The sequence below is a fragment of the Vanessa atalanta genome, chromosome 10 (assembly GCF_905147765.1).
Source record: "Vanessa atalanta chromosome 10, ilVanAtal1.2, whole genome shotgun sequence".
Classification (NCBI taxonomy): Eukaryota; Metazoa; Arthropoda; class Insecta; order Lepidoptera; family Nymphalidae; genus Vanessa; species Vanessa atalanta.
This window is the reverse complement of record NC_061880.1, coordinates 8,088,629-8,232,807: the sequence shown is the minus strand read 5'-3', so window position 1 is coordinate 8,232,807 and position 144,179 is coordinate 8,088,629. Positions and strand designations below refer to the sequence as shown.

The window sequence follows — 144,179 nt, the reverse complement described above, 5'->3', positions numbered from 1 at the left end:
ATTTTTTTTTAATTTTCCATAATGACTATCTATAACAATTTTACTTTTAAATTGGAGTTAAAAAGAAATGCTACTACTAAACTAAATTGACTTATGCTAACTCGCTAATTGGATGCCTTTTTTTACATTACATTAGCAGCCTGTAAATTTCCCACTGCTGGAGTAATGCCTCCTCTCGCTTTGAGGAGAAGGTTTGGAGCATATACCACCACGCTGCTCCAATGCGGGTTGGTGAAATACACATGTGGCAGAATTTCATTGTAAATAGACACATGCAGGTTTCCTTACGATGTTTATCTTCACTACCGACCACGAGTCGAATTATAAACACAAATTAAGCACATCAAAATTGCACGAAAAAGCGCAGTGGCGCTTGCCTGGGTTTAACCCCGAAATCATCAATTAAGATGCACGCGTTCTAACCACTGGGCCATCTCGGCTCATTTGATGCCTGTATGCCTTTAATGCTATAATTAGTATTGTTAATATCGCATTACACATTCAGACATTTAACGATCATGTTCTGTAGGGCTATTCTGTAACAAGGAACTCGAATCTCACCGCAGAATACGAGTGTGAATATAATAATTTAAAAATGTGAGTTGTCAACAATTCACGAGTGACATAGGAAGTGAAATTTTACAGAATCGCACTGCAGCGGTGACATTCAAGTTTGTTCTTAAGGAATATCTCTACTTATATCAATTATGCGTATCTGAATATGGCAAGGGAATGGCATGGCAAGTGTTTTAAAAAACAACAATGCGCTGTGTGCTCTTTCATTTTAGTGCCCAATGAGCGTGTTCATTATTTGAGCCTCACTTATATAAATTACAACAAAACTTATAACAAGCTTTAAATTTAAGTATAATAACTACTCTATATTTGTATCGGTCACTGAACTCTGATTCAATTTATTAAACGACGAAGAAAATAAAAAAGGGTTTAAATTTCACAGATTAAAAAAAAAACTTCAAAACTTAGCTCGGAGCCGATGAAGATATTTTATTCGTTAAAATTTTCAAAATATCCGGTTATTGTATACTATTAGGCAGTAAGGCTTAATGCTTACCTACTTGCCAACACATTTATTTAACTTCTTATTTACTAGTAGTTCTAAGTAGTCTTTAGTGGTTTAAGCAACTAAATTTTGCGTCATTTTATACATAATACTATAATTGATATATGTGTATAATAGACTTTATATTCCAAAAATAAAATAAAATATCTCTATTCGAATTGCCTTTTATAAGCACTTTTAGATCATGAGGCGATACCAGTGCTGGTGCAGTTTTAGTATCGCTTGATCGGCGGGGTGATTGAAATCCATCCGTTTTTTTTACAAATCCAAACAAATTTTTTGAGCATATCTATGACACTACTTTTTGAGTGATGTAAATTTAATTTTTCTCGTTTCAATGATAAATCGAAGTTAAAATTGAATGCTTTAATTACAGGTTCTATTTAATTTCAGGAGTACGATTTGAAAGAATCACTCTGTGTTATATAGCATTTATATTGAGAAAGGTGAAAGACCTCTGTAGCGGAGCAGTAACAGAAAAAGTTTAACGCGGGTGAAATTACGGGCAGCGGCTAGTACTATTTATACGTATAACATAACGTCATATATTCATTTACTATCTATTTCCTTACACTCACAATCGGATGGGATGATAAATCCGATACGATCGGAAATAATTCAGACGCAGAACCAACGGTTCTACGTGCTTGCTAAGACACGGTAGTATACACACATCCAACTACTAGACTCTGGGAATTTATTAAAAAGTTTTCGACAGAAAAACCCAAAAACTTTGCACCAGTTCGACCTGTGATTTGAACCCAGATATTTGAGATCTATGGCCTTATATCTAGCCACTAGATCAACGAGGCCGTCAGGCTTTTCACGACAGAAAAACCAAAAAAAAAATTTTTTTTAATCGACTCAGTATTCGAACCTTACCAATGAGATAGTTCAATAAACATTATATACAGATTAAGGGAATTATATACTTTTACATATAATAAATTCTCAGTCACATAATCTCCCTACAAATTGTTCAACTCGTGTCGCGATGTGCGTAAAGTCCTGATATTCCGCCTCATTACTCCCGAGACGGAGATTTTGACGTAATTTAAAACGCTCAGGTAAAATATATTGAGTTGTGTTCTCGTCATTTGCTTCCAGAGTCATTCCGCGGTTTATGATATGGAGACGTCGTGATATCGTGCGCTGGAAATGAGTTTTTATATCATTTCTTTTTAACTTTTGCTTTCTATAACTCGTCGTGTTCATTGGTCTACAGTGTATATTGTTAATATTTAGAGCATGTTATACTTCTAAGGAATACTACTCTTATTACTTTTTTTTTGTTTGAACATGTTTTTATATCAAAAACTGCTATTACTAAGGATAACTTTTATATAGTTTAGAGTTTTTTTTTAAATATCTATTTATCATTTATTTATACTAGTATTACTTACTGATAACTAAATATGTCCGTCATCATAGCGTTGGCTGACGGTCATGGTTAGTGCTCCGCTTCTTATGTGTAATAAAGTAGTGTAAAGTCAAGAAACACTATATCAATTATACTATTTTTCTATACTACAACTTGCTTTTTTTATGGTATTGGTTGGCGGACGATCATATGGGCCACCTGATGGTAATTGGTCACCACCGCCCATAGATAAAGGCACTGTAAGAAATATTAACCATTCCTTACATCACCTATGCGCCACCAACCTTGGGAACTAAGGTGTTAAGTCCCTTGTGCCTGTGATTACACTGGCTCACTCACCCTTCTAACCGGAACACAACAATACAGTATACTGTTATTTAGCGGTAGAATATCTGATGAGTGGGTGGTACCTACCCAGACGGGCTTGCACAAAGCCCTACCACCAAGTAAAGAGTGTGACTTGTGAGATTATCTATACATATACATATAATAAAATTGGAGTGTCTGTTTGTTATACTAAAATAATCGCTTTTAACTAAATCCATATACATGTATACATGTATACACGGTACATAGAACAATTTATTTATTTTTTTTAAAAAAATTCTGTCTGTCTGTTTGTTCCGGCTAATCTTTGGAACGGCTGGACCAATTTTTGCGGGACTTTCACTGGCAGATAGCTGATGTAATAAGGAGTACTTAGGAGTTACTTTTATTTTAGAATTATATGTAAAATAATAATAAAGTAACTTTTTTTAAGTGTTAAATTCAAACTCGTGTGAAGTCTCAAAAAAAAAAACACAGCTAGTAAAAAATTAAAAATAGGTGTACATAAAAGCTTCAATAGAGTAATGGTTTACAGGCCACCAAATGATGGAAAAAATTAACAAGCTTGGTACTTATCATTTGGGCGATTGTGTCGTTACCCCTAGTACAAATTTAAAGCTTAATTTCAGTGGTTAATAGGAATTCTAGTAATTCCTTAAAATGAGGCATTGCTTTAATTTAAGAAAATAATAATATTTCTTATTGTAATCTGTAATATTTTGTATTTTTTTGGTTATTTTGTATTTCATTTCTAACAATAAATTAAGTAAGAGCATTAAGGTAAATACCTCGAAGTCTATGGTCAATTTGCTCATCTACGTCACCAACTAGAATACAAATTAGCCAAGTAATATACTATGTTAATAGTTGACTTTGTTTCATATTCCGTGCGAAGTCGAAACTGCAAGTTTATAATACCTTCAGGATCCTAACGGAGCAGGATTAGTCGTTGTCTCCGAGGAGAAATCACCCTTTGAATATTACCTCCCTGTAGTGATAAGAAACTTAAGTTTTTATGAACTTACCTCTAGCTATGAAATAAAAGCCCGACAAATATATTTCAAGTTAATCTTGTTACACGATTACTCTTTTAGAGAATAATTTAAATAGAATTTTATTGAAATATATTATTATTTGTGAAATAACTGATATATTTTAAATACACTAGTCACTTCTCCTGTATTCACACATTGCATTTGGTTACTTAACCTTGAGATTTGTTTAAATAATGGTTTTTTTTTTCTTGTACTGCGTATAATATACAGCACTTCTACCAAGTGCATATACTACGCATGGTAAGACGTATGTAACGAACTAACGGTATGCCTTAAATAGGTAAAATATTTTGGTCCAACGACATTTTCAATTTTATATCATATCCAGCAAGTATCCTCGTATTTCATTCTCAGTGTTAAACGACCCGCATGCGTTGTTGTGCTGCTAAACTTGTAAAATATATCCTGTGCAATTTATACACCACCTGTTCTAAATTGACGCAAGTGCCAAGAACAACTATTCAGAGTTTCAGATGATTGATCTCTGTAGAAGCGCAGAGACTACTAAGTACCAATCGTTGTGCATCTATAATTGACATCTATGTAATATCTTGTTGACGTCTTATATCAGGCTCACCTTTAAAAGCTTTCCTTTCTATTAAAGGCGAGCAACACACAGCTCTGAATAGTAAATACACGTAACAACGTTATTGGGAATCCGTTGAAACGTATAAACTTACAAGTCAGGTGAGAACAAAGGCTATTAATACAAGTGCCTCAGATCACTAGACACCGCTGTCGTCTGCATCTAGTTGCGAGTCAATATTTTACGTGGGTGAACTCGAGCGTTCCGTCATGTTCCACTTCGCACTTTAGCAGTTGTGTTATTCAAAATACAGTACAAGTTCATGAAAGTGTTTAAATCTAGAATTGAGTAGACAGTTACGTCGTCAAATAATGTTTAGTTGGAATCTACATTTGATTAATTTGGATCGTTGGATATGTTTGGGTTGGAAGAATTAGTTTATGTAGTGGTAGGATTTAGTGCAACCTCATCTAGTACTATCCACTCATCACTTATTCTACTAATTATTAGTATTGTTGTTCCGGTTTGGGAGGAGGGAGGTATTTTAAACACTGTTGTATAAACATTCATAATATTTACACAATATCTATCTTAGTTCCCAACAATTATATGGAATATAATTTTTTTTTTTTAATTTGGCTTTTATTTGTGCCGAGAGAGCACAGATTATATGCCAATGTCTCGTGCGACGGAGAAGACACAGTAGAGATTAAACGGCACGTCGACATTGCTTAATTTAATTTTGAAGGCATAATAGTACTATACTCTTTTTTACTTTTTTTATTTTAATATGAAATATAATATGGTATCATTAATAATTCTATCAATGTCAATATTCATAGGCAGTGGTGACCACATACCATCATCACGATAGCTCATTTGCGAGTCTGTCTACTTTTTGCTAATTATAAATATACATAATAATGATTTTACGATTGACATTGTTTCTGCAATGATATTACGAATTGATTAATTTAAAAATTGTCAAGTATTAAGATATCAATAGGCAGTAAGGATGATAGTTTATATTCGTAATATGGTAAATTTACAATCAGCATGAACTATAACAATTCCTATTTTTATTTCATTAAAGGCTTAAATACGTTGCACGTATATGAAAGGTTGGACTAAGACAGTAGAAATTCAAAATTAATGTAATTATATATATGTATATATATATTATATATAAAGTGAACAACATAAATTATATACGATTTTAAATACACAATGACAGTCTAAAATAAAATTTATACTGTCATAATAAACGTTTGAATATATTTATAATGTATGTAACATTATATTATATTATAATCCTAAAACATTAATCAAATGTTAAATTTTAGGTAAAACAATAGTTAAATGGAGCATTAACAAAATAATGCATTATTAATTGCGAGTGAAATATAGTGTTACGTTACATTAAAGTTTTATAGTAATCCTATCTATTGTATCTAATATTATATATCCAAAATTGAGTCTGTTTGTTTGTTACGCTTTCAAGTCTTAACTAATTAACGAAAAATTATGACATTTTGCATACTTAATATCAGGGATACAATAAATGGCATAAGATGCCTAACACATCTGACAACTTCGAGCCCGGGGTCACGCAGGAGCAAAAAAGTAACTAAAATGCTCGGTAGTGAGACGTGCTGGTCGGATGCGTTCCTTCTGCAAAAACCCCGTCTCAATAAGTGAGATTTTTCCAGTGAGAACAAAAAAAGGTACAAAAAGTAACAATTTGTTATTGTGTCACTAAGAGAGAATAGGCCTTAGCCCATCGCTAAGGCCTCTTCTCTCTTCGTGAAGAAGGTTTTGGAGCTTATATCCCCCACGCTGCTTCGATGCGGATTGGTGCACATGTGTCAGAATTTCTTTGAAATGGGACACATGCAGGTTTCCTCACGATGTTATCCTTCACTACCGAGCACTGAAAGTTGAATTATAAACATAAATTAAGCACATGAAAATTCATTAGTGCTGGGTTTGAAGCTGCAACCATCAAAGCATAGCGCGAAGCTGCTATATAATATATTTTTGGGTAAAAGTACATATATGGTCTAATAGTGTAGTACAGTGAGCAAACTGTAGCCTTTGTATAAAGTCGCGGGCTCAGTTTGTATTAAATTCACTTCTATTTCAATGCTGCTGAAATGAGAGATATATTAAATGTATGAGTTCTACGGTTTCTTATTTTACAGGGGGTTCTAAACGACTTAGAGATCGTTGCTTCGAATATAACTTTTGTATAATATTTTAAATGTACTAATTTTTTTAATTTTATTTATTTTGTTATACTAGTTGAAAAATATAGTTAAGGTGAGTAAAGTTAGGTAAGAAAGTTTTCTGCGAGACTTTTTAAAAGGCAGAAGCTTATAGAGACAGGGAGAAAGAAGTGTCAGCGAAATGAAATACTTCTTAACGCACAGACACACTTTTTGAGCACCTGATAACTCAGTGGCCTTTGAACCTGTAATCATCAGTTAAGATTCACCTGATCCAACCAATGGGCCATAATTTGCTAATTATTTTCGACTGTATGAGTTAAATAGTCCATAGTACTTAGCAAATACTTCATATATTTTACGAAAAATGAAGATGGTAAAGAATTCGCTTAGTATATTTAAACGCAATTGTTCGCTTAGTTATTCATCATACACACGATAGCATCAATTTACATTTTAAATGTCTTTATGTATATAAGAATACATAACAACGTTAGTTCGATCAGATACATAGCAATGAGGGCCGCTTTTAGACTCGCTTCATTTTACGACAGTGTGCCATTAAAATGGCGCTGTAATAAAACGACCCCTTTCTCTGAACGCTGATCATGCAAATTGGGAAAAGGTTGTATTAAAAATTGCACGCTTAGGTAGAATTTGTTAGCATTTTTAAATATTCGCATTTTTAAAAGTATGATTAGCGAATGTTTTACATTTAATTTCGTGACGTTTTTGTTGAGATTTTTTTTTTAAATTTGAACTTTAAAATATGCCAATCTTAAATATATATCAAAATCGTCTTTTTTCTTGTAGGCATGTAAAAGCATTTTTGACTCGTCATGTCAATATTGAATTAATTGTCACACAGCTATCGCAGATTCGGAGTTTAAATTCTACCGACAGCAAAAATACATAATAACTCTGAAATCAAAAAAACGCCTATAACATTTTTCAATCAACTAGTTAATACTGTAAAATACTGAGTAACTTATTTATTCTACCACACCCGACGTGACCTTCCAAATCTATTCTCCTTAATAGCTTATTTGACATTCCCTAAAGAATATCGAATAATGTATTTTAAGTCAGACTTCATTCTTGCAATAAATTTTCAACAAAACAATTGGCAGTGTGATTTAAATTTTATTATTCATTTCGTAGTAGCATTTTAGAGCTCCGCAATAAAACAAGCAGTCAAAGTAATTGTCTGACATTAATTTCAAATTGTTTTAAATAAATTACAAATACAATATCTCGTTCTAAAATTAATTTATTAATGATAACTTTAAGATAATTAAAAAAAGATACGTTATTGTTTTATTTGTTCAAAAGCAAACTGAAAGATAGGCTATCTGATGGTAAGCGGTCACCATCGGCCATCGAAGTTGGCACTGTAAGATATATCAACTACCCGACGTCAGTACAACACAGTCCGTTGAGATTAAGATGTTACGTCCCTTGTATAATTTACACTAGCTCACTCAACCTTTAAATCGGAACACATCGTTACTAAGTATGACTGCTTGGCGACGGAATACGTCATGAGTGGGTTGTACAAATAATAATAATTATTTCTCTTTGTCAAAATCCTTTGTGTAAATCCCTTGAAATGAGTTTAATAATAATGGCATACATGATTAAATACGCGTACATCGTAAATCGGATTTGTTTACCCGTATCCTATTTGCTTGAGGTCGGCGCTGGGTGTTTTCTCTTCATTTCGTCTCGATCATTAGACATTTCCTTAGTTACTACCTTCTTCAGAATTTATTAGACACACACAAGCTTTACTTTGTTTTACCGCCTTTTTCTTGCCACATCCACAGTGATAATGAGTAAAGCACCTAGCTAATATATATATACCACCGTAGAATTGTAAATACCGTTAGATTGTAATCTATCTCGCGAGATTGTAAACTGCCGAAATATTGTAAACGATGATTTAACACAAAATAAACGTCAAAAATTTCTATAGTTTATGAGATTTCGGTTAAGTTAGGTTAGTTTTTATAATTTAACTGAAATTACGCACTTCGATAGATTATAATCTACCGAAAAAGAATGCGTTAAATTGTATGTTACGGTTCACAATCATTTGACAGTTTACAATCTCGACATATATATCTCATTTTGAATATACAATGTTAGTCTAAAAGAAAATAAATATTTTTGATATAATAACCGTTCAAAATTATTGTTGATGTATTAATTATTTATTAGGTAGATCTCTTCTCTGTATTAATAATTTCGTGCAGGTATCGATAGATACGATCCACAATTATAGATCATTAAAAGATAATGAGTTTTAGTCGACAACATAAATATATTATACCCGCAAAATTCTTATAATAGAGATATTTCTATATATCCATAAAATTCAATGACATGACAGTTCAACGGGCGGCCATGTTTGACATTTACGGGTGCGTTCAGAAAGTGTGTTCCAAATAATGATTTCGAGCAGGGGTACGGTATATTCGATAGTATTTTATGCACAATAAATTATTTAAAATAATAAACCGTATTTGTTTAGTTTAATTTGTTTCACCTTAGCAAAGCGAAGGGTTATTATCCAGTTAAATTATAATCACACACATAATGTAAACAGTAATAACTGAATAGCTAAAAAAATTATAATATGCAAATAAATAAATAAATAAATAAATAATCTTACAAGTATTTTTCGGTAATGTTTTATACCATCAGTTTCAATTGCGCTTTCTCTCGAGAAAATTCTTACCCTAACATTTTTATCATTAATATTTACCTAGCAAACCGAGTTGCTTTAAAATAAATTCGTTACGTAACCAAGGCGGTATAAGAAAAAGCCCTCGTACCTGAATTTCGGTTATTGCAGACATTCTCATAGGAGACTAGTGTAGACCTTTAATATCCTTTGCAGGCAATGTTATAAAGTAAATTTGTGTGTGCAAACAGGGTTTAATTTTCATGAAAGAGGCGGTATAACTACATTACATTTCTGTCCCAAAGATGGCCCATTATCAATGGAAGGAATGCTTAAAATTACTTACGGTGCTGAATACTATGGGCAGTGGTGACCACTCAAAATCAGGTGGCATATTGTCCAGGAAGCCTACCTATGCTATATACCTATAAATCGATATATATTGTAGTCAATTTGTATTTTAAGGATCGATGATTATAAGGATGTTACGTTTAAAATAAAATATGTTCATTAATTTGGCCTTTGAAATAAAATTCGCTTCTGATTATACGATGTTACATGATGCTGTTTTTAAAAAAGATTCTAGTTTTTTTTTTGTTAATAAAGTAAATAAAAAATAAAATAATCGTTTATTGATATGTTCACAACTACTACAAAATGTATTATATCAGCAACATCTTCGATCGGAAGGGCTTACGCCTAATTGTAAGGCCCGACCGCGTATGGCGGGCTTTAATAGTAGACGCGGCCAATTTCCTGGACCGGCGTTTCAGTTCCGTTATACTATAAGGTCCAAGTTATTATTATTTAGCGATTTTTTACATAATTCTCCTTTGAGTTATAATATCAAATCATTGACATTGAAAGACCGATCATATAATTATATACTAATATTATAAATTCGAAAGTTACCTTGTCTGTTTATCTGTCTGCAGCTCTTTCACGGTTAAACTATAAAGGAAGGATATATATAGGCTACCTACTGATGAAAAACTTTTGAAACGCGAGTGAAGCCCTGGTCGCATTATATATAATCTAATATTTATTGTGTATTGTTAAGTTCACGCTGAAAAATGTGGCTGTTAGGGAATATATATTGGCTCGATTTTCTTCAGATTTAAGGGCAACTGTCAGACTTTTACACTCCAAGCCTTTGGGCTTATCATAATAAAAGGTAATTCAGGTTAATTTAGGATATATCTATAATATACAGAGAAGAAGGCAAATTTAACAGCGCTTTTGAGAGAATACAAGAAAGAGTGGAAAGATGATGATGGATGTAAAGTTATCGAGAAACATAATTTACACGGAGCTCAAAAAATCTCGTTATTGTTTTTTTTTTGTAATTTTCGATAAATATTTGTATGTATTATCTATGTAATTTTTATACTTACGTGTTATGGACCTCTGTGTTTTATTGGTATATATTTTTATTTGCTTTAAGTCTCGTCACTTAAGCCATATGTTCGCAACCGCCGCAAGAAATTGGAGCGGTCGTCCCGCATTAAGCGGACGCGCTTAACTACCAACTTCGCTTACTCGTACATTCTTCTTAACGTCAACAACATGCAACTTCGGAATTTGCTACTAAAACTTATTCAGAATTTACTTAATCCAAACGATATATTCTGTATTCAAAACATGAGGAATAGCAACGCAGATTAACCTAAGAGGTTCATAGTCTGGTAGTGAGAATTTATTTTATTGTCAGTAGTAGTACATTTAGAAAAATATAATATTATTAACCTTGATAAAGATACAAAATTAGTTTTAAAATTATTGTACTAAAATATTTACTTATAAATGAAAATCTACTTATTTATACACTTGGTGTTCCGCTCTTGTTTCTCAAATTCATATAATTGATATTTGAATATTAACGAGAAAACATAATTATTTATTAAAATCAGTATTTTGTGGTAGGGCTTTGTGTGAGCCCGTATGGGTAGATACTACTCACTTATCATATATTCTACCACTAAGCAGCATTACTTACTATATTTGTATTCCGGTTTGAAGGTTGAGGAAGCCAGTGTAACTAAAGCCGCAAGGGACGAAACATCTTTGCTTCCAAAGTTGGTGGTGGTTATGTAAGGAAGGTTAAAATTTCATACGGCGCTTATGTCTATGGGTAATGATGACCACTTACCATCAGGCGGCCCATTTGACAGTCCACTTGTCGATGCCATTTAAACATTTAAACAAGGAATAAATTAATTACACAGACCAAAAACCGTTACGTTAAATATTTAAACGAGGAACATTACATTCCAAGTCCAAATTCCAATTCAATCACCAAATAGAATGTAATTAAAAAAATTACATCACACGGCGTCGCTTTGTTCCACTGTTTATTCAAGGCAGACGTTGATTGATGAAACGTCATCCATAGTGAGAAGAGTTCATGCTCGCATGCATTGACTGAGCGCGTGTACCAATTTTTTTTACTATTAAATTTGAACAGGTGTACTGTAAAGGCAATACACGAATGTAAATGGGTTGATGCGTTCGACTTTCAAAGTGTTAAAAAAAAAGTTTCTCAAACAAGGAAAATTTTGAAATGATAAATAAAAAAACGTAATTATGAGTAACATTACATCGCTTAATTAAGTTAATTAATACATTAAGGGACATTATTTTCATTTAAGATTCATTATTGCGCACTTTATCTTCTTGTCATATATACGATATACATATGTATAGTAGATAAGTAGTTACGCATCATATTGTCTCGTTTTGTCATCAGTAATTTCACGTACAATAGAAAAAGACAGAACACTGTTTAATTATACAACGTAAGGCAGTAAATGCTAGTAACAAGTACAGTTGAAAATGTCCAGTTTTCAGTTTATCGTTTCTGTCCTTGATGAACTTTTACATTTGAGCTTTACTATTTTATTACGACGGGGGCGTGTTTGCTTTGCAAGGGATTCCTATAGTTTTGGGAATATTTCGAGATTATTCCACCAAACTTTTAGATTACAGACTGGTTATATATAAGTCACATTGTTTTCCCGAAGACATGTTCTTCGCTTAAAAAGGTTTAATACCGACCTCATACTTTTTTTTTAATCAATAGTTTTATCCACTCTTATTCTACATAAGGTTCGAGGTGCTGCATTGCAAACCCTGTTAGTAGATATTTAACAACCAATGAGCAAGTTTAAGGCTCCGTTACGTAATAAGCTAATTGAATAACATTTTTTATTACGATGTTAATCATATAGCATCGGAACGTGATCAGTAAGTAAGTAAGTAAGCAAGTCTTTGTCAATTTCCTAATTCTTGGGCTACTATTACATTACAGAAAAACCTCAGATCCAAGGTTTTTAAGCTAACCATTAAACAAATGATTCAATTACAAGGAATACAATTATTATATTTAATGTTAAACATTCGTTGATAAAATGTATCAGTTTACATCAATTCACTGCAAAATTATTCAATTCAAGTAAGATCCATCACACGAAGTTAAGGTTTTGTTCGCACAAAGCGTTTATCGTTTCATCCTACATCAGTGTTTATTCTCTCACTGATGAAACAGCATTCGTTAGTGAAAAGGAACAGTGAAATACATAGAAACGATAGTCTATGTTATTTTTATGCAAGGAAGGAAGTTAGTAATAATACTCTAATTTATGCTCGTATTCGTAGTTTAATTGTGATTTAGTTTAACAAAATAATTTTGTTTTAAATAATTATTTATATAATTTTTAAAATTATTATCATTCTCATAAAATCCATCATTATACTATTTACAAATTTAATTTACATAGAAAATTGTGAATAAAATATAATTTTGTGTAAGCCGATTGCTTGCTTTATATTGCCATAACTAAGAGTTACCAAGCGTCCCGGCTTCACAGAACAAACGAGTTGGTTTTGATTTATAAGGTAATTTAAAATATATCGCGGATGAGTTTAAATATATTATAATTATTTAAACAAGGTTCTAATACGTGCTCGTTTCCTTGGTATTAGCAGCCGTACTATTTTAATATTAAATATTTCTAATATGAAACTCTCCTGGCGAGCAAATAAGTTGACGCTGTCCTATCAGCTGTTAGGCTACAAGTTTCCACTATCTGATGTTAAAGGTATATACCGACGAAATTAGACCAAGTCAAAGTCATTCCGGTCCGGCTCGATCCAGTTGTTTGCCAAAGTTTCATTTATACGAAGACTGATTTTACTGAATCGTTCCGACAGCATTGGTGACATTTATACTTTTATAAATTATAATTATATGAACCTGAACTGCGATTGTAATTATATATTATAAATTATAAATATATATAATTCTTAGCTAAAACCCAATAAAATATATTGGGTTTTAGCTAAGAAATTCTCAGTGGAAGATGTTATGAGAAAAAACTACAGAATCATACAACATGCATGATATAAACCGGATATTATACAAATATATATAGCATATACGGATAGAGCTATGACGGTCATGAAAATCAGGAAAACGTGAGTTTGAAAAAAATCATATAACGATAGGTAGGACGAGAAAAAACACATTCACATAATAAATATGAAAAAAAAAAAAAAAAAAATATTTCCGGCCGTAATAATACAAACCACTCAGAAATAGATAAACTTATTGTGGTCCACTGTTGTATTGTCACTTACACTACAGACAATTACTTATTTTACAACGATTTGATAAGTTTTTGATTAGGACAACGTTTTATATCAAATTGTTTTAGTTTATTTGATGTCTATTTCTTATCCGTCAAATGCCAGCCGTCGTGCGGTTACTAAGATGTCAATGACCGATAAAAATAGTTGTAAACTGTACTTATCATAATAACAAAAAAGTATGTATGAATATCAGAATTTAAAAAAAGAACAACTATTTAAACTTGGAAAGCATTATTAAATTCGTTTGGATGAAATTTTCGTGTAATGAAACATATTATTAATAAAATAGCTCTTTGTCTTAATATAACGTGTACAAAATAAAGGTAATATATTATTATTGTCTTAACAACATATGACGTTTCGTTAAATTATGAGGCTGGCGATAACTTTAAATAAGAGTATACTCAAGCAGGCAGTTTTGAATCTTCATTTTAAGACTAACAAATGTACAGCTATCATTTAACACCATCTTATCTGTAACTTTATTAGAGCAGCTAGAAGATCAGTTAGAAATTTAATTAGATTGATATTTAAATGTTGGAGGTAAAAGTAGGTTTTGAAATTGTATTCCCCTTTATAATTTGAGGTTTTATATTTTTAAATTAATTCATCGTTATTACATCTATAACTTTTTGTCGAGTTCAATATAGATTTTTAAAACCAAAAAATTGACGAATGCTTGAGTTATTCTGCCAGTATTGTCGGTCTAATTATTCAATGACATAGGTTACTTGAAATCCCAAATAGTAAACTATGACGTGCTCTTTGTGAGTCTCCGTACGTGGACCAAAGTGAGCTCATAAATTCAAATGTAAACAAAACGTCTAGTGAATGGATGGCCTAGAGTACGAATTTCCATGGATTGACTGTCTGAAAAGTCGTTCAGTTAAGCTTTTAATCTTATTAACTATCTTATAGCTAATAAAAAATATTACGTGAAAAGAAAATATCAGAGTTGAAACTTATTTACAAACAAATTTATCTGTCCCCGCGAATTCATGCGCGTTTGATTTTAACAAAAAAGTTATTGTTCAGTTCGCTGATTTTACTACAACTTATTAATTCTGTATTAAGTAGCCTTTGTGATATTAAGTTGTTGGTAGGAGATACCCGACGTGACGGTCAAGTAATGGCATGCGCAGGGGTTCCCGCCGTACTGCACAGTTTTTGGACATTACTGCGTGATTGTATTATTATTTTATATATAATTCTAGAATAAAAGTCGCCTATGTTACTCCTTATTACAGCAGCCATTGAAAGATCCGTCAAAATCGACAGAGAGACAAAATTGTAAAAAAAATATTTTGGTATATGTACCATGTATATCATATGCATTAAGTAAAAAGCGGTTATTTTAATATTACAAACAGACTCTCCAATTTTATTATATTTATATATATTACTGTCGATATCTCAATGCATGTCTAAGGCCTCCAAATCATTTGTCTTTTAAAAATTGGTGTTTAAACGTTGCAGATTTTCACCCATCACATGTAGTTTGACGATGGTTTCCTTCACTGTTGAGCATGAGATGAATTATATAAACATAAATTAAAACACGTCGTCAGATCGTCTTAGTAACGTAATCAACTAAATATATCTATAAATATAATCTTGTTGTTATTGTATATGTTTCTTCTAACCAATACAGGCCACAATGTCTTTGTGAGTATAATATGTATGTTTATAGGACTACACCTTTTTTACTTTATTGATTTCGCTGGTTACGCCTTTACAAATTTCCTCGACTGGGCCCCGGTGTCGAATGTACGTCGGAGTACCGCCGGGTTTTTGGTGGGTATTATGGAATACCCACCAAAAACCCGGCGGTACTCCGCCTTTTCGGCAAGATATCTACGTTTAGAATGTTTATGCGCAATATATTTTTTCTTTTATTTTACATGATTTATTCTAAAAGGAGAATTTATTGCAACTTATATTTAATTTTGTTACAAAATACTTTAAAAGTCAAAGAAAACGACTTTAAGTCTCTTTGTAAGAATGAACGCTTTATATTAAGACAATTCTGAAAAGTGTTCTTACTAAAAGCAAAGTAACTCAACTATTCGAAGGCAAATACTTTTGCATTCTTATTTGCTTGAGCCAGTTCTACGAAGTTTATGACTTGTACATTCTATTGATATATTTTTATGTTTAAATAGATTTAAATATGAATCTTAGATTAGATTTTTAATATTGTTTTTGTTAAATTTGTTTGATATTTTATTCTAGTAATCTCACAACAATACAGGCCAGATCAAATTATCAGGTACTTTACTGATTGAGGTTTATTCAGTTCTTAACGTGACCAAATATAGTATTTAAAATACATCATAAGCCCAGATAAAGCACGTGAAAATTCAAAGCTAAAACGCCACAACCTTTTGTTAAGATAAATGTGTTCTGGTTCTATACCACTGGGCCATTCAGCTGCAACTAAAATAACCAATTATAATAAATTAATTATATGAAAGCGTGGACATGAACCAGTGGTTAAAACAATTAAAACATCGCGAAATATAAATGACACAAGAAACATGTATCTGAAATGGTTAAGGGGGAAAAGTGTATCGCGAATAGGACAGATTTTAAGTGGAGTTCGTACCCTTTCTAATCATACATGGTCTGGCGGGCGCGAATAAGCGCTACGTTTAAAGCAAAACGAACCAGTTGCCAGATTTCCTGTTGAACTATGACGAACAGATAGCGTTTTTTCCTTAATTTTTTTTTTTAATTTTCATTTGTAAGTATCATTCATTTCCATTCCATTTATTTGGTGTCGGCGCAGTATGTAAAAAGATTTGACAAATTCAGACGCAATTTGTCTGACGTCATCATTGGTATTTTTTAACTGGTATGTTATTTTACAGACATCATAACAGTCGTCGAGATCGATTAATGGATGCATACCAAAATTTCTTTATAATAATAATAGTTTTTGAAGAGAAAGAAATAATCATAGTATATAAGATTAGTGTTTCAATACCTACATAATTCTTAAATTCTTTTTCTTTAAGGATTCAAATCAAATAGATCTTTCATTCAGTTCCTATAAATACTTGGACATATCTGTATTAATAGACAAGGACTGAATGTTGCTGAAATGTTACTTAGACGATATGCAGATTGTAGTAGATACTGAAGGGATTTATTTGCTGACCTAGTTGCGTTTGAGTAGTTAAAGCTTGATTGTTATGTATGAACTACGTTACTGGGGTTTCGGGATTATCTGAAATTTTTACCTACTATCACGGAGTTGTTCTGCCAGCCATTGTATGGATTTTAGTGTGTCTTTGGCACAGGTGCTATTAACATTAACATCCTGTAAATTTTCCACTGCTGGGCTAAGGCCTTCTCTCCTTTTGAGGAGAAGGTTTGGAGCATCTTCTAACAATGCAGTTTGGTGGAATACACAAGTGGCAGAATTTCGTTGAAATTAGACACAAACAGGTTTCCTCACGATGTTTTCTTTCACGGCTGAGCACATAAAAATTCAGTGGTGCTTGCCTTGAACTCGAAATCGTAGGTTAAGATTCGCGTTCTAACCACTGGGCCATCGCGGCTCGATATCGTTTCAGTTTAACTCATACGGGGCTCTAGTTATAGCTTAGCGAAGGTCTTTTCGAAGAAGAGTGTGCAAAAGTAACAACTTCTTAGAAAGGATCCCGAGTCACTGGGAGCACTATGTATAATTTTCACTCACTAAAATATCGGTAACCGTCTATAGTATCGAAGAGGATCGTCCTAACATCGCATCCCCAGTCTCTTTGTTGCTGTGCTCCGTTCGTGACTCGGTGTAGCTCCTCTAAGTTGGCGAAAAAGTGATCTGCCTCCCACACTAAGTCAGTAATAATAATTAAAAAAATAATAATAAGTTCTAATACTAGCGAATAAACTAATAACCATTCTTGAAATAAAAGAAAAACGCTGTTTATTTGACATACATCACGCTATGATAGAATAGAAGCAATGTTTATTCTGTATGTAAAATAGACGTGGTATTGCATTTTCGGTTCGGGTTTTCAATGTACTAAATAATATAATGAACGTTCAGCGTTCATATTAATCCTCAATTAGCCCAAATAGTTATTGAATAAGAGATTGTTAACGTTTACAGTGGATACAATATTGTTTTTTTTTCTAGAAACTTTAATATTTATAAGTACATTTCAACTGATAGTTTAATCATGAATAGTGCAGTGGGTTAGTTTAGACGAAGACTCTATTTATATTTATTCATTTGATTTTATTATGATATTATTATACGACAAATATCATGAGCCTCTTACGCACAAAGTGCGTAACGATCTGAATATATCTATCGAACCGATCATCATAACATAGTGTATGAATATGTATTTATAATAACAAATCGCTGAGCACTAATATTACAGATATGGGTTATTATATTATAAGCATGAAATAATACTTAATAATAAATATTCTTAGTTAAATAATGTAGTGTTATTAAAAAAATAAGTATAAAAATGTGTTATTATAAAAAAAAAAATGTGATAAGGTTGGTTTATATTGTCTTACAATGTTTGCCAATTATTTATTTTAGAATAAAAAAATATGAAGACCCTCAAAAAAATAAAGAAATTTCGTAAAGTTCGAGCGAAAAACAAAAACCGGCGCGGTAAACAGTCTTCAAAAAAGACAATTCAAGTTGGGAAGGAAAAGTTTTTTAATATTCTCACCGCCCCGTGTAATCCGGTCCGACGAAATTCTATTCGAAAAAAAGGGACTTCTACAGGATCGAATCTGATTTTTTAGTTGTATTGTTCCTAATATTTGATTTCGTTTTCTCTGTTAAAGCAAATCACTATGAATCCGTAGTGGTTTTGAAAATTTGAGTTAAAATAAAACTATTATTGTAATAAAATGTTTTTAAGTTAACAATTCGTCTATTTTATGGATCTAAGAAATTATATTTGTATTAGTGACTGGACATATATATAAATTTAATTATATAGGAATTATTTTAATTACGACCTAACTTAATTTAATGATATAATTAAGATTGTAATATTCAGCTATTGCTTGTCATGTATAGTTGCACTAGAAATTTTAAAATAGGTGTCTGTTTTATTGTAATATCCTATTTACAATTTAAATGCTATTGTCTACTAAACTCTCTTTCAATTGAATTCAAAATGTAAACGTACTATGTGAATAGGCTTTATAAACACTTTGGAATCGTTATTTTACTCAATTATGTTATGATTACAAACTTTTTAGGAAAAAAACCTCTGTAGTTAAACTTCTCATGTAGGAAACTATTTTGCACTGAACATAATTTTCGAAAAAAATAATATAGTCTAAATTTAAGTATTTGAACACATTGAGTTTTATTTGAAATCACAATTTTATTTATTTATTCTGCTTAAACATGTTACTTCAAAGCGAGAATGTAGAATTCCATAAAAAACTTTGATCTAAAGAATTTAACTTTGCGACGTTTGAACGCGTCCTAAAAGAGGGGAGTTCCTCAAAGGTAATTTTGCATGAAGGAATGACGAAGTTTTTGTGCAAGTTGGCGTTGTAGCGATTAGATTAAATGCATTCTAATGAGGTGACTAACCCTAAGAAATGAGATGAAATATAAATGGCGGTATACCATTGTAACATCGTGTTAGCGGTAACTTTCTTCAGAATAAATTTAATTTGAAAATTTGGGTCTAACCGAAATCTTTGCACGTATTATTTGTTTTTTATACGATTGTGTGTATACGTAAATTCGATATTAAGAGCCGTATTTAAAAAGAAGTTCTATAACAATGATGTTATTGATGACAACGACGTAAAAGCAACATGCCATTCATCTTGCTTTTCTGGTCTTATAAGTTATTAAACTGAACTATTATTGGTATGTGTTCACAGCCTAAAGACATTGCTTCTCTAAGAAATACATGAATATAAGCTATTCTCTACATCGGCAATGAAACATCACCCGTGTAAATTAAAATGTTATGTCCCTATCTATAAATACTTACTCGTCTTCTAAAACCAAATGCATAGTAATTCTGTTTGGCTTTTCAATGCTGTGTTTATGTTTATGTATTCGATTTTATTTTACATCGATGAGTGAGTATTCAGTACTAGCTTAAAGCTCTACCCCAAATAATGGAAACACCTACTCGTCTAGACGAGATAAATAAAAATAAACAAGTTAAATTTAAAGTCACGTTACTTCTGATAACAAAGTAATTGAGTCGACATACAGAAAATAAATTTGTACATATAATTTACACTATATGGGTTATAATTGTTAGTATATGCACACATAGTTGTAAGGCTGGTAGGGTTTAGTAGAGTTAAGTATTTTGTTTTATAAAGAATATAAATAAATTAACTAAAAATATTACTTTCATTTTTTGAGGCAGTTAGAATCTAGTTCGTTTTAAAACGTATACCAGAGTTACGTTTACATTTCTGACTTAAAATGGCTGCTTGACTTCACGTCGCTAGTATAAATAACAACGGATGAATAAGTAGTAATAATATCATGGATACTTACGATTAATTTACAAATTTCATTTACTTCATATATTTTACAGTGTTAATACACTCAACATACAAGCATACATACATACAAGCAGCCACTTGTATGTATGTATGCTTGTATGTTGACGGACGAGCATGGTGACGAGAACTGTGATCTTTTCAGAATATGTTCAGCACTCGTTGTTAAAAACATTAGTATCTTACGTTGATTCCTTTCGTCAGAACATATATCTCAACCTCATTGTAATTCATAACTCTTTTTAAAAAAAATAAAAAAAAATCCTTATTAAATAATTGCAACGTGACGTCAGCTAAAAAAATAGTAATATTATCGTAATTTTACATAATTTTACAAAATCCTTTTTAAGAAATACTGCTAATTAATTCAAAATTTTAAATTTCAGAAATTTATCTCTTTCATAGTCTACTTTCAGAAGCTTAACCCTTCAAAAGGGTTTTCGAATGTCTCTTTGACTGAGAGCTCTCGGGAAGTAGGGCTGAAGAGTTTTTACGCAAAAAGTCACAATTACACTCATCATGATGGTCTGTATAAGTGTTTAAACCAGACAGTCTCTTCAATATAAAAGTATTTTGTCACTGGCTGTGTCTTGTGACTTTACTCCCTGCTTTATGTTTTACTAATATTCCAATATTATGAAGACTTAAAATTAACTACTGAAAGATATTAATTATTTTTTGAAAATGGTATATCTTTTCAAAAAAATTACTAGAATTTATTTGAAAATATATTTATCATATATGACAAATATAGAATGATTACAGATATTCACACACACAAGTTGATGAAGGCTAAAAGGAAAGGCCTTTTTACGTTTTTAATGAGAATTATATTACCCGACTATTGTCTGACAGAAGCTGTAACTATTTTATTTTCTATATCGGCCCCATTACCATCTCGCTCGGAACTGTTTAAATATTAATCATATACTTTAGGGCCTAGTGTTTAGTATGTGGAATTTGGGCTCAAAGTTTATCTTGTATAGTGCAGCCGTAGTGTAGTGGCCACTTGTTCTTCTCACATATAAGGTATTCCTTTCAGAACCTCTTGTAGACTTTTGAAAATCATTAAAGAAATATACTGCTTCTTTGTTAAATACATTTTGTGAACTTGGCAAAGAACTAATTTAAATTTGTTCTTACTCGTAGATAAAGTCGAGGGCGCTGGCTTTTAGCGGCGAGTAGAACATTAACAGTTTGCTACCGATGTGTACATTGGTCAGTAACTTTCTTCATCTTTTATTGTGAAGAGCCTAGGGTTTAAATCCAATATTTTAAGCTTAATGTTTAATTTTATTAAAAATGTTTAGTTAATTTTGTAACTTGTTTGTAATAAATATAGAATTAATGTTTTACATGATATGATTTACGTGAGCATTTACGAAAAATGATAGTTTTAAATAGCAACACTGTGACTATTTAAGCTTTTTGCCTACAAAGAGACCCATGATGAAAGGGAAAGAGCCCTTTGAGAGGGTAGCAATGTGAAGTATTCAGAGAAAAATTCGTAATTCCCCTCATTACGATGGGTTTTAAACACTGACAAACAGGTACTGAAGCCCTGTAAGCCGGAAATTTGCTGATCCATTTTGACATCTATCTCCTAAATAATACGCTTGTTGTAAAAATTTTCAGACAATTTACGAATACGAGCAAGAATTAAGCGAAAATACGTTTTATTTTAATGTAAAATAAAACCTTTTTTAATAAATATTATTTTAATTATATAAGTGACACCTTTGCCCGTCTAGTCTGTATTAAAAAGTTTAATAAACAGATATGTCATAATGTGAATAATTGGCTGAGTCACAAATAATTCGACAAAAGTTATGCAAATGTAAAACTGTTTAAGTTAATTAAAAATGAATATATTAGCTGTAATAAACCTCGTCAAATTGCGTCGTCGAAGAATTATGTACGGCACATATTATTTGTAATAAAACAGGCCTATTTTAGTTTTATTATAAACACACAAAATATAAAACACATTGCTCGAAGAACCGATGGCCGATGGGGCCGACGAGTTCTCGAGTGGCGACCACGGACCTGAAGACGCAGCGTGGGTAGGCCCCCCCACAAGGTGGTCTGACGATCTGGTGAAGGTCGCGGGAAGCCGCTGGTTACGGGCTGCACAAGACCGGTCGTTGTGGCGATCTTTGGGGGAGGCCTAAGTCGAGCAGTGGACGTCCTTCGGCTGACATGAATGAATAAAAATATAAAGTACTAAAAATACTATAAACTATCATAAGCGTTCTATTGTGAATTTAATGCTCTGTTCACACTCGACTGTGTGTGCTTAATCAGTCTAGATTTTTATTTAAAAGAAAAATTCTTACATTTACATTTACTTGGATAGAGCTTTGTGGAAGCCTGGCTGGGTAGGTATCACCACTCATCATATATTCTATCGCTAAACCGCAGTACCCACCCAGTATTGTTATGTTCCGGTTTGAAGGTTGAGTGTGCCAGTGTAACTACAGTACAAGGGACGTAACATCTTAGTTCTCAAGGCAGGTGGCGCATTGGCAATGTAAGGAGTGGTTAATATTCCTATAGCGCCATCGTCTATGGCGCCCACTTAACATCAGGTGGCCCATTTGCTGGGCCCTATATCTATATCATAAAAAGATAGAAAAAAAAAAGATTCTATTTCAGTATATTGCTTAATTAACAAAGATATAAATAGTATTTGAATATTGTTTTCATCTCTCCCCTAATTATTATGTTAATGTTAAAGATACAGCAATTTCGACACGAGCGTTATCGAGACATTTCCATTCAACGCCTTGCGCTAAATGTTTTACTTTTAGAGTACGATTTGAATAAAAGACAAGGAGAAACGATATGCGTGTTTCACATTGATGTCATTCATTTGAAATTGCCTTATATCATTTTTCTTGTGTTCTATCTTATAAAAACGTATATTGACTATGAAATGTCGTATAAGAGTATTATGTATTGTTATATTTTTCCCCGTGGTAACATGAGTAGTACCGTGGACAACGTTCTATCGTAGGTATATAAGGATGATTTATATATTTATACTAGTACTTGAATGAACAATGAGACACAACGTTAAAGTGATTTCTTAATTCAATATATAAAATAATAACGTTAACTTGCTTTTTTTATTGCAAAGAATCTGAAAATACATACTAACTACATACTACATACATACAAACTCAGTATGGTTATATTATTTATTGTTGACAATTTTAATAACAATAAATTAATAAGGATTATATTATATAATAAATACTAAATCCTAATCGAACAAGTTAAAGTTTGTAGGTAAAAATAAGCCTCTAATTTACATAACGTGATATTTTGCATATAACACTAAACATATAAAATATAACGTTATTACAATAACGTAAAAAAACACCAATAAAACAAACAACAACATAAAAAATATGTATAACGATTCATTTACAAAATTTAAATTTCGAACAATCCCGTCTACACTTTTAAGGAAATTAACAAATCAGAGAATACAGTAAATTTACCCATTTTGGCTATACCATAAAATGTAAACTAAGTTTCGAAACGAATTGTAAACAGGGGGTTAAAATTCGCGGGTATGGTTTAGGGGAACTGCGGTCACGAACATCAATAAACCTTTCAAGCAAATGTTTACGCGTGGCTGAGCTCACTTCAAACTGTGTTCTTTAAATAAACCGTACAAGATGAGGGTATTGCTATTCAATTTTAACATCATGTAAATGTCAATATTATAATTAATGGGACAAGAAATAATTGTTTCCACGTGTTTTTAAAAACTTATAAAATACCGATTTCCTGAAATTCTTGATTAGCGATATAAATAAATCCAATGACATGATGATGATGAATATTATGACAACGCATAGAAATTCGTTAAATCACGTGTCTAAAAGACTGAAAAAAAACTGATGAAAAAAACAATAAAAGGATATAATTTCTTAAAAGATTTCATCTTTTACCTTTTCCCGTTTCCAAGCGAAAGAATACAAAGGCTTAAATCACTGAGAACAGTCAAACTTTCTCTGTGACCGGTTCTGAAGCACAATAAAACGAACCCCACGGCGACACTGATTTTTATGATGAAAAATGACCTTTCCGGGAGACCTTTCCTAGGCATTGATTGTGGATAAAAACATTTGTTCATTAGCCGGTTGACTTGACTTTAACGTTCTGTATCCTTTGTTGTTATGTTGTTTGACAATATTATACTTATGTATTCAGTAGTCACTTATCCGTGCCAGGAACTTAAGGTAACTTTTTCTCTATTGTATATTACTTGTGAATACAGCTACACTTCGTTGACTTTAATTGTATACAAATTTATATACCGCTATTTGATAAAATATAAGCATACGGGTAAGTAAGAAGATATTTTTTGTAGGCTTACTACTGTATATTTGCAAGCAATACCTGGGTAGATAAATCTCTTACGGATTTATCAAATTTATCATCATCATCACTGTTAAATATATTATTAATTATAAAATAAAAAATAAAAAAATCAACTAAATGATTGAATTTTCAAATGTTCTTTTATCCCAAGTCTACACTGTGCCTAGCTGCCATAATTATTAGTTATTGAATTTCTCATACCTCTGTAACTAAATTCAAAAACTTTAAAGCTTATTTAAGATCTGTATTTTGTATTAACAATCTGTAAAACCGACTTATTTCTTTGTTGTTTTAACTAAATATTGACATAAATAAAACTTCTTTTATATAATCAACTTTTTATATAATAAAATCCGTATATTATATCCGCTACTCTATTGCGGATTTTTGCTATACACTGAAATCTACTTTACTAAGCAGAAGGTTTCTTATCATTTAGATATTTATAGATTGGTATGAATGTATTAATATTGCAATTCAATATATTCAAAGCAATTGCATGTGATTTAATCTAAGCTATCAACCACAGATTACTTACCGCACTTAATTATAATTAATCAATTATTACATATAATGTATATAACTAATTATATGATGTACTGTTCTAGTCAACTCCGATACAATAATAAGACTAAAACGATAACAACATTATAATATGTTTCTTAAAAATTGTACTTATTTTTATGCACGGTATATTTCTAAGAATTGGAAATCGAGTAAATAAAAAATAAAATAGTTAAAGACGTGATTTATCATCATAATCATTATTTTCCCTTCATGTCAGTCCACTGCCGTACATAGGCTCTTTCATAGTACGCCAATGAGTTCAATCTTCAGCTCTATCCTTCCCACTGCCTTATATCATCGCACCATCTAGTTACAGGGCGCCTTGCAATACTTTCACTGACGCACAGTCTCCATTCATGTTCCAGTCTGCTCAACGGCCAACTGTCCTGCAGTAAATGTTACCTACCCACTGCCACTTATTTACTTGCACGGTTGCTTAATCTTGGTCCTCTAATAAATAAATTCGTTCTGTATTCGATCCCTAAAATAAACACCGACCTGCCTCCATAGCACGCTATGCGTTCTTCAACTGGTGGTGCCGCACGGTGAAGAATAGCCACAACAGTAACATAATGTCGAATCGTAATTTTTACCTAAATTATTTTTCTTAAATTTATTAATAATGTTTTTGAATTTTATGTAATGTAATATTATCAAATATGAAAGAAGTTGTACACTCAGTTTCACTCAGGATAATTTAAAGAGTCTAACGATACTGTAAATACAACTATTTTCTGATATTTAAAATTACCCTAATAGAATTAAGAAAACATACCTACAGGAACACTGAAAATATTACACCCCTTTTTATGAGCAGTCGTGTAATAATTTATATTTGACCCGACCGACGGTTTAAACTCATGACAGAACGTCTGGTAAATGTGCCATATAACATGAAATATGTTTTGACAGATCGTAGTAATGTGTCTAGACCCGATTTAACTAATCTGAATAGATCTATAAATACGTATATAACAGGTCCAAAATACATACGGCAATGCACATCCGACACATTTGTTTGGACCATAAATATAAACCAGTTTTTCATCGCATTGTATCTCTACTGAGGCTGTGGCAGGCGAGCCTTATCACTCAGTTAGAACATATGAATTTTAAATAATGATAACCGATACAAACATAACAAAATTAAAATTAGAAATATACTTTATTCAAGTAGGCAACAAGCAACAACCCTACCTACAAGCAGTTTGAAACGTCATTTTACAGAACTATATCAATAAAATAAAACTACCACCCGTTCGGAATGTAATCTACCAACAAGATCAGGCAAATTTCCAACATTTGAGATATATTGTGTTAGTTGAAAACAATTATATTATTTATCCTACCTAAAAGTCATCAAGTAATAGCTCCACGCTTTCTTCTTATTTATATATGAATAAAATGCTTAATTTATATATTTATTAACAAATGATTTGAATGTATCAATCGGAAAAGTTAAAAATATTTGCGGAATTTTATCATAAAAAAAACTACCTAACCCCAAGAAATTTATTGACTTTGCAAGGCGGAGACTTGGCGTTATAAGCTTATCCTTACATCTCGTGTTCATACAATGATTATGACTGATTCTATCAAATTGATCTTTGTTACTGTGAATATACGACTACAAAACATTGCTGTAAATATATTGTGACCTAACTGTTAGTATTCCTACTTTTTTAAGAGAGACTCATTTCTAGATCAAAGATAACAAGTAGAGCGGAGAGCTCTTTTTGTAAAATAAATCAGATTCAATATCTGACTGACTAATACATGGACTGAGCAGTTCATGTGCATATTTATTCAATAAAAATATAATTAGAGAGTCTGCATGTGTTAAGTGACGTTCTGCCGGAGGTGCCCAATGAGGAGAACATGACTGTGTGTTAATGTTTAATATACTTTATTGTACACCAATTACATTATATACAGCAATTTAACGACTAAAAAATGAAATAATACTAAAAATAAAAATATACAAAAGTATTTGATGTGTTTAAAACGGGCGGACTTATAGCTTATTAGCAAAATCTTCCAGACAATCCAAATTAGTTATATTTACGAGCTTTAACTTTACTTTTTATATTATGGAGCTGTTGGAACCAATTCAAAATTCGATGTAGAATCCCATTGTGAAATATCCTAAAGTAACACGTGTATATTGAGAACTACAACTGTAATGTTATCATAAAAATAATAATGAATGTATGTACATAGCAAACATTAACTATAATTGCCTATGTGGATGGAACATTACTCGAGGAGCTTCACTATTCAAATTAGCTTCTCCCGGCTGCAGTAAGCGCTTCCATCACGGTCCAGTCTTTGCTACATTATGCCATCATGGCGTAAAAACCTCAACATTTTAAGCCTCAAAGGGTTTCCGTGTTTCGTCAGTATGTAGGTATAACATTATTTCAGTTTACTAATTTGAAGAACACATCGTCGACTTTAAACACAATTACTCCGTTCATGGTATGATAACTCGATGATCCTTTTCATTCATTACTATAAAATTACGTACAACTAGCAGAATTGTTTTTGAAAAATTGAAATTATTAGTATTGTTCGAGTAAATCTTTTACTTTAATGCGGAGGCCAATGTAAATATCGTTCTTACATATATGGATTTGTGAGTGTTTATTATAATTAATCGCCTATTGACCTAATCGTGTTCCATGCATACTAATTAAGTGTTTTTTTAATTATTTAAAATATAAATGTAAGATGTGAGACCTATTTTTAATGCGATTAATTTGTAATTTTTAAAGTACATGTTAATAAAACTTACTAAGTTACTTTATTTTGTTATTAATAGATGGCGTTAAAGTTCTTTAAATTGCACTTTAATAGTCTTAAGTTATTATTTTATAATATTGAAAGTAGAACATCAAATCATGAACTTTTGATTCCCAATGAATCTTCATTACTATTTGATAGTCAACAGCCATTCATATATAATTAAGATACATATTATAGTCTAAGAAGGAGAAAAGAAACTTCGAGGCAAATCAAACCCATCATTTGATTACATTAAATAATCTTATATGATAATGAATATAATAACTTGTCGTGAGAATTCATAATATTATATCACACAACAAGTAATTCTGAGAACCAATTTTTGTGTTTGTAAAAAAAACGTTTTTAAATAATTTCAATAGCAATTTATTTTAAAAATATCTCTTGATTTGTTTTTAATTTTCGCTGATCATGTTTCTAAGTTTGATCATTCAATTAATGCATTGTCAACAATTTAGTCGTTCAATAATAAGTCCTCTAGTGACTTACAGATTTGACTTTACATAAAGCAACCTAGGCTTCGCCAGCACCGAAGAGCCTTGGACCTAAATACACACCGGCATAGTTGACATTACTACCCAGAATTTTGTGTAATGTGCAAGACCAGCATCACAATACATCAATGAATGCTTATACATAATTTGATGTCTTTACTGTTAATTTTTGAGGAGTTAGCCTGCGAGCCAACCTTGAATGCAGCTATATTATGGTGATACTTATAACGGGTTATCATAATTAAATATTTATATAAAATTTCGTGTATTGTACATATGAGAAGTTTCTTCGTCTGGAGCCAATCTTCGGCACAGAATTAGCGCGTACGATAAAAATTCAGTGTCCTTGGAACTGAACTATTACACAAAATTTTAAACGGTTCTAACTCAACTTGCAAGACCTTAGTAAATCAATTGACAAATTAACATTGGAAGTAACATGAACATGTGACTTATAAAAAATATACAAGCGTGTATTAAACCGAAGATATTTAAATACCTCATTTTTCACATGACTTGTAACGAAACGTGCAAATGACTGGATATCGAAATGTATAGCTTGTTGTTTAAAGTAACCGTTTTCACTTAACGTGATGTGCTACACATAGAAGCCACATAACTCTACATAACTCCATATCATTATTATTTCATGACTGCCCGAAGCATATGAAAACACATAATGAAGTATTAAGCTTTAACTACATCGTTAACACCGCAAATTTAAACCGCTGTGATAGCACACAATATTATGTTGGCATAATGGAATCTTTTACTAATTAGTGACTATGCATTTCTATTTGGTCACATTATAATGTAACGCGCTTTTGTTATGTGTCTCAAATGAAAATGAACCTTATAGCAAGAAACATTATTTTTCTATTGAAAAAAAAAAACGTAAGACAAAATTAAAAAAAAAACATTGTACGAATTAAAATCCGTACTACATAATACGAAAATAAGCCGAGGAATTAATTAAACTAATTGTACGTGGAATTCAATTATGTAATTTGATATTAATTAAAATTACTAGTACAGTCGGGTAAATGACCTTAGGTATGCACTATCAGTCTGAAGCATAAACAATAAACATTAAGTCTCCTTGTCAAAGTATTTAAATACATTATCTTGAATTACTTATCTGAAAACAACTATTATTTCGTTAAAAGGATTTTACAAAGTTATATAGGATTTGTTATGTATCGAATGGAGAGTTGCTAAGCATATAATTTAAGCCTGACTTTATTTATTCAAGCCTCACTTGTTCAAACTTTAAAACCCCTATCGCAGCATCGAAGAGTCAACAAATTAATATTCTTCCAGCGAATTTCGTGAGGAAGATTCGGAATCCAATTTTAAATTCTTATTCAAATACACCCTTCAGAACGGGTAGAAAATTAGACGCGACGTTTGCACATTTTCGTGAAGTATGCTTAAATGCGTAGGCAAATGTAATTACTCACAGGCGAGACGTAAGATGTCGCCCCTCGATGAGTTACTTGATTAAATCAGTCAAACTCAAGACTCGTACGGGTATTATCTGAGTTATGAGTTTTAATAAAAGATTAAATCGTAACGAAATATTAATTTAATCAAAATAATTTTTGATGATTTTTAAACAGTTTTGAATATTTGAGAAAGTTGGCAATTATTTAATTCGTCAAGATTGTGCAGTTGGATTCTATACCGACTCATGTTGACAACATAAATTTTGTGAATTTTTCTTTTAGGAAGACGTTTATTAAAATTATTCAAATAAGCAGGCAAATCCACCATGGCGGAAATCTAGTCTAGTCGAAGTTATATAATTATGATTAGATAATTTTACTCGTAGTCATCAATGACAATAATGAAAAAGACCCCGTGTTTGCTTAAAATATGTTTCATTTATAACATAAAATATTTATAGTTTGAGTTAGGGACATGACATATTATCGTAATTTTTCGGTCTAAAGTTAATTTAATTACAACTTAAGATTTATTTTTTTTTAAATTAAAACGGGTAATTCATAATCATCGTAAAACATTGAGTTTGAACTCGCAATCATCGGTTAAGATGCACGCGTTCTAACCACTGGGCCATCTCGGCCTAGGCAAACACCACTGAATTTTCATGTGCTTAATTTGTGTATATAATGCAACTCGTGCTCGGCGGTGAAGGAAAACACCGTGAGGGAACCTGCATGTACCTAGTTTCAATAAAATTCTGCCACATGCGTATCCACCAACCCGCATTGAAGCAGCGTGGTGGAGTATGCTCCAAACCTTCTTCTCAAAGGGAGAGGAGGCCTTAGCCCAGCAGTGGAAAATTTCAGGCTGTTAATATGTATGTAAATGAAATATTGTATCACTCTTGACAACTTATTCTTGGTGTTCGGTCTACTCATCACATATTATCACATATTAACGATATTCAGTTTTGTTGTGTGCCGGCTTAAAAGGTGATTGAGCCAGAGTCATTATATGTAATATAAGTTCTAAATATATGTATATCTTAGTTTCCAAGGTTGGCGGCGCATTGGTGTTGTAAGAAATGGTTACTCTTGCGCCAATCTCTATGGGCGATGGTACCATATGCTAGACCGCTTATCTATTTTATACAAAAAAAAAAAACTGCACAAAATAAGATTGTTGCCGAGCCATAATATTTTTAACTAAAAAGCTGTTAACCAAATTTAAACGAATTGCTACCGAAAATCGATTCTTGTACTTAATAGTGCAATTAATAATAATTAACTACTCCTATCAACGTTATATAAAGTGAAATTCATTAAGTATTAATTAAGTAATTATCGTTATTTTATATAATGTACACTCCCGGTCAAAAAAACCACTTCCGTAGTTCATGTTCACACTTGTTACAAATATATGGTATCAATAAAACTAAATGTACCAAAATTGCTAACTCTATTGCGTTTTTCATATACAATTTGAGCATCAAAATGTATATATATATATATTTTAAACCATTGTGTTATATGTATTTAAAATACAACTTTTTTTACGGCGTTTGAATTTTCCATTCTGAAAAACTATTTCAACGATATTTTTTTTAATTGTAGGTATATTCACACAGAGGTTTGAGTGACGCTTGTGCTTAAAATATGTCTTTAGTAGACTACTAAGAGTTAACATTAAAAGTTACTTACTTAAGTTTATTTTAATAAAAAATCTATATGAGACTGTTATTATTACTTGTTATTATATTCTTTATCATATCGACATGTATTATATATTTCAACGAATTTTATATTTGAGTTATTATTTTGAACTTTAAAATTGAACAATAAAATAAACATTTATTGAAAGAAAATAAATATTTTTATAATAAATCGTCTGACGAGGAATCTGACGTATCTCAATCTGACAACTCAGTGGATTCTCAATTATCTTGAAAATTTATCACCAGACTGAAATCTGTGTCGCAGTATTTCAAATATTATTTTCAGTATCATAAATTTCTTCAAAAAAATATTGAGCAAAATATAAACTCTATTATAAAATTAGTTGAAGATCTCGTCGAAATGATAAACAACGCACTGGCAAATACAAGTCATATAGGTAATTTTACTTTACAAATATAATCTAATTTGTATTTTTTGCTGTCTTTACTTTTATGTTAGTCGTCTGACGCACACTAAAACATCTTTTGAATACGAGCGTTACACATACAAATGCACGCGGATAATTTAGCGCAGAGGGGAGCGTCTTCGGGTGCGAATAGATCTATAAATATGTTGAATAAATAAAAACGGGCAAAGCTGGCTGGCTGGGATTTATTAACATACAAACATACATAGTACATAGTTGTTGATTCACATAAAAGTAATTTAAAAGGTTTAATACGAATATTTACACTGTTATTACCATAATATTATATTATTATTAAGTTTGGGTTACCTGTTTCATTAGTCTAGCTAAGTCAATGCAATGTATATTACAAGGTATTTGGCACAAATCCTGGTTCGAGCCAAAAAAGAAGTAAGTTTTTTCTATTTTTTTATAGCTGGCAATGATTACACTCTTAAGGATTGCAACGCAAATAAGCCATTGGTCGAGTTGAAATGCTGTCCCATCGGACTACGAGTGAACGAATAGAGTGCATCCGTATTTGCGTACATTGCAGTTGGTTTGGTTGTCTCGTGAGAATGGTAGCCGAGTCCAAATTGGTCATGATAAATAAAAAAATAAATTTATTTCATAAACAATTTTGACAGTACACAGGGTTGATAAGATCGTTCCTTTAAGCATGTCTGTGCCGCCAATGTCTGTGCCGGAGAACTCCATTCTTCTAAGATTACATTTAATTTGCTAAAGTAATTACCTATTATGAAATTATAAAAAAAAGTATAAGAGCAAATAAATCATTACATAAATACGAGGAGGCAAGATAAACTAATGACACTTGGTTTCCGACTTTGCAAAGTTAATTTATCCAGGGGCACGGTATTCGTTTCAATAATAAGTTTCCATATTATTTTTTAATTGGCCTATTGCAAAAAATTAAGGCTCATGTCAAAACAATATAAATAAATAAGGCATATTACTCAATACAAGATCATATTCCAGATAAAAAAGCTAGATATTATTTCTCGGCAGGATATGTATAATTTTCTGTATTGGTAATGGTTGAAAAATTACTCTTTGCGACCTTTCAGTTTCTGGCCGGTTCTTCTCGGTAGAATCTACTTTCCAAGCTGATGGCTTAAAATTTAATTCAATAATGTAACATGACGATTAAATAGTTCTTTTATGAGCCTGTTTGAAAAGTGGTGAAATAGTTTTAATCTGTTAGTAAATATAGATTAACACTCGTACTGATTTTTTTGTATTTATACGTATTAATTTGATTACGAATGACTTTAACATCAATAAAGGACGTAAAAGAAATTGTTTATTTTTAACACTGACTTTTTTTAAATATCATTTTATTTAGTACCGCTGTTTATATTGTTTAATTACAAATAGCGGTAAAAACATAATTAAATAAACACCTAGATTTAATATATTTTTTAAGAAATATTTATTTATAATTAATAGTTTTACTACAAAATAAAGATATTATTTTACCTGTAAACAAACGAGTAATGAAATAAAGTAAATTAAAAAATGATTATATATAACTATATATGTTTAATCTATTTTATTTCCATTTATTTTATATGTAACTCTAAGTGATAGATAAGTATGAAAAATTGCGGTATAAATAAATTATTCAAGCGTCTTGAGTTATCTCCAGTAGACATCTTATTCACATGCGATGAAGCTCAGTTGTAGGTAAACAAATTATACTTGAAGTTTCATTAAAATTATCATTAATTTCATGGCGAGAATACAAAATGTTTGAATTATAAATTTATCATGTTTAAATTTATAATAGTATATTATATTAAAAATGTACGAATTATCAAATGATGGAATTATAATTAAAATAACCTCAAACACAAAATCTTTGTTCATTGTAAAATTAAGAATTCGAAAAGAAACTATTCTTGTGATGAACTGGCGGAAAAACGTAGCGGAATTGGGTACTCATTCATTATTTTCATTTCCAAGGTAATCTCCAAAAGTCATTACTTTTATAATATCCTATAATCCACATATTTCTTAACGAGTTTTGAATATTAAAATTAATCATTTTTGAAATTTCCTGTAATCCTGTTGTTAAAACGTTAACGTTATACAGTGTATGTATGTAGTAGTGTATGTGTAGGTAGTCGGGTATCAGGCATAATATCAAGCTTATGTTTGTTTCCTGGTATTATTTGTATGTATGTTACAATTTCTATAAAAATATTTTGTTATGTTTATATAAATATTTCATGCGAATGATGAAAATGAAATATGGTAATTTTGTATATCTACGTCTATTTTACTGTGTTTGCTTGAAATAAATACATAGATTCTGATTCGATGTGGGCGTAAATGTATTCACATATTTAGATATACAGCACATAAACACACTACAAGCTCAATATCGATTGCTGCCATTATTAGTAAGACCCATATTTATGGGATCAGAAGTTTTTGTATTATAGAAACAGAAAAAAATCTGTCTACTAGACTTCTCCTGATTTATTTATCCCGGCTATTGTCAGGATGTGCCTACCGATTAAGACTACTCCACTTTGCACGATCTTTAGAATCATACTGTTAAATGACTTACTATTGACTCTTATTTCACGTCATCTAGCCATCGCTGCCTTGAACGCCTAGGAGGCATAGTTCCGGGTACAAACATATCAAGACCCTTCCTTCGACATAGTCCCTAGGTCAACGTGCACCATGGCCAAACCACCTCAGGCGACAGTTTTAGACCTTGTCTGTCACGGACCCCGAGTCTACCTCGGATGAAAGAGTTGCGTATGAGGTCAGCCCGCATTATGCCGCACGTCCACCTCAGCATTTTCATCTCTTTGACGTGAAGCTCTTGAGTATGCTGAAATAGTGCTGGACAGCACTCGCCTCTGTATAGAAAGAGCGATCCGATGATACTCATGTTTATCTGTCGCATGAGCTTGTATTCTGCGTTCACTGATCATACCTGTGACTTCCCGCTATCTAGCCCAAGCAGCTCTCATACGGATTCGAACGTCGTGATCGATGCTTCTGGACATGTGCAGGATGGTTCCAAAGCAACTAAACATCTCTGGCTTAATGGCTGGCCCGGGTTGCAGGAGAAGCCATGTACACGGTCTTCGCCACATTTACTTGGAGACCGCCGTTCTCAAGCGTACCCTTCCATAAGTTTACTCTACGATTCAGTTCCCGTCAGCTCTCATCAACGAACGCTATGTCATCGACATACATCATCAGCCATGGAGACTGGTCTCGGATGCATGCTGAGACAAAATCTAGTAGTATATTGAATAAGAACGGACTAAAAGCGAACCCTGGTGGGGGTAGGATGATTACAGTCCGCCAGGGCTCTTTATTAAATATAAACAATATATATTGTTCAAAAGTTAGCTCAATAATATATTAAATAAATCTTATCTATAAATAGCAATTGAAACAGTTCTCTGTCGAATTTTATTAAAGAATCAAATATCTATCTCCCCTGGAAGGATGAATTGACTTTACGAAGTCGGAAACTTAGTGTTATAAGTTTAGCTCTTCTTCTCGCGTTACATGACGTTTGTTTTGTTTCTGACAGTTAATATAGTAGATTTATAATATAAATATATTACTTTAACGAACAACACAAGGATTTATTGATTTTATTCTTAATCAACCTTTCATGGGTTTTCAAACCGTCAGACGAGTTACTTTGTTTTACTGGATTAATAATTAAACGGTAGAAAGACTGTATATTATTATTGGGACTGAATAGAAATACAATTTATTACATACAATATAATTTTATGGTAAATATAATATTTAAGAATGCTTTCTGGGAATATTTTAAGCGTAAATATATTTGAAGTAACGAGGCTTTCTTAAAACGACAGCAAATGATGATACCCATGCCTTTACTCATAAAGAATATTGGACAGAGTTATAGACCATACATTTTGTTTTTATTATTTCATGTTCATTTTGAGTTCATTGTGCACGATTGACTTTGTTATAACTTGCGACAATGTAATTTTTTTAAAACATTTCAAATCAATTAAGCAACTTAGATGCTAAAAATAGGGTTTATATTCGCAACATTAATATAACGAAATTCTAAGGGAAGATAATTTTTTTTTTATCGGAAATTGCCAATTAAACTGTAAAAACAAATGATGTACATAAAGGTGTGTATATTTTCAATGCTGTGATATATTGGTAGATGAAGATTCTATAACCACCTCTGAGGAATCTCGATTCATACGACTTAACTTATACACCAATGTCACCCCCCCGTCTCACGCTTTAACAATAAAATAACGTAACGTAACTGTATCTGTACTAATATTATAAATGCGAAAGTACTTTGTCTGTTACCTCTTCACGCTTAAACCGCTGAACTGATTTAGATCAAATTTGTTATGGAGATAGTTTGGTTACCGGTGAAGGACATAGGCAACTTTATTTTAATTCAGCCCTCAAGGGGATAAAATTAGGCGTGACGGTTTGTGTAGTACAGGTAAAGTTATATAAATTTCGGAAGGTTAAGCCGCAGGTTTATTCTAGTCTATACTAATATTATTAATGTGAAAGTAACTCTGTCTGTCTGTCTGTCTGTTTGGTAGAGAAAGAGTTCTCTGCCAAACTAATGAACCGAATTTGATGAAATTTGGTATGAAATAAACTTAAACTTCAAGGAAGCACATAGGCTACATAGGCTTTTGCCCTAACTTATGACAATCAACCCCTTAAAATGCGAGCGAAGCCGGGGGCGACAACTAGTGTTATATAAATTTGAACCGGTGATAGCTTTATTTTTAATACAATTCTGTAAATTGACGATTCATGAGTGTTTATGAATCCTAATTGTATAAAGTATATTTTGATTGATTTAATGTGTACAATGTCATGTTAATAAAATAAAATCATCAACTTAACAAATTACGACCCATGTTTATTTGAGTTCATAAGAAACACTTTCCCACGTCTGCGTTCAGTAATGGCAATGCACTTAGCTGATTGCGCTCCCTGGTGTAAAATTCAGACACCATGTTTTTCCGGTAAATGTCAGCTAATTCTGTAAAAGCCTATGTTGGGGGTGCATTTATAATACTACTAAGTATTCTAGGAATTACGGTGCTCCAAATTGTTTTAAGATTGAAGATGAAAATATTTGACAGATGTTATGATAATAAGTGAATTAAGTATTAATACTATCTTGTTCTTACTTGAATGCAATAGAGACGATTCACAAAGGGTGCTTTCAATAACGTAATAACGTCATATACACTAATCTATACTAATATTATAAATGTGAAAATAACTATGTCTGTTGCTGTTTCACGGCAAAACCATTGAAACGAATTTGATGAAATTTGTCATGCAAGCTAAGCTACATACCATTTATGTCTAACACCTAACGACTAACCTCTAAAACAAGAGTGAAGCCACTGGCGACAGCTTGTTTGTTTATATTTTATGTTTCCTACAAACAAATTAGTAAGTCGATATACTTGTCAAAGCGCCCTGAACTCACCACAAGAACACGATCCTGCAATATCAACAAGTGATAAGCGTCACTAACTATAAAAAATATAACATTTAAAGACGCGCTTCGAAATAGCGTAATACCGTAGGTCGATTTTCAACATTTTACAAGTGATATACGTAGTGAGTTACAGAATAGTCCTGTTGATCTTTATTCGTAATAAAGTCGACGTACATGCTGTAGAATAGTATGGTCATATATTCTTATCTTATGGATTAATTGTTAAACTTTTTACGGTACGTTACTTGGAAAGTTCGTTTGAAGTTTTATAAAGGCAAATAGGATTAAATTAGACACTAGAATTTTCTTTCACAAGCAGTGTTATCATAAAGTTATTTAAAATTCCAGAGCACTCGTATATTTATTTACGACTAGTAAATACTCCTAGCGAATCGTATCCTATATATCTTTTTTTATACGAGAAGTCTGCTAACTGAAAACAATCTAGGTCACAAAAGTATCATCGAGATGGTTCAAGCCGTTGAATTACGTACACATGCACATCAGAATTTTATTTAAGAAGGTTTTATTTATAGTATATAGTATAGTGTGGCTTTGTACGTGCACATTTGAGTAGGTACCACCCATAAATCAGCTATTCTACTGATTACCCTCAATATTTAGTATTGTTGTGTTTGTGTTGTGGGTTAAAGGATGACTCAGACAATGTAACTAAAGGCACAAGGGACATGTTAATTCCCAACAATGCCAATGTTTATTGGCGCTGATGACCTATGCGGCCCATTTACAAGTCTACCAAGTTTTTTTTTTTTTAAAGAAATATATCTTCAAACACGTTTAAACATATTATAATCCGAAAACATTTGAAGGTTCTGTTAAGTTTTAAGTAACAAGGAAGTCTCAATAAAACTTTTTAGTTATCGTCGTTTTTTCTTTTGAAAATGTTTTCATGTCGATATCATGCGTTTAATGTTTAATAGCACATTCTTCAAAAGGAACATTAAAATTAAATCTGTTCTGTATGTACAACAGTAACGGCTTGTAAATGTCACCAGCGTCCATAGAAATTTTCATTGAAAAACATATTAACCATTCCATACTATGTGCAACAAACTTTGGGAACTATAGTCACTGTGCATTTAATAATTCCACACCCTTCAAATAAGTATTGCAGTTTAGCGGTAGAATAAGATGCGTAAATGCTACCTACATAGACGGATTGAACAAAGCCGAACCAGTAAGTTGATGTATTTTTGTTATTTTATTTTTATGGCATATGCTAGAGCATATGAGCCACCTGATGTTAAGTGGTCACCACCATAGACAAAGGCGTTATAAGAAATATTCGTTCCATCGCCAATGCGCCACCAACCTTGGGGACTAAGATATATCGTGTAATGTAACACAATGGGCCTGTCAGTAGATAATCAAGATTAAAAAATCGCATACATTAATCACAAAAAGACTCACGAAATAAGATCAAGCTAATAAATGGGATGAGTAACTTTTTCTTCGGAATTTTCGTGTCTATTCGTTGAAGATATTACAAGTTACCTTGTTATAAGTTTATGTTATTTACTTCGAAAATACCAACAAGATCCAATCTCTTTTATGATTGTGAAGTAAATATGGTGCTACTGAAAATATCTCGGCAACAAATAAAGCATTTTCTTTTAAATTGAATGGTCTGGAAGTCAGAACATATCTGAGCACTTCGGTATAATCAAAACAAATATCATCAGATAATGTACTTGATACTCTGTAGTTAATCAAAAATTATTTATATGAACTGTCTACAGAACATTATAGCTCAGTAGATGGGTTTAGGCCTAATATCACCGATTCAAATCAAGGTAAGCACTGTTGACGTTCACGTGCGTCACGTTTGTAATGGAGCTCGTGTAAAGTCTCGTGGCGAAAATATCAAAACGAAACTTTAATATACTACATCGTCAAAATATAACGTATATAAATTTTCTGTTTACTTGATTGTAAACAGATTTTTTTTTAGCTAAATTTCATTACTAAAGGATTCATAAATAGCTACATTCCACTACTAAAATATTTATTAATTAAACTGCAGCTATCAGCATTTGACAATCAAAGCGACATAACTACAATAAAACATTTTCACACACACTCTAAACGCACACGATTAATCTTTTCGTGTGTTCACATCGAACACACACATAGGTACATATGTGACATTGTAAATAGTTTTAATAACAAGGTAAGTGAATTTAGGTAGTTTATAAAATTTAAATGAATTTCGAAATATAGAAAAAATGATATACTTATATTATGTAATAGATAATATTATTTTAAAGTTTTTCAAGCAAACATAATAACGTACTTACTGGTAGTATTATTTATTTACTTTATATTTGCTTGAGAGATGCCAAGCACAAAGGCCGTTGATAAGTTTATTCCTACACTCCTCTTAAACTTTGTGTGTAGCTTAAGTTCATCAACTATAATATTTCTAGAAAGAAAATATGAGTTTCATTTCAGAATTTATTTTCTTTATACGATAAAGTTGAATGAGAATAACGATGTGATGATAAAAATACTGAAGATGGAGAAATATGTCGCTCTTAGGAATCCATACTGAATGATTCAAAGGCAATATTAACATTATAAATTTGATCGATTAGAAGTTTGTTGTTCGGTCACATGTAAAGTTGTGATAGTATTATTTTAGAGATTAGCAAAGCAAAGAGGTTTTAAGGTGTTGCTATTTTTTTTTTGTCTCTAAGAAATAACGTGTCATATAAAATATTTATAAAAGGTAACGAAAGATACGGTCACGGCTTCTTATGTAATTGTAGAATTAAATTTAATAATTTAATTAAATTTTATTTGTATGTATATAAACATAGATTAAATTTTTTTGTAGTTGCCGATTCTATAAAGTTAATTAACCATTCTTGGGTCATATTCGTTTCTATAATAAAATTTCGCAGATATTTTTAAACTATACAATTCCAATCGTTTGTTTCAAAAAAAAAAACAATATGTAAGGTATATTTTTCAATAAGAGACTATAAAGATGATTAAAAAGCGTGAAACTAATACTTGATGAGTTGCAGATAGGATATATTATATATGATGTTTAATTGACATAACTTTGAGTTCCAAATTTTGGAAAAGAGTAAGTGCTGAGTTTCTTGACCTTTTTTTACTAGAATCGATATTCCGAGCCGGTGGTTATTTAACGTTTAATGATACCCAGTAAATACCATCGATCGGTCAGATAATCTATTACAAAACAACAATATGTTGTATGTTTTGTGAGTTTTGTGTAATTTCAGGCACAAGGACTTGCTATTTTTGTTTCCAAGGTTTGCAGCGAATAGACGATGTTACATTAACTCTTTTACAAGACCTTTGATTATTTATGTATCTAGATAAACTGTCACTAGTAAAATAGTATGACGTTTGGCGAGTGTCAAGCGTAACTGTCAAGCTTACTAGTTAAAAAGTTTGCTCGTTTGTTTTAGTTCTTTTGTAGTGCAACACTCTATATATATATATATATATAAATATAACGAAGGGTTAAATTCGTTATCAGACATATTTATTTCCAAAAATATAAGTCTCGACTATTTTGTTCGTATCTTCTTATTTTTTAATATTCCATCAACTCTGGCACTTTTCGATTCTTTTCTTTTCAACGTCATACTGACGTTGCTAGCATGTACGATAAAAAATAAATGAATCATAATTAAACTTTTTGATTCTTCGACATATATATAGTGAAAGGCCAAGTCATCGATGTGATATTAAGGCCATCCGTTTGTTTGTTATAGACAAACATTATTCCGGATAAATTAAAAAAGCACGTTAGTTATCAAACATAATACAATGATAAGAAAGAAATTGCAATTATTGATATATTTTGCGTATAATATAAAAAAACAACCTAACCTTTTTTAAGATATAGTTACTTTATTTAATTAAAAAATAACAATTTGAAAGTACATTACATTACATACATTAGCAGCCTGTAAATTTCCCACTGCTGGGCTAGGGCCTCCCCTACCTTTGAGGAGAAGGTTTGGAGCATATTCCACCACGCTGCTTCAATGTGGGTTGGTGGAATATACATGTGGCAGAATTTCGTAGACACATGCAGGTTTCCTCACGATGTTTTCCTTCAACGTCGAGCACGAGATGAATTATAAACACAAATTAAGCAGATGAAAATTCAGTGGTGCCTGCCTGTGTCAATCATCATCGGTCAAGATGCGCGTGCATCTTAACCGATGACGATGATGTTCTAACCACTGGGTCATCTCGGCTCATTTGAAAGTAAACAGTAATTATTTTAATTAAGTTTTTTTTGTAGTTTAAATAATCTGATGTTATTTTAAAACATGTTTAATTTAACATAATAATTTGTAAGGTATCAAAAATACTTGTACAGTGATTGAAATATAATATGTAGATATAGTATTACATTGTCATAACAATTGTCTCATAGTCATATCAAAGAAACAAGTATATTTTAGTTGTAAAACAATTATATATGCATATATAATCATAATGCTGAGTTACGTCGTTTCGGATTTTTATCTAGATATTTAAATACCACTTTAGGTAAATATTTCGTGTTCAGGTCACGTCGGGGCCCCTCTCAATGGGGCCAATTAGGGGCCTACGAGGAAGGTATTTGTTCCATTTGAAGGCGAGTCTAATGAGGGTATACATTATGCACTAAAGGCCTTTGTTAGTAAGTATCTTCACTTGTTACGTGTATTTGACGTTTTTATGCGCTTCTTGAAATGTGTCTTCTTTTATTAAAATAATCTTATTAAGTATATTTTTACTATTAATATATATTTATTATTTAATACTTCTATTAAGTTCTAATGTTGCATACTCTAGTAAGGCTTCAGTTTTATTTTTAATTTATATAATGTATTCGTCTTCTTTAATTTGAAAGCCGAGTTCGTCTAGTTTTTTGTAAACTTCAATTTTAATTGAAAACAGTTTCAAACCAAGACAGCACTAGTTGAAATCGCCGTATAGATGAAATTCTGCCACATCCACCAATCTCCATTAGAGCAACGCGTGCTTTAAGGAAAAATCTGCTGTAGGATTTTTTTACTTTATTCCTTAACTCACAGCGAAACTAAATTTGTTATAAGAGTTTAAATCAATCACTATGACCTTTTAAATATTTCATTTTTATTTTGGTAAGTTTTGATTTTTTTTAAATAAATCTTCGTAATGTTATATAAAACTAATTATTAAGTACTTCTAGGAAGACAATGAAGGCAACACGATGGTAAAGACTATTTTATGATCGCGAAACGAAATCAGGAAAGATTTTTGAATACAGAACACATATTATTACAGTATCTATAGAACAATGACCTCTCCGCACAGAGCTAATGCTAAAACATCTTACCGCAAGCCCGACACCTTTTTCACCGAACGATTTACGAGTTTACTTCTCAGTTTATAAACCGGCAAAGATTTTTTGTTGACTTTTTGATATTTATAAATTATTACACTTAGTACAGCTTATGGGTATTTACGGTTATAGTTTTGCTAACGGTAGTTGTATTAGACAGCCAGTGATTTTTCTCTTCAACTACATTAATATTTATTTTTATACTATAAAGATCAAAAGTTCAAACGGTTGAAAACGTTCATCCCAAGAACTATCTAACAGTACGATTTTATAAATCTTTTTGAGTTAGATAGTCCATGAATCGAGTAGTCCAGTAATTATATACAATAAACAGGCCGAAAAATGCAAATGAACCGAGAAGGCTGATTTTTGGATATGTTGCAAGAGGAGCGAGCTTAGAATATTTAGGTCTTATACACGATTACTTTATTTTTCAGTTTCGCCGTCGATATAACCATCAATTATAGGTTAAAAAAGTATAGGACTTAAATTATAGAGCGTAAATGAAGCAACAAAAAGTATCTTATAATTCTCGTATCACGACGCACAGCACAGAGTTATCGCAAAAAAACAAAATACAATATTTTTTTTTAAGATGGAGGTGAACGCACCTACACTCGAAAATTTTAAATTAAGATTTTTTAAACTCCTTCTACAACATATTCAAAATCAGCTTTCTCGGTTCATTTGCATTTCCAAATGTCTAAAATGATTGGACTAGAGCCTTTGCTGCTGATACGGCTCATGAAAATAACATACGTCAACTAAACACAATCAATATAAATTTAATTGATTTTATTTATCTACATATATTTATAATTTAATTGGAAATAAAGAGAAGTTGTGTCTTGCTGGTACTATTCTGGTATTTAATGTGACTTTAATTTTAATATAATTTTATAAAAAAAAAAATTAAAATGCATGAAATAGTCTACTTTTTAAGTTTTAGTTTAGTTTAAGTTAAAGTTTATTGTGATTTAATAATTAAGACGTATTGCAACGTCAATTTCTACTTTAAAGCCATTATTAATGTAAAAGTTTCTGACTATTCCCTGCCTATCTTAGTTAAAATATAATTTCATATTATTAATATTTAACATCTAGTTAGTTAGGATCTATATAACGTTGATTTTGTGTAATAACCGAGTTCATTTAAAGCGTCAGAGATTATATCATCATTCAATTCAATCAATGACTCAATCGACCATAGAGGAGTCAAATAAAACCATGTTTATCTTTTAAATACGTTTTTAGTCAGAGAATAGTCACAAGTTTCATATTAATAACACTATTGTACTTTTTCAAATCAGAATACACAAAAACAATCTCTTTAAAAATATAATATTATTAAAAATGTTAATTATAATGGTATTATTAATCGCCGAAGCGAGATTTCAACGAGTCAGGCGGTATTCAAGAAAGTAATGTGCAAACTGTGGCCACACGCTTAGTGTTTGAGGACCCTTAACGGGGTTAGGTCAAAAGGTTTGGAAGGGTTTCAGTAATTAGATTCTATGAGAACCCGTATCCTTGAACAGTTAAGGTTTTATAAAGATTGTTATGTTGCTTCGCTTAAGTAAATCGCTTATAATATGTAGATATTGTTAATATAATCATTAAAAAATAAATCGTTTTTATAAATATATTTTATAACGTTTGAGTATTATTACGTCGAGGTAAGCAAGTGCTAATCTTTTATTTTATTTTATTTTATAAGGGTAAATCCAGTTAAAGGCCGGCAACGCATTTGCAAGCAACCCGGTGTTGCAGATGTCCATTTGCGGTGGTAGTCACTTTCGATCAGGAGCCTCTTGCTCTTTTGCCACCTGTCATATAAGAAAAATAAATATTAAGTAAAAATTAAAATTGCATGTATAACAACATTATAATTTCAAAGGTTGTATGGGGCGTAAGAGTTGATAATCATCGTCATCATAAATCATAAGAGATTATTGTTTTCGTAAAAGAAAAAAGCCACGAAAATGTACACTGATCTTTTTTTTTATGTTTACGTGTAGTGGTTGTTGATACATTTTAATTAATATATTTACAAATAATCTAGGGCTGGCAATAGAGATTTTTCGTAAAACACTTTCATTTTACTAGTTACTATATTTCCTTTCCGTGTAAGGACATAAAGGTGTGTAACGGACACACGATTGAATCCTGAAATTATACTAGCTTTAGGTTCGCTCGCGTATTATAAAGAGCATTTTTACATGAAACAAAATATGCATTCGCGAGCGCTCGTAGCGATAACGTGATCTCCTACGTTCATAATTATCATTAGATATGTTTTGAAAATCTGTCCAAACATAAATATGCAACATGTTGATCGGATTAGTATATTAATTAGTGCGCTAAAACAAAACACATATTCTGGTAATATTAGTATGATTAAGTAACTGACAGTTAGTAATGTAGTTATGTAGGTATAATTTATAATCTTAATAAAAAAATGTCTGTCCGTTGTTCCTATTGTCATCTCTCAACTATTCAACCAATTGTGGTTATTCTGCGCACGCTCGCTTTCCTGGCACAAAAAGACAAGAGTCCTTCGTTGTATGTCTTTCCTTTAATATAAACGCTATATCCTACCTTTACGTAAACGGGAAATATAGGTAGTTTAAAATATAAATGTACCGGAGCCATAAAATTTTAATCAAATATCTCAAAATGCATCGCATCGGTGTGGAACTGTGAGATAAATTTGTACATTAGATAGATTCAAATTTTGCATGTAAATCTTTATAAAAAATTGCCTACCCTTCCCTGTGGGTAAAATTTACAACGTTCAAACTAAATACTGTTATACAATAACTTTGTATAAATTGTAAAAACATTTATTGAATAAATATTAGTATATTTTTCAATTAACAAAATTGAAAAATATACTAATTTTTTTCCGGTAATTTAATAAACAAAATATTTTCATCTTTAAGGTAACCTCTAAAGCTATTTAGAATTAATATTATAGGTATAACTGTACAGCTGACAAACACTTCAAAACGCCGTTTAATCTGTGGGATCAATTCATGCACAGTCCCATCAGGAGTATACTCGATTAATAATAAACACGACCTGTCGGATGTCTTCTCGATTTGATAACGAATAATTAATTAAAGGGGGTCCAGTGGGTGCAATGGACCCGAATATTATAGCGTGGAACAAAGGATTTAATTAAATCGTACTGATTTTAATTTTCTACACCAACGTTTGAGGAAACGATGTTTTGTGAACGAAATTTATTGTGATAATTTTATTAGCTTTTGTCAAGCGGATTTAGATTTAATATGCCCGAGTGAATTTTCATATTTGAGATGATTTTATTAGCTACCATCAAGGGATTTAAGGCGTAATATCGTTACGATAAACTTTTAAAGATTATATAATTATAAATATTCGCTGGTAAAATACCAAAATTAAAACACAAAATTCATTTTTAGTAAATAACGTTTAGGAAGTGTGTAGTGTTCAGTGGTAGTGTTAAAAATAATTCTAATAGCAACAAAATAGTTAAAAACCATTGTAATCATTATAATAATTATTATTATAACGATAGCATAAAATACGTTTAGGTAATGGTTAAGTAATAATTTTAATTGCATTGAAAATATGGCCATTGGCTGAGTTTGATAGAGATTGCGTGTCATTTGTAATTTTATAGAATACCAACCTTTACAAATTCGGCAATGAAAACATCACAATAGAACCGTATAGGGCTAATAGACAACACATGTTTAGTATCGCCGTCGAAGCGAAGATGAATTATAGAATCAAGATAGAAAGGTCGTTTTTTAAGATAAACAGAAGTACAAGGAAATATGAAGAACAGAAAGTGTATGTAAATTATGACGTCGAATCTGAAGCCATTCAAATTGGCACAATAATTGGTTAGATGATCAAATGCTTCGTCAATAAAACCGAATAATAAGTTTATACTTATGAATATTCTATGCGAGAAAAGAAGATACTGAGTGAAAAAAAATTTCGTAGACGAATGTGACGTAAGCTTTACGACTTTGTAAGTGGATTCCAGCTTAAAATATCTATAATGATACGTAGATTATTTAAAATTATTATGGCATTACGGTGATATGCGTCAATGATAGTGTATTTCACCCGAAGAAACAAAAAGGGTACCGCCGGTTTTTTGGGTATTCTTGCGCAATGGGTGCCGATAAATCCCACACACCCCTCCCGCTTCATGTTGGGGAGGGAGAATGCGTAAATTTGCTTGTTTTATTTTTAATACAGCTGAACAGTTTGACTGCTGATCAGTGTGGTTAAAACGCGTGCATCTTAACCGATGATTGCAGGCTCAAACCCAGGCAACGAACACTGAATTTTCATATGCTTAATTTGTGTTTATAATTCATCTCGTGTTTGGCAGTGAAGGAAAACATCATAAGAAAACCTGCATGTATCTAATTTCAACGAAATTCTGCCACATGTGTATCACCAACCAGCATCGGAACAGCGTGGTGGAATATGCTTCAAAACCTTCACCTCAAAGGGAGAGCAGGCCAAAAGTTTATATACTACAACTAGTATCACGCTTAAATCAACAGGCAGTTTAATATAAAATATTTTTCAAACCGTCACTTGTTATGCTTACATAAATTTTTGATTATTATTTCCGCACTTAATACAATGAATATAAATTATTTGTTATAACAACCCATTTAAAACATTATGAAGATAATAGCAATTTATTATGTAACAATAAAATTAAAGATTGTATCACGGTGACACGGTGGCTACGGCGTTTGCCAGCGGCCATTGTAATGCTCATGTCGCAGTGCAACTAGGCTTTAATGAGCGCAGTTGTTACCAAACACTAAACGTTTAGTGCTGCCCCTATTAAGTATCGATATACATATATATAAATAGCTAGAATTACTTCATATAATCAAGCTATTCGTGAGGGATTATATTATCCCTTTGTCAAGATATGGTTTGCTAGTGATCAGTGGCATTCGTGTCACAGTGCAATTAGCTTTTAATGAGCACAGTTGTTACCAATACATGTGTTAGGGATGGTCGTATTTTGTATCGATAAGCAGATAGCTGGAAAGTCAGAATCCCTTTATATCGTCATATTAAATGTTAAGCTATTCGTAGAGAACGGCATAACTTTGTGATACATCGTTTACCAGCCAACATTGGAATGTTCATGTCACAGTGCAACTAGCGCGTTTAATAACCGCAGTAATTATTACACAATAAACGTTTTAGTGATGTATATCTTGCGAATCGATAAATAGTTTATTATTAAAAAAAATACTGCACATAGGGATATAACTATACTCATCTTAACCAATCAATGAGGAGCGTTTTTTTTTGACTAACTTACTACGTACCTTTAACTAATACTTTTAATACATACATACATAATAATTTTAATACATAAAATTCCATAAAATTCCATATTGTACCAGATAATACAGTTCGTTTCGGAGGAGGTTTTGTTTACGGAGCCTCTAACTAGCTGTACTTCGCAGTGTCACCCGCATCAAATTTATTTGTATTATAAGTTCTTGGATATATAAATATAATTATTGGCAGCAAAGAAACTGTTACCGAGTTGAAAATTTAAATAGTTGTTGATATCTGTGATATCGTGTAATAAATAGCGTAACATTAATGTCATGGTAATATTGCGTAATGAAAGGCTTCGGGCTAAAATGCTCTGTCCGTCTGTGTCTGCTCATTATTTTTATTGCATTAAATATTATTTTTTATAAAGTACTTGGCCGTATACGCTTTTACATTTGCCTTGTTTGAATAAGTTTGTTCCATTTTCGAAATCGCTTTTTTTACACATTTTTATATATAGTACTTATAAAAAAAGGTTTTTTCTGAAACATATAAATTATTTGCTTTAAATATTCAAGATAAATCTTGTTTTTTTTGTGGTTTTACCTCGAATAACATTTTATGTTTAAATTTCATTGTAATAAAGTGAACTATTAGAAATTTTCGGCGAAAAGTACACGGTCCGATAAAACACCGGAATGATTATAAGCAAAGTTGCCAAAGGACAATATTATTCATGTCGCAATGAGCTAGCTCGTTTAATAAAGGAAGTCATTACCTATGCTATAGTGATGCATTATAATTTTAAATCGATATCGATAATTTACATATAAGACCAAACTATTATTTTGAGATTATATTCATTTAAGATATTGTGCTAGTTTTGTGTTGCTAATTTTTTTATGTTCCTATTCATCAAGGACAATAGATCTAATAATATCAAAACAGCATCGCCTGCAGAATTACAGTTTAAAAATATAGTAATATTTCACATAATCTTTATAGATATATCTGTATAGTATTAGTGATTACGTTTATACACATTATTTATAATATTTTTCCTTTATAGCCATAGCAGCAATAGTTTTAAGAAAAAAATAGACTCTTTGCTCAATTAGTGTCAAGATATTTTTTTTTTTTATATCTTTTTAATTTGGAGTAATTTATTATTATTTTTTGTTCTTTCATATTGTTTTATTATTTTAAAGATATCTTACACCGTACAAGAAATTGTTTCCTAATTTTTCTTAATAATTTGTGAATATACCGATGGTGTTTTGAAAATCTATAAATAAATCTAATTTCTGTTAACGTGAGCTATATCTATATATTTTTTTCAATTAACTATATTTCACAGGTAACTACGGTTTCGCCATCAAAGTTGACTTCATTGGTTTTCATACCATAATTAAATCCAATTTATTAGAAAAAACAAAAAAAAATCAAATATCGGTAAGTCTACAAGCAGCGAGGCTCTATGTTGCTCTCAAATTATTCACCGCCATCTTCATTTTTTATACATTAAACTACAAGAACCGACCCCATAGTTAATTTTCATACTTTCGAAAGATAAAATAATTGAAAATAAATGACTTTATACAAGACCTATTTCTAACAAATAGAATTGTAATTGTTTGGATAATATAAGACATCATTAAAATATAAGAGGCAACGTATAAACTCGTTTGAATACGACGTAACAAAATTGAATCATATATTTTATTGATAAAAATTGTCAAATACTAAAAAATATATTAGCATACCTTCATATTAAATGTGTATTTTGTCCTCAGGCGTCGAACTGATTAGGTACGGTCATTACTGTTTTACCACTATTTTCCCATGTTGGCCATTAATAGTAGTACTAAATAATAGTGTAGCTAATAATTATACTTTTTCAAAAACAAAACGTCTGTGTCTCAAGAAAACTGTTTCTGTAAAAAGTTTACCAATGTTCATTAGCAAAGTATTTTATATAAATTATATCGATTAATGATCACATCACTAAAGCAATGTAATGTTGCTTAACAACAGTCGCTGTGAATAGTTGCTTGTTACAATTTGAAGTTAGCTTTGTGACGTTTGAGTTTATCGATTACAGCCCGTTTCATTAACATTTAAGTGTTCAAATTCAATGCTTATTTTTAAAACAAAACATTCATAACGATTGCTGTTGAACGGTAGAATATTTGATCAGTGGGTACCCAAGCGGGCTTGCCCTACGAGCAAGTAAAGTAAATAAAGTCAGTGTATCTCTTCAAAACAATAAATCTTTACATACATAAACAATCCAAAACATAATATATCCACAACAGCTTATAAATATCGGATTACATGCCAGTGCATGTTAATGAGATGAATTAAAAATACAAATTAAAAACATGAAAACAAACTGATATAACCTGGGCCAGTGGACCAATCTACTAACTGGACAGTCGGCCGACCAGTATTTGTCATGAAACATAATACATGATAATTGAAAATTCTCGTACACTTTGTAGTATTTATTACAAATGGAGAGAAATGAAACATTTATCATTCAAAATGAACTGCGCCATACATGTACATAAACATAAAATGCGTATTACGACCACACGCGATAATAGTTTGTACATGTAATAAATATATTTTTATGTTAGTAACAAGTTTTATCACATTATATTACATTCCGTAAGTCTAGCTTTTCAAGACATAATGTTCACACTATGTTTTAAACACTTATAGATTTATTAGTCCCTTTTTTTATATCGTGTTGATGATATCACTAAAACTACACTTAAAAAAATAATTGTGTGGTCTCCTTCAATCTCGGGGATCAGGAACTGCTTCTGTGTATACCATGCTCCTCTTGCGTATGATGAGCGGTCTGTGTCACAGTGATGACATCGTCGTCGTATGACCAAGTATTCTCCAAAACAATTATGACCTCAAAAACTCGTCGTCAAACTCAAAATTTCAGAAAGTAATATGTGACTTAATTTATGTATTTTTTTCGTAATTTTTCTTAAATCATTCATTCATTCATATCTTATTATAATTCGTTGAATACAGTGAATGAATTGATTTCTTACGGTGCCAATGACTGTAAGCGGTTATAAAATCATCAGATGACCCCTTGTTCGTTCATCTGCCTTGACTTTAGTTAGTTTTAAATTGATACAATATATCTATTAATTAAATACAAATACCTTTTTATAGAGATACCAGTTTGCTCTTTTGAAAGTTATTGTTCTAAAAATATTTTATATTTCGAATATAAAATTATCTTAAGACATAAATAAGGACGTAATATTACATTCAATGTTTGAATGTATTTGTAAAAATATATTACGTAATATATTTTTTACGTATAGTGAAAATTTAAGTGATTTTTAATTAATTAATAACCGTTTTTACTGTCAAAATATTATAACAAATCGAAAATTAAACGAGTCAACAGATCGTGTATAAATTGGTAAATTTCTATAAAACGCAAACTCTGGAATCCGAAACGGCAATTAAATATTGCTTTCACAAACAAATTCTCTTTGCCTTATCAAATTACTACCAACTTACTTTCAGGGCGATTTATATATAAGAATATTTAAGAAAATTTGTTTGTCCATTGAATAAAATTAATATTAATTACGAAATTGAATTATTTTAAAATAAAATCTTGACTTAGTTCTCATAGACAGCTTCTGACATATTATGAATAATAATAAATATATTTATTCTCTCCCACAGATATTTCAGTTGTTCCCAGTGGTTAGAACGCGTGCATCTTAACCGAAGATTTCGGGTTCAAACTCAGGCAGGCACCACTGAATTTTCATGTGCTTAATTTGTGTTTATAATTCATCTCTTGCTCGGCGGTGAAGGAAAACATCGTGAGGAAACCTGCATGTGTCTAATTTCAACGAAATTCTGCCACATGTGTATTCCACCAACCCGCATTGGAGCAGCGTGGTGGAATATGCTCCAAACCTTCTCCTCAAAGGGAGAGGCCTTAGCCCAGCAGTGGGAAATTTACAGGCTGCTAATGAATGAAATGAATGAACAAGGAGTTTTCATTTTAATGTGACATTCGTTGATTCCACATTCGTCTATCTAATAATTCATATTATTATATCATTAGTTGAGATAATTTAATAGGATCCGATGGTTAACGCTGTAATTAAGCTTGCAGCTTTGCAGGCGAAACTGGGACGCGGTTTCCTTGTATTTGTATAAATCCTTTCAATGTTCTCTTTGACAGTAAATTATTGAATATATCCTCGGAAATATAAAATAGAGGATATTTTTTAACATATATATAAATTCTATATTAATTTTAGAAAGTCAAATATTATAACAAAAGTAACATCAAACATCACGACAATCACAAAATCGGATACCGTTCAATTATTCAACATTTACTTTTGCCGGCTTATAGACGTTATTTTCAATTACAGGAAGGAATTTCTTATTATTGGACGTACAGAAATTTCTATGAAAGGTCGAGGAATTTTCGGGTTTACGTAATATTATTAATAATTTATGAATTATGTAATATAAATGAACGAACGGATGAAACCGTTGGACTACAAAATTATTATTGCTTGATGGATGATATTAGGTACTTGCCTACAGATCGGCTTACGTCTAAGGTCACTGTTCGGGTCCTAAAGCGTATGTGAGATTATTAAGGTCCTCCTATAAATTAGTTTACAGATAATATTTTTTAAATCCAAATGGTAGAATAATGTACCATCGTCCAAGTGCAAAGAATGAATTTTAATAAGTACATTATTTATATATATTGCTTAGTCATCGTCGAACTAAAATAATGAAAAGATATGATCGCGGCTACAACTGGTAGTTTCAGAGATTAAGGCTTTCGAACATAAAGTCTTAACTACATAAAAAATATTAAACTACACTGCATATCGGTCTTTAAGTTACTTTTAAGAATATTTCTTAATTTTTGATATTGAAATTCCATTTGAATTTTGGGAGGCTAAATTTTGACAGATCTTTTGATGCCATACATAACTATGAATGTATCACAAGGTATGTGGTACATTCATAGTTATGTGTATATTCATATATATGTCAATAAACCGCAAAACATATATGAATGTAGTCTCCGTCAAGTCGGGACTGACAGACCAAGTTTTATCGTTAAAAACATAGCAAACAAAAAACTTTTGAGGAAATTCGAATAGCTGTCAACATTTATACAAAATTTAGGAATAAATAATTATATTTGTAATGGAATTTTCCAAATGATACTTTTATTTTTTTATCCATTTATCGAACTTTTCTCATTTATAAGTTAATGTGCACTTGGTCAAACGTAAAATCAAGAAATCGTTTCAAGAATTATTGTAAATTATACATTTACAGTGAAACTCGGTTAAGTGGGACCTGGATAAGTGAAGTATAACTGGAACTCATGCTGCGGTCCCATCACTTTGGCATTGAATTACCTCTGTTAGTAGGACGAAGTAAGCCTCTATAACTGGAATTCGTTATTTTGTTTTATCATCACAGTTACCTCTATAAATGAGACAGCAAGTGAATTTTATATGTCTCTTATAAACCTCTGTAACTGAGATAACATCGTTTTGTTTGCTTACTAACTTATTATTTTTCTACCCGCAAATTCCGCACTTAACTACGTATGTAATTTGATTTGATTTGTCTCAATGACTCCAGTTTTAGTTTTGCTTTACTACCATACTACTGTTTATTTGCTATTTGTTTATAAAATTGTTATATAGAGAACGTCTCGTAATCCTTGCGTTGTGAATAAAACAGTCTCATTTTGCTGATTAATTTAATAAATATTGGACAACATCACATACATTACTCTGATCCCAATGTAAGTAGCTAAAGCACTTGTATTATGGAGAATCAGAAGTAACGACGGTACCACAAACACCCAGACCCAAGACAACATAGAAAACTAATGAAATTTTTCTACATCGACTCGGCCGGGAATCGAACCCGGGACCTCGGAGTGGCGTACCCATGAAAACCGGTGTACACACTACTCGACCACGGAGGTCGTCAAAATTTATATCCAACTTGATGTGTTTCCGCTTTTAATATTAATTTCTTCTCAAGTTTCGATGTTACAATGTACGAACCAACGTAGATTAAATTTTGCGCTGGCTTCCGATTTATTGCGCTTCCACTTAAAATTGTAAATAATAATACTTCGATACTTCGCTTCGATTGACCGTATTTTCAATGATTAAAAGTTTTTATTGAAAAATGTATTATGTTTTGCTTTTTATTTTGAAGCTCAGCTTAGCTCAGAGCTGATAACCGGAAATGACGTTTTTAAATCCAGGTTAACCATTAACGTTTCATGTGGTATACTCGTTCTTTTTAAAAAAAATATTTTACGATTGACGATTACAAATCCATAGAATCATATTTGAATTGATTTAAATACATTTTATGATAAAATAGCACCATCACAGAGGTATAATCTTCGTACTACAATTTAAAAAAAATCCTCTTGTGACATTTCGGTTATATAATATTGCTTTATTGTTGCGACCCTGCTAAATTGAAGAGGTATTCTGTGAAAAGAAACTTGAATCTCAACGCAGAACACGAGCGTGCAATGTGAATGTGATATCATAATTATAACATTGATTATAATAATTATAAAATTTGTAGGATGCACTTATCGAAATCGGGTAGCACTGTAAATCGGCAGTCATCGTTTCCCAGGTGAGATACGAAGTGAATTCTTATAGAAACGCGCATTACGTTTGAACAATTTAAAATATCATTTTTATTTAGTGTCCTCTTAAAAGTAACCCTTTTTTCTTTCTATATATATAAGTATCATTTATTTATTCATATTAAAAGGAGGTTTATTATATTAAAACGAACTCATTTAAATTAATGAGTTAAATTAAAACTTAATGGCTAAAAATTACTCAAAAAAGGTTTTTTGATATTATCTTGTCTTATCATATATACATAAAGTTTTAATACTTACATATTATAGTGAGATTATAAAAGTTATATTAAAAAGTATATAGTATTTTTCGAAATAGTCATAGAGGGAATATAAATTATAAAGAAATAGAAAAAGACAACAGTATTTTTTTTTTAAAGTTTACTCATCGTCTTACTTATTTAATATAAGTCGTACATTTAATATAGAATCCATATAAAGTTGAGGTTTTGGATAAATTGTTTTAAAATTTATTTATAATATTTTAAAAAGAAAACGTAAAGGTAATTTCTTAAAATGAGGAGTAAGATGTTTTATTAGCACCGGCTTGCCTGGGCTGAAATGGCATAACGTTGAACTGTTCATCTGATTATAATTATGTATATACATAATTTACCCTTAAAATCTCAGATTTCAAACCTTTATAACGTATCAAAATAAATTCCTTACCAGAGAGTATTACAAATTCTTGTTTTTATATCCGTCATTCATGAAAGACACGTTTCTAGATTCTGATATAATGTTTTATTATTCAAGTTTTAAACTCCATATTATTTATAGTTCAGACTATTGTCACATGACCTACTAAGACTTTAGCTTTGACAGCCTGACGTTGGAAGGTATGCTCGTTCTATAAGTAAGTATATGTGTTTGTTCGAATACTCTACATTTGTGTACATGTGTCCAATCAAGACACGGATCGCACACAAATGAATAGCACTGTGTAGTGCAATCATATCTGATCATTGTTAGTGATGCAATAGCTAGTAATTGTTAGCATTGGTGCGTTTGTCGGTATTACCTGATAATACTGTAGAGAAAAATCAATAGACGAGTCATATTGTTGTATAGAATAATATGTGATGCATGATGAGATGCCTTTCATAAGATATACGTATTATGTAAATTTTATTGTTAATTTGAATTAGTAGAATGGATAACTCTTTTGTATCTTGCCGTTTATTTATTTATTCTTGAATAATAATAAATAGTTAGGAGTGAATTTAATTTTATTAAATGAAATTCGGAAAAGTAATTTTTTTTTTTTTTATCTCGAAATAATTATTGCTGGTTAGGGAATCAAATAACCATATGGATTTTTTATTAAAATTTCAGATAAAGACAAATAACTTTTTTTATATTTTATAACGTAGGTACTACATTGATCTTTGTTATAGTTTTATCTTTTATTTGGACACGATATAACACAATTCGGTCTCAATTTTGCAACACCACTAAAAATATCAGGAATAACAATTCGTCTTATGGTGTTATTAAAATTGATTCTTGGAATGAATGAAAGGAATGAAATTCTTAATTTTATAGCATTCCACGTAAATATTGTGATATTATTGAAAATAAAGTATTTTAATAATTGTTATCATTTGATAATTTCATTGAAAATAACCCTTACGCATTGGAGTACGCAGAATCATTAATCATCATTATAATTTATCATTCATTCCTAAGACGGTGTAATTAATTATGAAATAATTAAGATTTAGGGGCTGTTACATGGAGATTGGGTCTATTATCGTCAAGATCGAAATTGTGTTTATAAACCAATTTGTTCCTATACAATCAGAATATTACTTACATCAAGTTTTCCAGAGATATTCTATTAGGGGTTTGCGCAACACTACATATATTTATGTCTATAAAATTTTAAGTAATTAAAAAAAGAACTAAACTTCTATGCATATACATGCTAGTCTCGTGTGTTATGTGTCGGTGAAGTTTTGCCGTGTGGATTGCTCTTGCTAGTATATTGTGAAGTCGAACGCACCCTGATTGTGTCCATTTTCCTAAATTCTAACACGAAACATTATATAATAGTTTTGTGAAAGTTTCTTATCATTAGCGTTTCCTCAGCAGTAAATTAAATGTTACATCGCGGCACCTTCCTGCATTGCAGGTAGAAAGTTACGAAAATTTCAACCCAGGCAGTTTTAGCTTGAGAATTTCTAGCATATGTGCATATGTCAAAAATACCAGTAGATAATGTTAAATTGTTTTCAACGCATCCGAATCATTGAATAAATTTATTTTTGAATCCAAAATGTCAAAAGACAAATTTTATTACGAGTTGAGTCCAAATCCCCCTTCAAGTGGGATGATTCTAAGTGAAGAAGATATTTTTTTTTTTTTTTTTGAAGGAGATATTAATAGATTCTTATTAAATAAGTTGTCAAAAGTGGCTCGAAGTTTCGTTCGGTACGATCGTGGACATTGTAATACATTGCCTGAAAAAGTACGTTAAGCCGTTGTTCGTGAATCTGACATCCTCCCAACATGTCAGAATGTCGTGAGAGTATGTGTGTTTTCACAAAAACTAAGTAGGTTAGTCCTACCAATTAACCATCGTTGCCGAAGTCAGTAAGAAATTCCCAGCCAATTATAGAAACGGTGCTTCTAGCTCACACATTAATGAAAAATGTACTTAATTAAATATATTTGTTATCTTAAGAATAACACTAAATAAGATAGTCCGCTCAAGTGATGATAAGTGATACTCATAAATTATTCCATCCATTTGAATGCATATTATAATAAATATATTTTTCGTAAAAAATTACACTTAAAATTGAAGTACCTACATATTTTTCTTTTAAGCTGAAAATGTAAAGCGCTGTCCTGTCCAAGGACGACTTAGTTAGCGACCGGGATTTCGTTTGGGCTTTTTTTTTCATTTTGTTTGATCAAATTATTTTTAAAGGAAAGTCGAGTTCTTGGAAAGTAATATAACACCTCATTTAATTGTCTTTGTTTTTGATACTAAGTCAATTTTTCATTCTATTTATCTCAACTGCGATATTGAATTACGTTTGTAATCTTTTAAAATTCTTTCTACTATTCGAATCTATTGAACATTAAATATTAATTCTAATATATAAAATAGTGAATGCTTAGTAGGAAAATAGATCTGTTAAAAACACACTGCAATCTTTATGTTATACAGATAAATAGCTATAAAAGGGACATGTCATTATATCAAAACAAAAAAACAGACAAAAAAACGTTCTACATTTCAAACATGACGTTTGCTTTTTAAGGTGTATTCAAAAGGACTATTTATTTACTTAAGCCCTTCTATCCTGTCAACTCAAATGAAAAATATTTAAACGAGTTCAACCATTCGTTATTACACCGAACGAAATTTACACAACCGGACAATCAAAAGAATATTCGAGTAGATGTCCCTTTAGACTTTACTCGAGCCTACATTTCTAGTACGTTTGATCGTGAAATTTCGAGAGGTTGCTTCCATAATGGGAACGTGAGACCTCTGCGAAGGGACGGGAAATTCGTCCTTTGTGAATTCGAATTATGGCCCATTTTCGCATAATATCTCCGAGGTAAATCACAGGTGTGGACTTTTGAAAAGAAAATGATAATGAAGTCGTTTCTTTCAGCTTGCTTCTGAAAAGGTGACACGTCTTTGGTTGCATTGAGAGAAACTAGTGCGCGTTATACACGCCCTTTGACTACGTTGTGCTTTGGGCGATCTGTGACACGCTTTGTTTGTTTAAATATCTTTTCATAAAAGAGATTTACACTTTTTAATTAATACATTGGCGTCGATGATATCATGACTAATTCTGATCATAATTAGTCTGACATAATGAAGAGTGCCTTGTACAATTTAGATATAATCATTGCAATGAACTAAAAGGGATTATATTACCGCTTTTTTTCAGCTTATGGCCTAAGTGTGTAGCTGAATCTAGCTAAACACAAATCTAAAATGTTTAATCTAAATATATTGGTTAATGCTTAATCGATTTGAATTTTTGTGATGAACTAAGTAGTGGCGCTGTAAATTCAATAATTTTATACTATTGAGTTGATGAAATTGTGGATCCAAGAGGTTGATGGCGGAACTACACAACGACCACTTGTAAAACCGCCAAAGTTTCAGTCTATTTGGTTTGCTTTGAGTACCATACACAAATCTAAGTATCTACTACATCGCTTCTACATTAAAATTATTTTTTATCGTTTTAAATGACATGGACAGTCTATGTATGACTCCCAGCGTAAATACTGAAAGTTTATGTACAATTATGGATTTTGCGTTTTTGCATCGGTTGTTTCTTGAAATTATAATAATTCTAACTTAATAAATATATATTGTTGATGTTGATTGATTGATGATATATATATATATATATATATCATATATAATATATATATATATATATATATATATATATATTATATATTCTTGCCACCACTCCACGCGTTCAAGATTTATACAGTACCTATATTTAATTCATATTTGTATATATCTAAGGACTTAATTTTTATAATTCTTATATAGTCCATTCACTTTACAATTTATTGATATTTACAAAAAGCTCGAGAAGTCACATAAGTTTACGATTTTCATGTCTTTATATTTGACTAAAGAGTCATGTTTTTTAACAATTATATAATACGAGTACTTTCGGTATTAATTTTTTATTTTACTTGGAATCATTACGTTTTCTCATCTTTTTCAAATAAGAGTTACACCTGTTTTGCAATAATGCTTATTATAAGTTCAAGGGTTCTTTGCAGTGGATAATAAAGGCATATCATTTCATTTTATCTGGATCTACCTTTAGGTAAATAAACAGTAACCAAAACATAAGCAAAATCAAATCCATAACATCAAGCATTGAAAGTATCTTAGCAATGTGATCACTCCGTGTGTAGCAAAGATAGTTAAAAATAGAAAATAGTCATTATTCAAAAATAGTGTAGCGAATATTGTTGTCATTTGTGATACGTCGTTGATTGAAAACATGTGGCTACGTTTCATTGTATTAAAGAAAAAATAATAAGAATGTGACAGAAATAATATTATTTTCTTGTTATTTTAATTATTCTTTTTTCATTTTCATAAACCTAATATTACGTTTTAATAAAAACGTTTTTGTAGAACGTTCCTATACAAGTTGCCCAAAAAGTCGAATGATTCAATACACTGGAAACCTAAAAATACTAATACTTCAAATAAATTTATATATATATATTTAGTTTTCAAATATTTATAAGATAATATAAATATTTTTAAAAATGATTGTGTACTTTAATTTAATTTATATGTGTAACTTTCGAATAAAATTATAAGTTATAATAGAAAAAAAAGTAAACATTTTTGGTATTCATTTGGGTAGAAAGTAATAATCGTAATACACTAAATATGAAACCGCAAAACTGGTAACTAACGCATTATTAGATTAGTCACCAGCACGTTGGTAATGTATGACTTAATTAATGCTTCTAACTGCAACTTAAATGAGTGAGCACGTGCCATTCCAGTCAGCAATTGCTAGCGTGGCGTGGGACCACTCATTTGATGTTATATTTATACCAAATTAATGCAATCACGAAACGTATTACATATATTAAGTTTGGTACTCACTAAGGGTATTGGAGTACAATATCTTCTTCTTTTGCCTGCCATTTATTAATCCCGGCTATTGCAAGAGTCTTCCGAAATACAAATTTACGGTGAACATACGTTAAATTAAAGTGATGCGTTACTGCTTCTAAATACAAAGGTTTAAACAGACTTTTTTTCTCCTATCAGACTTGACAGGATAATATTAATTTGATTTTAGTATTAAAATCGTTTATTTGAATGTATCTACGTAAAATCATTGGTACGTTACTGGACATTAAATATTTAAATAAATGTATTTTTAAAATGTATTAATCACGAGGATCCCAGGAATCTCTAAATTATTTCTAAGGAATAAAGTAAGATCTGTGAATGTCTTAGTAAGGTCTTCTTTCCCTTTTGTAGAGAAGGTTTGGTGTTTCCACCATGCTGCTCTAATATGGTTTCGTAGACAGAAATATATCTGATATCTGATACATTTAGGTTTCCGTACAATGTTTTCCTTCACCGCTGAGTACAATATGAATAATTAATACAAATGCTAGTTATGAATACACATTCGTCGGTTAACTTTCAAGTGCTTCTGTTACTGGGCAATCTTGGCTCTCCTAGTTTTCGATAAAAAAGTCTTATCTTTGTATTTGTTCTGCTTTTGCTATGCGCCTAAAACTTTAATCTCTTAAAGTGCGTACCGGTCAGAAACAGGTCAGGTTAGAGGCCTGCTTACCTGTTTGTTTTAATATAAACGCGCTTCGACTCGAAGCGTTGTTAAGGCAGGTTTTTCATTTCCTTACATATTGTAAAAAAATCCGAGAATCTTTTTTTGTGTAAACAAATCTTCACAGACGTATTTTGATCTTTTAAAAAAAGTTAAACCATCTTTTGTATCATTTTTTTCTTGTTTTTTATTTCTAAGGACAATTTCAATAACAGACGCTCCGCCGCGAACTAAGTCACTTGTAGTGAGTTATTTGGTCTCCGAGCTATTTCCAATTCGTACACACCCTAACATTACAACAGTGAGCATTCACATCCAAATGTTTGAAGTATTAACGTTTCAAATATGCCTAATGGAGTGTCACCAAATTCCTTATTTCACTGTACATGATTATTATGTCACATATAAAATACGATACCATTATTGAACATAATATGCTAATATAACTGACTAGTCTCGCATACTGTACAGTGTACACGTAATAATTAAACTATTGTATTTAATAATCTATGTAACTAATTGGTGAAAACTACGGAGTTTCATGACAGTTCTTTTCAGTTTCTACCTCTTTTTTTCTTCTTTCTAAATTTGGATTTGCAAAAGTATGCGATTTCTTCTCTTGTAATTACGAGGAATAATTAAATAATTATTTAAATTGTGAAACTATTTTTTGTTGTTGAGTTTCTTGCCAGTTTTTTTCTGAAGCTTTAATTTTATTAAATCATGTAAAATAATTTAAAAGTGCTCGCGAGAGTCTATTTGAATAAAGCCTATTTTGATTTGATTTCAGTCGATATGGTGAAGATCTATGATTATGGCTTATCTATTTTAGCAAACTTTAGAATCGTTACGATTCCTATTTATTATATTGAAAATTGTCACAGTTATTCGACCAATAAAAATCTAAGTGTCTTTCCTCAGTTTCTCAAATCAACACGTAGTGTCTTTTCCATAACAGTTTTTAATTTGAATATAAACCAAAAAATTATCATTACTATAGAAATATGATTTTGATTTGCAACATCAATTGACGCGCCTTCGGGGTAAAACCGATTAGTATACCGTGACTCCAAGCGGCATGTTTTCTGTTCCATTGTATGTGTGTGGCGTTTATACTATACTTCGTTTCTAGATATATTAAATAATAAAATGTATTTAGTTTATTAACTGTTTATTCATAGGTTTCTTTTAAATTATTATTTTGAAACCATCGAATTCAATGTCTTACCTCAACTTGGTCATGATGGCCATATTTGTATACTACTAATAGTATGGCCATGTGGATAGGTCAGTGGATTATAGGGATCAATCTATTATGATTTGTCTTGTCACTAGAGTTTTCGTTTATTGTGTGTATAGGTTTTATAATACAATACTGTCTCAATAGTTCATTTAATAAATTTTAAAACATTGTTAAATTTTAATAACATACTTATTAAAAAAAAAACAAATAAAATCTAATTCCAGAACAATTATTAACATATTTATTTTCACTTTAACTAAGTGCATACTAGCTGTGAGAATTTTTATTGGCCAAGAATTAGATTCAAACCTACGACTTGAATTTTTAGGCATTTTAGATAATACCAAGTACTAAGGTTCTATTGGTGTAAAAACTTTGATAATAGTTAAGGTTTTTATTTGTAGGTAAAAATACATTTTAGCAAATGCCATTTATGAAATTTCATATTTTATAGAAGAATTTAACATCAAGAAAATAAAAACATTCGGAACAAGACAATGATCCATAAACTACATTATGACAAACCAAAATATACCTCTGCGCTTCTTTAGTCAGAGGCCTCCCACGCAAAATTATGCCTTAACTTCATGTGATAAAGTTAAAATTGGTCTGTTTGTTAAATTCGTGATGAGGGTAAAGAAAGCCGCCGTTGATTTGTGGATAATACAACACTGTTTTATGGTTTCCGTTTTATAACGAACTGTTTGGTTCAACGGTATTTCAATTACATACTTGACATCGTTATTCATGATTATTTTACGTTTAGAAAAAATGTTAAACAAAAACCTAATATAATATATTGTATTCGAAAAGTAAAATTTCAACATTTACAAATAAACCGCACTTTTATTTTGTTGAAAACCAATTAAATTATTGTTCAATATTATATTGGTAATAATGCTTACAAAGTAAATACAATTGTTTTTCATTGATTGTGCTCATTATGCATCTGCCTTACTTATTATGTACATAATGAGACTGAAGCGGATTCGATAGATGTTATCCGTCGAATAAATTTGCTGTAAAATGTACATAATTAAAATTAGTGTTCTTAAAAATATATCCGTAAGAGGAAATTAACATTCACGAATATGCATTCAGATATACATACATATACACCTGCCCATATTTATTATAATGTCAATAATTTTAATGTTTTTATTATTTCCTGTATAATTTATAAATTTAGCGACATCGTTGCATTGAAATATATAATTATTTCGTATTCAGTGTTTTTGTTTTATTTTATTAATAATTACGTCGATTATGTGTATTTATACTATTGAGGCTTACGACAATGTTCCATTACTTTGCACAAAATTAATATAGACGTTAAAAAACGTACAGTATAAGTACATATACAAGTAGTGTTGGATTTGCGTCGATTTTCATACAGCACCTTGAAATTCAACGAATATATAAATTTAATCGTATAAAGCTAAAGAAAAAAAAAATTCACTTTTTACGATTTTGTAACCTACATTCCACCTTAATAATAATTTCACAATCAGTAATTTCAATGTTAATAAAGTATATTTAGATTTTTCTATAACAATTTAGATCGATAATTCACATTTATTAACAATATATTGATAAAATAAATTTATTGCAAAATATTATTACTAAATATATAATACATAACAATTATTAATTATTAATCGACATCAAAGTGTACCCCAACTTGTTTCCGAACAATATCTCTGAGCTTGGCTAGAATCAAGGTATCTTGGTGAGTAAGGCGTGGCGATTCTATTAAACCTGAAACATCAAACAATTTAACGAACTTTGTAACGATATTTTTGTTTACTAACAACTATATTGCGCTTATTACTTTGCGTTATATGTTGGCTCTATGGTTCAGTGGATAGAGCTAAGGCTTACAAATTACAAGCTCATAATATACGTTTTTATAAAATTTCTTCGTTTCATTTTACAAATTAGCTTATGCATTTTTCCAGAAGTTGAATACAGCCAAATTTTATTTCTATGCAGCTCATACAAAGGAAATCAGTTAGGACAAATGAATAATGAAATGATTCGAGTCCTTACTCTTATTATACACATACAAAAGATGTTACACACACACTGTTGATCTAGATACATTTGACTCGTGTTGCTTCATATATATATGCATATATAAATTCATCTAATGAAAAAAACAATGCCTGTCTTAAGTGAAAGAGTTTGGTTGATATAATTTAAGATTAAAGTAATTATAATGTATAAGTTGACAAGCATTTTGATATGTAATATTGATATTAGTGAGCATGAAATGGTGCATCTCCATGTTCTTTATTTGAATATTGCGGTAACGGCATATTAACTTTCAATGAATACCCTTGTATATATGTATGTATAATATATTGTACCCCCTTTTTGTTTAACGTATGTGTATGTAAATAATTTCTGGGTATGCAATAAAAATGATTTGAAGTAAGGATTAAAACTAAAATAATATACCTGTAATATTATAAAATAATATATATGTATCTAATGAGCATGTAAGACCAACTTAAAAGGAATCTACATACGTCAAAATAATCAAACAATAAATCCCAAATAAAATTCTTATACTACATGTGAACTCAAGACATGACACTAAACAATCGACCTACATCGATCCACATTTTAAATGCCGAAGAAAAATCTAGAACAATTTTAGTCTTACCTGCTTTAATACAACGTGCCGCTTCTATAGCTTCATAAACAAGGCCAGCACTATTTTCAAAATTGTATTCATGTTTTGAAGAATGTAGTGTTATTTTTTCTTGTTTACCATTGACATGTGTCAAAGTTAGAGGAAAGTGGAACGGCTCTTCTATCTAAAAATTACAACAAAAAGTATATTAGAATAAAATAAAATAACTGCCTGCATATTATTATATTTTTACAGATACAACTGCGTAATAATTATAAAAACCGGGCTAAATAAAGTAGGCATTTACTAAAGAACCGAAAATACAACGAGCGCCGATCATATTATGAAACAATTGTAAAATCGTGCAAATGTGCTTATCAAAAAATAAATACACTTATATAATCAAGAAATAAATACAATAATATAATTCAATTTCTAACAGATGTTTTAATTCCAAATGAAACTTTTTTCAAAGAGAGTTTGATATCGATGTTCTTATCTTCTTCATTTAGCACGTAAATATTTTATTACTAATTATTGTATTATTAATTTTATTAATTTATTACTTATTAATGACTAATTGTCAGTTCAACGCTAAACAGCTGAAACGATCGTAATAAAATTAATACCAAAGAGAATATCCCAAGAGATAGTGCTGATTTCATAATTTTATATGAATTAATCAAATTAGAATTAAATGTAAATGAATTTTGTCACCGTGTATTATTAAATAGGTATTCAAGTCTTGAATAGATAATAATAACACACTACAAGTGCCTATTGACTTGAAAGAAAATGATGATAATATCAAAAATGATAATAAACTGTGTATTATCAATTGAGATGTTCAAATGCATAGCTAAAAACTTAAAATTTTAATAACACGGATTCAAATTTACTCCACGCAATGCGTTGTTTGTTTTTTTAATAATCAAGTTTTTAAACCACTGCTAAAATCATGCCAATCCAACAATCCGGAGTAGAGCAGAAGAAACCTTCTTCTTATGAAGAAGGTTTTTGACATTTAAGGATTGTCATTTGTTTTTGCGTAATATGATGTTAATATTAAGTGACGGTGATAAATTTAAATATAAACATACCGTGGCTCTTCCTTTGCTTCCAACAACAGTTGCTTTATTCCAAAGTTTAGCTTTTGTATGTAAATTGATGACAGCACGCCTTCCGCCTTCATATTCAAGAATAATCGTATCTATTAGATCCACTCCATCATCATTCAATTCTCCAACTGCAGTTGTTTTAATTGGTTCATCTTTGAAAATGAATTGTGCAAACTGCAGTGCGTAAATACCAATATCAAGAACAGCACCACCTCCGAGTTCTTTTTTACTAAAGAATAAATAAAATAATGTAATAATTATTACTATATTATTAATATATATTTGGTAAATATTTATTAAGTACCTTAATCTGTCAACATCTGCAATTAAAACTCCAAAGTTTACTTCGACGAATTGCAAGTCGCCTAGATTATTGGACTGGATTTCTTTTTCCAATGATATGTATAATGGATTAAACCGTGACCAAATAGCTTCCATTAGAAAGAGTTTTTTCTTTCTTGCAATACTGATTAAGCTTTCGGTTTCTTTGTAGTTCAAACATAACGGTTTTTCGCAAAGTACGTGCTTACCACATTCGAGGAACATTTTGGAAAGGCGATAGTGATCTGGATTTAAAGCTCCAATGTAGGCAACATCTGAAAAAGTCAATGGTACATTGTTCGATTTTTGAAAGTTATTTTATCTTATTCCAAATGATAGACATATTAGCACATTATTCATTTATTATTATATTATATTATTCTATTGCTCCAACTGTAACGGCTAAATAAAATTGTTTAACATAAAATCGTAATTCTTCTATCGTTTATAAAAGACAATTAAGATATTCATTGTTTTTTTTTTACTGCCATATCTTATATCAATAACCATTTCCAGATTGCTAAAATGGAATATTTTGTATTTCTTATTATAATCAAAATTATAACAATTTCACTGTTACCAATCTCATTTCCCTTTGCCATATCTTCATACGAGTCATAAACTTTGGCAATTTTGTGCAATTTTGCGAACTCTTCTGCCCTCGATTTATTTCGTGCAGCAACAGCAGCTATTACTTGATCACCTTTCTTAGGACAAGAGTTGACAGCATTGACAAAGTCATGCGTAATCTTACCAGAAGTAACAATGCCCCAACGAATAGTCATCTGAATTTAAAAAGTATATAAATTTATTTAACGTGTAAATTTATATTTTAGCTATTTATTGTGTTATTTTGTAAAAAAATTGCCAAAATGAAAAACAAAAATTCATGCAGCACAGAAATTAATCAACTGCCAGCTTATTTGACTGATATTTCTGATATTTCTTTCAGAAATCTTTTGGTTTTGGACATTAGGTAAACGTTATCGGTTTGGGTAGATTTTTTTTTTATTATACCTATCAAAATATTCATAATAATACAGAAATAATGATAAGATATTGTTATTATCCCATTTAATAAAAATTAAATATTTATAAATCAATCTATATACTACGTAATTATTTAAAATACTAATAACGTCTTAGAATAAAAAAAACAGGTCTGAGAATGTTTTCCAACTAATAATTTGAATATAAAAAGTGTTATTGAAAGTAAACCCAATCTGATGTTTACAATTTTTAAGATAAGTTTATTGAACACGTCTAGATTATGGTGAGGTTAAAAACGACAAGAATAATAGAATCGATACCACTATTGGATTTAATCTACTGTTTGTACAGTTTTTAATTTACAAATCTAGTATTCAAAGAGTAACCTTAAGTACTGTTTTTAGATAGCCTTGTAAATTATTAATATTAATTAAACTTATATTTCTATAACTCCGTCAAGTTTTCTGACAATCTGGTTAATAGTCCGTTACAACAATGATATAGTTTCGCATTAGGATTCCATAACATTAAATTTATGTTTTAATAAATAACAATAAATGCTATCTGAATGATCATTTTAATTAAAGTCATAAAAAGAATCAAACCTATTATTAAAACCAAGTAACGTTCAAACACACACTCAATAGAAAGAAAATGATTAATATATTAATATTTTTTTGTAAATTAATAATGTATATGTATATTGAATCAATTACTTGCCATAAATTGATGATTTATGATGTTACTTTAATTGTTGAAATCAAATTTAAATATTTTTAATGATATTGTTTATATTTATGTTCATTAATATTATTGTAATTTAACTTCTTGATTTTTTTTTCTTTTAACTTTGTAATTAGTCGATTTTATTGTACTCGTAGATTTTATTTTTGTCTCTGTCTGTTGTCTTTTTTACACGCATACTCTAACATTTGTACTATTTTTAAGTGGAAACTTTATTGGTTTATGATTTAGTAATAATTCCTTAATTCTATGTAATAACACACTGTATGTTTCCCAAATATTAATAAAATAAAAATAAATAAAATAAAATATATTATTCAAGCCTTCGACTCTTTTGCTCTATCATTTTATTATATCAAAACAACAACAACAAAAATATAGGGAATAATTCAAATCAGTAGTGAATATGGATATTAAAATGAAAATCTTAGTAATTCGTAATGTGTGTCGACGTAGTGAAGCCGTGACAGTTTTTATTACACAACTTTGATACATAAATTATGTTCTAAATATCAAACAATACATTTTAAAGAAATAATACAATTTATTAACAATAAAAATGTGCAATTAATATCATAACAGTTCTTACGTTTTGTCTCTTCGTCTGCGCGATCACAAATGATACAATATATTTATCAGCTAATTCATTTCCTTATCTGTATGTTAGAGTGCACTTATGTTATTATTGTGATTGTTATTTATTATGGTTTTGTAATATAGCTAACAACTATCTCATTATAAATGCACTTAAGCGACCTTCAAATTAAATAGTCTTATTAATAGGTTAACTTGCACTGGAACAGAATAAACAAATCGCACCTTTGCAATAATTATGACGTCAATTCTAGCTCAAAAATATAATACAGATATATTTGAATATATCTTAGATATTGCTTAAGTTGTTTTTTTACTTGTAACTAGTTGAATCCCGCGGCTTCGCTCGCGTTTTAGGTGTTGGTTGTAATGTGTTAAAAAAAAAGTACTTCCTCGGAGTTCAAGTTTGCTTCACACCAAATTTCGTCAAATTCGGTTCAATGGCTTGGCAGTGAAAGAGCGACAGACAGACAGACAGAATTACTTTCACATTTATAATATTAGTATACATTTGTTAGCGGACGCAAAAACTGGACACCTGATGGTGGTCACACACATCCATTAGCCCCGTAAGAAATTTTAATCATTCCTAACATTTCCAATGCCCCACACAGGCTCACTCACCCTTCAAACCGGAACACAGCAATACAAAGTCTAGCTGCTTGGCAGTAAAATATATGATTAAAGAAATATTTATCGTATTAAAATTTTAAAATCTAACTGGAATTTTTTTCGTTCTACATTGTCATTTTAGACGTTTATTTACATTAAAAGTGGACAGAGAGTAACATAACACTTAACTTTCATTTATACTACCGGTATTATTATTCTATTATAAAAGATATAATGTATATAAGGTATAATATTACATACAATTATAAATGGGGTATAAGATATAAGATGATACATAATTATAGAATACACTTACTCTATAATTATAGTACTTGTAGTTTAGATACACGAAATGGTCCCATTATTTGCTTGTCTTTTCTTCTATGAAGACCGCACATTAAAATTTGAACAAGCACTGACTTTTTCTCCTTAATTTATGTTAATAAATCATAAAAGGAACTCGCCGTTTGTCGGTGAAGGAAAGTATCGTGAGGAAGTCTGCAGTTATTGAATGAAATTCCACCGTATGTATCCAACGAACCGACGTCATCTACTTGAATTAAGTTATGATATAAGCTTTTATAATTTATCACCTTACACAGTGATTCATTTATGCGTTAAAAATCATGGTTGTGTTGCGATTACTCTATTAAGATATTAAACTTAAGTCAAAAATATCTTAAAACATTTAACAATTGCGGTTAAAATAATCATCTAAATTTAAAGTAAAATTCAATGGAGTTGACATCACTGGCAAATTTAATTGCCATCCAAATTAAATGTCATTTCCATTGGTAATAAATAAATAAGTACTTCGTTTAATCGCTAACCATTTTGGTTAATTAGTGGAATTAAAATCTTATGCCGCGACGGCGATACGATTGAAATTTCGTTTTAATGAAATTAATAAAGAATAATAATTATATTACTACAGGTAATTATTATTATTATTGATAGTGACGCTGATTGTCGGAAAAGAGTAACTACTAAGTTTCTTGCCTGATTTTCTCGATAGAATCTACATTCTGAACCGGTGGTAGCTTTATATTTATTTTAATCATGTGTAAAGTATCAAAAATGCAGCAAGAGTCCAATAAAGTATATTTTCAATAAAGTATATTATAAGATTTTAATACTTAGATGAAAATTAATTAATTAATAATTAAATCCCAAACATCATTTAAATGTTAATTTAGTTTTAAAACTACATAAAAAATACATTGCAAATGTATGGCTATTAGCCTTCGCTCATAAACTGTCAGCACCGTTAGATATATAAGCCAATTGTTGTGTACTAAATGAGAACGCTAATAAACATACAAAGTATTACTTTTTAGGGGTATAATAAAAAATGAGCGTGTAGTACCCACCCAGAACCGTCTGCATAAAATCTTTCACCTATCTAGCTTTAAGCATTCTTAATATATTTATATTTATACAATATATTTATACAAAAATTACAAAATTGGCTGAATTGGGTTCAAAACCAGGCAAGCACCACTGAATTTTCATGTGCTTAATTTGTGTTTATAATTCATCTCGTGCTCGGCGGTGAAGGAAAACATCGTGAGGAAACCTGCATGTGTCTAATTTCAACGAAATTCTGCCACATGTGTATTCCGCCAACCCGCATTGGAGCAGCGTGGTGGAATATGCTCCAAACATTCTCCTCAAAGGGAGAGGAGGCCTTAGCCCAGCGTAGGGAAATTTACAGGATGTTAATGTAAATGTAATGTAAATTCCATGCACTTACTTATAACTAAGTAACTTGCTAACTGAACTTTGAATTATTATAGGCAATTACGGCTCTAAAAAATGGGTCGGCTACGTAATCATCAACGGTATTACTGTACAACCAACATCTAGATTCTATCATTCGCTTATATTAAAAGTTAGTATAAACATTGCTGTATATTCGCTTGGTTTACAAGCTATAATCACATAATATTATTGATAGAACAAAACAGAGCTATAATTCTGAACGTTTGACATATTTACGTCCAATTAAATTAGATAATTTTGAAATGCACATTGTTGGGATCGAATCGAATGAAGTATGTTTTATTTATTTCATATTTGTTAGAATTGTTGGCGGGCTGGTAGAGCCAACATTAGAAAGAGAACGAAAGACAATTAGCAGTCGTGCAAACATGACAATAAAATAATAACTCCCACTTAACACTTTTTACATGAATATACAAACAGTCTTTAGGTAAATATATGTATGTATGTAGATTTAAATATAATCAAACATTATTTTCTCTATAGGGAATAGTTCGAACAAAATATGAATGCAGCAAAAAGGCTGGCACGGTTACCTCATTAATTAGAGGATTCTTTAGCCTCTAGAGAAATAGGTCGCGGACCATCGTAGTGTACTCGTGATACTTTTTTTTAAATGAGAGGAAAAACTGCAAACTTTGCAAGCGAAGGCTGAAGAGGAGTGTACATTGAGATTCAAGTTGCGAAAAAATGAATGTTTTTTTTTTTTGTTATTTCGTTTCGTTTTTAGAAAAATATAAATTAGGCTCTTTTGATTTTTTATCGTTTAAGTGTTGATAATAAATTGTATAGAGTAATTTTATTGTGTGTTTGACTTTGTTTGTTTCTTGTTAGTGCAGATGTTTCGTTTATAGCATAAAAACTAATGTTAGAATTTTATCTAGTATTTCAGAGCAAGATGCCTATCTTCTAGTTTGTTAATCTGCTTCGTTATCCTAAGAGCCGAAACAATATTTAAACAATTACCATGAATTATGGTTCAAAGAATATTTTTATAGACGATTTGTTAATTTCTAACTAATAGATAATCTACAATGTTTAGTATATGTAAAATAGTTACAATATTTAATATGGATGTATATACAATTATCGAAATCTTAATCTTAAGGCTTTTATTATTCAATGTAAAAAAATTATCTTAATTTTGCTTTTTTTTTAACTTATATATACTATTTCTCCGAAACTTCTATTCTCAATTGCACATTTTTCATCAGTTATCAGAATTAAATTATAGAAAAGAAAATAACTATACCTGTTAATTACTCCAGCTTGACTAAATCACTAAATCAATAGTAATGATTTTAATTTAATATTTAAGCTGGGACTTCAAATTAATATACATAAATTAATTTACAGCAGAAATAAATTTGAAAAGTAAGCATCTTTACAGAAGTAAAAATCACCAAAACGTCACATCACCAATATATAAAATCACCAATATAAGTTAAAGTATGCATGAGTATTTATATACTCATGCATACTTTAACTTATATATACGTTTTAAATTATACATTTTTATTTAAAATATGTTGGCAAATATTGGTCTATTGGACATTGGATATTGGCCATGTAAAAAATATTAACCATCTCTTATATTCAATGCACAACAGACCAGGACAAACAGTACTAAACATTGTTGTTTGGTCGTAAAATATGTGATATCCAGACTTGCGCAACCACGGATTAAAGCTACAATGCTATTAATAGAGGTGTAACCAAATATAATAAATATAAAATATAGCTGTTATCTGCTCTCTTATATATGCACTTACCAGTTTACTTTCTAAGCTTCTATCACCAAAGATTGTCTGTAAGAGATCGCTATACGCGATAAGACCGCCTTTGCGTCAAGACCGATTTGTTATATATTATTATGTTTTACTTTCTCTAATGTTAACTCAATCTTAAATTTTGTGCAATAAAGTATTTAAATAAATAAATAAAATATAACAATAATCTACAAATTTCAAAGTTTCAGAAACGCTAATAATATACTCTTTAAAGGAACTAAACGTACATTATTTAGTATAATAAAAAACGATTTAATCTTTAAATATATAAGGATATTCACGATCGTACCAATCTTGAAACATTGTAGCGAACAATTAACTAAAACAATCATTAACAGTAACGATCGTGATAAGGGCCAGCGACAGATGGAAGAACTAATTAGTGGCGCGTAGGATTGTACTACAAGCCGAATTGTTCTCTGTGGGTTTACGGAATAAATCCTTTTGTAATTTATACGTGTGTACACGTATTATACCGGCTTTGTTAGCGACTGGTCTTCGGTTACGGGGATATTGTATTATTATCACTAAGGAATTTATATTTATAGAATAAAAATACACTTGGTGGTAGGGCTTCGTGCAAGCCCGCCTGGGTAGGTACCACCCACTTTGCAGATATTCTAACGCTAAACAACAGTACTCAGTATTGTTGTGTGCCAGTAGGAATGGTGAGCGAGCCAGTGCAACTACAGGTACAAGGGACATAACATCTTAGTTGCCATGATTGGTGGCGCATTGCCGATGTAAGGAATGGTTAATATTTCTTAGCGCCATTGTCCTTGGACGGTGGTGACCACTAACCATTAGGTAGCCCATATGTCCGGACGTCTCGTCCGCAAAGCTATACTATAAAAAAAAAAACCTACAACTATTCATACACTTGCAAATTATATAACCTCTATACCAATACTGGCAAAGATAAATATGAATATATATATATATATATATATATATATATATATATATATATATATATATATATATATATATATATATATATATATATATATATACATAAAGCTCAAGAGTTTGTTTGCGTTTAGCTTACGGTAAGAATGATTTGAAGAATAAATAGTATTAAGGCCGTATTTATTATCGTATAAATTCACTATTTATTGAGAGTTGGAGCAGATTGTCATATTATATAACCGATAGCGAAACTCTTTTGTGTCATTTAAAAAAAAACCCTAAGAATAATATTGTATAGAATAGTTTCTAAAGAACGGCTTAGTTATTTGTATAACTTGCCATGATTATGATTAAATTAAATTAAAAGGTGTAATAGAAAATGTACCGGCAATAAGCCTCTAACTGATAATTAATCTTCAATCGAAGTTACTCAATTTTGAACGCTCATAATCATTTAAATTTGGTAACGGGATATTTGAATGTAAAATGTGATATTTGTGCTTTATAATTTGACATCATAACATTGAAATAAAACTAGTTTTTTAACGGATTTAATCGCGTATATTAATTATTTTTAACATCCCGACGTTTAAAAATAATTAATATACGCGATTAAATCCGTTAAAAAACTAGTTTTATTTCAATGTGTAATAATCGCGAAAATCTAAGACAACATTATCATAACATTGTTTTTTTTTGACAATAATTTCATTTCTGATATTACATTTTGGACACAACTACATGTAGCAATCACATACCATAATAGAATATTTATCTATCTTTTTAAGCATACAAGGACAGTATTATGCATAAATGCCGATCGAATTAAAAATAATTTGATCAAGTAACTAAAGAGATGGAATTTACTTCTAGCTCTTTAAAACCAACTTATATAATACATGCAACAAGTTTTCCGTTAGTCTATATGTCCAATTAAAACTAGGTTACACAGATAATAAATTAGCTGATTTAATAAGTATTGCAACATAAAACCTTTTTGAATAAGTCATTATTTCTTGATCTCACTATAACGTCAAGTTTGGTACAATTATTGTAATAAATAATGAATTGGAAATATAAAGGATATTATGCTCAGTTCCATCAAAAAGTAAAGTCAAAACGTTAATCCTCTACCATCACGTCCCACGACAATAATATAAATAAGTAATAATAATAAAACTATCTTCGTGGTATAGCTAATTATTCCCCTTAATATTAATGACAAGATATAGGAAGTTACTAATTATTCATAGTTAATTAGACGAATCATGAATGTAGTTGTTACAAACTCCAATTAATGTCTCATACGACTTAATTTCAATCTCATAATGTATCTACTATGTAATTAATTGAAGAACATTGTCATACAATGTCAGAAATTATAATCAGGGCAAATTTAGAAATATACTATATAACCTAATCATTTGAGATCATGTTACCTACTTTTAAGAGTCGGTTGTTATGCAAAGTTTGGTTTATTGATTGAGATTGAATTTCGATTCATGCAAGCTCATTTTCGGATCACAGCTCGAGGCCGTCCTCCTCAGGGCCGTTTCAAACAAGCGTCAACGGCCACAGGGTCACATCCTATTTTTTAAGATTCAGGCTTCATATGCCCAAAACGACACCTTCGTTTTCTGCTGGGCGAGGTCGGCCTTTTCCATTCCCGCTTCAGAGTCTCCTCATGTACCATGACGATCTCACAGAAAAAAACTATGACCCCCGGCGTCGATTCTCTGCGGAGCATCGCCAACATGATTGCTCGTAGGAAAAGTCTCGTCCAACCTTGCAGATCAGGATCTGCCTCTTCGCATTCCATGCGGAGTACGCCTCCAGCGAATGCTGTGCGGTGGCTCGATCCGCACCAGTCGACATCGCTTCACGTCCGATCTTACGCAGTTATTTTTTTTAATCAAGTATCTTTAGAAAGAGGAAAATTAAATTTATGATGGCAATTGGTCTGCATAAAAAAAAATGTTGATTTCAAATGTTTACGGGGCTGGTATTACATGTGAGGCTTATATATCTTCTCTCAATGTTCTTATGGATTATTATGTGAATAACCGATTATTATTATAGAAGCTCAAATCGTCAATTTGGTCTTGCATTATTAACGTTAAGCGTATTTGCGTCGCAACTATCTTCAAGTACTTAGTAAATAAATCTGTTAATGGAACATCTTGTATATATAGTTTTATGTATGAAAACAACGTAGTGAAAGCTATTTTAAGTTTAAATTGATGGAGTTCTTGTTACTTCGTTTATGCTTTTGTTATAAATTTTCCAATACAATACGACAACTGCTGATCAGATCGATAAATTGTAGAGGGACATACATATCTTAATTATTATAAATTTTCTTCAAATGAAATCTTCAATCGCCTTGCATTTTAACTTATTTTATTCAACAAATGTTCTAATTCTCAGATAGTATAGATCCGTAGTAAAATTAAACGGTTTATTTTTTTATTTTGTTCAGTATAAAATATGTATATTCTTATCACAAGGCCAGTGTTCTAAAATTCTTAGAAATACATCACGCATTTGTACAGGAAGCTTTGATTGTTTGAAAGAGCGAGTTCCGTCAGATTTCATCCTTATCGTTTAATAAATGGAAAAATATTAAACTTAAAAGTCAATGATGAATTCTATAACTGTTAATTGTATACATATCATTAGTAAAATTTTTGAAACAGGGCATAGAAGTCAACCGTAAATTCTCCTACCTTTTAAGAAGACGAATATGAAGTTTATTCCGTTGTACTTTATGATAAAGTCCTTCTGACTTAACTCCAGTCACGCTGATCTAAAAAACATGCCAGCGGTTGGATGTATTACAGTGCACACAACAAAAACAGTTTCACCTCTAATACTTAACTTTTACATTTTATTTAATAGTATTCAGTAAAATGAAAACTATGCTTGCATAAAAAAAAAAACATTTTTGAATGTGAACAATAAAATCTCTTACAATTTTGCAATAGTCTCTATCAGTCTGAAATTTTCGTACAATATGAAAAAAAAAAACAAATACATCTAGATAAATAATATTAAAGAACAAACAATGATTTATCATACTATACATATTTTCCATGCTAAGGTACAATGCGATGCGAGAACAACAGCAGGCAGGCACCACTGAATTTTCATGTGCATATTTTATGTTTATAATTCATCTCGTGCTCGACGGTGAAGGAAAACATCACGAGGAAACCTGCATGTGTCTAATTTCGACGAAATTCTGCCACATGTGTATTCCACCAACCCGCATTGGAGCAGCGTGATGGAATATGCTCCAAACCTTCTCCTCAAAGGGAGAGGAGGCCTTAGCCCAGCAGTGAGAAATTTACAGGCTGCTAATGTTAATGTTAAATAATGTAAAAACGATCAATTGCACCCAAAAAAGTACAAAACACCAGTGTCCGGTATATCGATATCAAACGAACAAAAGCAACTTCATAAATTAATTAACTCTTATTAATTTTAATCGAACAACGCAAAGCGGCCCAATTATTGTTTTCATTATGGAATACGATAAATTGTCGAGCAATGAGAAAAATTGCTTAATTAGTAACAAACGTAATGAGCAACGCGACGATACAACATAAAGTTTAATGTGGTTACAGTTATATAAAATATAAATTGATTTAAAAATGTTTTTCTGCATGTCGATGCACTTAATCTTAATGCAACCCCGTTGTGGTCATATTTGCTGAATAATCGTGACGTCACAACGTGATTCTAAAAAGTAAAAAAGTATTTAATAATGTTACTCGATAACGTAAAAGAAAATAAATTTATTAGAGCAACATTAATGAAGGTAAACAAGATTAGCTCTCCGTTATAACGCATTTATTTAATTACATATTTTATTTTAAGGAAGTTCCTACCTACGCTCTTTAAATAATATAATATTCAAAGTTCAGTTCGTTAATTTTGTTTCGTGATATAGTTAGGTAGATGAGAACTTGAGAACGCCGATAGACAACGGTGCTGTAAGAAATATTAACCATTCCTTACATCGCCCATGCGCCACCAACCTTGGGAACTATTGTGTTATGTCCCCTGTATCTGTAGTAATTCTGGCTCACATACCCATCAAACCGGAACACAACAAGACTGAGTACTGCTGTTTGGCGGTAGAATATCTGAATGTGTGGTACCTACCCCGTCTGCCCTACACAAAGCCCTAGTGAGAAATACCAAATGGAAAAATATATTTGTCTGCTAAATAAACGACGATAATTTTTTGAAAGTCAATGTATTTGAATAAGTATCTGATACTAAATTTATTTTTAATGCAGATTTTTTTTTGTTTATTTCTCATATTGTCAAAAGTATTTTTACCATTATTTTAGTCAGATTTAAGTATTCCATGATTGTTAGTTGAAATGAAATGACTCGTTGGTATAGTGACGATGAAGACTAGTGAAGAAGTAGTGAAGGCCATCGCAGTGGTTTAACTGGGTACGAATCCCAAATAACCCGGTTATCCCGGTAATCCCGGTGGGATTTGCCTTTCCATCGGATTATGTATAAGAAGGAATTGAGAGAGCACTTGTGTTTGCACACACACTTACGCACGTTTTTATGTCCTGCGTAGTTGATTTACTTAAGGCACACACATCACACGCCGTAATTGAAAACGTTCATGAGGACAAAATCACTATTCCATATGTATACGAATTGGGTGGGAGATTATTTAAAGCAAAGTTAGTAAAAGTAAATAATATGCACTTTCTTTATATGTAATTGTGATATTAAAATTGAATATAAACCTTGACGACTCGATTGACGACCTCCGTGGTCGAGTAGTGTGTACACCGGTTTTCATGGGTACGCCACTCCGAGGTCCCGGGTTCGATTCCCGGCCGAGTCGATGTAGAAAAAGTTCATTAGTTTTCTATGTTGTCTTGGGTCTGGGTGTATGTGGTACCGTCGTTACTTCTGATTTTCCATTACACAAGTGCTTTAGGTACTTACATTGGAATCTGAGTAATATGTGTGATGTTGTCCAATAAATATTATAAAATGTATATAACCGCGTAGAAGATAATAAATAATTTAAAGTATTAAATTGGCTTTTAATGCTAACTGCGAGTGGCTACCGTAGAGATGAGATGTCTGTAGAGTTGAGTATTATGTTAATATGAATAGTTAGTGTGAGTCATGAATAATGTATGAAAATGTGAAAATATAAGTAAATGAGCACTTATTGGTATTTCTTGAGTTGGCCGTTTAACGTAACTTGCGATACTCATTAAAGTATTGCCAATATCGACTGTAATGTTCGTTTGTCTGTTTATTTAGGTGCAAGCTTCATGAGTCACTTCCACTTCTCCCGTGGATCTAAAATTTTGAATGATGAATGATAATTTTTTTTATGACAATTAATATAAAATAAATAATTCAAAATATAGGTTTCTTTAAGTAACGTTTTACAAGCACTTTTGCATCGTCTTTTACATAACTATATTAAAAGTAAAAGCTCCCAGCGTTTTGGAATTTAGATTCTATTAAAAAGAACAGACAAGAAACGCAGAAGGAGGATTTACTGACTTTGCAGAGTCGAAAACTTAGCGGTATAAGCTTATTTTTACATCTCGTGTTCATACAATAATTATTATCAATGATCACGAAAGGAGCGAACACAATCCCGCCGTTTCTTCTATCCGTGTTGAAGGTCTATCTTAGTGGTTTTAGTGGGAAGAAATCCTACAAAACTCGGTTCCGCTACAGGGGCTCGAGTACCTCTCTAAAGGTTTCCATTGCGTGAAAAACGAACTCACGGTTCTGAAATTTTTGACAGTTTACCATCTTTTCATAATCTAACGATATTTAGAATTTTACCTGACATATATAGAACATATTTCATGTACATGAAGTAATTGCATCAGTCATTTTCAAACTCGTTTAGTCGTCCGTGAACTTTATTGATAACTTAACTGAGCTTGTTAATGTGTATAAAAAATACAGTCGTAATTTTGCTTTAAAAATTATTTTATTAAAAAAAAATCAAAAAAGATATTAACCCAAAATTGTGTAAATATGATCTGAGATAATATGTGCGAAAAAGTTAGTAAATTAAGAATTCCCGCCTAGCCACACCCCGGAAACTACGTGCTATTATTGAAATAGCCTCTTAAGAAAAATAATTTGCAGCTTAACCCACTAAACTGCTTTGTTTGTGAGTTCAAGTATAACTGTTATAATACAGTTATAACTTGAACTATATGATATATTTTATTTTTAATTATTGCGTTCGGAGACTTATAAATACATAATAACAATACTTAAATGTTTAAATATATATAATGATAGATAGATGTAAAGGCGAGTTGATAGTGTGAAATAAAATTTATATATTTTTTTTTCACCTTTCAGATCTATGTTTCAAATAAAATATATAACAACTTGAACATACATAAGTACACTACTCGTATCACTAAAGTTTAATAAAAACATTTCAATCTTGTAAGTTAAATATGGAGAGGAGTATTGTATACGAGACCGGAAGTTTTCCCACCTGGAGATAGGATGACTAAGCTACTCGAATAACTCACTTTTGAGGAACAAACGCAACCACTGTACGAGAAACGAGGATGTTCTCATAACTTTTTTTTATTTTAATAATAGTCTGTTGTTCCAATCTTTTGAAAGTCATTAACAAACTTTGATGAGTAATTGCGTTATTTTAAACCGAAATTGAAAATCAAATGGTACAATCGCAATGTATGGGATTAATAATATTTCTTTAAATTGTTAACCCGAACCAAATTCTTGTATATAATCTTGGCTATACGGTGTTTGTCATCTATAGAACGTTGATTAAGCTTCATAGTTTATGCTATAAGGGAAGTTACAGTATTGAGTTATATTGCAACAAATTTTATATACATAAGACCAATTCCGACATTCTAGTCGTAAAATCTACTTGTATAGAAAACAATATTTGAATACGGACTATCTTGTAGCACATCTAAATATTATTTTCGCTTTACTTTAGTTATGTTCTTGTCATATTTTAGGTTTTGAAGAATAATATGTAATTGGCGCTATAATTATTGGCTTACAATGCCCTTACATACAACGCTTGCTTATTTTTGTATGATTTTATAAAAAGTAAATTAAAAGGTTCGTTTGTTTGGCGAAGAGGCCGTTTTAAGAAGATCAGTACTTTATACTTTTATTTATTTTTTATTTTATTATTAATTTTAGATTAGGTTATGTTGATGAAAATAAAAAAAAATACGTAAAATACTCTCTTACGTGACTGTTTTTCGTTGTTTCTTTATGTCTGGTAATGTTGTAATTCATTAATGTCATTCGATTTAAATTGTTTGATTATAATAATTCAGTTTAAACCAGAAGCCGAAATCCATTTATATGGTCCTTAAAGTTCTTAATAAACTTGCCGATGTTTTCGTGATCGATTGCAGCCACGTCGTATAAGGGGCTAGCCAAATGCAGGATATATTAGTGCAGAGGTTTGTTCGCTAACACTATGTTCTCACTCTGATAGTAATCTGACAAGGCCAAATGTGAGCGTTGTAATATTTTTAATTTTTCTTTTTGAAGGTATTTACTACTAATTACTACTACTACTACCAATATATTTTATATTATTTCCTACTAAGAATTATCGACTAAAAAATTAACTATTAATCATTCGACTCAGCCTTAAAACCTTGTGGAAATTTTACTTTGCTTCTATGTCAATTTAGTAAAAAAAGAAAACAACTTTATGACTCTAATGGGGTGTTATTGATCTGTAAAACAAGGTCATATTATGTATGTATGTGTGCAACATTACACACAAGTACTTTCACACATATTAATATGACCTTGTTTTACAGATTAAAAAACACATCTACAATCATATTACACACTAATTCAGTTCACACAAAAAGCTGTGTCACTTAAATGTAACCCGACCCAATTCGTAATAGGTCACGATGTTAAATAAATGTAGGATTCTAGAGGCACTTTCCAACTGTAACACAGCGTCAAAATTGTGTTACGTTTTGAATAGCGAATTAAGAACTTGAAGTGGGCTTTAGAGGCACGGTGGAACCTCGTGCTGCTAATGAAAGTGGTTAATGATGCTATCCAACACAGTGGGTAGTTGCGAGTGTTTTTATAAAACTACCTCATGTGTAAGAAATAAAAATAAAAATGTTTCAAAGCTTTTTTATTTGTATAGCGTAGAGGTTATATTTAGTTTAAGTAGCATATCACACTAGTTAAGGCTTAAGGTTTAAATTATAGAACAAAAACTAACTTTAGGATCCCATTAAAATACGAAAGAAAAGTATTAAAATTTTCCGATAGCAAATTAATTTTACAATTTTAAATAATTTTGTCATACCGCGGCAGATTTTTCTTGAGTCACTTGCACTGGCTCACTCGCCCTTCAAATCAGTTTGTATGTGATGGTTTGGTGGTAAGTAAGCAAGTAAATTTCATGATCAACGGAACACCCAGATCCTTGTAGTCGTTGAATTAAAATAATAAATAAAACGCCAATGTCGTTATTATGTTTTATTATTGAAATCAGAATAATTTACATTGTAAAAAATACACATACTCAGTAATCATTACACTAAGGTTAACAATTTTTGTATCTATTTTACAATGCCAGGTTTTTTTTTTAATTTTATTAATATTTTGGGATAAAATTTGCATATATAGCGATCTCTTGTTGCAACTTAAATTATACTATTTTTCCAAACGTTAAAGATTCTCAGAAATTTGACGAGAATTTGTTGAAAAACATTGACTAAGTTTACCATGAATTTTAGAAAATAATTTGAGATATTTTTCGATAACTTACCTCCAGTTTATGAATCATTAGTCAGATCATCTATTTTGCCTTTAATTTGAACGCTTATTGGTTGCCTATTGCATCTTAAGCTACCAACAACCAATGAAAATTCAGACTGAAGCCAAATTATGTCATTTGACTAGGAGCGGAATTTCTCAAACTGCTTAGATGTCATAATGGTGACAAAATATTTTTCGTTATATTAAGCAAACTGGTCAATGTGGGATAAAAATATTTTACATGTTCAAGTATATGTATTTATTGTAAAATCAATATGGGTGCGGTCTTTGGTAGCTAAGTGATAAATTATTACTAAAGATTATTGTTCCTTTCTATTAATTTTCACCGAACATAATATAAATAAATATTTATAATCAGAGCTGTACGAATCATAAGCACACAAATAACTACACCATTTATTTTTAATTGATTTAAATGTCAGATTTTTTGCAATTGAATTGAGTATGTCCGGGTTTCGAAATTAAGCCTAGTCATTCTTTGGCATATCGAAGCAAAAACATTCTTTTGTTATATTATAAAGCTATTAAACCATTTACCATTTATTATTTTTTAATTAAGTTAAAGAATGTCTAAACAATTATATCATAATTCTATATTTAAATATAATCAATACGTAATGAAACCATGCATACTAATCCTGAAAAAACAATATTTTTGATTTTTTACTTTTATAATAAAATAAATAAAAAGTAATAATTGTAACAAAAAAATTATCGAACGTTAATTCAATCTTATATTCTAAGTACAGACTTATTCATTAAATTTTTTTACACTTACAAGTATTAAAAATAAAAGCTGCATCTTTGGAGTTTTTATTTCCTAAAACAATTCTATTATTTATTGAATTACTGTCACAAACTTGAATACTTAAGCGATATGTATATTTTAGTGATGAGACGAGTACACTACTAATTGACTAACCACACGCGGACTATTGATACTGTTACAACATTTCTAAGTCGCCGAGGGAACGCGACAATTTACATGGAGAAGGCAGATGAGGTGGCTTTAAAGTCTTCGTATATCTACGTAGCTATCATATACCTAGTACCTAGTAAAAAAGAAATAATCATCTAACAAAATTATTTAAAATTTGAATGTATTTCCAAGACAATCGCTAGCGATTGCCGAGTGCGGTCAGTATTAGTCAGTATTATTTAGCTTAGTGCATGGTTGATATTATTTCAGAAATATGTTTAAGAGTCCCAATTAAATGAACATTTCATTTCCTTAAATAATATAAATAAGAAACAAATCTGAAAGATATCGGGTAACTTATATTGAAATCAGAACACTTCTACATCCCATCTCAATACTTAAATTTATCCCTAATGATAATGGACAAACCAATAGAGAAATAAAACAGAAAAAGCAGTTATTAGGTACAGCGGCAAACAATCAAAGCCTACCATCACCGAACATCGACAGTCGTCTCTTAATAAATTATTTTATACAGAAATTTTATCCAATATTTTTACACACCACGAATTTACATTAAAAAGATATCAATGTCAGATACGATTGGAATCAAAATCAATTTTATTGGACGGACGGACAGATGCCAACGAAAGGAAATTAAAGACGTAAATAGTGTTCAAAATACTGGTCGTTAAAATGAGACAAAGATAATTTCAAAAATGGAATAATTTGGATTCAAATATGCATTACGTTAGGTTATTTCGCCAATCGTCCTGGGGTACTGGCGTCGTGCAGTTTGTTGCACACCATCGAGATTGTGCTGTAGGGGGGCAGGGTTTGCCACCAGGTCGTTGGCGACGTAAGATCCTCCGTGTTCGTAATGCCGATCCAACACAACCACCGTCATTTCTGCAGGGACTCCATTCACCCCAGTCCGATACGCGGCAGTCTAGAAGCTCTATTGAATGAAAGAAATCCTCTTTACCTTAAAATATTACCGATATGTTTAAGTAAATGCAAACTGACACTTATTTTCTTAATAATAAATTATGCATTAAATTCCTTTTAGTCTGCTTTGTTATAATCCATTGAAGAATTTTATTAATAGATTATAATGTTGATGAATACTCCTTATCCTGTTTCTAATATATTAAGACTCTTTACTATTGTACGTTTAAAATAAATATAATATTTTAAATTACATAGAAACTTACTCGCTCTTTTCCGCTTTCTACGCTCGGCTGGATCCGTATTGTCTGCGCGCAGCTTGCGGCGTCTCCTCGCGCGGTAACGTCGCGCGAGACTCCTTAGAGCTGACCGCTCGCTGGCTGTCGGTCCTGACGTCGGCAATTCGTTCGCTGATCGAGGCTCTTCGGTTGTACTCGCTGTGTTGTTTGTACTGATTGAATGATCAGAATTAATTAAAATAAACATAGAGAAAAACGAATAAGTCAAAAACATATAAATAAACGAACAACGAATTATTTTGTTCAAAAGTATAATACTGTCATTAAATTTTGATATTTTTAACATGTATCATAACAAATTTAAAATGAAAGAAGAGTTAAAAATAATAATAAAAATAAGCCTAGGATTAGTAGTTGCTCACATTGAATAGTAAGAATAAGCATTATCTGGTGTAGTGAGAGATCCTTCTGAGTAAATCCTGGGTGCCTCAGCTCGTTCTACTTCCTCGGCGATGGAGAGAGCCCTGTTCCCGTCGAGCACGTCAATGCTATTGTGGCTGAGTTTGTCGAGCTGGAGCACATCGTATCGTCGATCGTCGCTGTCTCGGTGAAATACTTCCGAGAGTTCGTATTCGCGGAGCTAGGTGAAAGTTTGACAATTATATATATTCAATATAATATTTAAAAAATATTACAATTCTTAACATATGTATACTTTAATATGTCAGCTTATAATAATATATTAATATCTTAATTTATAAATATTTGAACAAGAAACGATATGATACCTTTATGAATTGAAAAGTGGCGATCGGAGGCAGCCTTCTGAGATGTGGGTAGAAGAATGAACCAGCGGGATGTGAGGGGTATTTGGACGTGATGCGATACGCTACCCCCTGTGGTGCAGTCGGCCAGTTGGGTGCCGTGAATGTAAAACCATTATCGGTGCCAGCATCTAATGGATCCACCTAGAAAATTGACTTGCATTTAGCTTTCAAAGTAATATGTTACACTCGTATCTTTGCTAACACAGATTTAAATGTTTGTCCATGAAATATTTTCTCTGTCAATTTATGTTAATATATAGTAAAATAGTATTTATGGGTGCATATTGTATTAATTTTTCTTACGTAGTTACTTTTGAATTTTGTAAATTACATTTAATGTTATATTAATCGGAGTAAAATCCGACAAAATTACAAAGCAACCAGTTCTCTATGAAATGCCTTCGAATGTTTAGTCTTATTAATGTACATGCTTACAAAATCAAAAGCATTTGTTTTAGACAAAAACATTAATTAATTAATTTGGTAACTTGTCTTATATTTAAGCAATATTATGCATCGATAAGCTTGAAATGAAATCTATACAAATAAATGATATTGTGTTTGACTGTGATATCAAAATAATCACCTTTTAGAAGTTCATATGACTATTTTAAAGTTATCGAAATCAAACGAAACTTTTTTAATTGTTATCTATCACTACCGCCTATAGACCAATGTCTGTCTTACGATATATTTATGTAATATATGTATAATAGGATGTAAGAAATATTAATCATTCCTTACATCCTTAATGCGCGATGTTATGACCCTTGTTGTTCATTACACTGGCGCACTCATCCTTAAAACCGGAACACCACAATATTTGGTATTATTGTTTGGCGGTAGAATGTATGAGTGGGTGGTACCTACCCTGACGAGCTTGCATAAAACCACCAAGTTAATATATGATGAATAATAAATGAAACTTGGGGATAATCTTAAAAAAGTTTTTTATATAATAAGAATTACAACGGTTAGTTTTAATGTTAGATAACTTTTGTTTTTTTTTAAATCTCAATCAGCTGTACTAAAAAAAGATTACAATTAAAGTTTTTGAAATTCTATTTACTGCCGTTTTAGAAAAAAGGTTGTTTTGCTTTCATTGCTATTTTTAGATTTGACATTTATTATTATTCCATGTATCCTCCTGACACGGCTAATATAATCCTAGCTCAAAACAAACTCGACATTATCGATATAAGTTTCACTCAAGTAACCATATACAATTACCTCTATAGTGATGCTGTCTATCCAGTTCCCGTCGACGCAGAGATCAAAGCTGTCTACTCCAATGAACCAATCCGGAGACGGAACCATTCGGGCCATTACTGATACCTATGGGTATAGAAAACGAAATCATTTAGTCCTGTATAATGGATTATTTATATAAGAATTATTAGCACTAAAGCAATTATTCGTTATACATAAATATAAATTAAAAATAGCTTCTGTGTAATTCATTACCGCGTGGAATGGTGTTTCGAATATATTTATTATTATTCCAATAATAAAATAATAAACATTTAAATTGACTGTGATATTTTGATTTGCAATAAAGTTATAAACATTCAAATTTGCAATTTGAACAAGAATTCGTTAGCCACGTTCTTTTTATAAAAATAATTATATTTTTTCTTTTAATTTGTTTAATATGCACCTGGAAGTTATTTAAAATCTCTCGCACTCTAACTTAAAATAAAGTATATTGCTGACATTATTTAAAATATATATTATTAATATTAATATAATATTAATATTTCTTGTTATGTAATCACATTTAAAATAATGTGAGTAAGTCATATTTTGTGTTCGCTTTTATACTTAACATTAATACCATACCACAAGGTCGCCTATATGTATGTAGGCTCACTATCCAACGGAACTAATATGCTGTCTCTTGTGCCTGTAATTACTATGGTTCACGCCTTTCAATAATTCAAAGTACTGATATTTGCCAGCAAATAACTTATAAAGAGGTGACGATCAATTTAAATAAAGAAAACAATACCAAAAAAAAGTACAAATATTTATAAAACTCGTATCATCGTAAAAGTCAATTCCGTATACGTATTAAATAAAAAATAATGTGTATGAATTGTATTTATGTACTTTGTATAAAATAAACTTATTTTTACTTCCCAAGGGATATAGTTCATAGCATCGTATTCTATGAACAATTTAGAAACATAAGTTTAATGAAATATATGATATTCTATAGATCTAATTTATTGGACATATATTTTTTCTGCATACTGGAAGTATTTAACGAGAACGTATTTAAAATAAAACATTTCAATGGAGACGCAAAGCTTAAATGACAACGCAACATAAATCGAAGATTAAACAATTTAATCGTGCGTACTTCAAACGATATATTCTATACAAGACTTCAAGTGTTGACCTTTCGATCGACCTCTTGACCTCCTAATAGTGCGTCTGATAAATGAACCCACATAAAAACTCCGCTGTAAAGCGGTAAACAACCGAAATTAGTCTCAACTGACAATAAAACGGCCGCTGTAGCAGCTACGATTAATTCCCCTTTTATTACAGCTCGATTTGAATTGTCTACGGTTTTTTATTTGTTCGTGTCTGACGTATCGTAATTGTTGTTTGCTCTCGGGCATTAATTAGTGTTGAAATACGATATTTTCGAGGGGACCGAAACGCTTGCTTTACGTATCGCCAATTTGATTGTGAAATTGTCGGTGCTCTCTCATTGTTGTCTGTTTATTGCAATCGTTTCGCGGAAATTCGCTATCGTATAAACTTGTGTTTTTTATAATTGTGTGTTAATTATCTGGAAGCGTGACGTTTCACTTTGAATATTGACATTAAATACACAGTTTAAAGTTTATTGTACAATTATTATAGGATTACTTAACACATTTTAACATAGCACGAAATGTCTTAGGTAAAGTCCAACGTCTTAAGTTTAGATAGCTAAATAGGTTTGCTTCAGTAACTGTATTTGCGCTAAACATTTAAATAATACAGTCATCAAAAAGCCGAGATAACTCAGTAGGAAGATCGATGAACCGAAGATCGTTGATACAAATCCTGGTAAGTTTGGTTATGGTTGGTTCCTGGTGAATACACATATGTATAATGTGCTGAATTTTTGTTTATAATTCATCACGTACTCGGCGCTGAAGAAAAACATCTTGAATGAATTACCTCTTAAGAAGATTTAGATGTCTTTGTCCAGCGATGGGTCATTTTCAGACTGCTATTTACTAATAAACAAATATGATATTAAAAAAAAAAAACATTTTGTATCTGCTAAAATTTAAAAATAGAATATGAATAAAAGTTGAAAATTAGAGGCGAAAAATATACGCATTTGGCTTCAGTAAAAAGTTTATTCGAATCCAAATATCCATCCAACGCGTAACGAATTTTGACTGATAGAAAATCTCTTTTAAAAAAGAGATTACTAAACTAAAAAAAAATACTAAACGAGTAGGACAAAAGGAATAGAAATAAATATAATTTGTACAGCTTTATACTTGTGCATTAACACACCCAATTTTCCTTAAAAATAACAATAATATGATATTATACTACTTAATAACATTTTGAAATTACTGGCTCACATACCAGGCACAGACTAAAACGGTCGATGTAATAGGATGAAATTTTGTACAGGGATTCAGGGTAAGAAACACTAATCGAGGATAATTAAAAATTCATCTCCTTTTCGTCATCTGATGTTAGAAATATGAAAATCGGTATTTAAGCTATCGCTACTGAGTCAAAGACAGTTTTTAAAGAATTTTTGAAATATCGTCCCCTAAGAGGCTATTTGGGGATAAAAGCATGTATGAATAATTATCATTTTTGAGAATTAGTAATACAGAATGTTGTATTCAGACTGTGCTTGTGTGCTTTCTAATTATGAGTTAAAGACAGCTTTTAGCGTTGGTGTAAACTCATCACCTATGAGAGTGTAATTTGGGATGAAAGTTTTGGGAATTGAAGTTTGCCAATATTCAATGTTTGAAATGGAAATTGGTGTTATGTATATTGTTTTTGAAGATTCGTTCCCTATGATCCTGAGTTTGGGGATGAGAAAATTTGTATGGAAACCAGTCATTTTTTAGGTTAGAAAAGTTTTTTGGACTATGATAGTAAGTTATGGTACGATAATACGAGAAATACTTACCCGAGAATGATTCCCGTCTACAAAGAATTCCGCTTCAGTTCTCCCAGCGCCTTGACTGATCGCGGGCGCGCCGAATACGTCAAGGGTTCCTGGACTCGAACCGAGGCTATCAGATCGTCCTGATTCGGCGAATTGTCGAACGGGGGCCGAAACTCGCCGACCCAAGCGAAACAAAACATACGACCGACTGTGGGACACTCCTGTGAACAAAAATTAAACATATATAGTATTGTATTACTTTGGTTTATAATTATTGTATATTTAAGTGTAGCAATACACTTTTACCAAATATAAACGATTTTATAATGAAAGATAATACTGGACAGTATTTGCACATTGCAGCGTGACGTTATTATTAATTTATATATAATCCTAAAATAAGTTACTCCTTATTATATCAGCTATCCGTCATTGAAAGTCCTGCAAAATCGGTCCAGCCGTTTCAAAGATTAGCCGAAAAATACAGATAGACACAAAAATTGTAAAAATTGTTATTTTGTTATATGTACCGTGTATACATGTGCATTTAGTAAAAAGCGTTTATTTTAATATTACAAACAGACGCTCCAATTTTATCTATATATGTACATATGTACTTTCGGTTCTTTCATCGAGTTTATAAATACGAGAGCTATATGTTGCTACAAAAATATATAGGAAACTATGGAAAAACATTTTTGAGTCGCTTTGATCAAAAACGCAGCATGGCATTGCGTCTTTTATATGTTGGCGTCAATATATGATGTATTTTTTCGACATTTCCCTTAATCGTACGTCACGAATGGAATCAAAATATACATTAAAGGGAACTCAAAGGTAAGGAAACACACATTTAAAGCTCAAACCCCTAAGGACTTTTCATTTACCAAACAACTCCGAGCATGCTCGTATACACACGCCTACATTATATTATAATTAAAATTTACTTGTTCGATAATAAAGTACAAAAAAGTTTTTATCCAAAAAAAAAAATGGACATAAAATAAACCAGCCCTGTCACCAGCGGAGGGAATAAGGCGAGGTGTTATACTTTAATGAAGGTTTTGCACTTTTACTCCTATTACTTTTAATTATTTAACAATTAATCTTCATGTAATTGTAATATGACATTAATTCTAACACGGGAATCCCCTTTTTTGAATGATGATGATTACATGTTTTTTTTTCTTCTCATTACGTGTTATATTTTCTCGTCTTTTAATTTATCCTTCTCAATATTATCAACCGAATTTATTTGTCATTTCCTCTTTTAGGGCTGACCGAATCCAGCGTGGTATTGTGTGGTATAGGTGTGAACGTATACCACGCAATACCTCGCTGGATTCGGTCATAATTCATTCGTTCTTTTTGAGTTTACATAAACGCAATATGCTGGTACATGAGTACTTTTCGTCTAGTTGGCGAAGTGAGAAAATGGCTTCGGTCATGTTTCTAGATAAAAACCGTACTGGGTTTTCGTGATGTCAATTTCCCAATATGTGAGAGAAGTTTTATTTTTCGCCAGTTATTATAATTTTTACTTTAAAAATGGGGACAACTGCTGCACCATTCGTTAAGATACCTCTACGTGTAATATATTGTTGGAGGTTATAATATCCACTCTCAAAAATAAATGAATGAAGGCTTATATCCACGTAGGAATGTAAACCACGCGTAGTTTTTTAAACTTTTTATATGCATTCCAAATTTATTTTTATACATACACACATTTATTTAATCTTGACAAGAAACAACGTAAGCATATTTTAAGTTAAATAAAATCTCTGTTGGAATTCATTATAAAAGTAATCTATTTTAATATAAAATTGCCTGATAAAGCAGTACGACATGTAAATGAGTTAATTCATTGGGTCGCACTCAGCAGTTCTAGTCTTCTCATTATAATTTATTTTACTCACCATAACCCAATTAATTGTTCGATTTAAAAATGTACTGTTTGAAGAATATTCTCCGCCCTTTAATCTTTTAAAACATTTTAGTGTACTATCTTTGCAAAGAAAGTTCGTATTTCGATTAAGATCTCCATTTAAAGTTGCATAAAAATAGATAAAAAACACATCAATAATATTCACGCTTTACGATTATTACTTAAATCGTACATAACATCTTGTATTACAAAATTTTCAAATAACTTTTTACTGTTGATTTATAATAGGAGGAAAATGAAAATCCTCTGCGGGTGTTTCTTTAATGAAGGTTTATTAAATCTTAGATGAACCGCGAGACGAGAAAAAGGATAGCAAATTACTTTTGTAAACAAATTCAAGAAAAAAATATATACAATTTATTAAGATGTTCGTCGCAAGCAATCCGCCCTGTAAGTATTTGCTTAATTCTGAAATTGATTGTGTAATTTAAAAAACTTTCTCTATAGAATTGTACGTGTGGCGTATTAATTAGTACGATTAAGTTAGTGAAACACTTGAATTTATATTCATATAATTATATATTTGTATTATTTTATTAGTCATCCCACTCGTGGGAAGCCAGTAGTAAGTCAGATCTAATTAGACAAATCGTTTCGATGAAATTTTATCCAAATTTATCTCAAACTGTGTGAACCTCAAATTAAAGGTAATATTTTTTGATTGGTAAAAATTCAGCACTCGAATAATCAGATTCTGGAGTTTTTGATGTTCTTACAAGTTTATTCTATTTCGTTTCTTTAGTAAATCAGTTCTTCTTAGTTTGAACTTCCACACGTGACTATTATTTTTCTTTATGTTTAATTTTTATGGTAAATATATTAAAAGAAAAAGAAAATTGTATCTTATGGCGTTAAATAGTAGTCAGTGCTAGGTGTAAAACAAATAGGAATCAAAGACCATTTCTTATATTGAATAAATAACAAATGAACGAATGAACTGTTAATTATTAATACTTATCAATTTGGTAATTGCTGAATGATTTAAAATTAGCTTAAAAATATTTTTGACTTTGAAAAAATATATCGACTATGTGTATTATTCAGTGGCATTAATTTTCCACGAAGCTAAACGACATAATTTAAATTTTATTATCATTGATAGAAAATAGCAAGTGGGACTTGTTGGACTAAATCAATTCATATTCTCAGCTAAATATTTTAATGTAATAAGCAGATGCGGCTTAATTTAATAAGTCACTGGAATTTACATTTAATTATAATCATTAAAATGTTTTTTTGGCGTGGAACAAAAAAAAAACTTTATTTAATGCGCATAAAACTGATCAACCCGATCTAATTGTGTATTGCTCCATTTTCCCGCTAAAGAATTATTTACAAATTTTGATGACAATCCAAAATGGAATGACGCATAACGCCGGGAAAAGTCAACCCAATGACATCGAAATAAAGCAATTAGTTCCACTAATATATCTATGAGTGTTCTTGTATCTTGATTTTTCATACAGAAATACAAATGAACGGCCCCGGCTTCGCACGAGTGCATTGCTGATACTAAATATACTACAGAATGTCTTACAACGTTCAAAGTTTTCAGTCGTTAGGCAATACAAACGTTTTAAATATGTATTATCTTCGAAAATATTGATTTAAATTACATACTGGAAAGGTCCATATTGATCTATATTAAATGCACAATGTTTTAAGGTACTTAATTGGATAAGGATTAGTGATGTATTGCTTAAAATCGCTTCGAAAATAAGCCATTATTTCTCGTAAAAAGTAAGGGATAAAAAATGGTTATTCCTAAGAGATAGACATATACCATCGCAGACTTTTTTGAAGACCTTTTTAAGGTGTACAATACAATCACAGTACATTATATTGATCTATCTCGTAGATTTCAGCCAGCGTTTGCCATGTAAGCGCAAAAATGTGTTTATTTACGGCATCACTTTAGAAACCTCTAAAGTTATCAGTGTTTCTCTACTATATTGAGCATGTATTATACACATAAACCTTCCTATTGAATCAATCTATCTATTTAAAAAAACCGCATCAAAATCTGTTGTGAAATTTTAAAGATCTAAGCATACACAGGAACAGACAGCGGTGAATGACTTTGTTTTGATATACTATGTAATGATTCTCGTTTGCAAATTATGGCAGACACTTTTTATAAACGTATTTTCGAAGAGATTATCTTGGTAGATTATTATTTTTTTTTTTTTATATTTTATAAAAAAATAATCATATTACTACGCAGCTTGTGTTACGGAAGATTATAAAGGAACACTATTTTATACGTCAGCGCTGAATGTTTTCATATTAATTATAATAATAATTTAATATAATGGAGACGTTTCAGTTCAAAATTTTAAAATTATGTTCTAGGTTTAGGTAAAAATGAGTTGGTATATGTATATTCATTATATCTATTATAGTACTATGCAAGGATAGTCAAGTTTTATGGAGATAAATAAATCAATTAGAATTCTTATCTAAGTAAAGTTCCAACATTATTGAACTTTTTTAACAGTTTAATTTAATATGAATATTAAATATTATAAAATCTTATATACTTTGCCTGAAAAACTTTCTCAATAAATAATCTTGTGTGTTATTTTATTTTTATATTAGAGGTTACACTTAAATTTGTCATTGACAAAAATTTTATAGTCTTATTAATGTCACATTATTTACACAAGACTTTTTGAACGTATTTCAAGCGATTTAGAATATAAAATAAATAAATAATTACTCAAACGTCGTAAAGCAATTTGTTTAAAGATTTCAAGTGATTTAGTTGAATCATAATTTGGGATTACCGAGACGTTTGTTTACATATGCGAGTATGAGAGTATTGAACTTTTACGACGCGATAGCCTGAAATATGTATTCTGTAAAATGTATTTATAATCTCACCCGTAAAAGATGTTACTCACGCGTAAATTCCTTCACGGTACACTGATTTACGTAATACGTGACGAATAACATGAGTTTTATTTTTACAAGAATTCACCCATTGGTCGAAATTCGACCATAATAATTATTTATAATTCGAAGGCGATATAATTACACAAGCACAACGATAATCGGTTTACAAAGAGATGATAATAATTCAATCGTTTATTTTTTTATTGCTTATCTATATAATAAATAGATATTTATTTATTTATACACGTATAATTTATAGATTCATGTAATGAAACATCATTATAGGTCATATTACAAGGGTATTGTTTAGTAAGGAAGTAGATCGGCAAAAGGAAGACCCGAAAAAAGATAGATGGACTCCGTGAAGGATGACATGTAAAGGGACTGAGGATATGGGTAAAGATAAAGATGAATGGAAGAAAAAACATCGGCTCAGTAGCCGACCCCAAGTAAATGATGACCTTGAAATTCACTTAGTAGTTTAATCAATCGATTTTATCGATTGGGAATTTTTTTTTTTTTTTTCATGAACAATATTCTTTTGGTAGATAACTACATAAGCATACAGATTATTTTAAACGTGACGTGTCTATCATGAGGCTAGATTATGTGTGCACGAATTTTTTTTGGAACGAAGTTCCTTATCGCGCTTTGTGACAGAATGTAACAAAATTCTCACGAAAAGTTGTAACGACACTTTTTGCTATTGTAAGCTGTGCGGCGTGCGCATGTTTCTCTGTCTGTCTCTCTCTCTCTCTCTCTTATAGAAAGCAAGCCAGATATTTTCATTTCTATTTCGCATTGAACAGTGTGGTATCGCGACGATTATTTTTGTTGAGTGTATACAGGTTTTTGTACATAATAAATAATAAAAAATAACAAATATTATAAATTAAAAAAAAAAAAAAAATTATTACAATTCCTTCACTTATTAATCGAAAGGAACTTCGTTCCATCCGGGTGTCCCTTGACACCTCTCAACTTTCTGTTTTTATTTATTTTAAGTCTAAAAAATAAATCTTGTTTTTATTTTAATATAAAATTAAAAGTTTTCAAGTAACAATTGACACGATAAGAAATTATTCAATGACAAGTAAAACTTTGTTAAAATCAATTGTATATTAACTAGTTGCCTGGCTCAACTTCGTCCAAGTGAAATAACAATTTTCTTTTTTAGATTTTTATTATTAGAATGAAATTTATACCTCTATATAATATTAGAATAGATAAGCTTCATTTTATTTATTAAAAGAGGTCGTTTATATATACGAAACAAAATTTTTATTTTAATAATAATTATATTATAAATAATAATTATTTAAACTGATAAAATATCTAATGTTTTTACGCTATGTATTTCATATTTTTTATTATGTTTATACTTCCATATTACACTTTGAATATCAATAAACCTACCTTCAGTAAATATATGAGATGTTTTCCAGTTTTAATTAAAAATGTACCTATTTTGATTATTGATTTATATTGTATTTTAATCTACTTATAAAATAAATCAGAGACCTAATATTGTTGGCAAAAATACCAACGAAATTGTTTATTCCGTTTATCATACGATTTATTCCTATAGAAAATAATAATTAATTATGTATTTCAACAATCATACCAACTTTATAGCAACTACGATGTTTTTCGTATTCGACACACGAAGTTAATCAATTTGAACCCGGAAGGCATTCGTAGGCAATCTAAAAATATTTATCCATTCAAAGTCACGGGCCTAGTTGTAATAAATATAATTCAAGTAAATTCATCTGACCTAAGAAGCGTCAGTGTTTACATAAGCGTGACTCATCCGATACGAGACTGTTGAACTCCAGCGCTGCCAATTGGCCGAGATACAGAACAAGAATAAATGCACGGATAAATAATTGTTTTACTCACGCAAACCGAATTGTCCACAATGTTTTCGTATTATTATAGATTTCTCGACACGTTGAAGAGTATTGAGAGTTTAAGAGTTGATAGAAAATTACGGCTTGTAAATAACTCCTTGCATCTTGAGCAGAAAGCTTGGAGTTTCCAGTCACGTTCCTTCAAAGATTGGCTTCAGTTTGGGGTATAAACGATTGGCAGAATTTCATCCAACACATGCAGTTTTTGTTTGGGTTTGTTTGTAGTCGTGCTGTTTGCTCTACTGGCCTTTACAACGACATCGGGCGTTGGGGCGAGTGCTAGAGTACTAGAGTTGAGTCCTTTCGGGAGCGAGAGTGAGAGTGTGTTTCCTATGAGATCGCACCTCGGCTCAGAAAGTAGTCGGTGGGGTCGTGCAGATGTTTTCTTTTACCGCCAAACAAGACACACGAATCCGTTTTACTCCCAAGGTACATCAACAGATTTCACATAAAATAATTTATATAAATAGGGTCTGAATTTTTAAGCATCATTTCTGAATATTTAATTAAATGTTAAGCTATCAAAAATAACGGGTAAGTAACTTATTAGTAAATGTTTTTCAAACGAAAACTTAAATTAATGTTATATTCTACAATTAAATATGTACATACCGCATAAAAGGAAATAAATTTGAAATACATTACTATACCAAAAGGGAACGCTTTTTCATCCATATAAAACTTTTATATTGCTTGGTTAATGTTCACTTGATGGTGGGGTATTGTGCAAGCCCGTCAGGGTAAGTAGGTATTCACTCATCGTATATTCTATCATTTTGACATTAACAGCTAGCAAATTTCCCACTCCCACCATTGGGTTAAGTCCTCTTCTCCCTTTGAGGAGAAGGTTTGGGCATATTCCACCACGCTGATCCAATGCAGATTGGTGGTTTTGACACATGTGACAGAATTTGTTTGAAATTAGACACAAGCAGGTTACCTCACGTGTGATTAAAGTGGTGAAAGTGATTTGACTCTTGCGCAAAACACATTTGGTACAAACATATGATTAATATCATACGCTTTTACAGAAATCTTTCTGGTTATATTATATTTTTCATTGATTGATTGAGAATGGGTATGAAACAATTGATTATCGGTTGTAATATAACCTTTATAGAATCATATTATACGCTACTGAGCTGATTTAGAAGAAGTAAAAAGAAAAACAGTGTCATCTTCTGAAATTGTACTAGTTACTTGTTTTCAAGATGGAGTTTCACATTCCACACAGCAGAGCATTGAACAGTAGAGCTGCTGTTGTTCTAACATCATGAATACACGTTTATATAGTTAGGCAACAACCAGTAACTACTTTCGAGTCACTTAAGGACACTATTCGTCCGTATCGTGCGCTAACGATCGCAATTAAGAACAGGCACACCTTAAAGTAATGGTGTTGTTTTCTCAAAGTGGCGTCTCCTTAATTTCCTCTTTCCTAAGAAAAATACCACAATCTAACGAGAACATTAATTTGGCCTCCTCTTATCTGAACACTGGGGCGTTTTATTTCAAATACTTTTGTTGTTTTCGTCAGATAGTTATGTAATTGAGAGGTGGCTTTTTAAAGTAGAAGTATATTTTATTTCATACAAAAAAAAACAACAATAATTTCTATAGAAAACTACGTAAACTTATACCATTGTAATATAAATAATATAGTTATTTGTTTTTAATATTACCGCGATCAAGAAATAGAAAACAATCTTACTTCAAAGGTTAGAGGTGACGAATATTCAGGGTAAGCATGATAAATCTATCTAGGCACCATCCAACGTTGACTGATTGATAGGCCGCTCACAACTTGTCTAGGACAAGTCTAGAAGCTTTTACTTTTTTCTGAGAAAACGTAGTTAAGTACCGATAAATGATTTTTTAAAACAGTTGATTGATCCGTGGTAATTCAATCGAAGAAAAAACAATACTTTAACATATTTATGTCGAAAGAATAAGAAGAACTTTAGCAATGAGAATTCCAATCGGAAAAGGCCTAGTATGAATATACTTAGTTTATTTTGGTGCTCTTAATTGTATAATAAGTAAGTCTCCCTGTGAATATGTGGTTCTTCGAATGTCTGAATTGTAATTATTGTTTTTTTTTTATTCGTATCTTAAATATATTTAATTTGAACTAACTAGACGGTAAATTATATGACTTATGCAATGTAATTGATAAGAGTGTAATAAATCACATCCAGGTATTAAAATCTTGTGACGATCTTGTGCGTTAAAACTTTTAATGCAAGACAGTCTGGTGAAGAAAGATAAGAATTTTTTTACTTGCACGTATTTTTTATTGAACGGTAACGTGAAAATGATATTATATTTATATTTTCGCAAATCATTTAATTTATATAATTTAATTACTATAGATATACAATATTATCGAATTTTATGATTTACAAGCTGGTTGGCAAAATGTAATTTATAAAAAGATCATATTTACTATCGTATATTCTACCACCCAGTAGTAATACTTAGTATATTCTAACTTAACCTAACTTCTCTAGGCAGGTGGCACACTGGTGGTGTAATATAATATGTTTTGTACAGTATTTTTGTAGCAGCGTGGTGGAATATGCTCCATATCTTAGGAGGCCTTAGCCCAGCAGTGGGAAATTTAAAGGCTGTTCATGTTCATGTTCACAAAAATGTCAAAATATTACATAGACCTTTTAGTGATTATTTGCAATTATAAACTGATGCATTGCAATTATAAATTCGAACTGAAATACACAATAACTAATTTCCTTTTATTTATCAGCTGATCCACCAATGACCGAATTCAATAAACAAAGCTAAATAAACAACTTAACCAGTAGTCAAAATGGTAAACACTTATACAATAAAAAAAGTGTAATTTTTAGTGGTCGCTAAGAGATCGTTACAAATGGGATACGAGATTCAACTAGTCAGAGTTGAGGCCGTGCCAAGTTTTGTTATGAATAATATATCGAGAGCAATATGACTAAGTCATAGTAGAATATTTTGCTAATTTTAAACCAACGTAGTGGCGCTTGTGACGAAAAATGAACTGGACAGGTGTAAATTAAATATAGAGAACTTCGTTAAGGACGAGTTTATATTAATTACATACTTTTTTATTGTTAAATCAGTATCTCCACAGGCATGTTGTTCGCTCCTTTGGTATATCTATCTTGATTTTTTTTTTATTTGTTTGTACTTGCATATTTTTACCAGTCAGAATCAAAATTTTACTAATTATATACTATTATAATAAAGTTGGATATAATATATTTAAAAAAAAAAAAACAGATTTTCCTCAGATACAATTTTTTGTGTTTTCTTTGCAATAAGTATTGCAACTAAATTTATATATATATATATATATAAATCCGATATTATAATTACACAAAGCTTATGGCCTCTACCTCGATCGCCATTCATAATGATTCTGTACTAGCTGAATTATGAAACCTCTACAGAACACAAACCTGATTTGATTATACATACAAACTTGCACCCCACTTTTCACATCGTGATAAGAACTATATGTCCTGAGGGTCAAACTATTTTCATACCAAACTTCATCTAAATTGGTTTAAGAGTTAAGAAGTATCAGACAGAGTTACTTTCGGATTTATACAATTAGTAGCGATACATATAATGTATAAAACAATATACATAATATACCATACCATAGTGATATAGAATACAATTGAAATATTTCTTTATTTATTATTTTCAGTAAATTTTTCCATGTCTAATTATATCGAAATTATTCTCGGATTTAATATCATTTTTATAATTTATTTCTATAAGGATTATTTCTTTTCAAATTAATCAAATAATTCTTTATTTTTCTTTTGTTTCTAATACGAAATGGATTTATTTATTTCTGTATTTAATGAATTCTATTTTAAGTTATATAATCTTTTTAAAAATTACATTACTAGACAACAGAAAAATTAAAGTATTATATTATAAAACTAGCTATGTCCGCGACTTCGTGCGCGTTTGAATTTAATAAAAGAGCGTGACTTTATTATTTTACATATAATTCTAAAATAAGCCTAAGTTACTCCTTATTACATCAGCTATCTGCCAGTGAAAGTCCCGTGAAAATCGGAAAATTGTAAAAAATGTTATTTAGGTAAATTTACCGTGTATACATACTTATGCATTTAGTAAAACGCGGTTATTTCAAAATTAAAAATAGATAATCCAATTTTATTATATGTATAGATAAATTGACTAGTTGTCACTCGCGTCTTGTATCGCATTTTAGCGGTTAGTCATCAGTTAGTCATAAATAAGTAGCATATAATATGTCCTGGTCCTTCCTTGAGTTCTAGTATGCTAGATACCAAATCCCATCAAAATCGGTTCAGTGTTTTGGCCTTGAAAGATAAACAATCAGAACTACCTTTGCATTTATAATATTAGCGTAGATTTCGTATTTTTGGCAATGCTTTCAAAATAATTTCAAATATAACGTCGTGAAGGTTATATTGTAAATAAAATTGTTTTGTCAAAATAATCCGAGAATTTAATTAAGATAATCTATCTATTATAAGCTGAGTGTATTATTTGTTTCCGCTTACTACTATTTTCGTCATCCGGTGTTTAAATTAATTATTTGAGTACAATAATCCGCCAGGTGTAATTGTTTTCATTTTCAAATTAATTCCAGCGACTAAGTTACAATAAAGATTATAAACATTTCATAGTTTTTTTTTTAAATTAAATTTTCTTGTCGTCCGTAACGAGAATACTCGGCGAATGTTTATGATTTTGACCTCCCGTTTTGTTTTATATAAATTATGAAGGAAGATGCATTATACGTGATTGTAAGTACCTGTCCATAAACATTAGCATAGTATGTATGGAGTAGAGCCAGCTCAGGACTGACGCATGACCCGCCTGTTTATTCATTTGAGACACGCCTCGTTGGACGCGCCTAAGAAGTATACCTAAGCCGTTTCTTATATTGTAAACTAGCTACGCCCGCAACTTCGTGCGCGTTTGAATTTTAATAAAAAAGATATTGTTGTAGCCTGTTACTCCTTATTATTTCAGCTATCTGCCAGTGAAAGTCCTATAAAAATCGGCCCAACCATTTCAGAGATTAGCCAGAACAAACCGACAGACAGACAAAAATTGAAATATATTTCATTTTGGTATATGTACCGTGTGTACATACATATGAATTTAGTAAAAAGCGGTTTTTTTATTATTACAAACAGACACTCCAATTTTATTATATGTATAGATGTTACTAACCATGGGTTCTTAAATTTTATGACTTGCGTCCGTAACTTCACTCAATTGGACGATTCAAACATGGAGCACTGTATATTGGTGTAATATACAATATAATCAGAAATACGTTAGGTTGTAAGATAAATAATAAATGGTACCATCCTTAACAGACTGGAAATACGGCTACCACTAGATAGGTTTGATGTGAGTGACTCGTTATTACGAGCATAAAGGACACACCGTCTTAATTCTCAAGGTATTTGGCATATTGAAGGGATGGTTAATATTTCTTAATAGTAATATCTATGGAAGGTCTATGTTATTGGTGAGTGAGGTGAGGCTGTAAGTTTGTACTGATGAGCAAAGACAATCTATCCTTCTTGTTCATCCAATGCGAGTTGATGAATTGTGTGGAACAATATCACCGATATATGCCGGTTTCCTTACAATGTTTCACACCACCACCAAGCAAGATATGAATTATACACAATTTAAGATTCAGCGGTACTTGCCCATGTTTCAACCCGCAATTGCTAGGTAAGTTTCAAACGCTCTAATTCCTAAACCAACAGCTACAATTGTATACTGTTATCGTATATTTCGGCTTTTTCCGTTCTTTACATGAATTAGGTGTTTTATAAGTTAATAAATATATAATATAAAATCGTTAGGATATTTTAAATACGAATATATATGTATATATAAACTTTCCCTTCTAAATTGTTAAGCGGTTTAATAAAATATTAAGATTACTTCAAAAGGCGATGTTAGACGAATTTCTGACAGTAATTAAAAATATTTCGTAGAACTTCAAAGCTTTTAACCGTTCATGGTATTTTCAATGAAGATATTTTCGCTTATCTTTGATACTAATTTTATTAGAGTTTTAAGATAATAAATAAACAAACTTCGCAATATCTTTTTTTTTTTAACAAAATGAGCGATTCCAGAAAATTGATTATCAAGAAAAATAGAAATCTATAACAGATAAGGAAAGTAAATATTCATTCATTCAAAATTACAGTCACGGAAACAAAAATTAAATTAAATAAAAATAGAAATACATGTACAGATATTCTATCGCCAAGTAACAGTACTCTGTATTGTTGTATTCCGGTTGGAAGGGTGAGTGAGCCAGTGTAATTGCAGGCACAAGGGATATAAAATCTTAGTTCCCAAGGTTGGTGGCACATAGGTGATGTAAGGAATAGTTAATATGTCTTACAGCGCCTTTATCTATGGGCGGTGGTGACCACTTATCATTAGGTGGCAGATATGCTCGTCCGCCAACCAATGCCATAAAGAAAAAAAATTATGCCACACATGCATACATATGGAGCTGTTGTTAGTAAATTTATATGTTCAATATTTTTTAAACTGATAAACTTAGATTAATTTCAAATGACAGCATTATTTTAATATATAATTGTTCATTCACTTACTTGAACCCTCCATTGAAAATTATATGGTTGAATAAAAATTGAGAAATAGGTTATTTTTATATGCTCAATTTATGAAAAGAATGATTTTTGAAAACATGATAAATTAAGAAAAGCCTGCTTTTTCAAGCTGGGATAAAGATAAGACGTATATATGATGAGTAGAACATCATCATATTTATCATCATTTTATTATACTACTAGTATATACACACGGCTATGCCCGAGGAAGTTTCCTTAGTGAAAAAAAAATATGCGCTTTTACCAAACAGATGATTGTAGATCTTTTTAAAGTTTACTCTAATTTAAAACTAAAACAAAATACCTATAAGATCATATCTCCGCAAATTAAGTTATTCTAAATTCAAATATATTTAAAAATAATTATAATTGAATACATTTATACACATTACATTAAAAGGCATTACAATAAGCACTTTGTCAATTTTCCAGTAATATTGTTCTAGCGAATTGCGTTTTTTTTAATAACTAAAATGTTATGTAAGTGTCCCACTACTGGGCTATGGCCTCCTCTCCCTTTTGAGGAGAAGGTTTGGAGCTTATTCCACCACCTTCTCCAATGTGGTTTGATGGATACAAATGTGGCAGGATTTCTTAGAAATAAGACACATGCAAGTTTCCTCACGATGTTTTCCACATGAAAATTCGGTGGTGCTAGCCTGGATTTGAACCTGCAATCATCAGTTAAAATGCACGAGTTATAACCACTGGGCCATCTCGGCTTTAAGTAATATTATATTCTGATTAATACTAAAGTACATAAAAATAGTAAATATATCCATTGCGTATTATAAACGCGAAACGCGTACGTATTGTGTTGTCTACATGAATGTACATCTCGATAATCCTAATCCTAAATTAATTCTAATGAAAAGAAAACAGCAATACGTTTTCATTCAACATCACTGTAGTATATCCTTATTACGTATTGCTATAAATATCATATGTATGTCTTTCTTGTGTGTAAGCTTTGTACACTCCGGTCTGGGTAGACCATTCAACATATTTTCTACTATCACGCATCAATATTTAGTATCGTATGTTCCAGTATGAGTTAGTCAATGCAACTACAGGCACGGGCATAACATCTCAGTTGCCAAGGTTGGCGGCGCATTGGCTATGTAAGGATTGGTTAATTTGTTCTACGGTACTAATGTCTATGGGCATTGGTGACCAATTACTACAAGGTGCAATTTGACAGTCCAACTATGCTATAAAAAATATATTAAAATGGTGAGCGAGAAAGAGGCGGTGAAATATTGCACAGATTAATATAGTTCTATTCATGAAGATTCAAAGAAAAGCTATAACTATGAATGACTGTCTTTTTATTTGAGATTTGTTGAAATTAAATATACTTTTATTATTACTATTGCAATCAATTATAACTCAATGTAGTTTAGAAATGTTTTATTCGCACATTTATCTTTAAAACGAATACGACGGTAAAAAATTTGATATATAAATAATCTTATAACGCGATCTATAAGCGCACAGTTTTTTTTTTAAGTTCAAAAATAGAATTTGAATTCTTAATTCTGTGCTGATTGACAACTGACACGATAGTGAATTCAACTATTTATAATTTAATCTGAAGCTTAAGAATAGTTACAAGTTCATTGCACTCGAATAATAGTTTAAATAAGATAATTAAAAACGTATTACTTTACTACAGAAGCAAACACCTTGCCCCGGGAAAGTTGTATTGAGTTTGCAGAGTCGGGAACTTAGTGTTATAACTTGATATTTATTTCTCTTGTTTATAAAAAATATAAATATAAATATTGGACAACATCACATACATTACTCTGATCCCAATGTAAGTAGCTAAAGCACGTGTGCTATGGAAAATCAGAAGTAACGACGGTACCACATACACCCACGACAACATACCAATGACAACATTGAAAACGAATGTACTTTTTCTACATCGATTCGGCCGGGAATCGAGCCCGGACTCCGGAGTGGCGTACCCATGAAAACCGGTGTACACACTACTCGACCACGGAGAAAAATATGTTTGAATATATTGTCATTAATAAAATGCGACTTTTCAAAAACCTCTATGCATAATCATATTTTATAATATTTTTAATTACATGATTATGTTTAAAACGAAAATTGTAGACTTATTATTAATATAGTGATCAAAGAAATGTTTCCGAATAACACTTCTCAAACAATAGTGTTGTGACAGACCAGTTTCCTGTTTCTATCGATGACTGTCTATTTCCACACTCAATATTGGCGCTGTGCCAGACTTTGTTAATATGAAAACTATCCAGTTATTATTCGGCTTGATCTAGTAACGTTGAGATGAAAATATTGAATCCTGATTGATATAAATATTAAATATAGTTTATATTCATATAAATATTGAATATTAAATATATTTAAAAAGCATTACAACTAAAATTTCTTTCATTTGGGAAAATCACACTTATTATCATCTAACACAAGGAACTTTTTAGATCATTCAATATTAAAAAATATATTGCTAGAGAAATTATATCAAATTAAACGAAAAAAAAAAACAGTTTTTTATGAACGTATATTTATTTGAAGAAGACACTTAAAACTTATTTTTAGTGTTTAAAGTTCTTCAGATCTCGAACGCTTGTAATTTTACTATCACGAAATATTGCCGACTGTATTTTTATCGTTTACTTTGCATTTGAGTTTTTAGGTCGCGTTGTAAATGTAGATCAGATTTTATTAAAAAAACGTATCATTAAAAATATACGCCAATGGTTTCAGATATTTCAAGTACTGTAATAAATGTTTAAGTATTTTATTTAATGTTTGTGTAAAGTGCTCCGAAAGTAAATGTAAATTTTTACGTCGATGAGTGGCGATATTTAAAATATTGCAAAAGTATTTGATAGGTGTGATTCTTTTGAATTGAACTTGTTTTTTTCCAGGCGTAACTTGAATAATACATGGCATGCTTGACGTCAATGGTTACTTATCCAAACCTTACGTACGTACAAGAAAATTGATTAAACAATTAGGTTAAAAACCTAGCTAGCTAATGTCAAAATAATAATACAAATCAGGCTGATAATTTATGACAGAACCTAGTTGGACTATTGGATTGAATACGGGCATCCTTAATTAACATCACGGGCTCAAAACCTAGGAAACAGTTCATGGGCTTAACGACTAGTCAAGTGGACACTTGGTGGTAGAGCTTTGTGCTAACCCATCTGGATGGATACCACCCTCATCACCTTTTTTTTCATAAAACAGCATTTATTGTTGTGTTCCGGTAGGCTTTTATAAGCACTTTTGAAACGTAATACCACTTCTACCAACTTCCAACATTTGAAGTTGGAAAAGAGTAACTACTGAGTTTCTTGCGGGCTTTTCCAGGTAGAATCTACATTAGTTTTAATGAACAACAAAGTCTAGAATTAAGTGTTAGAGGAAATAATATTAGGTAAAGACTAACAATAATAATCCACGTGTAGATAATTTAGATAAAGTGCTAATTGTATTAACACCAGACTAAAATAAGTTTCTAAAGTTTATATATTATAAAAATGAATGAATGAAATAAATATGAATATATTATAAAAAAAGCAAGTAGGATTTCCCCTTATTTAAAATACACCAATCATAAATATCTGTGGAAGTCGAAGACTGCCACTAGACGTGGTATTTTTAGTATCTTCTGTGACGAGACGCACAAACGAATACGGATATATTAATAGCTAATGTTTCCTCTGCTTTTTCTGAACGTATACGATCAACGCTCTATTAAATACAATGTGTACTTATAAATAATATAAAAAAGCAATAAGACGTTATATTTTATAAGTAAAAAACTGTTCGGATTATGTATATGAATATTTAATGACATTCAAAATAGCTCAGAATCATGATGTATAAATAATACTAGTATATTTTTTTTTTTGTTAAATTGAATATATTTCCTTACCATAAATTCTCGACCACTGAGCTGGCGGCCTCCAGTCGGGATAATGTTTCGGAAATTTTTCTCTCGTCCAGTAAGTATGTAAAACCATCCGATAAACGGTCATTTTGTCAGGGTTGCATGCATCCGTGTCAGTCGCCGGCAGAGCTGCCGCGACAAGCGGAAGCAACATCAACACCAACCAAGCCATTATGTCGATAATCGATAAACACAACACTGTCCAACACTAGGTATCCACAGTCATAGTGCTATTACACACGCTCGGCTTTTAATCTGAAACAATAAAAAAACTATTTTAGTGTTCATAGAAATCATACTATTTTAATCGAGTGTGGTGTAGTAATTTTATTCAATCTTCAAAAGAAAAACCTTCACTTCAGCGCCAAATGAAATGAAACGATATTGGTAATTAAATAAAAATAGCGCAACTATTTACTATTAAAATATGATCGCATTGAAAGCTGCGAATGAGGCCGTAAGTCAAACATTCTATGACGTTCGTGGGGTCAACGATCCTTGTCTAATTTAGTCCCTTTGAGGTGCAAAATCGTTTGAATCAACAGTGTCAGCTGAAGCTCATCCAAGTCGGTGAAGTATGTCTCTCTGTCGGAAGTTAAAATTAAACGTCTTACATTTCAATAAGGTTTCAGAATGAGACATTTTAATTGGGAATGGTTCTATATTGATATTGGTCTTAAAGCGGCGATTTTATTCATGTAAATGAGCTTCTTCAGAACTCTCGAAATAAAACAGTTACACATTCATGTTATGTTTCTGTTTCGAAGTATATTGTTAGCTATTCAATATACTTCGATACAATATATTAACCAATACTATTACTATATTAGTGGTTTATGTATATGTTTATTTGACATCTTAACTAAAAAGATTTTTTGAAGGAGGAAACACGGACACTGTTGAGCACATTTTAAATATTGGTCTTGTCTAAGTCATTAATAATTAACAGATAATAAATTTATTTTTCGACCAACTCATCATTATTTTTTAACGATCTATAAGGTTTCGATCGGGTCTAACGCAGAACTGAATTTAATGTAGGAATAAATTTATATTTTTCATATCGCCACAGATCATCATAAGTAAATGTAAATAAATTTATATGGACACGACATATATGTGTAGTGTATACTACAGTATATTTAGCTAGGTATAGATGGTACATAGTCACCACTGCCCATAGACTCACTCACTCCGTGAAAATGGTCCCGCCTGATTGTAAGCGGTCACTTTTGCCAATAATAATTAATACCGTAAGAAATATTAACCATTTTTTATATCACCAATGTGCCACTAACTTCTGAAATTAAGAAGTTTTGCTCCTTATGCCTGTAGTTACACTGGCTTACTTACCCTTAAAACGGTAACACAACAATACTAAGTATTGTTGTATGGCCCTATCACCAAGTGGAAGAAGCAATTAAAAATAAAAATAAATAGCAATACTAAAATATATTTCCTACTTCCTTATCAAGTAGGTCAAAGTTGGAAATAATCAGAACTTAAAACTTCTCAAAAATAAACTTGTGTAGCCGCGAGCTATAAAGTGCCGAATGTTATGAGTTTATTCACATTTACCAATAAATAAATTTAAAGCTCAAGTTAAAAGGGTACTTATAAATATATCATATTACACTATAGAAGATTAAATAGATAAAAGTGAAAACGGAATACTATATTCGTAGATTTCCACGGGGAATACATCATTTAAATATTATATGATGATTATATGTATATGTTTGATAAAGGGGTAACTATCAAGTGTTTGGCCGGCCCTTCTCGGTAGAATCTACTATCTAAACCTTATGTAATCTTGTTCAATGATCATTTCAATACCACTTATGTGCCTACTTGAATTAAATAAATAATAAGTTATATTTGCAATTGAAGCGTAAAGTACTAAAGTAATACAATGAAAATAATGTTTTATAATAGCAATTTAAGTTGACCTATTATTTTAATATATAGGTCACTAAAAAAGTGACTTTTATATTTGATTTCATATGAATACATGTATTTTAATAATAAAAATATAATCGAAATATATTTACAATAATACAATCAACGTTAACCAAACATGCGATTTTATCAAATTGTCTTTTATCTAAATGGTATGAGGAACACATCGCGTACAGGCGCTAGCACAAATTGAAAAGGGTAAAAACTATTTGTAATTGGTCAAAAAACGAATACCTATATTATTGTTTCTGTTGTTGGTCGAGCATCAGAAAGTAAAGGTCAATATACGCTGCAATGCTATACAACTGATAAAATGATGGATAAAATATAAATATATAAAGTAGTTCATAGGTGTCTTTGTAAACGTTTTATTGCTGACTGCCTTCATAAACGTGTGATGTTTCGGTTTTCTGCCTGTAGTGGCGTTGATCGTTTTTTGTTAGTGTGAATGTAATGTCACTTGTGAGCAAATATGAATCGCGTTATTAAGAAATCTGTACATACATACATACATCTGTACATGTACGTACGTACAATAAAAATGTACATAATATATATTTTCCGAAATCACTATAAATATAGCACAGTTTTAATGATCGAAATTATTTTTCATACTATAACCTTCTTTGACGTCTTCCCTTTTTTGACGTTTAATAAAAAGAAAATTTAAATTACAGATTGAACAAACATTCATCTCCACTTGGGTCAGGTGTATATTGTGTGTATAGAAAATACTCTTTACATATCAAGATGCACGAACGAAACTTGCCTTAAGTAATCGCTTGCCAGACACACTCTTACTACTTTATAAGTATAAACTGCGACCCTTAGGAAACTGGAATGCGTCATAAATTATCCGGTCCGTACTCGTGTCTGTCCCTGAAAGGCTGATGGGCAGATTGTCGTTTTTATGTAAATAATATTCCACTCCACAAAATACTTGATTTACTTAAAATACGTTGTTATTAAATGTGGTTATTTTTTTCAAATCAATCGATTCGATTAAAATTTTTCATTAATTACTATTAAATGATTAAATGTATTTTATTTATTAAATATATGTTATTTTGTAAAGTACTATACCGTTCATAACGTGCGGAACGACGTATCTTTTTGTAAATGTGTTAAAATTACCAGACATGTGTGTGTACACACACACACATGTGTGGTAATTTTAACAAATACAATTTTTACACACACACACTGACAGGAATTTTCACTTGCTTTTGACTTTGTAGTCGCTATAATGTTCTGTGCGATCATAAATTTTTAGGTGGACCTGAATTTTGTTTTATAGTCGCCATCTTTAAAAATCAAATTAAAAGTTGTAATTTTATAGTTTGTCATATTTTTATTACAAGACAATATTTTGGTGAATATATCATAACTAATTTCAAAGGGTTAATACTTTATAACAAAATATATATATATATATATATGAGTTTCTAAATAATCACATACGGTGGAGCATGAATATCAACGTGATGATATATAAGCTCTAGTTTATACAAATGACATCACAAACGTGAAATTTTGAAAAAAATTTAAAACTTAAATAAATTTTTAGTTCCCTAACATCATAAAAATAAATCTTATAAGTGAACACGTACAACTGTTTAAAACACCAACTTGCATGTTACAGTGAATAGCCTGAAATACCTTAGTCCTTTATATTACTTCCGAAGTATCGTGTTAAGTAACAATTTTACAAAAATATTTTCACCTAAACACGTGTTCAACTTTTTAACAAATTCATAAGCTTATAAATAATCGCACAGCTTGACAGTCGAGATATTCAACGATTTTAATTTGAAAAACAATGTGCAATACTAGCATTTGCCCATGACTTGCCTACGTCTTTTGTAATTTGTCACGGAGTTCTTATTTCGTCTTCATCGATGATATTTTATAGAACGAATGCTTAAGCATTTTCGATATAAATAATATTAGTCTAGCATTAAATATAGACTATTTATTTTTGGGTTTTATTTTGATATGAAACATCTATTGCGTGCCTTGGAGATAAAATCATTCGTTCTTATCGTTTTCCGTTACGGCAAACGTCATGAAGTTCTCGTATGCCGTCATGCCTTCTCTCCGCCGGCGCTCTTTACTTCCTTGGGTGTGATTATATTATTAACTATTCAGTAAATTTTAAAATCAAACAAATAATATCGCAAACTTGATAATAAAATAAATTTCACATCTTTAAGATATTAAATCATCCAAACCGAGGAAATAAGATCATTATAATCCGCTGTCAAAAGTCTGCCCTTGACAATAGTATAATGTGTATTTAATTTAAGCAATGTTCTCAATTCATCTTATATACATACATAATACATGTCAATGACTTAAATCCTTCCTTTGAGATAAAGCTTGCTTCATATTTATTCTTGTGGTTTGCCCGTGAAAAAGCAACAAACGGGCAGACAGACATACAGAGTTACCGTCGCGTTTATAATATTAGTATTTACCGGTTCTTGTTATGATCCCGATAAAAAAAAATACAGTGTAATATGATATAGTAAAATTTAATTTAAAAGGTTGATTTTAGTAAATTAACCATTAATTTCGTGTATAATGCGGTCGCTTAAACACGCAGTAATTAATTATTCATTAATAATCCGAGTAGTGTGGTGAGAGTTCAAATATTTTTATTATTATGGTTTAAAAATTATAATTAAACTTTACTATGATAATGATTATATTCTTTTGACCGACTTGGGCCACGGTAACCTTTCTAACCTCAAACTGTCTAAAAGACTTTATAGAGTACAAGTCTAAGAGTACAAACATAGATGCATTACTTACTCGCTGTACCCGTGACTTCGTTCGCGTTTGAATTTAACAAAAAAGTTATTATTGTAGCCTAAGTTACTCCTTATTAAATCAGCTATCTGCCCGTAAAAGTCCCGCCGTTGTAATTCGCCGTAAATCGGTCCAGCCGTTACAGAGATTAGCCGGAACAGACAGACAGACAAACGAAAATAAAAAAATAAAAAATTTTGGTATGTGTACCATGTATACATGTGCATTTAGTAAATAGCGGTTATTTTAATATTACAAATGGACACTTCAATTTTATTATATGTAAATATAATAATATTACCTGTCATAATCCATCGTGATACCTAACCAATATAACTAGAGAGAGTTCAGGGACAAGATTAAAGTCTAAGCATGCTTTTCCAGACATAGGACTGCTACAAAAAAATGCACCGTTTTATTAGGATCATCCGGGATGCAAAGTCTGACCTCGGAGGTTGCAGTCTTATAATCAAGCAACTAGATAAAGGAAGCAACTGATCTTTGATATAAAGTCCATATTAACTCATATACGTAAAGAAAATGCATTTTTTTTTGTGTCAAAAGATGGCAAACGAGCAGGAATCATCAGGCTCACCTGATGGAAAGTGACTACCACCGCCCATGGGCATCTGCAACACCGGGGGGCTTGCAGGTGCGTTGCCGGCCTTTCAGGAAAGAATAATATAAAATGTAAAAATCTAGCTCCATGCGGCTTTGCACGGAGCAACGAGTTTTACCATATTTTGAATGAGCTTCATAATATAATTAAAAAGAAAGTAAGCTTAACATATATTATATTTTCAATCTTACCAAGATAATGGAGTTAAATAATTGACGTTCAAAACTCTAATATTTCTTTCACCATTCGTAGTTATATTCTATGTTGAATAAAAATTTTAGCTTGACTATATTATACGCCAGTTTAATGTTTATATGTATTGTCACCAACTTTTCACATCAAAGAATTTCCCTTAATATCTATAAGACTTGGTAGTACGGCTTTGTGCATGTTGACGTATTGTTGTATTTGAATTTGAAGTTTAAGTAGACCAGTGTAACTACAAGCACAAGATATATATTATTAACATCTTAACTCCGAAGGTTGGTGGCGCATTGGCGATGTAAGGAATGGTGTATTTAATGGTTTATGTTATATAAGACTTTGGGAGGTGATGACCAGTTCCCATACGTTGACCTATTTTCCGATCTGCCTATCTATACACTAAAAATAAAAACCAATAACAGGATACATTTTCAAACTAACGATGAATGGTAACAAGAATACTAACATCATTTCTCCGTTGAATCGCAATTTTCTTGGAAATATGAACTAGCCGACGTTACCAGTGGTGGCAATAAGACGAAGTGTTACATCTTTTAGATTTTGTTTCAATCTACAACTACTACAAGATTGAGTGTTTCAACTGCGAATTGCACAAAAGATATAATTTGGAATTAGGATAGGATAGGATAATATTTGAGCCGTTTAGTGGCTTCAGATTTTTTAAAGAGATATTTGGCATATGATTTATCAACTTCTTAGTTGATACCCTAAGACAAAATATTTATCTACTCTTAAAACAATTTTATTACAATGAAAATACGAACTGGTGTTATTTCATTAAAATATGGTCAGACTTTCATCAGCCAAATGGAGTTGGATGAAATTATATTGGATTCAATATTATGTTTGGAGAATATTCAATTTCCGAAAAACAAACCGTTGATGAACACAGTATATATCGTATACACAGAATTATCTTTTATAAAAAAAAAAAGAAAACTAGTAGTAGTAACAAACAAAAATGGGAAATTTGTTAAAATTTCAAAAATGGAATCTGTTCGAGAATTGTGCTGCAGAAGAGGGCTATTCGCGCAATCTATAACCTAGGAGCCAAGGAATCTTTGAGGTATAAATTTAAAGAAATTAAGATATTGACTGTTGCTTCTCAATATATATTCTGTAATGTTTTGTATGTACGGAAAAATATTAATGTGTTTATGAGAAAATGTGATTCTCATAACGTTGGTACAAGGAACAAACACAATCTTGTTACTCCTGTTACTCGACTGCATAGAGTCAGTAACTCTTTTGTGGGGCAATGTATACGCTTGTACAACAGGATCCCAGAAAGCGTTCAAAATGATTCTGTTGCGAAATTAAAAAAAAATGTTAAGGAACGCTTGTGTGCGAAAGGTTACTATACAATTAGTGAGTTTATGTTTGATAGCACACCTTGGGAATGAAACTATCGCCTCCTGGCTGTTGCTACTCATATACAATTATATACTATACTATACTCGTATATAATAAATTTGACGTAGAAAAAAAAGTCCCGCTGAGTTTCTTTCGCCGGTTCTTCTCAGGTCAGGGTGTTTTCTTTTTCCGAACCGGTGGTAGTGTTTAATTTGACCATCAATAAGAAAGTGTAATACTTCTATATTGAAAAAAGGAATTTGAGTTTGAGTTTAATAGAACACTAACTATAGATGACTTACGTTGATATGCTATTTTAATGTGATAATACTTTAAATGTTATAATTATTATAGGCAATGTTTCAAATTACTTTCTAACATTTCACGTCAATGATCTGCGGTGAAATTCGAGTTTATTTTCCCCGGACAGCTTGAATGAAAAGCTAAAATATGAACCATATCACCTTATGTCGTTTCAATTTCCCCTAAATCCTGAGTATGCGCGTATATAGGCAATCGCTACTCAATACGTTTTACGCGGGAACAATTCAATTACTCAAGGGCCAGGAACGAGAGCGATCGTGACACGAATGCTCGTACAGAGCTATCACGCGTAACATTATTAATCAAATTTTCCTTGTTACTATATTAACGTCATTTATTTTGAGTAAAGTGAGTTATGACCTCCGTGGTCGAGTAGTGTGGACACCGGTTTTCATGGGTACGCCACTTCGAGGTCCCGGGTTCGATTCCCGGCCGAGTCGATGTAGAAAAACATCATTAGTTTTCTATGTTGTCTTGGGTCTGGGTGTATGTGGTAACGTCGTTACTTCTGATTTTCCATAACACAAGTGCTTTAGCTACTTACATTGGGATCAGAGTAATGTATGTGATGTTGTCCAATATTTATTTAAAAAAATAGAATAATATATATTTAATAATAATATATATCATAATAATATATATTCAATTATGCTTTCTGTTGACAGCTGTGGTGTATAATTCTTTAATTGGTAGTAGGTCTTTGTGCAAGCCCGCCTGGGTTTGGCTATCAGCCACAAATCACGTATTCTACCGTGAAAGAGTAATACTTAGTATTTATTGTTTTGATCTTGTTTACAGGGGATATAACATCTCAGTTACCAAAATTAGCGGCGAATTGAAGATACAGTAGCAATTGTTGTGTTCCTCTTTCAAGGGTGAGTAAGCCAGTTTAACTAGAGCCATAAAGGGCATAAGATCTTAGCTCCCAAGGTTGTCGGTGCATTGGTGATATAAAAAATGTCGAATATTTCTTAGAGCGCTAATGTATATTGTGATGGTGTGCTGGTGACCACTTACACATACACATCTGGTAACTCATATGCCCCTCTACCTAAAGTATAAGACGTAATATAAACGGAGACTTTAAATAAAAATCTTTTAATATATAGACCTATATAACTACAAGTAATACCTACAAAATACTTAATAACATCATAAATACTTCATAAGAAATAAATATAAGTAAGAAATAAATACGAGATGTAGATGATAAGTGGATAACATGAGAGGTATCAAGTTCGTCTTATAAGGCTTATAACGAAGAACAGTAATATAATTACTAGCTAATTCCAGGCTTGCGTTGTGCTGCCTCTATTAAGCAATTATCTTATACAACTTATCTGTTACCTAATCTACATTGGTAGACTAGAAACATTCACGCGAACGCCAACAATAAATGCATAAATTATGAATCAAACATATTTTATTTGATGGTTTTGTCATAAATTAAATATAGTAACACCCTACTATTTACTTGGTAGGCCCGTCAGGGTACCCACTCATTATATTTTATAGTCTACCCTCAAACAGCAAAAGTTATTATTAGGTACTGTTTTTCGGTTTGAATGGCGTGTGAACCTGTGTTACTTGGCACAAGGAAAAAAAACAAATTCTAAGGTTGGTGGCGCATTGGCAATGTATGGAATGTGTCTATGGACTGTGTTCACCGCTTACCATCAGGTGGCTCACATGACCGTATACCTACCTATACTATAAAAATGGTAGTTAAGCGATCGATTTCGCCCACAGTCATTACCGCTGTAAGAATTAATTATTTATAATCGATTGCGGACGCCGGTAATGGTACGGGGTGGCCCTGAAGTTACATACCCTGTAATGTATACGGTAGCATTGAGTATTGAATTTCTTGTCAGTTCTTCTCGGTAGAATCTACTTTCAGAATCGGTGACGGCTTTACAATTAATTTAAACCTGTAAGATGAATATTCGAAAGAGGTGTTATGGGCCTACTTGAATATTGAATTTTTAGATTTTGATTTTGAATTGTTTTTACAGCAAAATTCTGCGGAAAAATTCAATATACACAGCTAAGAGCCGAGATGGCCCAGTGGTTAGAACACGTGCATCTTAACCGATGATTTCGCGTTCAAACCCAGGCAGGCACCACTGAAATTTCATGTGCTTAATTTGTGTTTATAATTCATCTCGTGCTCGGCGGTGAAGGAAAACATCGTGAGGAAACCTGCATGTGTCTAATTTCAATGAAATTCTGCCACATGTGTATTCTGCCAACCCGCATTGGAGCAGCGTGGTGGAATATGCTCCAAACCTTCTCCTCAAAGGGAGAGGAGGCCTTTATCCCAGCAGTGGGACATTTACGGGCTGCTAATGCTAATGCTAAACACAGCTAGACAAATATTATTCTTGACCGACAGATTTTTCAGTACTCATTCTATAATGTTTTACTTAATATTATACACCCATGTTTTTATGTAAATAAGAAAATTTAATTGGCAAAGCTATATAAAACTAAAAATCGTCTTTAATAAAAATTTAAATTATAAAATTATATTTCGATTCGTTTATGAATACAAATGAACATCAATATTCTATTGTAGGTTTATTTTCCATAGAAGGACAAATAATAATTTTTAATGAGATGAGTGTCGCTGGGAATCACCTTCAGGTATCATTCCATTGTTTTTATTACGAATATTTCTAACGCCGGTCACGTTCGGTCTCTACAATACCCGATGGGAAAAATGACAGCTGACGCAGGTCAATTTTGCTGTATATCATTTATTTTTGTATTTGGGTATAAGAAAGATATGTTCAGGGCGTCTCAGTAATGTGCTAGTACACTACGTGTGAAAGTTCAATGTGTGGGTGCTTGTGTGTTACATTCGTATTCATTATGAAACTACATACATATATACGCAATAATATTTATAGTAATAAATAATAAAAAATCGCATATTTTACAGTGACAGCAATGATTTATTCCAAAAAGTCATTGTAATTTTTTTTTTGGATATCGTTTTGAATAAGAAGCTATTAAAGATCTGAAGGAAATCAAACGAAATAGAAAACAATTTTTTTTATTGTTAATATTATTTTTACGCTTGTCATAAAACTCAATTTGTATTTATAGGTAACAGTAAATTCCTCTGTTCCTAAGGGACTTCATGACTCCTAGAATAGTAATACGCTGACCTAGCAATAAATTATAGAAATAATCGCAAAGAACTTCTAGAAATGATTGGGACATAACTGGGTGGTACCGACTTAAGTACCTTTCAAGTACAATATATATTTACACATTGGAGATATAAGGAATGATTAAAATTTCTTACGCCGCCAATGTCTATGGACAGTGGTGACCACTTACCTTCAAGTGACCCATTTGTCAAAAGAAAGACCGTAGTCATAAAAAGTTTTTTATCATTAACTTACACAGTTAAATAAATAAGTATAATAATATTTATTGCATACATATAGCTTATTTCTATCTCAAAAACTTTTCAAATATCGTTGAATTCAAAGTGAATAAAAATATATTTTGAAAAGCTAGAACCGATTTAAAAATCGAATTTCAATACATTTCAAAAAGAGAAAGCGATACGAATTACTTTATAGCAATTGTAAAAAAAAAAATACACCAATTAAAGCCGTCGCATTGAAAATGTTTTTTAACTTTACAATTTGCGCGGAAGAGACATTTAGTTGCAACGTTTTATTGTCTTCCCGAGGTAATTAAAACTCGATTGACGTTAAGAATAACAAATATTTTAAAAGCTTTTCACTGTATTCGCGACGGGTGAATTTGTTTACGTCAGCAAAGCATTATAGGATTAATTACAGCGGTCTCAACGTTTAATATTGTGTGAATTTTCTCGGCCTACATTTGAATTGGACTTTTAATTTTGCATAGGAATAATTGGACCTAAATTGACAGAATATTAATAGGCTACACGACTATCCTTTTTTAGTTTAAAAAGCCAGAAGCAAACCTTGTTTTTACAACAAATTAAACGTGCTCGTTTCAATTGTTAGAAAATAATATTTAATTAATCCCGATGAAGATATTACGACTTCTCGGTTTTCTAGTATTTCTTTCCAAATCTGACTGAGATGTTTTGATAGTCCATAAGTAAATTTAATCTTTACATATGGCTTAAAGAATTTTGATTTTGACTTTGCAGTGAAGGAGTCTTGGTAAAAGGTCTAACTTCATCTCCTCAACAGAAGTAAGAGCATCTTGAAGTATCGATCTATTCACACAGGCGGGTTAAACGTCGCGCTAAATTGTAAAACAAAGGTAACCATATATTGTATGTATTAGCACGAAGGTCACTCAATACAAATGAACGCCTATAATAATTTAACATGGGAGGCGCACCTTCATGAGTTGATACACTATAAGACTTTTACAAATCGTATCGTAATCGTGATTAAAGACATTGTCCATCCTTAATCATTCAACAATTGTATGTAATCTTCTTTAAAGTTTGATTTGGATCAATATTTATTCTGATATTCCAAAGAAATACTGAGTATTTTTGTGTTACGGTTTGAAGGGCGAATGAGCCAGCGTAACTTCGACTACGATGGATATTGGTGGCGCATTGGCGAAGTGAGGATAGGTTAATATTTCTTACAATGCCGATGTGTATGGGCGGTAGTGACCACTTACCATCAGTCGGCCCATTCAATTATAAAATTCAAACTAATTTTTGTGCTAAAGGATATTACAACACTAATGACTTTTTATTTGGCTGTTTCAAATATCTAAAATATAATTATTATTGTACATGCAAAATGGAAAAAAATCCCGCTGAGTATCTTTCGCCGGTTCTTCTCAGGTCCGAGGTGTTAAATTCTGGTGGTAGATTTTTGACTATCAATAAGCAAGTGTAAACACTTCTATATTGAATAAAGATTTTTGAGTTTGACTTTGACTTTGCCCGTCCGTCTGAATATATCGTAAAAAAAAAACTATTATTTAGTTGTAAAATGTTTCTTAAATTTTATTAGCTATTGAATATATTAATATTTTCAAATGTATGATAGTATATAGTATATGAAAAAAAAATTAATAGTTTTTTAAATTCCAATTTATCATAGAAAATACTTTTACCCATCACTTTTCATACAAAGCCTAACTCCCTAAACCCTTGTAAGCATGACTCGCTTTGTTGAACCGCATTTGAACCCCTCCGGGCAGATTATTCGATTAGACCATTGTTTTTCAGCCACGCATTGAGCATGGAGTTTTGTAGACAAACCCAGGGGTACAATGAATTGATGGGGCGGCTTTGATATCGAACATTGTCAACTTATATGTTTGTACTAGTTTAATTTATATAATAGTTGTACGTTAAAATTAATTACACTTAACGTTTATATACTCTATATTATTAGTATATAATAATATTATCAGTTTATTATATTTAATAATTGCATCTAAATGGAATCATTAGTGATATATAATAATTCTTATAAATATAGAAATGTTTATCATCATCATTCATCTGTTTATATAAAATGATATGTTTGTTTGTTATTTATGCCTTACTAATATTTTTATCCGATCGTGATGAAACTGTGGTGGGTTGTTCTGTTTATACCAGAGATAGTTTTTGACCCATTTTTTTATTATTAGTATTAACTTTAATATAAGCATTTTACGTTGATTCCTATTCTACCCGCGCAAGCAAAGACAGGCATCTAGTTAGACAAAAAACTTGTACATATGTTTAATTAAACCATGTTAGTTTGAACAGTTTCATTCAGTTATTTTTGGACGCGTCCTCTATAAATCAATCACTAAATTTTCTTCCAAAATTTATTAGCTAACCTAACGTACAAAATACAAATGTATCCAAAAAATAAATTAAACAAAAAATATTTTAATATCCTTGTTGTAATGTATGTATTAATTATAATTTCAAAACTTGTCAATGAAGTTCAGATTTAAATTTCCTGCTCTATAACTGTATCGTCTGGTAACAGTTCGTATTATTCAACGATTTCATTAAAACCACGAACCAAGGGAAATACGTAAGTCACTGCTCACTAAGAAACTTTGGTATTCTATTCATAAATATAGCTACTTGAAGTTACTTGAAGTTTCTGAATTTCATCTACGGAGTGTAATGAAGTTTAAATAATTCAAGACACTAATTCTAACAGTTTACTTTTCATTTAAAACGTATTCAAAGTTTGGGTTAAATGTTTTAGTAACATTTTAAGCAGAAAATTTGCATACACATAATGTGTACTCTACTGTTCTATTTTGTTCTAATTAATAACTTTAACAATTCCATTTTTAAATTCTTCTTCATTTACTGACATCATAATATAAATATAATAATTATAAAAAAATATTTCATTAATTTTTTTAGTAATTAGATAAAAAAGAATAATTTATTATGATTAATAAAATTACAACTATTTTATATTATTGTAAATGTCTTTTTTAAATTAGGTACTTATCAGGTAGTACTTGTAGTATAAAAAGGCTCATGAGTCTAGCATGTACGGCTGTTCAAGATGTCCTCGAAGAATTAAAATGACAAGTCAGTTGTTGGTTTTTCTATCAATAAACGTAGGAAGTTGGCGGTGTTAACTTATATTATAAAAGTAAAAAAGTTCGCAAGGAAATTTATAGTAAAGCACTAAAAGCTAATTCTCGATAGTAGTTACCCGATATGTAGTAATAGTAATGAATAAATTATTAATGAAAGTACATTGACCTATTAACACAAGACGTGTCGTTGTTGTCGTCGCACGACTTTAGGTGTTCGAATTTTGTGTCTCGGTAATAACTACGACCTTGCGATTGATGACACTCTAGTCTCATAGCCTTTCCATTTGTCTAAGTAATAAAATAAATAGTGCTCTTGTATTTGTGTACGAATTTCTACTAAAATAATTTGTATTAAATCCATTCGTTTCGATTGAAAATGAGCGTAGTCTAAAGTAGGTGAATGGAACACTTATGAATCAATAAACTGATTATTATTGATAAATTTTTTTCATGTACAATTGCTACACTATCTTTGACAAATGGTCATTTTTTTAATAAAATTGAACAACTATCTTACTTTTCATACCTTAACTAACTAACTAACTAACTGACTACCTTAATTTTCGTTATATCAACGAGCTTCGATCTTAAACATTTTCCTAACATTTCCATCAGTCTTTGAAATGTTAATTAAGGAAGTCGATAAGCTGGTAAGATATTAAGAAGTGTCGGCAACAAAGTAGAATCTATTTATTCAACATTTCGATTTAGCTCGTATTGTGTTTGATAAGGAAACTTTATTTAGGGTCGCTATACAGAAGGTCTCTTAAGACAATATTTTGTTCCCTCTGGTAATAGATGGACGTGAATTTGAAGCATTATTTTCTTGGGTTGTATTTCTTATCACTATTAGAACGAGGATCTTTAGCCCTCAAATTTGAAACGATTCAGATAAATTTAAATTGCTCTGTAATGTAATACTATAATTTGATGTTTCTAATTTATATTTACATAACTGTATATATGTATATGTATTTTTGTTAAGGAAATTTCGTGTTATTACTCTATTGTGAATAATCCTTATTAATAAAAACGAGAGTCTGTTCGTTTGTTATGCTTTGAGATCTTAGCTACTCAACTGGTTATCATTAATTTGCCATCCGCCCCTCACCTCTCACACGCAGACGAAGTAGCGGCCGCTTTCTCACATCCATCAACATCACTTCGATGTTCGAAAATCCACAATAGCACAATTTTTAAACAATTTTCTTCATCATCGGCAGTCTTTTCGAACCGATATAATCGGGGGAACCTTCGAAAAAAAAGGCCTAGACATTATATAGAGAACGTAATTTTCCATAAGGAGACACCCACATATCTCAAAATAAAAAGAACACCAGTAATATATCTTTCATTTGATAATCAACTCTATGAGATAAACATATTATTTTTATAAATGGGGGTAGATCTTAGGTACTCTAAGTTCTATACTCCTGTAACGTATGTGAGAAATTTCATGATGATCGTTTAACTAATTTAGACACGCAAGCGTACCAACAAAACAAATAAACAGTCTCACTTTTGAATTTATAACTTTAACAATATTCACTATACGTTTATCTTTATATCTCATCTATTTATGTCTTCCTTTGAAGTAACAAAAACAATATCCGACACTAATAAAACTACTGGTCATTATGGGCCGTCGATCATTTGTCGATAAAAGCATTGTCGTGTACCGACAAGAATTTGATTTGAGTTATTGATTGACTTGCCTATTTTCCAAATAGTACTTTTTATTATATGGTATTTCATATTTATAAATCATTGGCGTTTATATTAATTTGCCAATTCAAATGTAACTAACGTATTTGATCTGTGTCAATGCGTTGGTTTGAATAGGCATAGACAACAAAATGAAGGACATATTATTTCGAAAAATTTCGGTATATTTGAAATTGTCTATTATAAGTGAAATTGGAATATGCTTTAAATAAAAATATAAGCATAGATGGGATGTAATTGTATTGTTTTATTTCATTGATTTTATATTTACAAAAAGAAATGAGTATTTCTTATGACCAAATATGTCTATCCAGAAATATAAGCAAATTGGATACGTTACTATGTTCTATATACGAGTGACGTATATTATATTATAAGCTAATATTCATCAAATTTATAACCTCAAAAGACTTTCTGATTCCTATACGAAAATTGAATTGATGAATAAATCTCGTGATTTGAACTGGGACCAACAAACAAACCAACATAGATACAACATATAGAGATTTGTATCAATAATAATGCTTGCACCGATCGACCTAAATATATTTCTTTCGTGAATATTACGCTTATATTGTACCTTTATCTATATTTAGGTCAAAATAATAGTGTATTTAATTAATGAATATTAGATATACTCTTAAACAATAATTGATCTCTCGATAGAAACCGTACCTTTATATCGAGAAATCAATTAACGTATGAGAGTATCTTTTTTTTATAAACACACAACAATTATAAAACAACAAGAAACTATAAAAAACGAGACCAAGTCGAGTTGAAAAGAAAAGAATTCAGGTTCTGCTCCACTATACTCCACGCGTCGAGCAATTCATTCAACTGTGAGTTTTCCTATGAATAAATTACACATCTACAAACAACTGTTGATTTTCAAAATTACGTGGAAAATAGACTTTATGGCATCGTATTTAGAGTCGGTTTTCGTTTATACTGTAATGAGAACGTTATTCTTGTATTAGAAAATGTCCTATTGTCATTGAAGCTTAACGACCACCTTTGCTGGGGGCTCTGAAACCGATTCTGGTATGTCATTCAAACGTAAAATATGAATACAAAGTGAAAATTTATTGTAAACGACCATTTAAATGTACTGAATACACATACTATTATATCGCACACATAAATAGTTATGAAATCTATCTATCTGACCATTTGATTTTTTATATGTCAAGATAGATTGTCGAAGCAAATATAATAAGTAAAAATAAAATAAATAAAGTACACGCACATTAGTAAAGTAGTCAGACGTTTATAGAGTGTCAAGCGTAGGTGACACGCAATACCAGATAGTAATGTTGGCTCGTTAAGTTCTTATGTAGTACGACACTCTAGATATATAAAGAAAAATCTATGCTTTGATCCTTTATAAAGATTATATTAAAACAAAGCTTGCAACGTATACGCTTTGTGAGGTACAGTCAGCATACAAAATATATTATAGACACAATATTGCTCTACTTTATTTTATACTTTATTGTACAACACAGAGATAAAATAAATCAATACAACATGGATACAGCCTAAATAAAAGAGGCGTACACTTTTGGTCACCTTATCGCTACATAGCGATCTCTTCCAGGCAAAAAACGGTGTAGGTTATGATAGCTCATAGAATATGCGGTAGGCGTTGCAGTAATAATAAATAAAATAACATTAATTTATAATTAAAACTAATAAATATTACATATCAATAAATAAACTATATTATCAATACATATAAACTTACAAGTGTATAATCCTAATACACACTATATACAATAAGTAGGAATATATACAATATTGTATTAAGTTATTATCCTTAAATTCATCCGAAGTAATTAAACTTTAAACCTATCATAAAACAATAACAGGAATCACAATGTTCTGAGTTGTTGTATGCGTAAAATAATGGCGCAAAACACCTTCTTAGAGCAGTGTAGCGTCGATGTTGAAAATTTTAAAATCTTAGGATGGATTGATTTACTTTTGTTATATCTTAGAATTGACTGCCTCGTGGATCAAGTCACTAGCTTAATATAAGGCCGTAGAACCGAGGTTCAAACTCTAGGTCCAAGGTCCGGTCAATAAAAAGTTATTTTTCTGTCTAATCTAGAAGTTGGAAGTGTACATTCCTGTGAAGCGGTAAAGCCGTTGGTTCTGTACTTGAACTCGTTCCAGTCATGTTAGTATTGCTATCCCATTATGAAAGTTAGGGTATAAGGTTGCACGTGTATTTGCACACACACCTATGCACTATAAATCGGTCAAGACGACTGTGTATACGTTTGAATATTCGTTATATACTCAGACATAACTAAGAACAAATATTGGAAATGTTATAACTTCGGATGATTAAGTTGATAAAACTCGACTAGAAATTTTTATAAATACGTTATCGAATAATAATAACAAAAACATTAGTTCATCGATATTTTATTTGTCTGATCAAATTTCACTACTTAATCGGAACTACGTTTGAAAGACTTATCTAGAATAGGATTTCTATCTGAGTAATCCTACCAAATTGTGCTGTTATTGGACGAAACATAAGCTGTCTAGAAACTCTCTTAACTGACTAATGTCTTTTCGTATTGTTGCTTTAATATTATCGACATATTATGGAATACAATTTATCCATTGGTGCACATATTTTGAGATACTGATATTTTGTTAATTAAACGTTTCTCGACTTTGATTCTGATATTTTAAGGTTGAATTTGAGTGTTACGTAATTTATTTTTGATGACTATGAATCACGACCAGTTGCACGACATTACAGTTCATTCTAATTAACATTGATTTTATCGATAATTCTCAATAGATAATTTGAAAACGATTACAAAAACAAAACGTCTATTAATACTATTGTATTGTATCTTTAGATCTATTAAAATTATTTTAAATAATTAAATACCAAAGAGAATATCACGATCATTTCCATTGTATTTACCCATCAAGCACAGACAGATGTTTTTAGTTATACTGGCTCAATCTCCCTTCAAACAAAAACTCAAAGATATGTTTTCTTAAGCCGGGGGAGCAAAAGTAACATGTGACTTCCACGCAGACGGAGTCAAGATTATCCTATTTATATAAGAGTATATTTTATTTAAAAGGCTTACATAGTATCCTTAAATAATTATTTTGGTAAAGGACTTATTCCAAACCGCTCAACGCTGGGTTGTGAGGTTAAAATACTTTTACGCGTCGCCTATGATTGCTAGCCAATATCGGTAATAATTGGGACGATTTATACTGCTTAAGGCGTGAAGGCTTACTAAATTAATTTTAATTATAGAGATTAATTTAATAATAGAGACACTAGCTAACAATTAAAATGTTTCATTTTTGTTATTCAAGTCGAATCATACTTCCTTGTTAATAAAATAATCTTGATAGTTGTACATTTTTACTAAACTATTTGTTTTGATCTTTCTTTTTTATAAATAGGTTGATATATTTCTATTTCAATAAGTACAATACATCCCTGTTTTATTATCTCTTCCGTTATACCTTGAGCCTCATATTGACATTAAACTTTGACAACAGAGATAAAACAATAATAAAAATGCAACACAGAAATGTAGAATATTCATGAATTCCGTCCTAGCCTACTACCATAAGAAGTAATCGTCGGTGCCCATAAGAAAAATATGCGATATAAAATACGCAATCACTGTTTTATTTTCTTGTAATGAATCATTTAGGAACGAATAGCCTTGTTAGAAATCGACAATACAGTAATGACACACTGACACAAAAATATTTTTAGAAATACTATTTCTGAATCACTCGATTCGCAGAAATTTGTATTCAGCTTGTAATTCTGATAATGTTATAGAGAATTTTATATTTTAGTGGAATAATATCGCACAGTTAATCAACATCCTTTTAAAACTCTTAAGAATTACATGAAATTAACAGAATAATACACCACTAAATATATTTCATAATATGTCAAAAAATAAATTAATATTCAATGTTCACTTGAAAAATCGTATTGCAGTTTGTAATTTGAATAAAAATTGTCTTAGAGGAAAATATTAGTTTCATTCATTGCATGCAAAAGACGTATGTATTCAGAAAAGTTTTGTATTGAAATCATTCGCCAGCGCTATTTTTCTACTACCCCAGTAGCGCACTTTAAACTTCACCGAACGTATAAAAATATAAAATAATTCCAAAAATTTTCTCACCACGAAGAAATGAAAAAAAAAGTTCGATAATACTATAACTACAAACGTATATAGACAAACTCTTGCAAAATATCGAAAGAGAGTTTGCTATTGAAAAAGACCTTTGAATAAATCAATATTTAAAATTAAAATATAAAATAAGGTCATATTTTGTAATATCGAAAAATCGTATAAATCGTATAAATCTATTTGTACAATGGATATATTTGCCGGGAGAATTAAACCATACACTTTAAAAAGCTTTGAAGTCTATAAATAGGTAAACGACTTGTCTTGAATCATATTTGATCATTTTCGCAAAATTTTAACACAAACTTGACGCTTGGCTAATGATATTGATAGTGCAACGAGCAAGCATTCCACTTGTACTAAATATAATTCCTATTTGATATCTCACTTTGTTTTTGAAGTGATAACTTCTTAGGGAGGGTAAACCGCTTCGTTACGTAACGCGTTACGGTGCCAATCTGTCTGGCAGCGGTAGGCAGGCTCCTCTTCTCGCACTCTAACATAGAACACTAGCCGTATTTCAAACAGACGTTTTTTTAAAGTTATTCCTTTTGTCAAGCGCCCAAGATGCACATGCATATTTCATTATTAAGCTGACCAATTTATTATTCTTATTAAGGCTTATGTTGAGAAAAAGTATTAATTTCTACAGAATTTTGATAGTAGCTTGGGAACAGTATTTAAGTGTCACGTGTGGCTTCTAAGCCAGCGTTGATCTATTGTAGCTTAAATGATGAACATGTTGCATAAAATATGATATATTATGTGAATATTTACGTATATAACTTTTGTTTATTACGTTTCAAAGTTACAGGTCCAATATGTCTCTTCAACTTTATTACAAGCAACCTTTCCACTATATTTGTGAAGCTCAGAAATAGAATTAAGTAGGTCATCGTACGTCAGTATCGCTTCAATATGTTGTTGTGAAGGATTTAACACAGTAAACTTTCTTTCGATTTCGGGTCTTATTGCTATGATGTTAAGGCTTATAATAACCGCAGCATATATATTTCAAATCTACCATTTTAGACTTTAGGCAATTTCGAAACGCACATAAAATATTTTAAGAAAATCGATAAATTTGTAGATACGGAAGTATCGTTTTTTTAACTAATCAGAATTTATTAGGACTAAAGGAAATATACATGAATAAATAAAGAAAATCAACGAATCGCGCTCCTGATTTTCCACAAAATAACCTGTTATTTCTATAAAAGATTTACAGCAAGTATAATATGGGGATCTTATTAACAATAAAAACCAAACAATAAATGGTACTTATGGTTTACAAAATTTAAGTTCAGATTATCAAGAACAAGATACGAGTAGAATATTTTGTATAGTAGTATAGTGTCTTTAAATATATTATTACACATATAATAAATTCCTGTCAGCCAATCTTCGCAGTCCAAGCATATATTATACATTAAAAACTAGAAGTCAACCAACCCTTAAAAACCGAAACAGCGCTCGCGGTTTTTGAATACATACAATACCTCTGCTATAGACTTACATTGAAACTAACATTAAATCAATGAGATGTTAGTTAATCAGAAGTTTTAGAGAGTAACAGCTTTATGTATAAATTTTGATTAAAGGGTCATTAGTTAAGTAATGCTGTATTTTTCTCTCGAATGGCAAATCAATGATGCAAAAGGGAGAGATATGGAGTTTGTACAACTCTATGAGGCTCGAAGTCTTAGTTTACCATAATAAATTTAAATAGATTCCCATACCGATTGTGAATATAATAACCTTGATAGCCAGATAAATAGCATGGAAGTCCTATAAGAGGTATTTTGTCTTTATGATTGGAAACGTTAAACGATATAACGCTTAAAATGCAAATATAGCTTTATAAGTATAATTTAATAATGAAATCATATTTTGTTGTTTGTTAAAATGACTGTACTGAAATTTAAAGAACTTCTTAAATAAACTTTGTTTAATAATCTAGTTTCCTTATTTCGCAAGAAACGAAGCGAACATCCAACTTGGTTCGTTTTAAAGAACACCCTACTTCGGCGTTTCCCGAATATTCTAACGTCGAGAGGCGAAAATCTAGAATCGTCAGAGCACTCCAGAACACTTCGTGATTCTAGTTTTAAGGACTCGAAGTTATTCCAATTATATAATAGTAGTTGTCGCTCTGGTTATGACGATTGCGGTAATAACTTTAAAAGTTTTTATTGCAAGTACAGTTGACAGAATAAGTCTTGATAACAGGATTTTAAATTAAAGTTTCGTAATTCTATCCAAATAAAAAATAGCATATAATTTTTATTCTCGTACAAAACGTTGATGGAAAAAATCGTGAGGTCGCATCTTTCTATTGGTTTTAAAAACATCGGTCGTATTTAAATATTGTTAAGTAACAAAAGTAATATTTTACGAGCAGCGGAATATTAAACAGTTCTTTCAAAAATCAAAATATATTACATTAAAGGATCTAAAAGTACCAGAATGGTTATGCTTAAAAGCAGTGCCCAGTTCAGCGGCTGCCTGCTTTGGTGAAATGTAGTGTACACTAAAGCGACTATATATTTGTATACGTTCTATATAATATTATTTTATTAGAAAACTTATTATTAAAAGTTCTACACGCAGTGTAAACTGTTTATTGTATAATTTAATCCCAAACTGTAATTACGTATAAGCTTTAAATTAATAATACATTTTTAATGCTCTTTCATAGAAGTATTTAATATAGTTTAAAAAAATGCTTTTAATGTAATCGTATTATTTTTATCTTTAAAGCAAATTATTTATAATTTATCTTTCCCGCAGCGACGTTCATTTAAGAGCTCGGTAAGAAACAGCTCTTAGAGATCCAGACTTGTAAGAGATGTTTAATACCTTATCGGTGTAATTTGACGACTAGCTTATAAAGCATTTGAAATGCAACCTTAGCAAACTAATAATTAACTACAAAAGCTTTGTAAGATTAAACTTATACTTGTACGTTAAAGGTACAAGATTTTGAAATTTATTAACTTGACTAATATTTAAGGTTATTCAAACGATACTTTAATAACATGAAATTTTTTATTTATTTATGGAAGTAAAGTACTATTTATAATTGTTGTTTCTGTTACAGAAGTTATACAAATTAATAAAATATACAATACTTTAACTGCAATGTTTATACCACCAATATACTATACATTCTGCATTGCTAATTATTTCAATTTAAAATTATGTTTTTGGTAATGCAAAGCAGTTATTTTTAAAGACAATTTAATTCGTACAGACTTTGTTTAGTCAACCTATTTTGTATTCTAACGTAGGTGACATCGTAATATTATTTTTTATTAAATTAAAGCCCATAAACCGTAGAAGATGATACGATTTGAAAAGAAAATTAAGCCTCAAAAGAAACGTCAACAGAATATCTAATTTACTTATCAAATTTCAAAGTCTAGAGCCTTCATGCAGCCTTTTTATTCGCCTACGTTTTACAGCTTCAGTCACTTTCAATTTTCAGCTGAAAGCGCTTTATTGCTTGTTTTGCGCGTGACAGACATACGAATGTACTTTGTTTATAACGAAAACTTTTTCTCAGCCCATCTCTTATATTCGTTATTTGAATTTTTATTTTTAAGGGTCAACCACCTTATCCTTCAGTGTCGTTAATACCATCTTTAGTAGAACTGAAACAGTAATAAGGTACTGTTTAGTCGTCTTATTTTGTCTTTTTTTTGATATCGAGAGGTGGACGAGCAAATGGGCCACCTGATGGTAAGTGGTCACCACCGGCCATAGACAATGGCGTTGTAAGAAATATTAACCGTTCCTTACATCACCAATACGCCACCAACCTTGGGAACTGAGATGTCACGTCCTTTGTGCCTGTAGTTATACTAGCTCTGTTCTGTGCTCCTTCAAACCGGAACACAACAATACAGAGTACTGCTGTTTGGCGGTAGAATTTCTGATGAGTGGGTGGTACCTACCTAGACGGCCCTGCACAAAGCCCTACCACCAAGTAAAAATGTCTGTGTCTATAGTGTACATCACTTCAAATAAAATGTAATAACTTTTATGGGTAATTATTTTTTTCTATCCCTGTATGAATTAATTTAAATATTTGAAAGAAAATTTAGTCCCATCATTATAAATATTATATCTCATTTTAAAATTGTAAATACCGTTAAATTATAATCTATCTCGAGAGAGTGTTCATCTTTGCAAGATTGAGAACCGTAACATACTGCAGCATACAATTTAACGCATTATCTTTTAAAAGATAATAATAATCTATAAAATATAATCAATTGAATTATCAAAACATAAACTGACTTCAATATTACAAGCAATTCTCCATTCACACTCCGGTAATGACAACATTTAAAATTACTTTGGTATTGAACAGTTTTTTACCAGTTTCTCTGTTTTTGTCGCTAGTCCCTAGGTATTTCCTCCTGATTATATAATCTTACACAATCCTAGCGCAAAATAGGTTGATTATAAAGTAAAGCTGCACATTATTTTGACTTCAATTTATACATACAATTTATTTTATCGTCAGTATTTTTTACATAGATATTTTGCATTAGGAAAAAATAATTTTATTGTTAAATGTTATTGTTTTAATAAATGCGCAGTATAAAATAAGAAATCACTTTATTTACGAAATAATCTGTAATCTGAGACTGTATTTGAAGTAGTCTTATAATAACTATGTAGTATAGAAGTCTCTCTCGTGCTTCGTACGGCTTTATTGTAATTTGCTGCTTTTAACGAACAATTGTAAGAGTAAAGCTCACGTAGATTTATGAACCCAGATCGGATTCGAATCCATGAGCGAGGCTGATAAGAAGGCTGATAGATATGTATATCAAAAAACTAACTAATTAACAATAGTCTGAAATAAACTATTCCTATTTCTAATACAGATTGTTCTTCTCTCCATTTAACGACAACTCTCTATAACGTCCAAATACATGCAGTCCCTTGAGCATCGTTATATAGAGTTTACACTGTAGTTGTTTTATTATTTCTGTCACCTGTCTTTCCAAGCAAGATGAAACCAACTGATGCAAATTCCAAGTTAGTCAAAATGAGCGTAGAATATTTGTAATAGTTAGGATCTCGACGGATAGCGCCTAATTTGATGTGCCAATTAAGGTTTGTTTCGAATTACACGCCGTAGTAAATTGTTAAAATACGAATTTCTCGGAGTTACGATTTCACTAGGTTTCAAATGTCCAGGCCCGCCGCAAGCTGAACTGTCAGTGAAGCGGCAATGATCATCATGTACAAACTCATATTTAATACTATGTAACACACAGATAGCATAGAAGCAGTTAAGCAATAAAGCGCCTCTACACATACCATGTAACTCATTAAATTCAATATTACTGCAGTTATTACAATCACTACTTTAAATGGTAAAGAGTGTTACAGTTTTTTTATATTATGACTTACCAATTTGAATATAGAACATCACATTTATATTCGTTTATTATATTCGAGTAACGATTCATCTTGTTTACGAATTGTTTAAATAAATCGTTTCGTATGTTTCGAAGTCGCATATATGTGACGTAAAAAAACGACTTTCGCAGCTCGTTGCTCGTAACTCGAAAACGGTTAATGACGTATAATAAGGAGCCCAGCATTAATTTATATAATATTTTGAGTAGTCAGATTAGGGTTTTCACGTAATAAAATAACAATAAAGTTCCTCTCGAATGGCGTTGCGAAATAAAAAGATTATGATGACAATAATTCAACGGCTGGCAACCTTAAATCACTGTACATGGCAGAAGCTAATGGAAAGTGGGCGCGTTTAAACATTTTTTCGCTCAATTGAAAAAAATATTTCAAAGGACGTAAATTTTTATGAACAAAAACGCGATGCGGAATGTTCGCTCTTTGTTCCCCAAGAGATTAATGTGATATTTTCATGCATTGAATTGTATGCAATTCTTTCATAGTATTTCACTAAAATATTGCTATCCTATTGTGATTTTCGATACTATTCCAAGTTTTAAAATTGGAATTATCAAATGTATCATGTCTACCAATTTGTATTTAATTTAATACAACTGGACACTTTGTATAGTTGAACACACTAGCATCAGGACATACTAGTCCGATTTGAATAACTCTTTTGCGTTTCATATTCCGTTTATTGAGAAAGTTTTAAGGTTCTACCATTTCATGCTACGAGTCGTAGCGTGAGGAGTGTAGCGTTAACCATAAACATAAACCAATTTTGCAAACTGTTTAAGATAGATATGTATAAACCAAATCTATAGCCGGTAAAACCGCAAGACATAGCAAGTACGTACATACAGGGTCGACCTTATTAATTGGTAAATAGTTGATGTCTATATAATGAATGACGGGCAGCTAAAACCCCTATGTTTTTTAGTTTAGTATAACGGTTGTTCGAACTCCGGGTTCTTGCTAATTAGAGTTCTCTAGTTCAGAACTTTGACTATCGCTTAGTCTAGCCTCTCTTATGTAAATGTGGCCCACGAAATACTTGAAGTTATTTTGACCTAGACATATCAAAATTAAAATATACTATATTCAAGTATATCTTTACAAGCAAATTTGAATCGTCATTTTACAAACTATATTATGTGAAGCTACCACCAATTCTTAACGTAGATTTTACCAGGAAGAACCGGCAAGAAACTCAGTAGTTAGTCTTTTTCAATGTTTAAAATACAAAGTTATTTTAGTTAAATACAATTTTATATTTTGTCTGGAAGACAACAAGTTTTTTGTATATGAATTTTTTATGTTTTTTTTTTACAAATTGTTTGTATTTATGGATCATATTAATAAATACATCGTTTTATCATATTAATACATACATACATAGCGTTCATTAAAGCTATTTATTTATCTTTTTGAATGCCTATCGATTTAGTAGTATAAGACCGCGAATTCAAAGGTTCAGAGTTCGACCCGGAATAGAGTCAGTAAAATGTTATTGGATTTTTCTGTCAAGTCATTCGCAATGCAATGCAATGCCTAAAGATATAAAGTTGGTAGAGCTTAAAACTCACATGCATGTATAGCCGAATGAATAACTATATTTTTTCTATATTCGATTATATTCTGCATACTATCATCTACATATTAAATTAAACAAGGATTTAAAATAAACAACCTGCATTGCTAATACATACTACTGAATTGGTGTCGTGTTTTAACATTTATTAATATCCAATATCTGCTATAATTTCATATGAAAATTATACTCTTTTTAAATAACATGTATGTATATGCAAAATTTATAAATGCCTCATACTGAAATAAATACATCGCACGCAAAGAATTTCAATAGAATTAGTTATGTTACAAGAACATTGAGGTGCGTCCATATCATTTAAAATGTAATACAATTTTTTTGTTAATTAAATTACAAATATATTTAAAATTACTAACAGTATTTAAAACGGGATATTTACCATGTTTTTTATTTTTATTTGTTGGAGTTAAAGGAGGTTGGAGGTAAATATCCCGTTTTTAATACTGTTAGTAATAAAAATAACCATGTTAATTTAAAATCTTATATATTTAAAATTGTTTTAAGTGTACATAGGAAATGAGTACTATAGTTTATAACCTTCGTTATATCTACGACAAACTTAATAAGCTTTATGAAAAAGGATTTGACAGCTATTTACGGTCGGCAGCCTGCCTGACGATGGTTGTAATTAGGAATCCTTTTGTTGGTGGGTTCCCCTCCAAAATATATATGGGGTTGTTTATATTATATGTTCAATAGATTAATGGACTTCGGGAATTTCTAGTGGGTTCTTAGGACAGTCTTATCAACTGGAACTGTACTACTTTACTATAACTATAAGTTAAAACATACATATATATATATATGAACTTCATTCATTACATAATCATACATATATACTGGAAGATAAATCTTTCTTCGAGTAAATATATTTTTTATTTTTATTTTAAGTTATTATTATAGCAAATTATTTTTATATCGACAAGACACTTCCACTGGTTATATACAGAATGACTATTCGTTATCCGATTTAATACATATAAGAAATTATGAAAATAGGATAAAGTCGATTTTGTAGATTTGTATACGTTCGAACTTTGTTAGTCACTGATTGTTACAAGCGAAGGTATAAAGTGTATAAAAAGTCTAATAAATGCTACAAAGAAAACGTCGTCTTTTTTTTCACACTGTGAACGAACGTTAACCTCGTAGCTATGACGTAGCGACGTAGAATGAACAAATTCTACGGTACCGGCGGCTACGACAGGTGGGGTGATGAAATTTATGCTCCAGTTGCTTGGGTTTACTCAGCTATTTTATTATTAAATGGAATAGTTTTGTTTCATTTATTTTTTGAGACATTTTCAGAACTTCAAGTGTATAATAAATATTAGGACAAGTTTATTTTCTCAATATCAATATTTTGTTTATCGAATGGGTAATAAATATCAATAAAAAATATACGTTTCAGTTTTTGTAAGCACTGACAAGTATTTTTGTAAGCTAAAATAAAATATAATCATGTTATTGAACACAAAATACCATAGATATATGAAATATAACGAATAAGCGTGCTGTGCGCTGTGTTAAACTTGCATTATACCTTTCATAAATATGATGAGTACATACCTAAGTACTACTCCTTAACCAAATCATAGTACAGTCTACCAAAATGCTTTACGTCAATAGTCACACCTTCAACAGTTAACAGCTAATCTGACACAGTATGGCTTAATAGCATCTTCAATGAACGGACTTTCTAATGCAAAAATAAGACTCCAAATTTGACTGGAAGTTCTGTGATTACCGCCTTCAACAACATCGTAATTCTAGTTTAAAAAATTTATTTAAATAGACATTACCTTGATTATTCTACGTAGTATATGTAGTATGTCTGAAGCATAAAATATAAGAAACAATCCTAGTTATTCTTCTGTTTAATGAAATCCTCTATTCTTGTTAAGCTTAACGATTACCAGCCTAATCAACTGCCCTACTTTACGGGTTGGCGGAAACACGTGTGAGAATTTAATCCGACAAATTATTTCTACTAGCGACTTTTAATCTGTAGAATAGTGAAATAGCTTTTTTAATACATTTTACGAATCTAATTTAAGATTTAAGTCCTTTGAAAAAAAAACAGGAAAAAGTAAAAACTATTTGTAAAAGGGAATTCGTATTAAGATATAAATGAGATATTTCTTTATTCATCCTTTGAGTCAAAGATACATATATCACCATATCGATGACGTTATTTAAAATATATATATCCAAATGTAAGAGGAATTTATATTTTTCTCTTGACGTTCTCTTAGCTAAAGATGGAAAATATTTTTTCCAAGTAATTTTTAAACCAAGGGTTTTTTGATGCAATTTTCTTTATTTTTCTGTTATCGTGTTATTAATATTATTATCTTAGTAAATAAGAACACGCATTATTAATAGCTATTTTACCGAGATGGATCAGTGGCTAGAACACGTGAATCTATTCAAAACAAATCAAATGTTTTTAATTAAAGTAAAGTGTACAATAAGGCATTTATGAATCTTAAATTTTTTAACTGAACCACCGTTTTGGGAAGCAACTTCCAGTGAAAAGAAACGACAAGAAATTCGCATAGTTTCTCTATTAAATAACTAGGTTTACAATGATGTTAGTATTCACAATTATTATTTAATCAGTCTTGTTTTGAAACCAGTGCCTTATCCGTCTATCCGGCGTCTTTATTCAAAATTTATTATTTGATAGCAGTTTTATATCGAACCCAGATTTAGCTTCACTTAGCTAAATTTCCTTTCCTATTTTATACGTATCATTATCGACATCGTCATCGTCAATGAATTCATGCTCAGCGGCGAAGGAAAATATCTTGAGGAAACCTACATGTGTTGCATGAAATTCTGCCCCGTCCACTAAGATGCATCGGAGTGTGGTGAAATAAGCTCCAAAACATTTTCCTCAAGAGGGGAGGCAGGTCTTTTCACAACGTGGGATGTTTATATTGTGTTGTTAAATGTACTCTTTTCCATCAATTAAATTAATTAATAGAAAAGACTTCCTGATCGATTTCAGGGTCAGGGTGATAATTCTCAAATGAGACCAGCTAATTACACATTAAATTGTACAAGTATGTGCAATCTCCGATGAACTTATTTTCTGTAACTGAGGCGGAAAGATTTTAGATGCAGTACCAAAGGTTTTATGTGTTCTCCAAAGCAAAGGAATGTAATCACTTCTTGACTTGAATTTATCTACAGACGATCCCGAGAACCAGTTTGAAGGCGTGACTTCGGGATCTGCAGCCTTATAAACTAACCACTAGACTAACGAAGCAGTATTTAATGTAGCCAGTAATTAAATAATATGAAAATGATAATAAAATACAATAATATTGAAATAGCCGAATTGTAAATCCATCAGATACCAACTCACGCTTTTTATAAACAATATAATCCCATTTTAATAGTGATCTTAGGATATATTAGCGTTTTTCTTATTTCATTGGAATACACAAGTTTCATTTACTTGTATAATTTTACATGAAAGATGGGGTTTAGATTATTAGCGATCAATATTTACGTATAAAAGTACATTATTTATTCACACATGCAGATTTCCTCGCAACATATATCCTTATCACACACCTTAGACTGCGTTAGTGCAAGAAGATCTTATATATTTGAACTTAATGTTAAGATAATTAATTAATTTAAAAACAAAATATAGGTGACTTCAATTTTAAAATGAATAGGAGTAGTTTACGATTTCTGAGAATATATTACTATTTTTGAGAACTGCTTCGACTCAAGCTTCGCAATAATTTATATACATATATGTATAGAGAAATAATCACAATATACCACCAAATTTTGGGCCTTGTATTTACTAGTTTTGTAAGTATCATAATAGTATAAGTTTTACATTGAGAGTGACTTTTGAAATTATATTAGAAATTTTGTAATCTTTTACTTTTTAAATTTACCAAAGTCATCATCTACATATAAATTATTGATAATAATGTCAGTAATTAATAAAAATTCAAGCTTGGATTTAATATAATTATTTCTTTCTATTCTTGTATTGTGTACATAAATGTTTTAATTGTCATTAGATATTGTCATAAATTTAATATATTCTCTATACAACTTTGATTACTAATCATATTCAATATATTTACAATACGTACTGCTATATTAAACAAGAGCCGAGATGGCCCAGTGGTTAGAACGCTTGCATCTTATCCGATGATTTCGGGTTCAAACCCAGGCAGGCACCACTGAATTTTCATGTGCTTAATTTGTGTTTATAATTCATCTTGGGCTCGGCAGTGAAGGAAAACATCGTGAGGAAACCTGCATGTGTCTAATTTCAACGAAATTCTGTCACATGTGTATTTCGCCAACCCGCATTGGAGCAGCGTGGTGGAATATGCTCCAAATCTTGTCCTCAAAGGGAGAGGAGGCCTTTAGTCCAGCAGTGGGAAAATTTACAGGCTGCTAATGCTAATATAATGTAACTGTTATATTAAATTATATATATGTTATATACACAATTAATACTTTTTTAGTTCGAATTAATAAATATATTAACCGTCAGTGTCCTCAAACGTATAGCTTCACTATTACAATAAAACTAACATACATATTATGCGGTAGATATTATTTGTTGGTACTTATGTAGTTCATTGTACATTGGAATTTGATAAAAAATATGATTACAATATCATCATACGGTGTGTCTAAATGAATCACTTATTCCTACAGTTATTGAAACATAATATATAAACTGTTTCCATAACTAGTGTTGTGGGTTTTTTTTATTTAATTTCATTATGACATAACTTATTTTTCAACGTAACAAACTTTATTTTGACATAATTTATATTAAGATATATCGGCATAACAATTTATTTTAAAGATAAATATATATCATAGTAAAAGTAAGTAGCCCACCGCTGGGCTTAATTCCTCTTTTTCCTTTTGAGGAGAAGGTTTGAAGCTTATTTACATTACTAAATTTTATAAAATAGTTATTTCATACCTGTTTAAATTTTTCGATTAAATTCTGATGATGATCGTTTCAATGATCTTTCCAGTAAACCGAAAATATTATACAATTTTAAACAACTATAATAAATTTACTCGTAAACTTGAGGCTTATGTCCTAAATTTTCGCCTCCAGAACTAACAATGTTTGACTTTAACATATCAATGCACTGTCTAAGCTTAGGTAATGACTACTGACAAATTCGACGCAAGTAAAGCGTCAGGTCAAATCTTATTATTGATATTAAATATAAATCAATATTTAACTATTATACAATTTGAAATAGTAAAAAAAAAAAATATCCATTTAAAAAAATATATATGTTTTTATTTTTAAAATAAATCAAGTGTTATAAAAAAATAATCATGCTTTAAATTTAAATATGGAACATAATTGTAAAGCTGTATTGTAATTTAAAGTGCCTCTGTTTTACGATATCCCAAATAAAAATACAACATCCACCTGTAATTGGCACCGTAACGTAACACTCACCAGTCATATCGTAGCCGGTAACATTACTAATATCCTTCTCACAATGTTTAATTAGAGCACAGTCTACATACACCCCAGGACCGAGGATGGATCGTTAGGACCGCTTTTTCATCAATTTTTCATTAAGGTGCCCGGCAAAAACACGCCCGATACGTGTTATCGGTAACACCGTGCGCAAGCCCCACGTCCACTCGTCACGAGCTCACGGGCAAAACTGGGAAGGGAGCTCACTGTGCTCCGAATCCGAACTCTATTAGAAAGGGAAGAAAATATACGAAAGAAAAGGACAGAAACGGGTGCAGAGGTGCGCAGAAAAGAATTAGATGTTTATTGTGGGCTACGTGTAATAGGATAACAGAAGCTGTGTGTGAGAGCTTTTTAGTAGTTTCGAGTGTCAATCTCTTGTTTTTGTTAGCTCTTCCACTTCATATTATCCTAGTACAATAGCTCGTTTACATACAGATATTATCTTTTGTTTGTTTTATCTCGCTGTCCCGTTAAGCAGTTATTAATAAATTATGTATGGATATGAAAGCCACATTACAGTTCTAGGTTTCGTTTTATTGAAAAAAAATCTCTGTGGCCTATTTTATTTCGCTGGTCGTACAAGGCTTTGTATGACATCATTTTAATATGTACATATGCTTTGTCATCGTTATATTTTTTTTAATCAAAAATGTTGTTTAAAATTTCTAGAATATTAAAGCCAATGAAAGACCAGATAGATTTGATATTTTTTCATACACATTTTTATGTAAGTATTGGATAACCTTTAACAGATGATAAACGATATTTAATGTACTAGTAATTTTGTTTCTAGTGATTCGGATCTTTAACTGGTTAGGTAAAAAGCATTCTTACGACTGAGTATTAAATATGAATAATATTTTTTAATGTATTACTTAAGCGAACGACCCAATGTTCCATCTGATGTTATCATCAGATGGAACATTGGGTCATCTTCCACTAACCACCACTGGCTGGCAACTGGCTTATTCTACCTTCAAACCTGAACCAACTATTAACATCTAGTAGTAGACTGTATGATGAGTGGTTGGTACCTAAGAGAAGGGAAATATACAGAACGAAAAGCTTCTAAGCGACTTCCGAATTTAAAATTAATTTACAGATTTTTCCGGTAGGAGTTGACAAATTCAATAAAAGAAATTTAATTTTAAAACAAAAGTAACCATTGGAATCCATCCGAGCCCAGCATTAATATAATGGACAGTAAATTAACTTGGAGCGAAAATCATTCGTGTGGAATGCATAAAGTAAACAGAGGAGGATAGGGTTTGCATATTTAGTGAGGTCTTTTAAGGACAAATGACTGTTTATAATAAAAGCATTTAGGGGTATGCTAATGAGATTTTCGATCGGCAAACACTCAAAATCCAACCGCTTTTTTCAATTGTTAAGATTTTTTGCATAACACGATATAATTGACTTTGACTGTGATCTCTTTTTACCGATTGGTCACGACGAGTAATAATTCCATGTAAACAACAAATACTATTTTTATTATTCTTTATATTCATTTTGTAGATACTATGTATATGTATTTTTATTAGAGTATGTATACTGTTATGATTTGTCTATTATGTACCGCCTTCATGGTTTACTGTTTGACCTAAAGGTTGACTGGCAGAGAATGCCTTAGGGCAATAAGTCCGCCTTTTGCCCCATTTCCTTTGTGGTGGGAAATAAAGTACTTAGAAAAAATACACATTATAGTACACTTAAAAATTAGTTCCGAATTTTATATTTTCATATGTAATAGTCTGACGTAGAGAAAAAATATAAGAGTAAATACTCGTATATTCGTTCAACTTAACTAAAAACAAAATTCCATAATAATGACTTCAAAGGTGAAGAACCATACACAACTCTTATTCCCATTTTAATTCTCACCTACCTTATAAGGAAAAACTATATTTTTTATGCAATTTATACAGCCAGCTTAAGATGTGCATTGTCTGCCAGAGTAACTAAATTTTAGCGATTCATTAAATAGATCTTAATGGTCTTAGTACCTAAGTTCAATATGCAGGTTTTCTCGTAGTATTTGTCTTCCCATTGATTTTCCTTACCGTATTTAAATGTTACTTGTCTGAGTGGTATCATTCACTGATTGATATGCTCTTTGATTTGCTAACTAGTGTTTATAGCTGACGTTACAATGTTTTTCGAAAGTGTGAATTAAAATAAAATACAATTTCAAGGAACTCTAAATCTGAGACAAAAGGGGTCGGGACGATCCCGGATGTTCGGATCATCTGGTAACCTTGGATCAGAGGCTGGGATTATTTTATTCATTCTGACGCCGAATCCGCTACGATAATCGTTCGTATAAAATTTTATTCACTACTAGTGTTACTCTTTAAATGTTTATATGTTCAGTGTTGGGTGCGAATGGTTTTATTGGCTAGTAAATGTAATAATACATATTGGTAGTTAAATGTAGCGAATATTCAAAGGTAATTATGTACTTAATATTATTTATTATGCGGTATAATTTAAAATCATTGAAATGGAATCTATAATTGGTCTTACGTGATAATTTTCTGACGTATTCCTCACTATTTTGGTATGGTTTGTAGTATGTATATGATTTTCCTTTGTGTTTTTTTCCGCCCAAAGACAATGGCGCTGCAAGATATATTAACTAGTCCTTACATCAACAATGCACCACCAACCTTGGGAACTATTATGTTATGTTACGTGCCTGTAGTTACACTGGCGCGTTCCCCTTCAAAAGAGAACACAACAATACTGGGTACTGCTTCATGACCGTAGAACATCTGACTAGTGAGGGGTAACTACCCAACCGGGCTTAAAATCCGACTACCATGTTTTGTGCGCATGTAACATTAATACTGTAAGTATAAATTATATTAGTTTAACATTTTAAGGTGTTTATGCCCAATTTTATGTTTGTTTTAATGTCATTACTATCTGTGAATTAAGGAAAGTTCTAGAAATAAAGTTCATTAACACAACATGAAAAGAGTCTGCTTAAAAATTCTCACTACCAGCATCTAAGTCAAGTTCAATACGGTCTGAATTACATACATATTAATGAAAGGCGAAAACGTGCTCAGTGTTTTTATCGAAGCGTAAAATATCATGCCTACAAGAAAGGAGAGCCATGAGGTGTACAATAATATTAGTTTCGTTTAGTAAGTATCGTATTTCACTATTTATTATTTAAACATAAACTTTATAACTACAATTGAAACATTTTTTTAATTTTAGTAGCTATTTTTAATGGTGATAGGGTTTTGTGCAAGTCTGGGTACCAACCACTCATGATAAATTATCCAAAATGCAATACTTAGGATCGTTGTGTTCGGATTTGATAAATGAGTGAACCAGTGTAACCATGAACTAGTTACACTGTCTGCTCACACTTCGAATCGTACTATTGTAATCAGGCCCAAGGTACATAATAAAGGTATATTGGCGATATAAAAAATGGTGAACATTTCTTACAACTGTGGTGGGTGACTACTTTTCATCAGGTAGTACATTTATTTGTTTCTCTACACATCAAAAATATTTATAATGCTACAGTTGTTCTGTCAAAAATACTTAACAGATAACTCTTTTGCCTTGCTATTTCATGTAAGTGGGAGCACTCATTATATCCGCGGTTCTATCCGAGCTAATTAGAACTGGATGTATGTTTACGAGCTATTTTCATTTAAATAGATTAGAAAAAAGCACTAACTTAACTAGTTCATTGTTGTAGCTTTGGCAATTCAAATTATTTTTAATTTATTTCAGGCATGCAGCCGGGTAAATGAAACACGTAGGTAAGTCACCTTCACTTAAATACATAGACACTACGAGAAGTATAAACTTCATTGACATTAAATGCTCTACCTATTATAAGTCTAATTTATTATGTAATTTGTAACTATAATCACACCACACCTTTAAAGGGACAAAGCATTTAAAAGTTTTGAAAGGGAATGTGGTTACAGACATGCTGGTAACAAAGCACTTAGAAATATATGTAGGCCTACAGAGATTGATTCGCTTTGCTTTGTTACGATTAGGCGAGAAAGAAATTAATTCGATGACCTCCGTGGTCGAGTAGTGTGAACACCGGCTTACATGGGTACGCTCCGAGGTCCCGGGTTCGATTCCCGGTCGAGTCGATGTAGAAATAGTTTATTACACTCACTAGTGTAGCTTTAGCTACTTACATTGGAATCAGAGTAATGTATGTGATGTTGTCTAATATTTATTTATTTA

General features: G+C 31.0%; 2 protein-coding genes and 1 pseudogene across 2 annotated transcripts; all 3 read right to left on the bottom strand.

Annotated features, from left to right (window-relative positions):
* Positions 1-34,816: 34,816 nt before the first annotated feature.
* On the bottom strand, positions 34,817-36,179 carry LOC125067089 (annotated as a pseudogene).
* A 27,003-nt stretch (positions 36,180-63,182) lies between these two features.
* On the bottom strand, positions 63,183-69,291 carry LOC125066962 (trans-1,2-dihydrobenzene-1,2-diol dehydrogenase-like). Its single transcript, XM_047675299.1, has 6 exons — positions 69,204-69,291; positions 67,461-67,665; positions 66,864-67,155; positions 66,542-66,788; positions 65,472-65,625; positions 63,183-64,561 (listed from the first exon to the last, which is right to left on the bottom strand). The coding sequence occupies exons 2-6, from the start codon at positions 67,663-67,665 to the stop codon at positions 64,458-64,460; spliced, it is 1,002 nt and encodes a 333-aa protein (XP_047531255.1). The 5' UTR covers positions 69,204-69,291; the 3' UTR covers positions 63,183-64,457.
* A 14,584-nt stretch (positions 69,292-83,875) lies between these two features.
* On the bottom strand, positions 83,876-140,144 carry LOC125066935 (spondin-2). Its single transcript, XM_047675265.1, has 8 exons — positions 139,920-140,144; positions 107,602-107,871; positions 90,244-90,443; positions 87,309-87,413; positions 86,040-86,219; positions 85,674-85,891; positions 85,279-85,463; positions 83,876-85,022 (listed from the first exon to the last, which is right to left on the bottom strand). Exons 2-8 carry the CDS (start codon positions 107,786-107,788, stop codon positions 84,811-84,813), a joined length of 1,287 nt encoding a protein of 428 aa, XP_047531221.1. The 5' UTR covers positions 107,789-107,871; positions 139,920-140,144; the 3' UTR covers positions 83,876-84,810.
* Between the last annotated feature and the right edge of the window lie 4,035 nt (positions 140,145-144,179).

Coding starts and splice junctions, on each gene's coding strand:
- LOC125066962 (XM_047675299.1), bottom strand. CDS start 67,665: ATGACTATTCGTTGGGGCATTGTTACTTCTGGTAAGATTACGCATGAC. Junction 66,789..66,863: donor GCAGATGTTGACAGATTAAG/GTACTTAATAAA, acceptor TTTATTCTTTAG/TAAAAAAGAACTCGGAGGTG. Junction 64,562..65,471: donor GGCACGTTGTATTAAAGCAG/GTAAGACTAAAA, acceptor TTGATGTTTCAG/GTTTAATAGAATCGCCACGC.
- LOC125066935 (XM_047675265.1), bottom strand. CDS start 107,788: ATGGCTTGGTTGGTGTTGATGTTGCTTCCGCTTGTCGCGGCAGCTCTG. Junction 85,892..86,039: donor CCACTTTTCAATTCATAAAG/GTATCATATCGT, acceptor ACTTTCACCTAG/CTCCGCGAATACGAACTCTC. Junction 85,464..85,673: donor GCTTATTCTTACTATTCAAT/GTGAGCAACTAC, acceptor TCATTCAATCAG/TACAAACAACACAGCGAGTA.